The sequence below is a fragment of the Camelina sativa genome, chromosome 12 (genome assembly GCF_030686135.1).
Source record: "Camelina sativa cultivar CO46 ecotype springtype chromosome 12, ASM3068613v1".
NCBI classification, from domain to species: Eukaryota; Viridiplantae; Streptophyta; class Magnoliopsida; order Brassicales; family Brassicaceae; genus Camelina; species Camelina sativa.
In genome coordinates this window covers 39,288,988-39,412,279 of record NC_141891.1, presented here as the reverse complement: position 1 = coordinate 39,412,279, position 123,292 = coordinate 39,288,988, and the positions used below count along the sequence as shown (strand labels likewise).

The following is a 123,292-nucleotide window of genomic DNA, read 5'->3' as shown; positions in this document are numbered from 1 at the left end:
CTAAATCAATTGTATATATATTAAAGTAAAATTATTCAAGTTTTTCACTTTTTAACACTATTTATTCTATTTTCCTAAATAGTTACATCCAAATTATTTTTATATTTGTAAGTGATTGTTGTTGTTTGGAGAAAATTGGTTAGAAAGTTGATTTTGAAAGTTTAGTTAACGAATTAGTGGAAAAAAGAAAGAAAAATGTTTTAGAACTAATCTTTTGTTGGTTTGTATTGTTTTTGTTTTCGTTCAGCGACAACGGTATTTGTTTTTGTAGAATTTTATTTATTTATTTAATTGGGGTATTTTTTTAAGTCGCTTCGGATATATTTTCGTCTTCTCACAACTCTGTATATGTTACAAGAAATCAAATATTACTTATGAAAACAATCCCGCACATACGTGCGGGTCCGTATCTAGTAAACATTTTATTTAAGTGTACAAATACATATCTCATATAACACATATATATATATATATTATATCTATGCTATTAATTGAGGAGTACAAAACAAGATTTTGGAAAAAAAAAACATATCATATATCCATGTTGCCAAACAGATATATGGAAACAATAATTACAAAATTAATTATAAAATTAAATTAGCCGGTATTTTTGGAAATGATTTAAATTTGTTACCATAAAAGCAAATTATTAAATTTGAAATTGTATATATAACGTAAATGGTTCTAGATTTTGAGATATTTATAGAAATCTAATTTAATATTTGAATATTATCTTTTATTTTAGATTTTTAAATTTTCTTAACCAAAAAACTATGTTAATTAATTCATCTTAATACATATGGAAAAACAGAAAAAAATATGAAAAACTTAGTATATATTTACTATTAAAAATATGAAAACCTTAGTATAGATGCGTATACAAACAGATTTTTTCAAAATATGAATTTAATCAATTTGTTTGATATATAAGAAAATCACAATTTAATTCTACAGCCATATAAATAGAACCGATAATTACTCAATATCTTTGAAAGCTATTTAAAGTTTGGTTCCATATATATATATGTAAACATCTTTGATTTGGTTTTATATTGCGAGATATTTACGAAAATAACAAATCAATTTAATACAATTAGATAAAAACAAATAATTATTTAGTTTAGATTTTGCAATATTTCCTAAACGAAATTTAAGCAATTAATCACGATTAGTATAGATAAAAAGGAATTAAAAATCAAAATTTTATATATGTAAAAAAAATTAATTTGATTATATATTAAAAGATATAGAAAAGTGTATGTAGAGTCTCACATTAGCTAAATAAATTTATACTATTAAAAGAGAAATATTTTTCATTATATAGTCATAAAGTTCTCTATTATTAAATGTAATGTCATTCAAGTTAGAACAAACAAAAAGCAGAGAAAATGGTAGTTTGGTCAAAATAAAAACTAAAAAACCTGCGGATCCTAAAGTGACCCGGTTTGTTTGTAGTCAGGTTAAATAAAAAATACGCGGATTCTATGCTATCCGGTTTGAAAGGATTTGGATCCTATCCAGCAGGGGTAAAATAATAATACTCACTATAAGCATATTTAATCCCTAAAATCACTCAAACTATTTAATGCATTTAAATGAAACTATCCAATTACAAACAACTAATTTAAAATTCAAATTTATAAAAAGTAAATTTGTTACTATTAAAATCGGGCAATTAAATTTAAACTTATATATGTAAACATATTTAATTTAGTTATATATTTTGAGATAAAAGCCATTTGGAATTATTTTAGTCTAAAATTAAAATTGGTAAGAGCCATTTGGAATTATTTTAGTTTCGAATTGACATTTCATTTTTTTCTTTACTTTACTTAAAATTTGTAATGAATTTTGAGACATCAAAAATGAAATTTGACTTATATATTCTGCCTTCTCATTATTATTCATTTTTTTCTGTTTTTATGTTATAAAGTTCTCAACTGTTTCTTAAAAACAATATTGAAATTATTTAATATTTTTTGTCTACAAATCATATTTACAAAAACACATAATTCTCATAAGAAAAACAATCTACCATTTTTTTGTGTGCATAATGTTGATGGTGGTTACTGTGTTTGTAAATTAGTTTATTAATTATATTTTAATAAAATGATCAAATAATTACATCCACTCCAAAATATTTGTGATCAAGAATTCCCAAAACTGAAAATAACCACAAAGCAACTAAAAAGAAACTTTGTGATCTTTACTATTTATAATTAAAGCAAAATAAACTCTCACCTATATATATAATGATATACCTTTAGAACGTATTATAAATAATTATTATATCTAACCATATTATTTTATTTTGAGCTAATTTATCTATTTATTTTCCTAGAAAATATTATTTTATTTTTGGATTATATCGACGCTTACAATCTTATATGTAACATATTTTTTAAAATGCATTAAAGTGTGTTTTACAATATTAAAATTTTTTAAAAAAAGAAACGTAATGCAATATAGATGAACCAGACATAAAATAATAAGAATAAAAAAGTCAACTAATTTTGTAATATTGTTTTATTATATGATATAGAAATATACTATGAACTATATTTGTGTTTGTCCCAAATTGTATTTTGGTAATTTTTGTATTCGTTCCATCCCGTTTCCAGTCGGGAATAATTTTTTTTGTCAAATATCGGAAATGTCATATATCGAGAATCTTCACTATTGGGAATGCATTCTCTATATACAACTAGAATTCAGGTACAAGACGAAACATGAATTACATCCACTCCAAAATATTTGTATCAAACATGTTTTAATTATTTTATATTTTTACATATACTCTTATGTCTTTTTTTTTAAAAACAAAAGTTATAATATAAATGCTATATCAAGTCATTATTTTTGGGTACTTGGTGTACTAATCGGTTCTCAAATTTGTAACCCGCACTGACCTGAAGCCGATAGTACCCGAACTAAACCGAACACATATATTAAAAAATACTTACTAGGTTCTATTTTTCTAAACCCGTTTAACCAAAATTGATCGGGTAATATCCTAATCTGAACGGGTTACCGAAGGTCCAGCCCTACTAAAAGTAGGTTTGCAAAAATAATCCGTATATATATTATATATTGCAAATTTGATTACAAATTTAGTTTTTGAAATTAACTCCGCACGTACGTGCGGGTCCGAACCTAGTTAATGTTAAAACCCAACACATTATTGATCCAGTTTGTTTAGGTGTGTGACCCTGTTGGATCGTATAATATTAGCAATGAACTTCTGAAGTCATTGATTATAAGAGGCTTCTAACAAAACGTTATAATCATCTAATATTATTCGACTATCGAACCTTGACGATACAACTTAAACTAGAGTAAGTACAAATGATTTCAGGACATTCCCAACAGTCAGTAATGGCGAGGCGGTGATCATTGTTTTATCCACTCCACTCCACTCCACTCCCCTATAAAATCCCACTCGAGTCTGCTTTCTCAATTCACCAAAACACATATTTTTCTTAAATCGTCTAAAGTTTTGATTCATCATCAATGGCAGAGGAAGCTTGCAGAGTGAGGAGGATAAAGCTTGGGAGCCAAGGCCTTGAGGTTTTGGCTCAGGGACTCGGCTGCATGGGTCTCTCCGCCTTCTACGCTGCTCCAACACCTGAGACTAACGCCGTTGCTCTCCTCCGTCACGCTATTAACGCCGGTGTCACATTCCTTGATACCTCTGACATCTACGGGACCGAGACAAACGAGCTGCTCCTGGGAAAGGTAACTAAATAATTTAGCGACTGGAATTATACTACAAGAAAACATAGTGATAACCGACGGAATTTCTGACCGTAAAAAATCCATCGGGAATTTTCAACAGATTGCCGATTAATTTCCGATGAAAATGTATTCTTCATTTTCCATCATAAATCTGTCAGTAATATATAAACTTCCGACAGTTTTCTGATAGATATTATTCGTTGGTGATTTCGTCGGAAGCCTGTCAGAAATTTCTAACTATTTCCAACGGATAATGATATTTTCGTCGGTTCTCAAATTTTAAAAGATATGATATAAAAATTAGCATGTTTTTATCTAATCCGTCGGAAAACTGTCGGTAATTTTCAACGGATATCCGACGGGTTTCTTACGATTTTAGGTTTTGGGGTTCAAATTTTGAAACAATCAAACATAAAAAATATTTTTAATGATCCTACTAATGTTAGCAAACACATACAAACACACACAGACATTAAAACTATGAAATTTAGTGTTTTTCAAATTTGTGATCAAAGTAGTATAAGTGATTGTTTAAGTGTAATGTGTTATATGGAGAGAGATATATAGGTTACAAGTGATTTTGGTTTTAAATTTTTGTTTTGTTAAAAAATGATACATGAGAATGTTGTTTACATTATAACTTGACTAAATAGAATGTTAAATCATCAAATATGGCATTTATAAGAAACCAAATTGTTTTAAACCCTATACCCCAAAACCGTCAAAAATCCGTCAGAAATAATTTAAAACCAACGGATTCTTGACGGACTTCAAAAATTTCAAATAATCCCGCAAAAATTTTTCGAATTTTTTTTAAACACCGCGCAGATTAATTTCTAGCAGTTTAATTATGATTACCAACAGATTATCCGTCGGAAATCCGTTAGAACCTTCGAATTAAAAATAAAACACAACTCTTCTTCTTCTTCTTCTTCTTCTTCTTCTTCTTCTCCATTTTCAGATCCACTCTCTCTCTCTCTAAAACATCTTTATATTTCTCCCGCTTCTCTCTACCAAAAACAACTTTTACAACCCAATATTTGCTAATATGTAAGTTTTCCTACCATTTTATGTTTATATAAAGTTGTTATATAGATTAGATTTATAGATATTAGGTTTTGGAATATAATTTTTTTAGATTATGGGGTTAGATAGGATATGAATCCCAAGAGACAAATGTATAATTTCTAGATATTTTAGGTGTGGAATGTAATTTTGTTAGATTAGGTGGTTAGATAGGATATGAATCCCAAAAGAGAATTGTATAATTGCTAGATTTTAGGTTTTGCAATGTATATGCATATTTTATATGTGTTAGATAAGATTTGTTTAAAAGTTTGTTAAAAATTGTTTCTATTTAATTTTAGCTTGTAAATTCATTTTTATATGTTAACTCATATTTCTAAAATCGATATTTATGTTTTTATGAATTTTGACATAAGCTTTTGAAATTATTGAATAGGTTTATACATTTATGATATATTTGGAATTTTTTAGGATTGTTATAGAATTTTAATTAATATTATGAATTTTCAAATATTGTGATTTTTATATGAAATTATGTAATTTTATTTATATTTTTTTATATTTATTTATAATCCGTTGGGACTTTTATTTAAATATATATATTTTTAACACTTAATTATAAACCATCGGGAATCTGTTACATACATATGTCAGAATTCTGTCGGCAGTGTTCTGAACGGGATTTTAGCTGTCGGAAATCTGTCAGAATTTTCTGTCGGAAGTCCGTCGGTAATTACCGACGGAATTTTAGCTGTCGGAAATTTCCGACGGAATACTGACGGATTCTAATTTCCCAACGCTCTAGAACCGACGGACCGTTTCCGTTGAAAATCTGCTGGTTAAGGACTTTTCCGACGGATTACCGATGGATATGACCATCAGTTCAAGGCTGTTTTCTTGTATATGGTTTAGGCTCGTTTAGGAATGAAACGACCGACCTTTTTTTTTTTTAATAATAAATAATAAATATAATATATTAAAATAAACTACAGCTAGTGGTCCCATACCCACTAGCCACCTAACCACAACACATTCAACAGCGGAATAACATAATCAATATCCAATAATAAACCAATAATAAACCAATATTATAGCAAGGCAATATCTCAATACCAAACAACAAGAAACATGAAACCAGCAACCTAGCAATGTTTCTAATGACTCAACTCTAGCACCCTAGCAAATGCCAGACAACATCCAATCGAGTCCCTAGAACATCCTCCTCTTCATTGCCTTTGATTCCACGATCACACTTTGCCTTTACCTGCACCACAAACACAAATTGAGATGCATGAGTATTTGATAAACACTCAGTGAGGCAATCCTCCCATCTACTGGGCTATACACACAAGCAATAAGATCTCTACATGCCACAAACAACAATCAATAAAACAAACCAGGCAATATACAAAGCATACAACGATCCATTTAGCTGAAAGAAGGGTGTCGACCGACACCAGATGGTGTCGATCGACACTGACAATCTGGTGTCGACCGACACCATATTGGTGCCGACCGACACCCTGCCCGACACTCCCGAAAAACCCTAGTTTGTGTCGACCGACACCTCCACATGGCATCGATCGACACTCGCCAAAGTCCCGAGCCGTCCTCGCGTTGGTGTCGACAGACACCCCAACTGGTGTCGACCGACACCGTTGCCGAGCAGCGATTTCCTTCGATCAAAAACTCCGAATCTCGCCTCCAATCTTCTCCAATCCGCTCCTTGCACTCCCAGAAGCCAAACCCAGCCAAAAACAGCGACGAAATACCATAGAGAACTCAAAGAAACAACCACATAAGCACCAAATCACATAAAATCTAGAGATCTTAGCTTAGATAAGCCATGGTCATGCACTCACCTCTTTCAAGAAGATTCTGACCAACAAGAACGAATCCCTCACTCCTAGCAAGCTTCTAACACCTTCCCAGCCTTAGATCTCCCAAGAACAGCAAGGAATCTCTCAATCTCTTCCCAAAAGCTCAAGAACACTCTCTCTTTGTGTTTTCTCTCAAAAACGGCGAATAAGACAAAACAACACGAACCTAGGTCGTTTTCTTCCTCTAAAACTCGATTTTAGAGATTCCCTAAACCAACCACGCAAACCGAACAATTAAAATTGAACCGACCAAACCGGCCACAATTGGTGTCGATCGATGCCTCACTAGAAGGTGTCGATCGACACCCTTACCAAAATACCAAAATTCGGTTTGCGGGTGTTACAAGGAATTAGGGTTAATGATGGCCGGCCCTATGTTAAAAGTGGCCTAAAGCATTTTCAAAACTTAAGGGGAAAAAAAAGCAAAAAACTGATGAAGTAACAAAGTAAGACTCCAACCTAAGATATTAGACATAACAAAGAACTACTGAACCATCTGACCAAACAAATTATTTTGTGTTTGTGGCCTTTCAGTTATCTATATCTTATGTGGCCTAAAGCAAGTGCTTTGCTTGCCTTATGGACGGGCCGGCACTAATTAATCACAAGCTTTGTTTATTTTTTTTTTTCCTTTTCTTATGGTGGCAGGCTTTGAAAGATGGGTTGAGGGAGAAAGTGGAGTTAGCAACAAAATTTGGGATCACTACTTCTGAAGATAGGAAATTTGGTTTCAGGGGTGATCCAGAGTATGTGAGGTTTGCTTGTGAAGCAAGTTTGAAGCGTCTTGGGGTTGCCTCTATTGATCTTTATTACCATCATCGAATTGATACAACTCTTCCCATCGAAGTCACGGTATGGCTTCTTGTTTTTGATATCTAATCCAACTCGCGTACAAGGATACTTATGTATCTCATAGAACACCAAAAATTCCATAATGCTCTATTTTTTGTTCTGTTTTTGGTTTCTTTATAATTTGGTTTTCTCTATGTTGCTGTTGAACTTATGGTTTGGGTGAAGATTGGAGCACTGAAGAAGCTAGTCGAAGAAGGTAAGATAAAGTATATTGGTTTGTATGAAGCTTCAGCTTCAACTATCAGAAGAGCGCATGCTGTTCATCCGCTAACCGCTGTGCAGATAGAATGGTCTTTATGGTCGAGAGACGTGGAGAAAGATATCATTCCTACATGCAGGTGTGAGGCAACAGAATCAGTCAGAATTACTTTCCCTCTTCGTTTACATGCTTAGTCCTATAACCCCTCTCCTTTGATTTCTATAGGGAACTAGGGATTGGAATTGTAGCTTATAGACCTCTGGGAAGAGGCTTCTTTGCATCCGGACCCAAGCTTGTTGAGAATTTGGACAAGGATGACTATCGAAAGGCAAGTACTTGATTGATTCAGTTCTCTGTTCCAGGATGACTATCAAAAGGCAAGCCCTCTAGGATGGTCTTTTTGTACTCTCCAGTCCACTGGCCTACATGAACAAATATGGACCAAGTAGAGTCGTAAACGTGGAGACTATTTCCACTGTGACGACAGAAGGCGTGCACTTACAGCTTCAGACCACACACACACATGAGACCGTTAAGAAGATCAAGCGGCTATAAGCAATCGTATTCGTAGTTAACGAGAATGATGTCGGTCCAAAGTCCCGTGACTCCTTTTTATGACACGTGTGCTTAGATATAGTCATTGCCACTCTGTTACGGAAAAGGATATGTTCCATATCTTCTTGTGTATATCTTTAGTCAATATTCTCTACTTGTATATCAAGTTTCTTGTATCTATATATACTCTTTACCTATCAATAAGAAATCCAACGTTTTCTCTGAGATTTACATGGTAGCAGAGCAAGGTTCCAAAACCTAAATCCCTAATTTTTTTTTTCTTTCCGCCGTTTCTTTCAAGGAACTCGGCTTTCTAATCTTAATTTTTTTTTCTACTACTAACATGATGTCTTCGACATCGGCTCTTTCTACTACTACTACTACTACTAAAGAATTGATCTCATCTTCTCCTTACTATCTCTCCTCTAATGATCAGCCGCATCATGTTCTTACTCCGTTTCTCATTAATGGTGAAAACTATGAGAAGTGGGCTAAGATTGCACGTAACAATCTTGCAGCCAAGCATAAACTTGGTCTTGTTGATGGTTCTCTTCTCAAACCTTCTGCTGATTCAACCGATTACCAACGGTGGGTTCAAGTAAACTCGATGTTATGTGGCTGGCTCTATGCAAGTTTAGATCCTCAAGTACAGAAGGTGATCTCGTTTGTTGACAACGCAAAAGTTCTCTGGGATAATTTGCGTGTTTGTTACTCTATCGGGAACGCTTCTCGGGTTCACCAAATCAAGTCTTCTATTGCTCGCTGTGCTTAAGATGGTCAAACTGTTGCTGATTACTTCGGCCAACTAAAGGTGATGTGGGATGATCTTGACGATTTTGAGCCTTTTATTGATTGTTGTTGCAATTCGTCATCTTGTCCTCAACGTCTTAAGCAGCAAGCCCGTCGCGATCTTGAGCGTATTCATCAATTTCTTATGGGGCTCGATGCCTCTCGGTTTGGTACTACTCGGACCAATATTCTTAGCCGTCTTAACCGCGACACTGACATGACTCTTGATCATGTCTATTCTGAAGTTATTGCTGAAGAACGTCATCTCATTGTTGCTCGATCTAAAGAAGACCATATTGATGCTGTCGGCTTTGCTGTGAAAGCTGGTGTCAATGCTATTGCATCTGCTACACGTCTTACTCAAGGACCTTGTACTCACTGCGGACGTACCAATCACTTGGTGGATACATGCTTTGAACTCCACGGCTTGCCTGATTGGTGGATCGAGAAACATGGTGATACTAGAGGAGGATCACGATCATATTCTACAAGAGGTAGAGGTCGTGGCTCTTTCAGAGGACGCGGTCGTGGGCGATCCTCTCCTACTACCTATTGTGCTAATAATGCTCAAGCTGTTACTGAAGCTGAACTCCCTGACTTACCTGGTGTTAGTAAAGAAACTTGGTCTGCTATTGTGAACTTGTTAAAAACAGACCAAACCTCCAGTTCCGATAAGCTCTCCGGTAAGCATTCTTGTGTTGAGTTCTTACTTGATTCTGGAGCCTCTCATTATATGACAGGTGATGTTGATCTTCTTGTGGATGCGCATGACATTCCTTGAAGTATTGTTGTTCTTCCCAATGGAAAACACACTTTTGCTACTAAAGAAGGGACAATGATTCTTGGAGATCACGTCAAACTCAATCGTGTTCTTTATGTTCCTGATCTCTCTTGCACTCTCATCTCTCTCGCTAGACATTGTTGTGAGATGTCTTGCTACGCTATATTCACTGATTCATTATGTGTTATACAGGACCGCACTTCGAAGATGCTGATTGGTGCAGGTGAAGAGAGAGATGGGGTTTATCACTTTCGTGGAGCGGTTTCGGCTCGAGCTAACAATGTCAAGAAATCCACAAGAACTCTTTGGCATGAACGTTTGGGGCATCCATCTGCGAAGATCTTATCTAGTTTTTTATCTACTTTACCGGATTCTGCACACCTTAGTAGTGCTAATAATGATTTTTGCGAAGTTTGTATTCAAGCTAAACCAACGCGGTCGGTTTTTCCCGAAAGTATTAATAAAGCGGATGCATCTTTTTCTTTGATACACTGTGATATCTGGGGACCATACAAAATTGCTTCTACGAGTAAAACACATTATTTTCTTACTATTGTGGATGACTACTCTCGGGCCGTGTGGACCTATCTTCTTCTGGCCAAAGGCGAAGTTGCTATTCACCTCAAACAGTTTGTCGCCATGGCTCACCAACAATTTGGCAAAAAGATCAAAGTTATTCGTAGTGACAATGGGAGTAAGTTTCTCGGTCTTCGACTTTTCTTTAAAGACCATGGCATTCTTCATCAAACTTCCTGTGTTTACACCCCACAACAAAATGGGAGAGTTGAGCACAAACATTGCCATATTCTCAACATGGCACATTCTTTGCTCTTTCAAACTAACCTACCCATTGAGTTTTGGGGCGAGAGTGTCCTCACGGCTGCGCATTTAATCAATCGCACTCCTACTCCGCTTCTGCAAGGCAAGACTCCACATGAGCTTCTTCATTCTACGCCTCCGTCTTATGCACAGCTTCGTGTGTTTGGTTGTTTGTGCTTTGCCAAACGACATTCCTCTCGTCGTGATAAATTTCAAGAACGTGGAAGGAAATGCATTTTCCTCGGTTATCCTCATAATCAAAAGGGTTGGCGTGTTTATGACATGGAGACTCAAGATATTTTTGTTTCCCGTGATGTTATCTTTAACGAAGATATTTTTCCATCTAGCTCGTCTACTGTCTCCGATCAGCCTGTTGCATCTCCAGTTATACCACTACCGCTTGTTTCACCGAATGAATCGGTTGACGACACTGCACCTGAGACTCTTGAAAACAGGGGGAGTCTCCCTGCATCTCTCACTCCTACACTCGCTGATACTACTACAGTTGTTGAATCTACTCCGGCTCTTGGTAATGATGTTATTCCACCTCCTGAATCCGCTGCTGTTTCTGATGAGTTTTCTGATGACTTTGATGTTGGTACTGAACCGCTTGGTCGTGGTCATCGAACAAAGTTGCTGTCTACTCGACTTAAACCGTATGTCACGTACTCCGCACGTCACGCTGAAACCCTCATCTCTCTCAAGCCTACGTCTTCTCCGGCATCTTCAGGTACTTGTTTCTATCCTATAGCACATTATGTCTCTTGTGACAACTTTAGCTCTGCTCATCAAAATTTTCTTGCTGCTGTGACTATGGTTGATGAACATGTTACTTATAAGCAAGCTGTTCAAATATTAGAATGGTGTGATGCTATGCGCAAAGAGATCGATGCTTTAGAACTTAACAATACTTGGACGCTTGAACGTCTTCCTCCTAGCGTCAAAGCTCTTGGCTCTAAATGGGTGTATCGGCTTAAGTTCAATTCCGATGGTACACTTGAACGGTATAAAGCGCGGTTAGTGGCTCTTGGGAATCATCAAAAAGAGGGTGTTGATTTTTCAAAAACATTTGCTCCAGTTGCTAAACTACAAACAGTTCGTACCTTACTTGGTGTTGCTTCAGTTAAAAATTGGGAACTCCATCAGATGGATGTTCACAATGCCTTTTTACATGGTGACCTTGACGAGGATATCTACATGAAACCACCTCCGGGTTTTCTTCCAGCTGATCCGTCTCTTGTCTGTAAACTTAAAAAGTCTATCTATGGTATTCGGCAGGCTCCTCGTTGCTGGTTTTCTAAGTTATCTACAGCCCTCCTAGACTATGGCTTCGTTCGTTCTCACAAAGACAACTCTCTGTTTACTTATCGACGTGGTGGTGTTGTTCTGCATGTTCTTGTTTATGTTGATGACTTAATTGTTTGTGGTGCTGATTCTACAGTTCTACAATCATTTAAAGCTTATTTGTGTCGCTGTTTCAAGATGAAGGATCTCGGCGTCTTAAAGTACTTTCTTGGCATTGAGGTTGCTCGTGGACCTGATGGCATATTCTTATCTCAGCGGAAATATTGTCTTGATATCATTGATGAGTGTGGTCTTTCCGGCTCGTCTCCGTTCGATACTCCTATGGAGCAAAATCATACGCTGTTGGATTCCACGAGTGAACCGTACTCAGACCCGGCACAATATCGACGTCTTGTTGGACGGCTTGTCTATCTGACTCATACGCGTCCTGAACTGTGTTACGCTGTGAACATTCTTGCTCAGTTCATGCAGGTTCCTCTTGTCGATCATTGGGATGCGGCACAACGTGTGGTCCGTTACTTAAAGCCTTCTCCTGGTCAAGGTGTCGTTCTTTCTTCCACTGCTTTGCTCCAAGTGAATGCCTATTGTGATTCCGATTACAACAAATGTCCTTCTACTAGGCGGTCTCTTACTGGTTACATTTTTATGCTTGGTGATTCACCACTTCAATGGAAGACAAAGAAGCAAAGTCGTGTGTTTCTTTCATCAGCTGAGGCAGAGTATCGTGCCATGGCTATGACTTGTACGGAGCTCTTGTGGCTAAAGGAGGTTTTGCAGTTTCTTGGCGTCGATCATACTCAGCCCATGCGTGTATTCAGTGATAGTCAAGCAGCTCTTCAAATCGCAGCAAATTCTGTCTTTCATGAACGAACCAAGCATATTGAAAGTGATTGCCATTTTATTCGTGATGAGATTACTGCCGGTGTTATTTCTACTACTCACATTCCTACTAAAGAACAGCCGGCTGATATCTTCACTAAGGCTCTCGGTTGTGATCAGTTCAAGTATCTACGGTCCAAGTTGGGCGTTCTAAACTTACACGCTTCACCTTGAGGGGGAGTGTTACGGAAAAGGATATGTTCCATATCTTCTTGTGTATATCTTTAGTCAATATTCTCTACTTGTATATCAAGTCTCTTGTATCTATATATACTCTTTACCTATCAATAAGAAATCTAACGTTTTCTCTGAGATTTACACACTCTGCACGTATTTTTTTTTGGTACATTACCACGATCCACATTAACTTTCTAATTACACTTAAAAAAACTATTAAGGGAATTAATAATATATATTACAATAACAGTCTTTTTGAATAAATTATTTGATTGGTGAAAAAATATGAGACGATCTATTTTTTATGTTTACTTCAACAATATTTTTCTTTATGTAAAGGTGAGTATTTACATTTTTTTAGAAACAATAATTAATTATATAATTTTCATCATCATTTCTTTATCTTATATAAAATTAATTTTTTTCTTATAAAGTTAGCAACTTAAAACTAAAATAATTAAGCAATATTATAATTTCGAATTTTATGATATATATATATATAATTTCTGATCTTTTCTAAATTTTAAAGCTGTTAATATTTTTAAAACTGTTAAAAACAAAACTTTTGTTTTACATTTGGAAGTTTACAAAGGTTTTTTTTCTTTAAAAGATTTTCAATAAAATTAGGTATTCTTTTCTCTATTTTACTTTTATATAAAAAAATTTTTATTGAAGGTTTTGAATTTTTACATTTATTAAAATTTAGAATTGACACGTGTCACGATCTTAAAAAATATTCTCCTATCATATCTTTTTGATTTTGAAATTTAAATGTAGTGAATCATCATATAATACATTTAAATTTCAAAATTTCAAAATGTATCACAATATATGATTTTGAAGTTTATCACAATATATGTATCGCAGAAAAAGATACAATTTTAAATCACAACATATGATTTCGAAATTTAAATCACAATATATGCAGAAAAAATACATTTTTAAAATTTAAATAAGATAATTCTAATACAGATATAACAAGATAATACTAATTCTAGTTTTAAGTTATTACTTCTACGAGAAAAAAATTGAGGAAATTATACAACTAATTTAAAATTTAAAGTTTAGGTAATTTTTAAAAAGCATTAATTAAGAGGATTCAAAGTCTCTACATAATCACATAAAGTAAAAAAAAAAAAAAAAAAAAAAAAAAAAAAGAAGTCCTGAAATTGGTCTTGACCTTAATAATACCAGTCTCCAAGTTATAAGTAAAAAATCTACTTAGCTTCTTCGTGTCCCAAATACTTCAGTTTCCGTTCATCTTTCTCCTTGTGCATCCCAAGTAAAGCGACGTAGTTTCTCTGAGACATCATCGTACTGCAAGTAAACCTCGGATCAATCCTTTAATACTCTTAGGAAAAGACTTGTACTCGAATGTCGCGGACGATAGATCAAAACTAAGGATAGTTTCGGATTCCACTCCGTTCTCCGGGTCGTTATTCACATGCCAGAAGATTTTATCGCCTGGAAGAGTCCGATCCCTCTTATGTCGAAGTAACGACGGATAAGGAAAATGATCGATACTCCAGCACGAAGATGACTTCACTGTGAAAATTTGGCCTCGAGACCAATATTTTGGAGCCATTATGGTTTCAGACAATGCTGAGAAGATCACGATCTTGTAATCATCAATTGTATGATCAGAACCGAAACCTATCATATCATGAGAACTGATTGGCTTAGATGATTTTGTTGATACCTTTCTTACTTGTCTCAGCAACGGATTCCAAACCGCTAAAGTTCTTTCTTGGAGCCGAACAGTCCACCGCAATGTCCGAGCACATCGAAGTCGACCAACCGTTTGTCACCGCACGTTAGATCAGCCTCTTCGACTGTCATTTTGGGATGACCGTTGTTTTCTTGTTCGTAAAGGATGCAACGAGGAAGAGAATCCCCATTGTCTTGGATCGCAAGAAGCTTTCTTGGAGCGTAAGTCATTAAGTTCTTGCTTCTTAGTAGCGATCTCCATCTTTTGCAGACACATATGAACCCTTGGAGTATATATGTCAATGATCAACTAAGAGGGTAGTTCGATAGCCCTAGAGAGGAATCTGATGTATATATTTTGTAATGTATCATTATCAATTTCGAGTCATTAATTCTTTGGATTTATGGTAAAAAGTTGTAAAATAGATGACGCATATCATCAATCTTTCAAAAAATATCACTTATAAAAAAATTAAACTGAATATTAAATATCAATACAATAAAGGGAGATTCTCAAAAATAGCACAAAAATAAGTTTTTGTTCCAAATTTAGCACATCATCTTTAAAATTCCAAAAATAGCACTAATCAATCTTATAAAATTAAATCCTAAATTCAAAATACTAAACCCTACACCTCAAAACTATACCCTAAATGTGAAATTGAGAACCCAAACATAAAAAAACAAATTCTAAAAATTAATTTTAAATATTTTAATGTGTTAAATAGTGCTATTTTTGGAAATTTATGAAATGTGTGCTATAATTGCCCATAAAACTTGATTTAGTGCTATTTTAGGGTATTTCTCTACAATAAAACTAGAATGTGTTGCTCTCCTCTTCTGACACATCAGCTTTAATTTTGAAGCTGGTGTTGACACATCAATTAAAACAGTTAACCGATCAAAATATAAGAATTAATACAACTCATCATATACTGCCAATAGAAATTGAATTATGTTCCACACATGTTGAACAATCAAGGCATATCACACATATAGCCCTTCCTACTGGGCTTCAATATTCATAATGGCCCAAATACATTAAATAAAGTGATACAACATCAATGATGAGTTAATGTATAACCAAATTAGATGAACATCTTCATCGCTCGCTTGTACAACCAAATTATATGAACATCTTCATCGCTTTCCCTGATTTACCGTTTTATGAGAAAAATATTTCTAAAGCAATGGCTCAGAATCATATACGTTTAATAAAATGAGGTAGACTTACTCTAAAATTTTCATTTTCTTTTGCTTGTTAGTTAAGAAATTTTTTCTTCTAAATAATATTTTTAACCCAAATTAAAAAATATTCACAACCCAATTAAAAAAATCAATATTAACATATATTTTTCAAGTCGTATATCTTCTCAAATAACTAAAAAAAAAAAGACTTAAGAGCATGACCAATGGTAGTTTCTCTTTGGAGTACTATTAATTAAAAAATAAAAAAATTATAATAAAGGAAGATAAAAATTGAGAAGCTTTCTTCTTCTAGATCCGTAAGAATCGATTTTCTGGACAAAGAGGACATGTATCAGTTTCTAATAGGTTTGTTTTCTTTTTCCAAATTTATTATTTTAATATATAATAATATATAATAATATTAAAAGAAAACAATTAAAATGTACTATTTTGAGAGAACGATGAGCGTTGCTGGGATGCAGATGGTCTAATAAATAAAAATCAATATTAACATATATTTTTTCAAGTCGTATATCTTCTCAAATAACTAAAAAAAAAAAGACATAAGAGCATGACCAATGGTAGTTTCTCTTAGGAGTATTATTAATTAATAAATAAAAAATTATAATAAAGGAAGATAAAAATTGAGAAGCTTTTTTCTTCTAGAACCGTAAGAATCGATTCTCTGGACAAAGAGGACATGTGTCAGTTTCTAATAGGTTTGTTTTCTTTTTCCAAACAAATTATTTTAATATTATAATAATATTAAAAGAAAACAATTAAAATGTATTATTTTGAGAGAACGATGAGCGCTTGAAACAACCCTTCCCGTTTTTTTTTTTTTTTTAATGCCTTAATTTACTAGTGGTCTCATACCCACTAACATCCTAACCACAATCAATAACCGCGGATAACCAAATAAAACAATTTCCATTAAACCAAAAGAATACCAACAACAATAATCCAATAACCAATAACGAAATAGAAAAGTTCCAACATCCTACAATGCTCTATCAACTCAATACTAGCAACCTAGCAATAGCTAGACCACAATCAATCAAGCCTCTAGAACATCCTCCTCCTCATCGCCTTGGATTCCACAATCACACTTTTCCTTTACCTGCACACCACAAACAACAATTGAGATGCGTAAGTATTATCATAAATACTTAGTGAGGCCGTCCTCCCATCTACTAGGTTATACACACAAGCATATGAGACCCTCAAGTTAAGCAAAACAAACAACACACAACAATACATCAAACCAGGAAAAACAAGTCTCGGATGAGACCAGTGTCGACCGACGCTTAACCGGTGCCGATCGATGCTGTGAACCTTGGTGTCGACCGATGCTTGAAAAGTGTCGATCGATGCAGACACAAACAGTGTCGACCGATGCTCAAATGGTGTCGATCGATGCCATACCTGCAGACGCGAACTGCACGAACACGAACGACGAATCCCGATTCCAAACATCCCGATTTCGTCCCCAAACTCACCCAAATGACACACAAACCTATGGGAAACTCGAAAACAACATACCCAAGCAACAAACACCACAGAAAGACAAGGAAACAGCCAAACAAAAGAGATCTCATGCTTAGATCAACCATGGTCAAGCACTCACCTCAAGAACAGGAAGATTGGATTGAGAAACGTGGAAAACAACACCTCTAGAAGCTCCCACTTCGTTTCCAGCAACAGCTAACACTTCTACAGCCTCAGATCTCTCCAAAATCTCCAAGAACAAGCCCAGAAAATCTCAGAAACGTTTTCTCTCTTTTCTCTCTTTTCTCTCTTTCTTTTTCACTCAACGGCGACAACAATGAGACTCCCAAAACCCTTAATTCGTCTCTTACACTTTAAATGCGATTTAGGGTTTTTTACTTGAACCAAACCGAACTAATCAGCAATTAAAACGAATCCGACCAAACCGGAACACTTGGTGTCGATCGATGCCCCCAAGGGTGTCGATCGACACCCACACCAAAATTACAAATATTGGTTCGCGGATGTTACAATTCTCCCCCACCAATATCGGTATCACATGAGTTGGGCCCGCACGGCCTTGAGCAAAACAAATACTGATGCGAACGAGTATCTCCCGGCTAGATCTACCTCAACATTTCCACAAAACTTTCCTTTTTTAGAAACTTTCTGATTCTGGAAACCTTCCTTTTGTGGAAACTTTCTATTTATGGAACTTTCCAAAAATAGAAACCCGAGCTATTTCCCTTTTCCCATGACAACAACAGTCAAACATAAAGAAAAATACTCATCTTATTAATCTCAAAAATGTCATAATCGTTACAATCTCAACGAAAATACATCAGAAAAAGCAAAATACAACAATCGGAGCCATCCACCCGCATCCCGAGCACCACCTCATCTTGATACTTAGTCGCACAACCAACCACCCCTAAGCGACCAAATATCAATAGAGATGGGCTGGAATACTCCGTACCCGCTCCAGCCACGGACTACAACTCGGACCCGGCTAGACAAGCTCAAGTCGCGGTCTGCTTCTCAAACCACTTCTTAAACCTTGCCTTCATCCTCGCCTCGGGCTCCCAAGTCTGCTCCTCTACTCCGTCACAGTCCCACAAGACTCTCATCAAAGGAATCTTCTTCTTCCGAAGTTCCTTGACTCTCCTCTCGAGCACCCTCAATGGTCTCGCCTCTAAAGTCATGTTAGGCTGAAGATCCTCAGGAATCTTAGCCAACAGCTGAACACCCTCATGAAGACACTTCCTCAGCATCGACACATGAAATACCTTATGGAACGCACGCATAACCTCAGGCAACTCCAACCGGTATGCCACTGGTCCCACCCGCTCAACCACTCTGAACGGACCCATGTACCTTGGACTCAACTTAGTCTCCGTCAATGACCTGTTCGGACCCCGCAACATGGCCATCTTGAGGTACACTCTATCACCAACCTGAAACTCAAGATCCTTTCTCCTCTTATCAGCATAGCTCTTCTGCCGATCCTGAGCCTCCTTCATGTTCAGCCTCAACACCCGAATCTTCTCCGAGGTCTCCTGAACAAAATCTGCACCAAATATGCTCCTCTCCCCCACCTGAGTCCAACATAATGGTGTAAGACACGGCCTCCCATACAAGACCTCATAAGGAGCCATCCCAATACTAGCCTGGTAGCTGTTGTTATAAGCAAACTCCACCAAGCTCAGGTGATCTGCCCAATGACCACCCCAATCCAGCACACACACATCCTCAATAAATCCTCCAAAATCTGGATCGTCCTCTCTGACTGACCGTCCGTCTGAGGATGATAGGCTGTACTCATATGCACCTTCGTGCCCATCTCTGCCTGAAATGTCCTCCAGAACACCGAAGTGAACTTGGAATCTCTATCAGACACAATACTAGCAGGCACATCGTGCAATCTGACTATCTCCCTCACGTACTTCTTGGCCAAAACCGCTGCTCCATCAGTTTTCTTGATGGCCAGAAAATGCGCAGACTTAGTCAAACGGTCCACAATGACCCAAATAGCATCAAACGTCCTCGACACAGGCAAACCCACCACAAAGTCCATCGTGATCAAATCCCACTTCCACTCTGGAATAGGCAAACTCTGTAATAAACCACCAGGAACCTGATGCTCTGCCTTCACCAGCTGGCAAGTATCACACTTCGCCACCCAGTCAGCTACGTCCTTCTTCATCCCGACCCAGTGATAATACCGCTTAAGGTCACGGTACATCTTGGCCGCCCCTGGATGAATAGAGAACTTGCTCGAATGAGCCTCTCTCAGTATCTCCTGCCTCAAATCCTCACCCTTGGGCACACAGATCCGACCATGCACAAGGATAGTACCATTAGCAGAAACCTGATACTCTGCACCCGCAGCCTTAGAGGCATTCACCAGCCTCTCATCGCTCTCCTGAGCTAACCTCACTCTGCTCAACAAATCCGCTCTATCAGCTGCCTCCAAACCCAAAGGTTCCTGTGAGATAGCACACAAACTCAATGCACTAATCTCACCTATCAACGCCTCCATATCCTGCTCCTGAGCCGAAGCCACCCGCTTCCGACTCAAGGCATCTGCAACCAGGTTAGCTTTACCAGGATGGTAAGCTATATCCAAATCATAATCCGCTAATAACTCCATCCAACGCCTCTGCCTCAAATTCAGCTCAGGCTGAGTAAAAATGTACTTCAGACTCTTGTGATCTGTAAATATCTGTACCTTCCCACCATACAGATAGGATCTCCAAATCTTAAGAGCAAAGATCACTGCTGCCATCTCCAAATCATGAGTAGGATAATTAGCTTCATGCTTCCGCAACTGCCGCGAAGCATAGGCTATAACCTTCCCCTGCTGCATAAGTACACAACCCAACCCCACTCTAGAAGCGTCTGTATACACAACATAAGGCTCGTCCTGCTCAGGCAGTGCTAACACCGGCGTGGTAGTCAACATCTGCTTGAGACTTGCGAAACTTGCCTCACACTCTGGTGACCACACAAATGGGACATCCTTCCCTGTAAGCTTAGTCATCGGCTGAGCCATACTCGCAAAACCCCGAACAAACCTCCTGTAGTAACCTGCTAACCCCAGGAAACTCCGAATCTCAGTAGCACTCTGCGGCCTCGGCCACTCCCAAATGGACTGAATCTTCTCTGGATCCACTGAAACTCCCTCAACTGAAACAATATGACCCAATAACCCCATCTCACGCTGCCAGAAACTGCACTTACTCAGCTTAGCAAACAACTTCTGCTCCCGCAGCTTCTCCAACACTGCTCTCAAATGTACTGCATGCTCCTCAGGACTCTTAGAATATACCAGGATGTCGTCGATGAAAATGATGACTGACACGTCCAGAAACTCCTGGAACACGCTGTTCATCAATCTCATAAACGCACCTGGCGCATTTGTCAACCCAAACGGCATCACCACAAACTCGTAGTGCCCATATCTCGTCCTGAAGGCTGTCTTCCTCACATCTGCCTCATGTATAGGAATCTGATGATATCTTGATGCCAAGTCAATCTTGGAGAACCAAGTAGCACCCCTCAACAGATCCAACAACTCATCAATCCTCGGGAGAGGGTACTTGTTCTTCACAGTAACTCGGTTCAAACCCCGATAGTCAATACACAACCGAAAACTCCCATCCTTCTTCTTAACAAACAGCACCGGAGCTCCCCACGGTGAACAACTAGGACGGATAAAACCCTTACTCAACAAATCCTCCAGCTGCTTCTTCAGCTCTGCCATCTCTGCTGGAGCCAACCTGTAAGGAGCCTTGGATAACGGCATCGTCCCCGGTTCCAGCTCAATAGTAAAAGGATCCGACCGAGATGGTGGTAATCCCTGCAATGACTGGAACACATCCTCAAAGTCCTCCACAACTGGAATACCGCTAACCGTAGACTTCCCCACTGACTCTGGCATAGATATAGTAACCAGATAAGCCTCACGGCCCTTCTCGATCATCTTCCCAGCATGAACGGCTGAGATCATGAGACTCCCCGAAGTCGGTCTAATGCCCTGAAAAACCAACTTCCCTCTTGGACGCTCAAACTCCACTCTACCCCGATAGCAATCCAAATGCACCTTATACCGATGCAACCAATCCATACCAAGAATAACATCATACAACTCCACAGGACTGATAAGTAAATCCGCTGGCCACGACTCTCTTGCGATCTGAATATCAACTCCTCCAGCTCGTCCAATAACCCTCAGGAACTTGCCTCCCGCAACTCTGACAACTCCTGAATGCTCTCCAGAATCCCCTCTGATCCCCGCACTCTCGGCACACTCCGGAGTAATGAAGCTATGAGAAGCTCCAAAATCAAACATAACATGGGACTTAAACCCGCCCACCAACAAGGTCCCTACACAAACCTCATGTGTTGAGAACCTAACACTTGACCACAAGCAAAAACAAATATAATCTGAACTATTGAATTGACTAAGTTCGAATCTCAGAAGTTATACCTGTGATCGCTCCTGCACTAGTGCCACCGGGCTCCTGGGTCGAGTACACCTGAGACGTCGGCTCGATCCAACCCACCGGCTGCACACCGTGCTGCACACCCTGCTGCATCCCTGGCTGAGCTCCAGCCTGCAACACTGCTACTGCCCTCTGCTGCAACTTGGGACAACGAGGCTTGATGTGCCCCGTCTCTCTGCAATAGTAACACACTCGGGTATCTATCCGCGGCTCCGTCACCGCCCGCTGCTCTGTCACTGCCCGCTGCTCACCTCTCTGTGGACAGCTAGTCACCTTGTGGTCCCTGCTACCACACCCAAAGCATCTCGCACCCCCGTGCCTCGATCTCTGCATAACATCAAACTTCCGTTTCTGTCCCTGCGCAGGCTTGCCGCCCTTGCTAGGAACAGAAAGCGGCTGAGACTGCTGTGGCTGCACCGAAGAACTGACCACAACCACCTGTGACCTCAAGTCATCCTCTATCCCAGCTGCCACCTCAACCAACTCCGCTCTCGTAGCATAGCTCCTCACTCTGCACCGAGTCCTCAAATCATCCCGCAGAGCCAACAAAAACCCCCGCACCTGAGCCGACTCTGGCTCCCATGCCCTGCCTGCATACCCCACAAGCCGACTGAACTCTGCATCCAGCTCCCGCACTGTACGGTCCCCCTGAGTCAACCCCAAGAACCGTGCCTCCATACGATCAAGAGCCTCCTGAGGAAAATACTTGGAGTTAAACTCCCTCACAAAATCTCCCCAAGACATACCCCGCTGCACCCTCCGTGCTGTCACCGACCTCCACCACACACGTGCATCTCCTGACAAGTAAAACACTGCCAGATCCACCCTGTACCGGTCGGGACACCTAAGCGAAAGGAAAATATCCTCCATTCGCTCTCTCCACTCATCCGCTACACTCAGATCGGTACTTCCTGAGAAATACCCTGCTCCCACATGCCGCAGCTGCTCCATCATCCGCACATACTGAGCATCCACTACCTCGGCCCCCGGCTGCACACCTGCCTGCAAACCCGCCACAGGCTGCACCGCTGGAATCTGCCCACCACCCACGGGCGGCACTACTAGATCCTGCCCACCAACCACTGGTGGCACAATTGGATCCTGCCCACCAACCACTGGCGGCACAACTGCTGGAAGTCGCTGCAAAACCTGAGCTAGCAAGTCCATCAAGACATCCTCCCTGCCCGGAGCACCCTCAGCTGCAACCCCCACACCCAGGGCAACACCGTGACCGACACCGGGTCCATCCGCCCTGCCGTCACCCAAACCAGCCTGGTCTCCAGACACACTAGGATGAACCTGTGACTCCGCCACCTCCTCACTGGCCATGCTCTGGGTCACATTCACACTGGCCTCAGGAACCTGACCTCGTCCCCGACCACGACCACGACCACGCCCACGACCACGACCACGACCACGACCGCGACCAACAGCATCCTCACCTCTAACCATCTGTATCATCCAAGAACAGAAGACTAAGCAAACAATAATTCTAATACACAAAAACACAACTTACCGTGGAATCACAAAACAGGCTCGAAGAGGATGTTCTAGGACTTCATGCCACACACAATTGACTGACTCACACAGTCAATCATAGCATGGAATCCTAAACATCAACAGCAAAAGCACAATGAACCCTAGACCTAGAACCGTAAGGGCTCTGATACCAAAATGAAACAACCCTTCCCGTTTTTTTTTTTTTTTTTTTAATGCCTTAATTTACTAGTGGTCCCATACCCACTAACATCCTAACCACAATCAATAACCGCGGATAACCAAATAAAACAATTTCCATTAAACCAAAAGAATACCAACAACAATAATCCAATAACCAATAACGAAATAGCAAAGTTCCAACATCCTACAATGCTCTATCAACTCAATACTAGCAACCTAACAATAGCTTGACCACAATCAATCAAGCCTCTAGAACATCCTCCTCCTCATCGCATTGGATTCCACGATCACACTTTTCCTTTACCTGCACACCACAAACAACAATTGAGATGCGTAAGTATTATCATAAATACTTAGTGAGGTCGTCCTCCCATGTACTAGGTTATACACACAAGCATATGAGACCCTCAAGTTAAGCAAAACAAACAACACACAACAATACATCAAACCAGGAAAAACAAGTCTCGGATGAGACCAGTGTCGACCGACGCTTAACCGGTGCCGATCGATGCTGTGAACCTTGGTGTCGACCGATGCTTGAAAAGTGTCGATCGATGCTGACACAAACAGTGTCGACCGATGCTCAAATGGTGTCGATCGATGCCATACCTGCAGACGCGAACTGCACGAACACGAACGACGAATCCCGATTCCAAACATCCCGATTTCGTCCCCAAACTCACCCAAATGACACACAAACCTATGGGAAACTCGAAAACAACATACCCAAGCAACAAACAAGACAAGGAAACAGCCAAACAAAAGAGATCTCATGCTTAGATCAACCATGGTCAAGCACTCACCTCAAGAACAGGAAGATTGGATTGAGAAACGTGGAAAACAACACCTCCAGAAGCTCCCCCTTCGTTTTCAGCAACAGCTAACACTTCTACAGCCTCAGATCTCTCCAAAATCTCCAAGAACAAGCCCAGAAAATCTCAGAAACGTTTTCTCTCTTTTCTCTCTTTCTTTTTCACTCAACGGCGACAACAATGAGACTCCCAAAACCCTTAATTCGTCTCTTACACTTTAAATGCGATTTAGGGATTTTTACTTGAACCAAACCGAACCAATCAGCAATTAAAACGAATCCGACCAAACCGGAACACTTGGTGTCGATCGATGCCCCCAAGAGTGTCGATCGACACCCACACCAAAATTACAAAAATTGGTTCGCGGATGTTACAGCGCTGCTGGGATGTAGATGGTCTAATATATCTAAATAAAAAATTCCTCCTTCTAGCAGCTGCCTCTTTCTATTTTTCTTTATTCGAATTCCATCGAGTTAAGCAAAAGCCGAGACTGTGGATCATGTGGAAAATAAAATGTGCTGCTATCTTCGAATATAAGACTTTTTATGAGTTTTTTTTTCTGATTTATCTTTGTGTTCATGGTTTTGGATAGAAGAGAAATTTTGAGTTTTCCCGATTGAATCTCGTTACGAATTTAGTATTCGCCTTGATTGAGGGTAGAAGGAAAATTTGACACTTTCAGAGTATTTTTTTTTGTTAGGTGATTGAAGATTATGAATAAAGTTTGAAGCTTTATAATGTAAACAAGTTCTGGCTTGTGAACATTGTCCAAATTGGTATGGAACTATAGGATTTAGCTCAATGGTGTTTGCTTTAGATCTATTACTAAGTTATTTTATGAACTAAACTGCGAATTGAATATGTGAGCTCATATTCATGACATAGTTGTTTTTTTTTTGTTTTATCTGGAATTAAGTTTTTGGAAGGTTTGTTTTTGAGATCGCAGTTTAAGAATTTTAGACCATTGTAATAAATTATGCTTGATAATAAAAAATTTAACCATAAAAAAACACTGTATAACAATTATGTGATTAAGTTTGTATAAACTACAAAAAATACATCATAAATTCAAACTATATTAATAATATATCTCTCCCACAAAAGTTAAAGAAAATAAAATAGAACATACATTAGGGTTAGTTAGTCTATTATACAATTAAGTATTTAAGTCTATCCGATTTAAATATAAATATTTATAAGTCATCTTAAATTTGAGATTTTTCTTTATTTTATTAATGCATCTTCTATCTTATCATTGTATAAACCATAGTTTTTACAGTTAATCTACTTTTTTTTAATTATATTTTCAATAATTCAATATATCTAAAAATAGTTATAAAAAGTATCCCGCGGCGTAGCGCTGGTCTAATCTAGTTTGCTTTTAATAAACCAAGAGAGGAGCTTTATGTGAAGGAGACGACGACTCTATGATTCCTAAAATGTCCACTTTGTCTTCCTTGGTTTTACCCCACAACACCATATAAAATCCTATTGAGATAAATATTCCTCCTATCACACTGTAATCAAACAAACCAAAAAAGAGAAGTGAGAAATATGATTTTTTTTTTTTTTTTTTTTTTTTGAATTACTAGATTATGGACATAGTGAAACTAATATCATGAAGAAAAAGAGATAACTTTGTGTTATACCTTCCAAGGTAGAGCGACTCGCCGAGGAAAATGAAAGTTGATGCGGCTGCGATCAGTATAGATACCGGTTTGAACATTGACAAATACACAGGTCCCTTATGACTCACAGCCCACGAATGTATAACATAGTATCCCGAATTCAAGGTCCCCTATGAAAAATTGTTTATTCCATTTATCATCAAGACCAAGAAAAACGAACAAATGAACAAACATCTAAAACCAAAAAGTATTGCAAATTTTGGTAAATACCGTTGCTACAACGCTAATCAAAGTTATGTCAAATCTTATGATCCATGCCTTTGGGTCGTCCTTCTCAGCCAAAAGACTAACGAATGCACACACAACAGCGACGAAAACATTGTGCACGAGCGTCACAACGACCGCAGATGGGTACCGGCTCATTGTGTGAGCCTATAATTATTCACCCGAATGCCAGAGTTATAAACTAATTCAATGATATTCTTGATATAACATTATCTTGTAGCGAGATTGTATTTTTTATTTTTAAGTGGATATAAAAATGTTTATGTGTATATACCATAACAAGGTAAGAGACGGAGACAAGGATGTATTGAAGAGCAAGAAGGCCACCGCCGATGACCCAATCGGAATGTGAAGACATTAACTTTGGACCGTGGTAAAGAGTAACAACAAGTGCACCTATTATAGACACTATTGTCCCCAACACTTTGGCTATACTACTCTTTTTCTTAAGAGATATTTTCTCCATTCTTCACCAAAAAAAAGTGCAAGTTAAATTAGTTTACGTTTGATACCTTATTAAAATCAATATTGAAATAATTTTTGTTGATATGCATGATTTGATTGGTAAAGTTTCCTATCTTATTGTAATTTGCGTTCCATGTTTCCACACGTTTATGAGTGATGCTTTGTCAACACGTTTTCAGTAATATTAAAAAGAAACTTCTACGCATTGTACAAATTTAATCTAATCCCGTGGACACAACGCAGATCTCGCGGCGAGAAACGTGCCCCTAATGTTACCATGATTGAAGAGAGACTATTTGGACTAACTTTGAGAATCAACAACTACATTGACAACTTATGTTGGATTCCTTAAAACATAAGCAACCAACCTTATAAAACATTTTAAAAAGCTAAATAATTTCAACTAACTATTTGGGATATTTAGGGGAAAAAGATTACCGGAAAATAACGGCGAGGATGAAGGTAAAAGCAGGATTGACATTGCTCATGGCCGAAGATAAAGTCGGTGAGCTGTATTTGATCCCATTGTAGCCTGCGATTTGAAATGCACTTCTGTTCTTTTTATGAAAACAAATACAAAAAAAAAAAAAGTAAGAATTGTTTTTCTATATAATTATTCTTACAAACAAATTTTTTTTTTCTTACAAACATTTTTTTTTTTATAAAAGTAAGAATTTATCTGAATACGTGTTATTTTTGCATAGCTTTTTAAAGTATACTCTCGCACAAACACGGGTTAAGGTATCAAATTCAAGAACCATTGAAAAAGTTAAATGAAATTGAAATATTTTATATACAATTCAAGAACCAACCAACAAGTGGTTTGAAACCTAGCTAGGAAGATGTATGAATTCAAATTGCTTCTAAATTTAGGATTACAAAATAGAAATTGTACTTACGCAATCAGACCAAGAATCCCCATGTTGCATAGGATCGAAAACGTCAATGGAGGGAGAGATCTTGTTCTGTAGAGATAAGGCTATATATAAGAGCAATTACTTATCAAAAATTTGAAACAGAGTGGTGAGAATGAGAAGATGAACCTGAAGGAGAGGAAGGTAAGAGGAAGTAGAAGAAGAGATCCAAAAGTGTAAGAATAGACAAGAACCACAAATGGGCTAAGTCCTTTGGAAGTTGCTGCTTTGACAAGAGTGTTTACTCCGACGTTAGAGAACTCCGTCGCAACCATTGCCGTCAAGATCCAGCCATCTCTGTTTCCTAACCTTCCCGGAGCCATGTTTAGTAGTACTTCTTGGCTTTCTTCTTTTCCTCTCTCAAATTTGAGATTTTATTAGTGTCTTCTTAAATTTATTGGGGTCCTTACGAGAAAAGACAGGTGAAACAGTCTCCATCAAATTAATGATTAATGTCATCTTGTAATTATAGTTGGTAAGACATTTGTAATTTCAAATGCTCTAATCATGTAATCATGAAAATTGCAAAGAAATATTGTAATGTCTTTTTTTTTTTTTCCGTCTCTTTTCTTCCAGTTTGAAATTTCCTTCCAATTACTGTGTGGTTGACAAAAAAGAAAAAAAGACAAAAAATAATGTCTATCATTAAGTTTTCAAAATATTCAACACATAATGTTAAAAAAAAAATTCATGTCATCTTTCAACTTTTGTTTTTTTTTTTTTTTTTTTTTTTTTGTGAATTTACGGAAATGTTCAGTTACGGAGGAAGATTTGCGTTGTCATCTTTCAACACATATCAATATATCATCAATCTTTCTAAAATATCACTTATAAAAATTAAAACTGAATATTAAATATTTGCTTTTAATTAACCAAGAGAGGAGCTTTATGTGAAGAAGACGACGACTCCATGGTTCCTAAAATGTCCACTTTGTCTTCCTTGGCTTTACCCCACAACACCATGTAAAATCCTATTGATATAAATATTCCACCTATCACACTGTGTAATGTAATCAAACAAACAAAAAAAAAGAGGAGAATTGATAAATAAGATTAGACATAATAGTGAAACCAAAGAGATAAGTTTGTGGTATACCTTCCAAGGTAGAGTGACTCGCCGAGGAAAATGAAACTTGACGTGGCTGCAATCAATATAGATAACGGTTTGAACATCGACAAATACACAGGTCCCTTATGACTCACAGCCCACGTATGTATAACATAGTTTCCCGAATTCAAAGTCCCCTATGAAAAAATGTTTACTCCAGTTATCATCAAGACTAAGACAAACGAACGAATTAACAAACATCTAAAACCAAAAAGTATTGCAAAATTTTGTAAATATATACCATTGCTACAACGCTAATCAAATTTATGTCAAATCTTATGATCCATGCCTTTGGATCGTCCTTCTCCGCGAAAAGACTAACAAATGCACACACAACAGCAATGCAAATATTGTGCACGAGCGTCACAACGACCGCAGATGGATACCGGCTCATTGTGTGAGCCTATAATTACCGGAATTTTGAGTTAATTATCATATATTAGGCCAAAGTATACTATTTCAATCATATTTTGGATATAACATTATCGTGCAGATTGTATATTTTTCTTAATCATATATATATATATACATATATATATATATATGTATATGTAAAGATGTGTGTGTATATCTATACCATAACAAGGTAAGAGACGGATATAAGGATGTATTGAAGAGCAAGAAGGCCACCGCCGATGGCCCAGTCGGAATGTGAAGACATTAACTTTGGACCATGGTAAAGAGTAACAACAAGTGCACCTATTATAGACATTAGTGTTCCCAACACTTTGGCTACACTACTCTTTTCCCTTAGAGATATATTCTCCATTCTTCATATAAAAAAAGTGTAAGTTAGTAAATATAAAAAGTCAAAAGCTACTCCAGTGTCTTTAACAACAACAAAAAGGAAAAAAAAACAAACAAAATCCACTCTATCGATCATACCGTAAGACCCCTCGACACACACTGAATAATCAGGTCTAAAACTAATATATACATACATTGCTTTCCACGCGTTATTGATAATGCTTTTCACACACATGCATGTCCACACGTCTCAATAATATTAAAATGGGACTTGTGTGGAGTGTGGTACACATTTTTCAATTGTTATATTACACAATTAATTGTTAAGGATCTAAACTAGTAACAAATTTCCCGTGGCCTCCTTAAAGTTTACCGTTGGCCTCCTTAAAGTATAAGCAATCTTATAACGTAAAGCAAACAAAATCAGAAAAGCTGTGAACGGTTTCAACTAATTACTAACTATTTGGGATATTTAGGGGAAAAAGATATTACCGAAAAATAACGGCCAGGATGAAGGTAAAAGCAGGATTGACATTGCTCATGGCCGAAGATAGAGTCGGCGAGCTGTATTTGATCCCATTGTAGCCTGCGATTTGAAACGCACTTCTGTTCTTTTTATGAAAACAAAATATCAAAATGTAAGTAAAATGTCTTCCATAAACAATTCTTTTTATAGGTTCATTGCATACTTAGTTTGACTACGTTTTTTTTGTTCTTCTAATAGTAATAAAACTAAGAAGATACCTCTACTTGGTTAATGCGGAAAAAGAAAAGAAAAAAAAACTTCTAAGTCATTGCAATAAAAGGTAAAAAAAATATATATTTTTTTATCAATTATCCCCTCTTTATTAATTGGGAAGTACACGATAAAAATCTATATATACATTTGTTGAGACATTTATGAAATAAATTCTAAAGTTCAGACTTATTTATAAGTATGTCATTGAAATTAAATATTTTTTATTTAAATTTATAAATATGGTTTGATGAAATTACTCTCTTACAAAGATTGGGCTATAAGATTTTCACATTAAATAGAGAGATATTGGTTTACTTTGGACAATGATCACAGCCGAGATTTGTGATGTAACTTTTTGATTCTCAAATTACTAATAGGGAGCTTATTTTTATTTAATACGTCAAAAATTATAAGGATTCTATGCACACCACAACTATATATTCCAAAGTGTCTAATTATAAATAGATGAGACAAACAAAATTATAATATCACAATATAGTATACTCTTATAATTAAAAAAATTCAAGATAATTTCAAATAATATTATTTATACATTGCAAACTAAATAAACACATACAAAAAACTGTACAATTAATACTAAATAAAATTTAATTGACACTATGATATCCTAACTTTACTAGAACACACTACACCTAAAATATACTATTTATACACTACATAATATATTGATGCAACATATTGTTCACTTAAAATTTTCAAAACATTACATACATATATAAGTAGTATAATAAAAATTATATTTTACATTTTTAAATTAAAAATTAGTATCACGGTGTACCGCGGTGAACATCTAGTAACTTTCATAAGGGTATAGATTTACCCTAATAACAAAATTTGAACTCATTTTAAATACCAAGATCTTTTGATTTTCTTTATCCGTTTATGAATTATATTACCCGAGAAACATGGGCCAAGTAACTTACTACCTTTTATATGTCATTCAGAAACCATGGAAACTCAAATGTGATAGATATCTTTTTATATACAGTTCAAGAACCAACCAATAACTGATTTTGAAACCTAGCTAGGAAGAAGTATGAATTCAACTTGCTTCTAAATTTAGGATTACAAAATAAAAATTACTTACGCAATTAGACCAAGAATCCCCATGTTGCATAGGATCGAAAACGTCAACGGAGGGAGAGATCTTGTTCTGTAGAGGGGTCTTGTTATATATGTAAGAGAAATTACTTATCAAAAACTTGAAACAGAGTCGTGAGAATGAGAAGAGGAACCTCAAGGAGAAGAAGGTAAGAGGAAGAAGAAGAAGAGATCCAAAAGTGTAAGAATAGACAAGAACCACAAATGGGCTAAGTCCTTTGGAAGTTGCTGCTTTGACAAGAAGGTTTACTCCGACGTTAGAAATCTCCGACGCAACCATTGCCGTCAAGATCCAGCCATCTCCGTTACATAACCTTCCCGGAGCCATTTTTAGTAGTACTTCTTGGCTTTCTTCTTCTTCTCTCTCATATATAATTATTTTATTTTTTTCTTAATATATTGGGGTCCTGATGAGAAAAGACTGGTGAAACAGTGTCATCATGTAATTTTGTTTTTTTCCTTTTACATCTAATGACATATTCTAATTGTAGTTGGTTAAAACATTGGTAATGTCATCTTCAAATGCTTCCATTCTTATATAATTAAGTATTCAAATCATGTGATGTAACTCAATTAAATATGAAAATTGCAAAGATACAAGGTTCGAATGGTTATGGCAGGTTGAGCGAACAAATCCGCTTGTAGACCGGATTGCATTTTATTTATCATTCATAAACTATAGTTCGTATTATTGTGAACTGAGAAAATTTGGAAAAAAAAACTGTTCTAGACCAACTGTAAACCATTTTTACTTAAATAAATTAAGTCAGCAACAGTTTGTTGTCCACCTAAAATATAGAGTGAAGAATGAGTTCACGCTAACCGCAATATCCATTCAAAGTCATAATGTCCATTTATCATTAAAATTTTAAAAGAAAATTATCAAGGTATCCATAACATAATATATTCATTTTTTTATCAAAAAGTGAAGAAACATGATGTTATCTTTCAATTTTTTTTAGAGAAATTTTATTTTACAAGAGTCAAGGACTTGCACTATGTATAATTTTTTTGGTCAAGATTATATATAATATCTAAGACCATTTCCAATGGTGATTCTAAGATGTTTTAAATCTTCCGAGTTCGAGATAAGGAGGAAGAATGGGGCGACAGATAAAATGAAACTTTTCTAAACTCAAAAATATTAAAGTTAAATCAAAATGCCCAACAAAAAAATAGAGTTGGTTCTAAATGTAGAGGTTTTGGTACCAAAAATTTAGTTTTATATATTTTTCAATTATAAAAATAAATAGAACTTCCAAATTTGGAACTATGTTTGGAGATGGTCTTAGATTCAATGGCATAAATATATACATTTCTTGACCAATAATATTGAAACTTATTTTTTTTTCTTTACATTCAATTATTTTACTGATTAAAATAGTGAATGATCAAAAAAGTTTACTAGGAAGACTTTTTGTAGTTTTTCTAAAGAATAATGACTAGAAATAATTGAAATCAAACAAAAGAAAAAATCTACATTAGACATTATTACTCTGGATAAAAAATGAATAACAAATTAACAATAATAATAATAAAGAATCCGCACTGTGGACCGGATATTACCCTTCTTCTTGTGGGGGTTTGGAAGGTGGCTTGTCCACCAAAGATTAAGCACTTCATGTGGCAAGTTTTATCCAGATGTATTTCGGTTTCGGTGAATCTAAAGAAGCAGGGTATTGCATGTGATTCAGTTTGTGCAAGGTGTGGGGATGATGAGGAAACTGTTAATCATGCTATTTTCCGGTGTCCGCCTGCTAGACAGGTTTGGGCTCTATCTCAGGTGCTGGTGGGACCAGTTTCCTTTCCCACGGATTCGTTGTATGCTAATATGGATCATTTTTTGGGGTCATCCAATCCGGGGTCTCAAGTATAGGCTTTTCCGTGGATCATGTGGTATATCTGGAAGGCGCGGAATGCTCGGATTTTTGAGAATACCATGGAAAGGCCAGCGGACGTCGCTGCGGTTGCCGTAGGTGAGGCATCTACATGGTTGCAGGCTCAGACAGATGATGGGGAGGAGGATGTATCCCCCCATCTAAGCGTCCCTGGCATTCCGGTTCCGGGGCGTGTCGGCCATCTACCTAATGTTTTCTCAGGTTATCGGTGTTTTGTAGATGGTTCATGGAAGGCAGGGGATGTTTTTGCAGGTGCAGGATGGGTATGTTCATCCTTTCAGGAAGCTTCGACAACGAGGGGCGCAGTCAATTTCCGACGTAGTCTTTCTCCATTGCACGCTGAAGTAGAAGCCTTAGTCTGGGCTTTGCGTTGCATGATTGGATATGACTATCGCGACGTGGCGTTCTATACAGATTGCTCAGACTTGGTGAAGATGGTGTCTTCTCCTCAGGACTGGCCCGCCTTCAAACCCTACCTCGACGATATCAAGATGGACAGGGAGGAGTTTTCTTTTTTCTTTTTATCTTTAATTTCAAAAAATGTTAATGTAAGTGCGGACTTTTTGGCACACCAAACGCGTACCTCGCCGCATCATGTTTTGTTCATAGATGATTTTTCTTCGTATTGACTCTTATGAGCTGATTTTTTATTGTGGTAAAAAAAATAAAAAAAAAAATGAATATAATAATATATAGGCCATACGTTTGCACATCAGTAAACAGTAATTAACAAACCTATAACATGTGACGTAAATATAGCTAGACAAGGATACTTAGGGACCATTTTAAATGGGTACAAAAATCAGTTAATGACTCCAAGAAAATACAAGAGAGATACTAATTTTTGCTTATAAACCATGTAAACATAGACAAGGACATCTTTAATGGGACCATAAATAAGTTCCCACTTGCATCTAACATAACGTGTTTTCATCTTCTTTGTTGCGATTAGGCAACAAAAGTGACTGCTCAGAAAGACTTGCTGTTTTGGTTATATCCTCTCTTGCTTTGGCCCCAAATCGCAGCATATAATCCAAAGCTCAATATTATTGATCCAATCACACTGCCTACAACACACAGATGCAAAACAGTAAACATGAAAATCATGAGGCTAAATATTTTAACAAAGTAGAAGTAACTTTTTTTTTATCACTGATGTTTCTCAAGAAAGAGACACACTATAGTTGAAATATATGGTAGCTCCCAAGGTTGAGTGCATCGCCAAGGAATAAAGCACCCATGACGACTGCAATTTCAAAAGACAACGGTTTGAACAAAGGATACGTAGACGTACTGGACCCTTCAGATGCATACCCCTATGTGTGTATAACTGACTAGCCCAATGATGAAACAAATACTCCCTGAAACAGAATGTTAGTTTCTGAGCTTAAGATAAGAGTCAGTATTTGAAGCAAGTTATATAAGGTTTGACTTCCAACTGAGTACATTGACTGCAGCGAGGGCCATATCCGGTTTAAGCTATAGATTACGGTTACTTCTTCAGGGTATATCTCCATGACCCTGACTCTGAACTCATGTACAGCCCCCAAATTTAGCTCAAGTTTATGTGTCATCAACAAAAAATCTCACTCATCAATCTGTTCAAGTATATGTATCTGAAGGCCTCCAATTATCCAACTTGAATCGTATGAAGTATTAGTAAGATATGCAGCAGCAAGACTTTTTAGGACTTCATAGATAACAACAACAAGAGCATCAGATATCGATACTATTGTGCCAATGATCTGTGCGAGAGTTGCAGAGCTTCTTAGCATTACTTCTTCCATCCTTTACAAGTCACCCCAATGATAAGATTGGATAGTACCCGAAAAATACTCATATTTACTACCTGACAAGCTCAAGTAAGAAAATCTTGATGATGAGAATGGCTGCAAGAAATGTTCTTGATATGCGAATGAAAGTATAACAAGCTCAGATGCTTTACCATTATATACCCGGAAAGAGTAGCTAAGGAGATTACCTTCCAAAGATGAAGCAAATTGGACGACGGGGAAGTGTGCGACAAAGACATAATAGCTTAATCCTCTTAAGGTCGCAGCTTTGAACAGTGTGTTAGATCTGACCATGGTACACTCCACTGTGATCATTGCAGCAAATGGCACAACATCTCTGCAAAAGTATATATATCCATGCCTTACCACTGTCTCTTCTCGTAATTGTCTTGAATCTTGAGATATTCTCTGAAGTAAAAGATGAGCTCAGAAGCAAGCATAGCGAAGGTAATAATATGGCAATATCAGTCGTCTTCAATTAAAGAAAATATCCATATACATCCGTGAAATAGTACACGAATTTTTATAATTATTATATGTACAATGTAAGATATATATACGTTAACATCAATGGGGACCATTCCCATCTCTGAATAGCTCCATATTTATAAAGGAATATTATAAACAGATTCCACTTGCATCAGTCACATCTTATGATGAGGCTTCATTCTATGGTGTGTGTAAGCAACAAAGGCAACTGCTCAGAACCATTCACCGTTATGATTGCATCCTCTCTTGCTTTTCCCCAAATCACAGTGTAGAATCCTAAGCTCAAAATCATTGATCCAATGACACTGTAAACAACACAAATATGGCGAAATCTATATGAGTTATTATTGTCCAAAAAGACATGAAGAAAAACTATATATATGGCGGCTAAGTGTGACTTGAGATGAATTACAACCAGAAACCATATAACTATCAGTGTGAATATTCCATGAGTGTTACGTTTGTTTCTCAATATAAATATAGAGACAATATTTAAAAAGTCTTCTGAGCGTGCTATTTAGGTAGATGGTGAAAGATATCGTACCTCCCAAGGTATAGTGCATCGCCAAGAAATACAACACCCATAGCTACGGCTATCACAATAGACAATGGCTTGAACAAGGATATGTAGACTGGACCTTTCAGATGCAGACCCCATGTGTGTATAACTGTACCCAATGATGAAACTACGCCTCCCTGTAAACAGAGTGTTAATTTCTGAGCTTACAACATAATCACTACTTAAAGCAACATTTAAGGTTTGATTCTGACCGAGTACATGACTGCAGCAAGGGAGAGACCCGGTTTAAGCATAAAAGAAGTCAAGTCTTTTTCCACATATAGACATACTGGTGCCGAGATTAGTGTTGCGCATAAGGTGTACAAGAATACTACAGTTATTTCTTCAGGGTATAACTCCATGACCCGAGTCTGAAATCATATAGAGCTGCCGCATTTAGCAAGAGTTATAAGTGTTAATATTAAATTCAAAGTATTTAACATACCTGAAGAATATACCAGACTGAAACAAGTAGATACTGTGTAGCGAGCAAGAGACCTCCAATTATCCATTTCGAATCGAACGAAGTCAAATGCTGGTAAAGCGAAATGGTAGGTGATGGAGGTGTAAGAGATGCAGCAGTTAGAACTTTAGGGCCTTTATAAAGAACAACAACCAAAGCACCAGATATTGATACTATCGTGCCAATGATTTTAGCCTGAGTCGCAGAGCTCCTTAAGACTACTTGTTCCATCCTTTACCAGTTACACAAGGACAGTAATATAAGAGTAAAATTTCCAGATGATAGTTACAAACACACCCAAAATGTACCCATATCTCTCTCAGGGCAACATGTGGGTACACGTCTGGTTATGACCTTTACCATGTGTTTTGGTTTTGGTTGGTACCAAAATTTTACATTGTTTAAACTACTCAGTACTCACTTACAAAAGGAAGCAAAGACTGTGATGTCAGGACATATCTTGGCCATTCAGAAAAGAAAGAGGCTTATAAATTTGTACAGTTAATAAGTGTGGAACTACCCCATTGTATATAAATTATCTATATACAATCCCAAAACGGAAAACGAAAGAGAACGAGGTGAAACCTGAAGATAACAGCAAGCGTGAATGTGAAAGCGGGTGTGAGGTTGCTGATAGCAGAGGCAAGAGTTGGAGAACTATATTCTATACCTTTACAACCAGCTATCATCGACATAAACCTGTTTCCCCGAAGTTAGCAAACTAGAAAAAGAAAAACAGGTAAATGCCCATAAATTTAGGAGTATTTCATTACCCGACAAGCGCAAGTAAGAAAATTTTGAAGAAGACAGGGGTCTTGGGTGATGGTAATCTTTTTGACCTGCACATGTAAATTATGTTCACATTCTTGAAAATTTTATACTAGTCAAGAGTGGTTGAGGAGATCAGTACCTTCCAAAGATGAGGGAAAGTGGAAGAAGAACAAGTGCAGCACCAACATAAGTGTAGAAGACAAATACATAGAAGCTTAATCCTCTCAATGTTGCAGCCTTGAACAGTGTGTTAGATCCAACCGTGACACACTCCACCGCGACCATTGCAGTGAATGGCACGACATCTCTGCAAAAGTATCTCCATGCCTCTATCTGTTCTCTTGCTTCTCCTGTCATAGATTTGATGTCCAGACTTTCAAAAATTCTGAGAAGTCAAAGTGAGTTTATAACCAATCATAGTGGTTAATCCCATCACGTTTAAAGGGCACATTATTTAATTTAGATAAATTTGCCCAACAACGTAACCAATACTTTAAATCATTGTCACCACTAATATATACATTGACCAATACTTCACACCAACTTAACCAATACTTTACACCAACTAATATATACATTGTACTGGGATGATATCCAGATTATCAAGGATCCCAGTACAAGAAACTCTTTGGGCATTACAAAACTACTAAGACAGCTCTATACCTCAAGAAAGAAACTCTTTGTGCCAACTTCCACTTGAATATTTTCCTCCAAGGATGAATCTACCAGAAACTTATTCAAAGATGTGACAATATAATTAAAAAAAGACCAAATGTTTCTTATAGACTAATAATACGACCATGTACAACAACATTAACACAAGAAAAAGAGCAGATATATCTTATACTGTAACTATAGACATCTATTGAAGTTATAAACATAGAGGACCAATATTTTTACGGATCCATATTTATTAATGTATAGTATAAGCATTCCACTTGCACCAATCTTATCTTAATGGAAAGGCTTCATCTTCTATGATGTGTGTAATCAGCAAAGGTGACCGCTGAGAACCAGCTACAGTTTTGATTGTATCCTCTCTTGCTTTGCCCCAAATCACAGTGTAGAATCCAAAGCACAATATTATTGATCCAATGACACTGCCCAACACAATATATGCAAAAGCTATATTCGTTATTCGTTATTCGTTATTACTGTCACAAAAAGCTTATTGCAATTAACACAGTGATATACCATGGAAATGGGGAAAAGTGTTTCTCAAACGCGATTATAATAAGGAATAAACCATATATGAGAGCTCATGTAGATTAGAATCCAGACGCCATATAATTCCCGAATGTGATTCCATTAAATAGAAACATGACAATAAGCATTTCAATTACCCAGTAATGAATTCTATGTTTCTCAGTATGGATAATATCTTCTGAATACACTGGAAAGTCAGAAGATGAAAGAGATGGTACCTCCCAAGGTGAAGTGAATCGCCGAGGAATATAGCACCCATGGCGACTGCAATCGCAATAGACAATGGCCGGAACAAGGATATGTATACTGGACCCTTCAAATGCAGACCCCATGTGTGGGTAAGCGCGCTGAATAATGAAACGAAGACTCCCTGCAACAAAGTGTTAATTTCTGAGTTTAAAACATCATCAGTACTCAAACCAGATTAAAAAAATTTGATTCTCACCGAGTATATGATTGCAGTGAGGGTTATATCCGGTTTAAGTACCCAAGAAGTCAAGTTACTTTCCGCGAATAGACATACTGGTGCTGAGATTAGTGTTGCAAATAAGTTGTAGAAGAAGACTACCGTTATTTCTTCAGGGTATACCTCCATGACCCGAGTCTGAAACCATTAGAGCAAAACTTTTAATGTTTGGACAAAAACCCTAAGTCTATTTGGTGAACTTTTCAAGTATTTGTACCTGTATAATATACCAGACTGATATAAGAAAATACTGTGAAGAAAGCAGAAGTCCTCCGAGCATCCAGCTAGACTCTACTGAGGCCAAATGCTGGTGAGACGAAATGGTAAGTGATGAAGGTGTAGAAGATGCAGCAGCGAGAACTTTTGGGCCTTTATAAAGCACAATGACCAGAGCACCAGATATAGATAGTATTGCACCAATGATTTTAGCCTGAGTAGCTGAGCTACTTAACATTACTCGTTCCATCCTTTAAGAGTCACCCAAGAAAGCAAAAAAGAATTAGATAATAAGATTGATAGTAACAAACAGACCTCATATCCACCCAACTTATCTCAGGAAAGAACAAGGGCAGAACATTTAACCGACCAAGAGTGACCACTAAGTACTTAATAATATTTTACTTTTTGGTTTCGATAGACGTGGGAAGTTTTCTGTATCTTCTGCTATAAATTGGGATCATCAACTGGTAGCAAAACCCATGATGTCCAAAAATAGTCATTCCACAAAGGTAAAAGGGTGGGTTTATGGTTAGTTAGAGTGAAATCATCACATTTTTCATAGTCCAAACTATTTCCCAAAACAGAAACGAAAGAGAAAGAGGTAAAACCTGAAGACAACGGCGAGTGTAAATGTGAAAGCTGGTGTCAGATTGCTGATAGCAGAGGCAAGAGTTGGGGAGCTATATTCAATACCTTTACAACCAAAGATCTGCGACATGAACCTGTTCCCCTCAAGTTAAATAAAACTAGAAAACAAAAGACCAAGGAAATGCCTTCAAATCTAGAAGCAGGAGTAAAATAATACCCGACAAGCCCAAGTAAGAAAATCTTGAAAAAGAGAGGAGACTTGGCAGAAGGTAATCTTCTTGACCTGCATGTGTAACATAAGTTCATAATCTTGAAAATATTATACTGGAAAAAGAGTAGATGAGGAGATTAGTACCTGCCAAAGACCAATGAAAGTGGAAGAAGGAGAGTAGTTGAAACAACATAAGAGTACAAGACAAAGACATAGAAGCTCAATCCTCTTAAAGTTGCAGCCTTGTACAGAGTGTTCGACCCAACCGAGGTACACTCCACAGCAAACATAGCAGCAAAAGGCACAACATCTCTGGTAAAGTATATCCACGCCACTTTCTCTTCTCCTGTTTCTCTCATGATAGATAGATGATAGCTAGGTTCTCAGAAACTCTCTTGAAAAATTGAAGTGAACTCAGAAACAATCAATCATGCCTGCCACCACGCTTGTGAAACGGTCATTGTTTAATAAAGAAAAACCAAGACTTCATCAGTGACGACAAATGTCGAAAAATATCAGCCTTTGTCCATAATTAAATATCCCAACTTGACCTCATATTCTAATAGTCCAAGGGACCCCATGACAAGGCACTTTAGCCATTGAGCTCTAATACCTTCACCAGCTCTAATACCTTCCATTGGAATATTCTCCTCCACTGATGTAGACTTATAGCTTTTGCTTTCGTGTTGCTGAATCATCTCTGCATCAACACAGAATCCACCAAATATCAATAATTCACTACAGAGCTCATAGATGATTCAGTAAATCTAAGAGTCACCTGCAGAGAACTTAACCTAAATCAATCCTAGTTTCACCAATTTTCTTAAGCCAATTCCAAGATCAATGTCATCGCTGACCTACGAATCCTCCAGCAACAGAAGATAAGCAACTAACTTGGTTCGAACGGATCCCCAGAATCGCACCAATTCCCCACAGACGTACGCGGCGGAGAAGCTCACGGGAGCGGTTAATTTCTCCGTCTCCTTTTCCAAAGCTGCCGGCGAGACGATGACCGTCAATAAGATTTTGATCCAACGGTTAGATTTTGAGACGCCCGTTGAGAAAGTGACACGCTTCTCATCAAAAGTGTAGATCCAATACGATCATTTTTAACACGTTTTGCAAAGTTTAATCCGAACAAAACCGGAAAAGACCATAACCAAAAAAAATTAAATCGAACTGAACCAAAACCATTTAACCTGATATATTTTATCAATAAAAGCAGTGGTCTAGTTTTAAACACAACATATAACATAATCATATTAAATTCATTTTAGTAAAATAGATAAAATCGAAAACGAAAAGACACTAAAATACAAATGATGTTATATGATTACAAAAAAAGTTACAAGACCTATAAAACCAAGACAACCAAACCGAAGCTAAACCGGATTATTGTCCATTATAATATAGTAGCTTGTCACGCTCTTAACAGTGGATTGGGCTGGATGGTCAGGCCCAGTACGGATTCTAATATAAATCCAAAAACATAGGAAACCGTCATTTAAATTTATTTTGTCTTTGGAGTTGACCATCTGACATATGGGAAAAGGGCCATTTCATACCCGTACACACTCCAAAAGTGCGAATTGCTATCTGTACAACCAAGAAGTGCCAATTTAAACATGTACCATAAGACATTTTACATTTCATACCTGTACACACAAAATCGAGCCAATTACACAGTCCACGTTAACGGAATTAAGTCAACCGTTATAGAAGCTGACTCAGAATCCACGTGGCAACGAAAATGCAAAACGACGCCGTTTTGAATTCGACACTCTGGAGATTTGAACTCATGACCTCACATGTGTTTAGCATAGGGCGTAACCAGTTGATCCAACAACAATTCACATTAATATGATACAAATTAATCCTCATAAACCTAACGTAACATCCATCAAAATCGAAATTTTTTTGGGAAATTCACACTCTCGTGAGTCGAACCTGCGATTTCAGACTTTAATAGTGTAGGACATAACCAATTGATCCCACAACATAATTAGGTTATATGATACAAATTTATCTTTATAAACCTTAAATAGATCTAAGTCCCAATTAAATGAAATAATTTTATTTATATTTATAAATTAAATATAACTGAGAATATAAAGATAAATTTGTATAATTGATAAATTTATAAATTTATATTTAAATTATAAATTTATAATTTATAACTGAGAATTAAATATAAATTTATAAATTAAATATAACTGAGAATATATTTATAATTAAATTAAATTAATTTTATATTTATAAATTAAATGAAATATTTATAAACTTAAACCTTATGAAGCAAATTTGGCTGAATATAAATTAATTTCATTAATTTAAATATAAATATATTCTCAGTTATATTTAATTTATAAATTTATACTTAATTATCAGTTATAAATTATAAATTTATAATTTAAATATAAATTTATCAGTTATACAAATTTATTTTTATATTCACAGTTATATTTAATTTATAAATATAAATAAAACTATTTCATTTAATTGGGACTAAGATCTATTTAAGGGTTATAAGGATAAATTTGTATCATATAACCGAATAATGTTGTGGGATCAATTGGTTAAGTCATACGTTATTAAAATCTGAGAACGTGGGTTCGACCCACGAGAGTGTGAATTTCTCGAATTTTTTAAGATTTCAATGGATGTTACGTTAGGTTTATGATGATTAATTTGTATAATATTGTTGAGAATTGTTGTTGGATCAACTGGTTACGTCCTATGCTAAACACATGTGAGGTCATGAGTTCGAATCTCTGGAGTAAGGAATTTCCACAATTTTTTGCGAGAAAAACGTATCAAAACGGCGTCGTTTTGCATTTTCATTGCCACGTTAAAAAACACGTGGATTGTGAGTCAGCTTCTATAACGGTTGACTTAATTCCGTTAACGTGGACTGTGTAATTGGCTCGATTTTGTGTGTACAGGTATGAAATGTAAAATGTCTTATGGTACATGTTTAAATTGGCACTTCTTGTTTGTACAGGTAGCAATTCGCACTTTTGGAGTGTGTACGGATATGAAATGGCCCTTTTCCCTCTGACATATCAACTCGTTCATCTATGCACGTGGACCCAAATCTAAAATAACGCTTTTTATTTATTTATCTTCTTAAGGGTTCTAATTTTTTTTTTTTTCATATTTCAAAGCTTTTAACTTTTTTTTTTTTTTTTTTTAATTTTAATTGCTTCAATGTTGTTGGTTTGCCTCGCACTTCGAAAAATTACAAAATCACTTTCCACTTTCTTCGGGTCTTCTATTTCCACCATTAAAGCTCAAGAAAAGGAAAGGTTGTAGAGATTGAGATATTTAGAGATAGTGATAGAGATAGAAGAGAGATTAAAAGCAAGAGGAAAGAGAGTTCCTTTACTCTCTTCTTCTTCTTCCTCTGCAAATCTGACATAATATTATTATTACCCCCTCTTTCATTTAGGGTTTTGTGTCTCTCTTTTCAAGAATCATCTCTGGGGGCACTGAGCTTTTAGGTGAGTTATCTCTCTCTCTGATGTTGATGTTATTGAAATTGGAACTCTTCCAGTTAACTTGGAGTTATTTGTTTTTTCTTTCCATTGAGTGAGATCTTGAAATTGAGATTTTTTTTTTCCTCGTTTCTGAATCTTACAAGAAGATGTCTTGGGTTCGATTCACGATTGAGCAAAAAGATGGCAACTTTGCGTATCCACCACCGTTTTACAAAGACCCAATTCTTTCTCCGCCGTCTCCGCCACCGTCGTCCGGTAACAGAATCAGTCCGGCGGTTCTCTTTGTAATTGTGATTCTAGCTGTCTTGTTCTTCATCTCTGGGCTTCTTCATTTGCTCGTTAGGTTTCTCATAAAGCATCCTTCTGCTACTGCTTCTTCTTCGAGGTCTAATAGATTCCCTGAGATCTCGACTAGTGATGCTCTTCAAAGACAGCTTCAACAGCTTTTTCACTTGAATGATTCTGGTCTTGATCAAGCTTTTATCGACGCTTTACCTGTTTTTCACTACAAAGAGATTGTTGGTAGTGGTGGTGGTGGTGCTCAAGAGCCATTCGATTGTGCGGTTTGTCTCTGTGAGTTCTCTGAGAAAGATAAGCTGAGATTGTTACCAACGTGTAGCCATGCGTTTCATTTGAACTGTATTGATACTTGGCTTCAGTCGAATTCTACTTGTCCTCTTTGCCGTGGCACTCTCTTTTCCCCTGGTTTCTCTATGGAGAACCCGATGTTTGATTTCGATGATATAAGGGAAGATGAAGAGTGTGTGACCGAGAATGGAAGCCAGAAAACTATGGAGATCCAAGAAATCGTTGTGGAGAAAGGAGTTTTACCGGTGAGATTGGGGAAGTTCAAGAGGCTTGACAATGTTGGTAATGGTCAGGATCAGGATGTTGTTGTTGCTGGAGGAGAGACTAGTAGCAGTAACTTGGATGCAAGAAGATGTTTCTCAATGGGTTCGTATCAGTATATACTCGGTAACTCCGAGCTTAAAGTCCCGTTTGCCAACGATAGACTGCCGAGAGTGAAACCTCAGGACAAGGACTCTGAGCAGACAGGGAACTCATCATCAGCATCGGAAGAGAACAAAAAGATCAATAGTGTGGCTAAAGGAGAGAGCTTTTCGGTTTCTAAGATTTGGTTATGGCCTAAGAAAGACAAGTTCTCTTCGGATGCTCAAAGAAGGTTGCCTTCTTCATCACTTAACGTTGATGATCTTCCGAAACTTCCGTGGATGGAAGATCATAAGAAGCTCGAGAACGACGTAAGGTAGTATCTATTGCTCATTTTTATTCAATCAAGATCATCGATACTTAGGGGTTTACTGATTATATTTTGGGGGGAATTCGTAATCATATGTTGTACCATATTGTTCAAAAGGGTTTTTGATTCTTGATAAGAACTTCAGTTGCATTATGCTTGTTAATCATATGAGGTCAAATTATAAATTACGCATGCTCAACAATAATGGATTCTAAAAGACTGATGCTTTAGCTTTATTTTTATTATCTTTGTCTCTTTATTTTCTTCACTTTGGGAGTCACTGGTTCTCTTTATTTTCTTCTTTTCCATATACTTTCCTTTACTCTCTCAACCAATTCACTGTTAGCTTTATGCATATATTATTGTATTTTGTATACAAATCTTGATAGTCATCGATTATAATATGGAATATGGTTTACTTTTATATTTTTATAAGTTTTCTTGATTGGTTTTGGAATTTTTTAAGTGATGGGTATAGAGAACAAATGGGAACTTTTGACTTGTGTTCAAACTTCAAACACAGTATATGGTGTGGTCTTTGGTTTGGGTTAACAGTCATTATCATAATCAAAACAAATATGAAATCTTCCAATAAACCAATTACATACATGTAAGACTTTAATTTCAAAAGTCTTTGGCTCTAAATGGTTTATGTTGGTTGTTGTAGGGTCAATATGTTTTATTTGACTCTGACATAAAAACCATTACCCACTAGATTTTGATTGATTGCTTATATAAATTAATATAGATCTAAAAGAAAAGTGAACTCTCTGTTTGATCCAGATACTTGTATGTTCTATAGACTATTCAAGCTTTTTTTACCCATGTTTAGAACAGAAGCTTAAAACTAAAGTCTCTTGATTTATAAACTGATCTCGGATTCTCAGTTTTTGTACATAAGATTCGATGACCGAACCCACCAGCTGAGTGATGATTCATTGTTCATAAACATGTTAGTGAGATAATCTTCATTTGCTAGTGAAATCAAAGCTGTGGAAGAGCTAATAATAATATCATCACCTTTGGAGTTAATAAGCTTAACTTGGAAATTTCTTTGGGATTGGTTTAGCTTCTCAGCCAAAGTATGTAGAAACATGTCTGAATCTTGAGCTTAATTTCTGTCTTGGAAGCCATAAAAACTGAAGCTTTTACTTACTTTAGAATTGGGAATCTCATTCTCTGAGGTAACTGATTCATGTATTGCCAAGGAAGGGGTCATAAGAAGCCTTGATCTCTTTCGATTTGCTTAATCCTAGATCGAGCTATTCGATTCTGAAACCAAACAGCTACTTGACGTTGAGGCCTTTTTTGATAACTCAATCTTTCTCCCTAGTCAAAAAAACCAGAAGTGATTAATATTTCACCGGAGAAAATACGTTCTTGTCAAAGTTTCTTTCATTTCGATGGCTGGTTTTGTTCATGATTTAGTGACAATGTTTCTTCTAAGTTAGATAATTTCACCTACAAGAAGAAACAAAGATTATCACCTACAAGAACAAGTTTCTCAAGGGAAAGTGAAGCTTCTCAACTGTAATTGGAGACTTTTCACTTAAAACTAAAAATAAAATCAATTAGGACTTGAAATGAAACGATCTTGTTAGAAAATCATGAGTTTGTGGCGAAGAAACTCGTTGTCCAGTGTCCACAACAACCTCTCCGGAGTTACCAACGGACAGAAGCAAAATCCCATCGTTAGAACACAAACTACAAAAGAGGTGAAAAAAACGATCAAAAATGTAACCGGAGAATGATTTTTAGTAAGAGTGAGCTACTTACTACTTATTCTGTTATACGCAAGTTTCAAGGGTGATCTTAAATGACACTTTTACCGGTTTGAAACACTAATGGAGCCTATCACAAACCTTACAAACATGCAACACTAATGGTTTAGGCCTATCATAGAAATGAAAAATGATTTTCCTTAAAAACAATTTAACGGAGCAGTTAGATGATTTTTTACAAAACTCATTAAAAAATGCTGAAAATCCGACTGACAGAAAGAGCCTCCCTTCTACCGTCCAAAGTACCGCAGTCCCCAGCCATGAGGCCATGACTAGTGTGACTAAAAATAATTCAGAATCTTTTTAATGAATTATCACAGAAATCATTAGTTTATGTTTTTTTTAAAATAAAAACTTAGATTTCAAGTTTATCCATATAATTCATGCAATGCAGATATTAAAAATATTGTATTAAAAACAGTTATATAGTAAAGTTTTATTTTTCAGCCAATTAAATATAACTAATTATCCATAGTCAAAGAACCATCCCATTTGTTTTCCAAAGCATTGCATTCTTCGATTTGTTAACATTTTTAAGAAAACTAGGTTAAACCCATGCTACGTCGTGAGATACTTTTTGTAACTACTTTCAGATATATCGAATTATTAAAAAATATAATTGTTATACAAATTTAACAACATAATTGTTATACAGTATTTTTATTGTTATAAAAGTTATTATTTGTAAAAGTACATAGACATATTTTTACTTTAGTCTCGTTTTGTGTATTATTTAATATTATTAGGGACATTTACAAAAATACCATTTTTTCATTACCCTTTTGCAAAAATAACTCTTGTTGTCCATTTTTAATAATACATTCTTTCAATATACAAAATGATTAAATTCTAAATTCTAAACTCCAAATATTAAATCTTACCCTTTAAAATTATATCCTAAGGTAAAACAGAGAATCCAAACCTAAAAAAAAAATACAAATCAATTTAACACATTGTAATTATGCAAAAAAGGACAAAAATGAAATTGACCAAAAAATGGTATTTTTGAAAAATGGTATCTGTATTACTAACAATCTCTCATATTATTAGCAGAGCGATTAGGTTAATTGTCAAAGTAATTTTTAAGTCACTGATTTTAAACTATAATATAAAATTTTCAATTTTGGAACTTATATATTGTTTAATTTATCATTAGTTGGTGTTCTTATATATAAAATCACTATCAACAATAATCTCAAACTTTATTTTATTTACTTGTTGTAGGAGATATATTAGTGTAGCTTGGTTTTATGGTGTATTATTTTTGTAGATTATACAAATTTAATCACATAATTTTTATATAGTTTTTTTTGGTTCTTAGAGAAGTTATTTATTTCCTTCTTTTTGTTCTTTTTTAAGAATCTAATTGTTTTGTTATGTTTTGTTTGATAATAATTCCATGTAAGTCAATATACACATACTTAGTTTTACTTTAGTTTGGTTTTGTGTTATTCGTGGTCATTCTTAATTTATATTCTATTTGTATTGTATTATTATTTTCTTTGTATTATATTTATATTTTACTAATATGAATTGAATGTTTTTATTATTATACTTGGTTAACATTAGTATATTTTTCAAAGTTGTAAATTATTTATTAATTTATTTTAAATTTAAGCAATAATTTTAAACCTTTATTTTTTGAAAAATATTGATAGACATACAATAATTAATATACTTGTTTGATATTATTATATTTTTGAAAGTTGTAAATAATTTATTAATTTAGTTTAAATTTATGCTATAAAATTTAATATTTGTTATTGAAAATTATTGCTGATGTTTATTATTTTATATAATTTAATTGGTTACATAATTTAAATGATGTGTTAGTTTTTAAAAATCTGGAAAAGTTGATTTGCAACAAAAAATAATTATTATTGGCTGAGAGATATGAACTGTATTAATGAAATGTTTTCATTGGTAAACAAATAAACTGATGTGTCAGTTTCATATTCCACCAAAATGTTGATGTGTAAGCATTGGAGAGAAACGTATTGTGTTTTTATTGTATTGATTGATCTTTGATCAAAAAATTCGCTCAAAGAACCTACAACAAAATGCAATGGTACATGTACGGATGTACCCGAAACCACACAGATTGGTAGGTGGGAAAAGGGCCATTTTCTACATGTACAATTTTGAAAGTGTCAATTACTTGTACAAACACACGGTGCTAATTTATACCTATACTCATTTTTTTATTTTTGTGCAAAACCTATACTCATATAAAATTCAAATTTCATACCCAATTAGTTTTTTTTTTTTTTTTACTCTGATTTGTATTGAAGAAAAAGTGTCAAACATAAGGAAACAAAGGAAACAAAATGATGCAATAACATGTAGAGAAGGAATAAAACAGGGTAAAAGAAATTCATCTACTCTCTCTGTTCTTCCAAGATTCGATCATGTAGCCAGGCCGGACCGCCTAACGCTAAATAGGACCTTAGCCGCCCGTCTCGTGTAACACTAGAAGCAATCTCCCTAGCCAACGAGTTGGCTTTCGGTGACGAGAGTTTAAGACTCCCCCCCATCACCCGGACTACTCTAATTATTTTCTCCACCTCTGAGCGATATTTAGGCCATTCTAGAGGCGTCTCTATCGCTGCTAATGCTGCCTGACAATCTGTCCATAGCTCACATGAGGAGATATGCAACGCATGTAGACTTTGCAAGCACCACAAGATGCAGGATAGTTCAGCCGATATACGGTTTGTTCTTGGGGGAAAGGCATCCCTAGCATGATATCTAACATTCCCCAAATGATCCCGTAATAGCCACGCCCCACCGCAGTGATATGTATCCGTTAACCACGTCGAATGAATATTACATTTCAGTATACCTGTAGCCGGTTTAATCCAACGGTGAGCTGAAACCCTGGCTGCAGTACCTGGAAACACCAACGACTGAGACAACAAGTGTTGTTGTTTTATCCATTCCTCCGAGTCTGCAAATGCTGAAGCGATGAGAATATTGTGATCATGGTCTCTACCCGCAAAAATGGCTGCATTTCTAGCTTTCCATATACCCCAAAGAATCCAAGGAATCGAGTTTCGAACATGCTCTGGGATTGAGGACCTATCCATCTGATCCAAAATGTGAGTGATATTCTCGGCAATAGAGCCTGAGAAACCACCTAGGGGTAATGTAACCGGAACTGCAGACCACACATCCTTTGCTAAAACACTCAAAAAGTACATGAGAGATTGTCTCCTCCTCCATATGACATTCCTGGCAAAGCGGGTTAACCTGTAAGCCATGAATCCGCAAACACTCTGCCACTGCTAACGCTCCAGACAAGGCTCTCCATAAGAACATACATATCTTTGGCTCTGTAAAAACGCTCCAAATCCTCAGTTTTAAAGTGTTTAGGCTAACTTCTTCCTCTGGGATTGGATTGATGCGCTCCTCTTCTTTCACTAGCAGCCAATGACCACTCTTAACAGAGTATCTTCCATCTCTCGTAAAGGCCCATATACTACGGTCTTGAAGACTCTCTTCTGGGGGGAAGGATTTGATGCGAGTAACATCACAAGGTGGAAACATTTCTTGTAGTAATCTATCATTCCACACCCCAGATGAAGTTATAAGAGAAGACACTCTCAAGTTTAGATCAATTGTCATCTCTCTGTTAAAAGGTCGTCGAGGCATATCATCCATAACCCACTTATCCAGCCAAACACAGGTGTTCTTACCATCCCCAACTAACCTCATAAGACCCCTCTCTAGGAGTTCTCTGCCAAACAAGATGCTTCGCCAAGCTTATGATGGACGGTATCCAATCTTCGCCTCAAGAAAACCTTTGTCCGCAAAATATTTAGACTTATAGACTCTAGCTAGCAGTGATTATGGGGAATCAAGAAGACGCCAAGCCTGCTTTGCCAGAAGTGCCTGATTGAAACGTCCTATATCCCGAAATCCTAAGCCTCCACGGTGTTTAGCTTGACACATTTTCTCCCATGAGACCTAGTGCATCTTGTGTTTATCCTCACTCGTATTCCACCAAAACTTAGCCATAGCACTGGTAAGTTGTTTGCATTGATTCTTAGTCAATCTAAAGCAAGACATAGCGTAAACTGGTAACGCCAATGCCACTGCTTTTAACAACACTTCCTTACCTCCCAAAGATAATGTTTTCTCATACCATCCGCTAAGTCTCGATCTCAATCTGTCAGTGATGTAGTTAAGGAGATCCCGTTTAGAGCCACTGAAACACTCGGGTAACCCCAAGTATTTCCCATCCCCTCCTTCTTGCTCTATACCCGTGAAGAGCCCAATCAAACGCAGCATATATGGATCAATCTTCTTGCCATAAGTGATTGAGGATTTCTGAATGTTGATTTCCTGTCCTGAAGCTTCACCATATACCTTCAAGCAGGCCAAAAAGTTTGCACATTCAGGAAGTGTGGCTTTGCATAAGAAAAAGCTATCGTCAGCGAAAAGCAAATGTTGTACTGAAGGACAATCGGGGGTAAGCTTCATCCCTGTTATCCGACCTTCTAATTCTGCTTTATTCATTATATGAACCAACGCCTCCGCACACAAAATGAATAAGAATGGTGAGAGAGGATCACCCTGGCGAATCCCCCGTTCTGGTTTGATATAACCATAAGGTGCTCCATTGACAAGTACTGAATAGGAAACAGAGGTCACGCAGCTCATTATCCACTGTACCCACTTGATGTGAAAACCCAAGCGTATGAGTAGTTCTTCAAGAAAACGCCATTCAACCCGATCGTAGGCTTTGGACATGTCCGTTTTGATGGCCATAAAGTCCTCATCACAATGAGGATTTGTCCGCAAGGCATGTACCATCTCATGTGCCAACAAAATATTGTCAGAGATAAGCCTACCCGAAACAAAAGCTCCTTGTGTTTCCGACACAATGTCAGGGAGAAACTTCTTAAGTCTGTTGCAAAGCACCTTGGAGACTATCTTGTATAAAACAAAGCATAAGCTGATTGGCTGCAGTTCAGTCATTTTTGATGGATTAGGTTTCTTAGGTATCAAACATATTTGAGTAAAGTTCCATTCCGAAGGAAGAGAACCCGACTCAAAGAACTGTTAAACCTCTGCACTGACCTGTGGCCCCACAATATCCCAGTATGCTTGATAGAAGTGACCTGACATTCCATCCGCTCCTGGTGCACTGTCTCCTCGAATACTAAAAGCAGCTGCTTTAATCTCTTCACCCGTTACCAACTTAGTAAGCTCATTGTTCATATGATCTGTGACACGGGGAAGCATACTTTATATGGCTTCAGCTATGTTCTCTGGGTTGGAGCTAGTGAACATTCTACTAAAGTATTCAACTGCGACCTCTCCCTTTGATCCTTCAGAGAACTGTTCAATTTCATTTGTGTCAAGAAGCGAAAGAATTTTATTCTGTACCCGTCGCCGTTGGACACTGCCATGAAAGAATTTGGTATTGTTGTCACCTTCTCTTAGCCACTTTTCCTTACTCAACTGCTTCCAAAACAATTCTTCTTCTCTATAAGCTTCCGCTAGATCCCACCGGAGAGTCTTTAAGAGCATAAAGTTCGGCTGTTGTTTGCTTCCTTCCTCATCAAGTCTTGCACGCAACTGAACTAGACGATCTCGAGAATTTTGATTAGTGCTCCGCTTCCACTGCGAGATTCATTTCCTGCAGTCTGCAATCCTATGCATCAAGGATAGTTGACCAGTAAGCTCACCATGCCGCCAACCTTCTTTAATGACATCACCAAACTCCGGTTTGGACACCCAACGTTTATTAAACATGAATCTACCTTGTGTAGACATATTTTCATTGACAAAGCGCACCATGATAGGACGGTGATCAGAACCAACACGCTCCATGTATTCTGCTTGTACTCTGGGAAACATGTGAAACCAAGCTGCATTTCCCAGAGCCCTATCTAGACAGCATTGTATCCACATCCTATTGCGCTCACCAGCCCATGAAAAACGATTTCTAATACTGGAGACTAGGGATGTTAAAAGTGGGTAAAAACCCAGTGGGTACCCGAAACCCATGCTTAAAACTGGGTTTTGGGACCTGTTTTTTCTCTAAGAAATTAAATGGGTTAAAAATGGGCAGGTACCCAAAACTATAAAGTCTTACACGGGTTTACCCTATCAGTTATGGGTACCCATTGGGTTTTTTTTTCTTTCTAATCACCTATACTTTTTTTTTGTCAACTCTAATCACCTACACTAAACCTGCAAAATCACATTTTCCTACCAAAAACACAAAACACGAAAACTCGTTTTTCTGCCAAAACCGCAAAATTACGTTTTCCCGCCAAAACTGCAAAATTACGTTTTCCCGTCAAACCGCAAAATCACGTTTTCCCGCCAAACTCGCAAAATCTCGTTTTACCTCCAAAATTGCAAAATCTTATTTTTCCGCCAAAATCGTAAAATCTTGTTTTCCCGCCAAAACCGCAAAATCTCTTTTTCCCGCCAAAACTGCAAAATCTCGTTTTCTCGCCAAAACCGCAAAATCTCGTTTTCCCGCCAAAACCATAAAATCTCGTTTTTCCGCCAAAACCGCAAAATCTTGTTTTCTCGCCAAAATCGTAAAATCTCGTTTTCCCGCCAAAACTGCAAAATCTCGTTTTCCCACCAAAACCGTAAAATTATGTTTTTCCGCCAAAACTGAAAAGTCATATTTTTTTGCCAAAACTGCAAAATGTCGTTTTTCTACTAAAAACACAAATTCTCATTTTTAAATATTTATTTAAATTTAATATGAAATAAGCAAATTATGAACAAAACTTTAGTTTTATCTAATATATAATAATAAATTTATTTTTATCTATTTAAAACAAAACTCTTTAATATATTTGCTATTCTTTATTTAAATTATATAAAATTATAAATTTTTGAAAATTGTTACAGATATAGTAAAATACACAAAATACATAATATAAATCACATTTGGTATCAAAAAGTTAAAGATAAAATTATATATAATATAAAATGCAAAATACATCACATAAGATAAATAATTCGGGTACCCACGGGTTTACCCACAAAACTAAAAACCCATTCGGGTTTACCCACTAGAACCTAAAACCCATTTGGGTTTTCAAACTTGGGTTTTTTCTGGGTAGGTTTTTTCGGGTGTGGGCTGGGCTGGGTTTTTAAACCCACGACAACATCCCTACTGGGGACCTCCCGTAGACGACAATCACTGATCATATTCCGGAAAGGAAAGAACGATGATTCTACCCGTGCTGGTCCACCAAGCTTTTCTTCATTGCTGAGTATTTCATTTAGATCCCCCAAAACCAACCAGGGATCGTCCCTTGAGACGCCAATACTTATAAGGTCATGCCAAACCACTTGTCGTTGTTGGCTCACTGGATCCCCATAGACATAGGTGACGAAAAATGTCAAGGATCCCATCTTAACCATAGTCTCAATCATACGATGATCAGACCTGAGAACCTCCACCTCAAATGTTGACTTCCAAAATAAGGCCAAACCTCCGCTTAGTCCAACCGGGTCAACTATGTGAGAATGATTGTAACCCAAGGACTGTTGAATGTTACTGACGTGATGACTGGAGTTTTTTGTCTCCAGGAGGAACAAGAAATCCGGGAAATGTACACGTCGCATCTCCCTCAGCATAGGAACTGTCAGGGTGCCCCCCAATCCTTGACAGTTCCAACTCATAAAACTCATACTTGCGTCGGCGGTTCCTCACCCGGAACCACCTCTGCATTACGCTTAGCGATTTTTGATGATACTTTAGCTTCATCCGCAGCTTTTCTTTTTGATGATGCACCATCATCATTTACCAGCTCATGTTGTTGTGGACTAGTAGCAGAACCTTCTCGCATTGCTTGTGATTTCCTCCTCCATTGATTTGGACGTTTCCTCTTGTTTGGTTTCTTTGCAGTAATCCCGGCAGCACCAGTTGTAAAACTAGGTTTGATAACCGTAGGATTACTAGCAAGAACATGAGTCATAGCAGCAGAGTCTGAGACTGCTTGTCCTTTAAGCGAGGTGCGAGACAGAGCAGGTCGTGGTGTTGCCAAAGGCTCCGACTGTTCCTCGAGAGGCGAATAAGTAGAACCTGCTCGTTCAAAGTCAAAGACTAAACCTCTATCTTTGTTAACATCAGTGGTTAGGATAGGGGGAGCCTCTAGTTGAAGCAAAGTCCGTTGTCCTGAAGAATCTCCTGCTAAGCCCCAGACTGATTGTCGAACTCTCTCGATATGAATCTTCCGTAACTGAGGGTCTGCAACTGAAAGATATTGCCTCATTTCATCCAGAACAGCTTTAGCAATTTTTGGTTTGCCCGATACAATATCAATCCCTACATCATCATCAGTCAGCACCCCAAACAGAGGATCATCTTTGCTTATTTTTGGTAGAAGCCTGTTTGGAACCACTGTTGTAGGCTTAACTCCTCCTATGCCACTGTCCTGTCGGTTAGATGGATTGAAAGGACATCTTTCTTTGTCATGAGTTAGACGGTGGCATTGATAGCATCTCTTCCTGATTCGTTCATACTCAATACCAATCTTGATTATCTCTCCTGATGGAAGTTGCAGGTCACGAAAGTTCTTCAATGGTTTGCTCACATCAAACAGTATACGGACCCAAACGTAACCTTTACTTTGTGGCTTCAGCGGATCAAAAGCCACATGAGTGACTTGTCCAACATATCTTGCAATTTCTTTGATCGTTTCAGTAGTATTGAAATTCACCGGTATGTTGCGGAGTCGGATCCAGATGGGTAGAATCTTTAAATAATCAGTCGGTGGTTTGTCCACCCAACGCTCAAGGGTGACACTCCAATCATTGAAGGTCCATGCCCCCGAGTCCAGTACCATGGCTAAGTCGACCTCAGAGTCAAATATGAATTGAAACTCATCTTTTGGAAGCGCTATGCCCCTTACCCTGTTATAGACTCTCCATAGTCTAGGCATCTCGTGAATCAACTTGGACAGCTTTCGGTTTTCAGGGCAAAGGAGCCTCCAAATGATGCTGCGTTCATTCTTAACACACGAACTGAATTGTGGTAGGTTCGTCAGCACGATCGGTGTATCTTCTTCTAACGACATCTCCTGTAACGCCTTGTCTAACGCATACTCCATTTGTCTCAGAATTCAAAAAGCCTCAGTTAAGGATCCGTAAGAATAGATTCTAACTGGTGGCTGTGAAGAACTCAAGAACTAGGTTAAAACTTCTTCAAAACCTACCAATTCCGCCGAGATCTTCAAAAGATTTTGCAAAGATTTGATAGTAACAACCAAAATTATCTCCAAATCCGGCGAAATACAAAGATTTTCCCTGTAAACTCAATCTTTTCAATAGAGTTGAAACCCTCTATCTGAAAAGGAAGGACCTAAGCCTGGTACATCCATTTCCATTTGTTTCGATACTTTACCCAATTAGTTTAAATTGTGCCGATTACAGAGTCAAAATTAACAAATATTAGTCAATGCTGACTCAGATAACACGTCGTTTTAATTTTTGAATTTAAATTTTTTTTTAAAAAAAACGTAATACTCAAGACTCAAACCCGGATTTACCGTCTCAAACAAATATGCCTTAACCAACTGATCTAGTGACCATATTTGAAATTATATAAAACGTTTATATTTGAAATTATATAAACCGATTTCAGAGTCAAAATTAACAAATATTAGTCAATGCTGACTCAGATAACACGTCGTTTTAATTTTTGAATTTAAATTTTTTTTTAAAAAAAACATAATACTCAAGACTCAAACCCGGATTTACTGTCTCAAACAAACATGCCTTAACCAACTGATCTAGTGACCATATTTGAAATTATATAAAACTTTTATGTTTATAATATGTATTTACGTCTCCTCCCCCTCTCAACCTCTTCGTCTTCTCCTTCTTCTCCGCTCTAATCATCTCCAAGTCTCAGATCTCTGACTCCGTCATTGCATGGTGACCAACAAAACTCCGCCCATCATCATACATGTTTAACGATCTCAGAATCTTTATGATCTTTATACTTTACATCTTCCATTAAGAATTTCAGAGGTAAAGCTCCATTGTTCTATTCGATTTTGATAAATTGCATCTTTTAAATTGTTGCGTAAACTACCTGGTTTTTTTTTTGGAAAATTGTTAATTGCTGTAGAAAATGCTTTGTGCGTGGATACATATTTATAACTATAATAGATTTACATATTGCCGAATATTGTGACTGGATCAGTTGGTTGTGGCACGTTTGACCACGGAGACCTGGGTTTGATACTCGAGTGTACATATTTTTTGAGAAAATTTGGAACTCAGCATTAAAACGACGTCGTTTTAACCACCTCAGTAAATTACATGTCATCTGAGTCTGCATTGACTAATCTTTGTTAATTTTGACTCTGAAATCGACATAATTTATACTAATTGGGTATGAAATTTTAATTTTATATGAATATAGTTATAAATTAGCACGTGTGTTTGTACAGATATAAATTGGCACTTCCAAAATTGTACAGGTAGAAAATGGTATTTTCATGTTGGTAGGTATAAAAATACCTAGGAGTGTGAGACATTAAATAAAATTTCCAATTTTGGTTAATCATCTGAATAATAATAATGAAAATACAAATTTTTGAAAAAACACATTAAATTTATAGTTGACTGTTGAACAAACCCTTAATAATCAATGAAATTGAAAAATAAAATAAAAAGTTACGGTGATTACGTTCCGGACACAAGTATACGGAGGATTGCAATCAATTATTATTTGACCTGTTAGCCGAGACTCGACCATCAAAGGAGCAACCTTCATCAGCATCAACCAAGACTAACACAACCAAACATAAATAAATTATGCAGCAGTTTTTTCTTTTATTTCTCTCAATTATTTTCTCGACATTCTTTTTCATTATTTTCTTTAACCTTATTTTTCTCTTAGCATCTTTTTAGCTTTTTAATATTAGATATTTAATCCGTATGAACAAAAACATATCTCGATAATAGAAACTCTTATTAACCCATAAACATGAGTAAAAATTCTTAGTTATATAAAATATTTGAATGATATGTATCACATAATGGTAGAATACATGCATATTACTAGGGGGTATTGGACACGTGAATGTGAAAGAATTATGAATTCCAGTGTTATTCGATAAAACGTTTTATAAAGTTTTTTAAAATCTTGTGTTATTAGACTGTGTAGGTTTAATCATTCTTTTAAAATATTTTAGATTCTAATGTTATTCAAGTTGTTACTTTTTTAACTCTATTAAATTCAAGTGTTATGGGATGTTATCTAATTTTGTACAACATCATTATTTAGTGAGAATGCAAGAGACTTGTTAGTGCAAAATGTGAAGGACAGATTCCGAACTTTCATGGTCAGATTTGGATAGATAAAAAAAAACATATACACATCAATAATTACTTGTGACGAACTCATCTTTACTCATTAGTCCCGGATGGCAACTACCGCTCAAGTCCCCCCCGGCTATCAAAACGTCTTGCATTTTCCTTCTTCTATCAAATTCTCATCTCCTTCAAAAAAAAATTTCCATGGGTCATAGATTCATCGAGCCAGAAGCTCTCCATTAAGATTCTCCTAGAATCGAACCAGAAGCTCTCCCTCATGCAAGAGTGACTTCAAACGAAAAATCAATCAATCTCAAATTCTCTTCTAATAAAGGAATTGGGTACATAATTTTCGAATTCTGATTTGTATATTTGATTATTTGTTTCCAGTATCGTGTTGGTAACTAGGCATGTCAATTAGGACCAAATCCCACGGGCTGGCCCAGCCCGGCCCTAAAAACACCAGACTTGCGCTTAAATATATATGTCCAGAAAAAATCGGGTCTTTCAGGCTCAACCCGTTTGGGCTATAGGGTTTTTCGGGTTTAGCCCGACCGAGCTTGGACCAGTCCGAAAAGTCCTTTAACAAATATACTTATACCTTTTTGTTTGATTGCAATATTTGATTAATAATTTATTGTAAATAAAGTTTTAAACTCTAATCCTATTTTTCATATTGATATTTTTAAATTTTTTATCTATGATATTTTATATGAATTATATATTAGTTTATTTGGTTAAAGTATCAAAATTTTATTTAGTTTTAAATTTTTCTATTAAATTAAGTTAGTTGTAGTGAATATAGATGATTTATTAAATTTTTGATTGATTTGTTTTATAGTGCACCTTCAAACACTGTTTTTCTAAGACTTATAAGTTTGAACTTTTGATCGGTAAGATAAACCCAAAAAAGCCCGAAAAGCCATGTACCCCTGTTAGGGCCGGACTCAGGCTTTGAAATATAGACTCGAAAATATTTCAAAGCCGGGCTCATATACGAGCTTTACGGGTTTTGGGCCGGGCTGGGCCGGGCCAGCCCGATTGACACCCCTACGTGTTGGCACATTATATTATTATAGTCTCATCAGTTTTGATTTATGAAAATTAGTGTCATGTTTGATTAAGGGCATAACTACTGAGTTTGAATTTGGAAATTTGATTTGATTCCCCGTCTTCAATGTTTGTAGTTTTAGTGGAAAAAAAAATTGAATCAGTCAAGAGTTCACTGCGGCGGAGAGAACGAAGAAGAACGACGATGGCCATAAGGAGAGAGATAAAGGTCACGAGGACCATATCTTTTTAATTCAGTTAAAATTCTAATAACATCTAATTATATAAAGTTGGGTTTTGAAAGTTAGTCATTAACAAGATTTTGACATGTGTCAAGTTATCAATCTCATATTTTGACATGTGTAAAGTTAATATTTAATAGGAGGAATTTGATTTTTTTTTAAAATATATATTTTGTTTTAAGAAATATTAATGTCAAAAGATAATTATCAACAATTACAGAATTTATAAAAAAATACAAAGTTATTTTAATAATTATAAGAAGATTATATACGTGTATATATATATATATTTCATAAAATTCGAAATTATAATATTATTTAATTATTTTTAATTTGAAATTATTTAAAAACACTGCTTTCAACTTTGTTTAATTGGGATTTTTTTTAGTGGGAAGATAAATTTTTCTTTTTTTAAAACCAAAATTTTCTCATTCTTCCTTTTTTTTAGTTGGGAATAGGTAAGATTAATAGGTTGACCCATAAAAAATTAATACATGCGTCTACTTTTCTTAAAACTGTATTTTAAAATTTATTGTAGTATTTTTAGATTATTTTATTTAATTTATATTTTCATCTTTGAATTATTTGGAATTTATATATTACCGTGCTTTTAAATTTCTATTGTTTCATTAATTATGTCATATTTTTTCTTCTAATTTCTTAATCTTGATTGCTTGGTCATAAACCCTTCTTTGTTTTGCAAACATAATTGTTACCATTATTCATTCAATCCAAAAATGAGATAATAAGTAGAAGCTCATCAACTTAATGGATGGATAAAATAGGCTAATCAAACACAAGCTTACAACAAACATAGATTGATAGATTGGAAAAAACATAAATCATTGTTGATACCATAGGAGCTCAAAGACTGTGACACACTGGTTTGGAGAATGTTTAAAATAATTGATTTTGGCTACATATGTCACCAAAATGCACTTATTTTTTTGGTCAAGGGTCCTGAGAAAATTTCATGATGGGTGACCTTCCTGGGAGTGATTGTCGGAACTGTGCGAGTGAGGACAAAACATGGGAAAAGATCATTTGCTGATTTGTAGGATCGGTAAACAAGTTTTTAAAGCCTTCCAGACGTAACAAACCGGCCATCGAATATGGGTGGATCCACGAGCCGGGAATAGATGTAGGGACCACTTAGGAAGGTGAGTCCATGGACTGAGAATGGACATGGGCTCACTAAGCGTGCAAGGTGGCAGTTGAGGCATTACAGAGACAGCTTCTACATCATGGTGTATCAAAGACACTTCCACGAATACATTGGGAGATTTAACATTAGCTACTGTCAAATTTTTTTTGTGAAGTTAGAAAAAAGGTTTTTACTTTAATTTGTTGTTGGAGCAAGCCATTTTGAGATAGCAAAAAGATGTGAACATGTTCTCTCCACACAAGAGGAGGGCATAGCCGAGGTTCTCTCTATGGTGTAGAAGGTTGGACACAAGGTTATCTCCCCAAGGGAGGAAGGTGGAGGAGGTTTGACACAAGGTTATCTCCCCAAGTAAGGAAGGCGGAGCCAAAGTTCTCTCCATGGTGGAGGAGGTTGGACGCAAGGTTCTCTCCATAAGAGATGAGGCCAGAGCCGAGGTTTTCTCCATGGTGGTCATACACTACTGTGATGATATATCATTGATTGGTATATTATGTAATATATTTTTTATTCGAAACGTTTTTTGAGCCAACAATTTTAGTAATTAAAAAACTATGCAGAAGTGAAAGTAAAATAGTTGGCTTAATGTTTTCATACACATTTTCTAGGTGGGTGAATATATTTGTAACATAGAGTATATTTAGGTGCAAAAAAATATATTTTTAATGGTAACATACATAAAAGATTTGTAAATGGATATAAATCAGTGTATTATAACAAAAATAAAATTTATAAATAACGTAAAACAAATCTTAATATAATTTATAAAATTTTAAACCCGCACATCGGGCGGATCCTCAACTAGCTCTATTATAAAATATACTTGGTGGACTAATAAAGAAAGATTTGAGAATCTTTTACCATCGCTAAAAGTCTGTAAATTATGACTTAAATTCTATTCAATTAAATTCTCTCATAATCCAGTGTCCAATACCCCCCCCCCCCCCCAAAAAACTAATTTCCCTTTCATTTTATTGTATGTGTGTTCAGTATTTTAAATAATTTAAAAAAAATCTAGAAAATTAAAAAAAACATATATTGAATGAAAATAAAGATGTCATGATCTAATATTTATAAAAATTAAAAATACCTCTTATTATATGTTCAAATTAAGCACATGATCATCACTTTTGTCTTGAGAATGGTTTGGTTCTTTGCCCACCACATTTTCTCCTCGTTAAATATTCAATTTTTTGTATTTCTCTTGAAAAAAAGTAATAGTATATATTACATAATTGATTCAATACATCATAAAACTCACCACATCTAAAATGATGTATGTTGTAGTATTTCTATGTTTTTCCTGTTGTTATAATATGGATAATGTACTTGTTAAGTTTTGTTTCAAAAAGTAAAACATTTCCTATGGAGAGTTCTCTCTCAAGCGATAGGAACAAAAACCATGTTAGACACAAGAGGAATGACTTTAGATCCAGTCTGTTCACAGTGTGGATTACATGATGAAACTATCAATCATATCCTTTTTGACTGTTCTTATGCACAAGATTCGTGGCACTTGTCAAATCTACCTACTGAAGTATTACCACAACCTTTTCAGCAGAATATTGACACGATTTTCTCTACCTTCCTAGACTTACAATCAGATGACACTATCACAACTACACTCTGATACCTTTTTGGCTCATGTGGAAGATTTGGAAATCAAGAAACAAACACATCTTTGAAAGCATCACTATACCCGTAAGAGCACTATGGACTCAGACCAAAGCAGAAGTTCAGGATTGGCTGGCGGCAATAAATCAACAGAGAGTACAAACAAGTTATCCTGGTGAGAATCAAGATATCAATCGTTGGACACCTTCTATACATCCAATCATTAAGCGTAATTTCAATGCTAGCTATAGTACGGAAGATCAATTGGTAATAGGAGGGTGGATTTTTCGAGATCACACGGGTAAATGATATGCTCAAATTTACCCTAGAGCTACTCAAGAGATCAATTGTAGTACTTAGGGATCGAATCCATAAGGACTCTAGATTCACACAATAGATTTAATAATCTTTTAATTATGCTAAATCAAAATATTAATTTAAAAACAATGCAGAAACAGAATTAAAAAGTGTTGTAAATTCGTAAATTAAAAATGCTAGGTCTAGGAAAATTCTCAGGAAATCATGGAAAATCAGATCAATTAATTAATCAAGCATGATTCAACAGTTTAGCACCGTTCTTAAACTCTAAACACAATTGTAAAATAAATCATTTCTCACTGCAAATATTATCTAAGTTTTAAAACCCGAAAATCCAAATCTCTTTTCAAAATTCAAGTTAAAAACAGCAATAAAATCAAGTTTAGATAAGTTCACAAAATCACTAATTCAAATCTCTTTGCAAAAAGTAATTTTGCTCACCAAAGGTTTTTGTAAGGAAAATAAGTTATATTCTCATATCAATCAATAATCTAAAGATCTAAATCCAGATGACTAATCAAATATCTAGCATTAATAACAACCTATTGTAAAGAACAAGAAAGATAATGAATCCAAACAATTAATCAATCTAACAATCCATGAAATCCCTAATGAGAAACTCTAAATCTAACAAGCAGATCTACTCAGACATAATTGTAAGAACACAAATCATGAATAAAATAGATAGCATTAAGAGATTAAAAGAAGAAGAAAAGAAGTTCTGAATCTTCTATGAAGGAGTCTTGATTCTTCTCTCCAAAAGCTCTCTAAAATCTCTCAAAGTGTTTTCTCTCAAAAGTTGCAGGGAAAAATAAAGCTTAGGTCTAAACAATGACCCAAAAATCCTATTTATATTCCTAAACACGTCCAGGGACTAATGATGCAAATATGGAAAACTGCGGGGAAACTTTGTAAATCTTCAAAACTTGTGAGAAAACTTCTGATTCTTCTGCTGGATGATGGATCGATCGACACCATCACTTGCATCGACCGATGCAAGTCTCTAAACTTGTCTCCCAACTTCACAGCTTAGCCTCAATGCTTGAATGTGCTCCAAATCCTCCTATTTAGCTCCATTATGCTCCCATCCATGCAAAATCCTATAAAGACTAAAAAAGACTCTAAAATACCAAAAAGACTCTATAAATAAGACTTATATTATGGCTAAAAACACCTAAAAACCATGATATATCAGTAAATGCTTAACATGGGGAGCAAGTAAGCTAGGAGCAGCGAAATCATCACTTGAAGCAGAATCAAAAGCTCTACTTGGTGCAATCCAACAAGCTTGGATACGGGGTTTCACGAACATCATCTTTGAAGGAGATTGCTTAATTCTGATAAACAATATCAATGGACTCGCAACAAATGCTGCTATCCAAAACATATGTATGGATATATCTCTTTGGGCATCAAGGTTGACACATACTGAGTTTTGTTTTGTTCGTCGAGATTGTAATGACTCAGCTCATGTTTTAGCAAAATTTGGTTGTAGAAATATTGTGTTTTATTCGGATTCTGTGTCGATGCCTTCATGGCTCAGTTCTCTGTATCATCCAAACATTGGCTAATTTAATAAAATGACCTTTTGACGAAAAAAACGTTTTGTTTTATATTTATTACCAAAAATAAAATAAATAATGTTGCAACAAAAAAGTTATGTGTATCTTCTTTAATCTCTTAAATTTAATCTTTATTTATAAACTATATTTTATGTATAAAATTTTTTAAAAGTTGTGTATAAAGTATAAACTAACAAAATTAGATGTTATTACACAATAGTAATTAGATTAGTAATGGTAAAATTGTATTTACAACTTTAAAAGCCTTATGCTTATGAAAAGCTCCATTGATAACTCTCTAATTTACATGTTTTAAGCATCTTTTTGTCCATATTTTTGCATTATATATATCCTAACCTTAGCATTTTTAGGTCATTAACTGTAAGAATTTGCATTTAGGCCATTTAGGGTGCTGCATTCTTGCATTTGTGCATTTTGGATGGAAACATATATTTTGGAGCTTAAAAAGAGCAAAAAAGAAGGGTTAACAAGTTGCAGCTATCACAAGGACGGAACTGGTTACATTTATAGATTTATACAGAAGCATCAAGAAGGAAAAAGGAGGCACCCGACTATACCACCTGATAATTGCCACATAGCACCTGGTCGAGTTCATGACAAGACCTTCAAATATCGACTCGAATGAAGATTTTACGGTGGGATTCAGCTTCTGAGTTCTTCATCAAAGTTATAAGAAATCGAGTTCTCTTTCCAAAGATGGTAATTTGAAGCCAATCGGATGTGCGGTGCAAGAGTTATTCCTGTTTTAGTGAGCGTATATACATCCAGATCGAAGAATGGAACCACCCGATCACCTATCCGATCATGCACCCGAAGTGGAGCTCGAGTTACACCTCGTGAAGCATGGTCGTATACCTGCTGAAGTGGCTAGGTCAACCTGTTTCCTTATAAATACCCCCTCTTAACCTTATTTTCGAGAGACAGGAGGCGAGAGCCGTTTCTACACTTTTCTTAGTATTTCTTTTCCAGTTTTTGTTATTCTTTCAACTTGAATTCTGTTTACATTTTGCTATTGCTTCTTTTTAATAAAACATTGATCTCCTTTTCATCTTTATGATTATGCAATTTTTATTTATTTCTGGGTTTATGTTTTTTGCCATGAGATATGAGTAGTGAATCGAAGTTTCTAGGGATGAGATAGACAATTATGTGTTCTTGATCGGCTAGGATGTCTTAGTTTGGTTGTTTATGTTTTATAAATTCCTTTCTAGATTGGTGTTCTTAATGTTATCAATAGACCGAGAGGTTGAGATTAGATCTAGGGTGTTTTACCATTGAGAGATGTAGATGAAATGCTTGAATCAATCAATGCTAGAGATTTACTCACTTAGCCAAAGAGATTAGATGTGTAAAGAGTTTATTGATAATAATGAATCAGTTTGTATTGCATGCTTGGTCATGTTTCTCCAACGAGAGTTGGGTAGGGGAGTGATCAAGGTTAATTGTTTCTATCACGAGAGTGTTTTAACAAGATTTTAGAGATTCATTGTTTAGGGAATATTTGCTTGAGGCATGTAGGACATCCATACTGGTCAGGAACATTTAGGAGTCGATTACCCCATCCTTAGGAGCTTTCGCATCTTGATTGTTTACTGTTTTTATATCAACCTTTTCAGGTACTCGATCACCTGCATCGTGTGGTACTTCGAGTTGTTCTTGATTTTTGTTCTTTTTATTTTCTTATTTTTGTTCACCTTAGGTTGATAGATAAAACCCCCATTATTATTTGGCTTGACTTGCTTGTTTCTGATTGCATCCTATCTGCTAGTATAACAACCATTTGGATTGATAACTTTTTGTACTACAACTGCATAGGGAATTGATACTCTAGGTGAAAATCCTGTTATCATCCATCTAAAAGCATTGAGCTGTAGAGCATTTAGAAGTTCTATATGTTTTCTTAGACCATCTCTAATGTACTTTTTACTAAAATATAGTAAGTCTAAAATAGAGTTTAGTTTTTCTCCGATGTATCATTTTATTTTTTACAGTAAAATAGAGTTAGCGTAAAAATAGAGTTAAATATATATTTACTCTAAATATATTCTCTGACTGGGTAACATGAGTTATCAAAATTGAGTTATAATTTGATGTAAGTTGCAGTAAAAATTATGTGGTAAAAATGACAGTTTGATGTAGTAAATTTGCTGTAAAAATATGAGTTAGCATTTTAAAAAAACAACTGACTGATAACATTTGTGATGTATCAATTGCAGTATATATTATAAAACTAAATTAAATATAAATTTTTCTTAATAATGACATTTATAAATTTATTAATAAATAAAATGTTACTTTTAAAATAAAAATAGTTAACATGTATATTTCGTAATATTTTTAGGCACCCATATATGTTTTAACAAATATATATATATATATATATATATATATATATATATATATATATTTTATATTTCAGTTTTGTTTGAAATAGTCAAACATAACATTTTAAAAAAATGAAAATCGTTGACCAGATTGGTTAATGCTACGAGTGTAGCATTATTAAAAATGAAAACAAAAAAAAAATTTTAAAAATAAACAAATCATGGGAAGTAACTAAAAATATAAAGAAAAATAAAAAAAAAACTTCTCACTCAACTCTAATGCATGAAATTTTTCATGATGTTGAATAATCTGTTGAATTAATAATTTTACAAAGGGCATAACTCAAAGTTGTACATCAACTATAACACATTGTAATTCAACTTCAACTTTTAAAAAAAAAAATTATTCATGATTGGTAACATTTTTGAGTTATCTATGAATAAAGTCTTAACTCAATGGTAACTCATGTTACCAATCAGAGCCATAGAGTATCCAATCCTTTACTCTATTTTAGAGTAATCTATACTAGTATTTTTTTTTTTGTCATCATTGAATCGACAAGGCCCAATTAGCCAAGCCCTACTACGTGGGTAACGCGACTTAGTGGAGTCGAACTCCGGGGTAACCACTTGACTAAAGACACTTCCCCATTTATACTAGTATTTTTGCAGCAGTTTTTGCTCAAAAATACTTTTTGGAAAGTTCTTACATTTAATGCATTGACTTTAATATTAGTTACCAAAAATTTCAAAATTAATTATAGGTAAGATTTTAAAAAATAAGGAAATCTTTCTACCTCATTCAAACATAAATATATGATTCCCTTTCATTTTTATTTGAATTTATATTTAAATTATCTTGAATTGTTCTATAATGCATTTAGTTAATAAAAAATGTGATTTTTTACTGCATATGATGTAATAAAAAAAATTAAAAACAGACATATATTACTCAATAGATAAATAAAAAAATACAGTTACAATATCTCACATCGGCTAAAAAATTGGGCAATAGTTCAGAGTCATACTATCAAAGGGACCAAAATGATTCATAATACAATTGAGTAGAAAGCTTGATTTATCAGGCATTCAAACTTAAAAAAACTTTTATTTAGTTTATTTCGGTTCTTTACTTTAAAGATTTTTAAAAAGTTAAATATTATAAATATTTAAAACTTTTAAAAACTTAAATATTATATATATTTATATTTTATAAAAATTATAAAAATTATAAAAATTATAAATATTTATATTTTTTGGAAAGTTAAATTTTATAAATGTTAAAAGTATTAATAATATTTAAACGTTTATGAAGTATCAAATATTATAAATATTTAAATTTTAAATATTATAAGTATTTCAAATTTTTTTAAAAAGTTCGAAGACCTTTAAAATATTAATAATATATTTAAACTTTTGTGAAACTTCAAATATGAGAAATACTCAACTAATTTAAGAATTCCAAGTATTATAAATATTTAAACTTTATAAGAAGCGACAATCTTATAAAATGTAAATGGTTACAACCTTAATAAATAACATATCAACTCAATCTAATATTTATAATACAAAACAATAAATATTAAAAATTAAGATTACATAGTGAGAGTTAAAATATCTCAGGACAGAGTTATATAGTGAGACGAGTTTTGTCGATATTTATATAAGTTTAAAATATCATTAATTTGGTGTTAAACGGGTAAAACATCATTTCATTACTTTGTTAACACTATCGGTATCCGAGAATAGACATATCTAATTAAATTGATTAATAAATATTATGTAAAAAATAAATTATATTGTAGTATTATATGGTTATATTGTAGTATTGTAGTATTATATCTTGGAGTTACCTTCTAAATTAATGTTTGGTTGACAAAAAAAAATTATATTGTAGTATTATATGGTTTAAATTTTAAACCATAAAATTAACAATTATTATATAATTATAACATATTTAACCAACAAATACAATTTATAATTTAAATGTTTTAGTTATAAATAATTTTTTCACGGTGTACCGCGGGTCCTAATCTAGTATATAGAGTAGAATTAGAGCAAAATATTACTAAATAATAGAATTATGAAATAAAGTGGAGTCGAAAATGCTCTAATAAAATATGATTGTATGTTAAAAGTTAAAGACATTATGTTTATATATGCATATGCTCTACCAATCAACTCTAAAATCTGCTATATATGTATGTGTGAATTAATTACTCTCTTTGTTTTTTTTTCTTTTGCATGTTAGAATAGACGGGAATCGGATAGTAAAATAAAATCGATAAGTGAAATTGAAATAAGCCGTGGCCAGCAAGTCCAAGAGACAGAGAGATAGTTCGTCCTTAAATTTTAGTAGCAAATCTCGTAATTACCTTAAAACTAAAAGACCTATCAGTAATTTCAGAAACATTGTCTAACGTGTAACGGAACATCTTTGAACGGATGACCACTCAACAAAGATTTATTAAGAGAAACAATTAAAACAAATTAAAAACGATTATTAATTATTTTTTTAACCAGTAACGATTAGTATTAAATTAAGTTTATCCATACAATTTTACCTTAAATCTGTATTAAAAACAAACATACAAATTCTTGAGTTGTCAACCAAATAAATAAAAAGTTTTTTACAGAGTCAAAGATTTCGTTTTTTTGACAGCGAGTCAAAGATTTCTTAAAAATGAATATTCAGTCATGAATATTTATTTTTCCAAATAATTGCATTCCTCTTTTTCTCAGATATTGCGATTTTATAGCTTTTTAAGGTAATCTATGGTCATAAAAAAAAACAAAAATAAATACTAGTTTTCGATAATCATATGGATAATACTTAAAATTGTCTGACCTACTAGCCGAGACTCGGCCATCAAAGGAGCAACTTTCATGAGCATCAGCCAAATCCAAGACTAACACAAACAAATTTCTCTTTAATTTGTTCTTAATTTCTTTTTAAGCAATTTTTTCTTTAATTTCATTATTTTCCTTAACTTTATTTTTTTCTTAGCATTTTTTAGCTTTTTAATATTAGATATTTAATTCGCATGAACAAACATCTCTCGATAATAGAAACTCTTATTAACCCATAAACATGAGTAAAAACTCTTAGTTATATAAAATATTTGAATGATATGTATCACGTAGTGGTAGAATACATGTATATTACTAAAACTAATTTCCCTTTCATTTTATTGTATGTGTGTTCAGTATTTTAAATATTTTTAAAAAATCTAGAAAATTATGACAAAAAATAAGATTCAAACATATATTAGATGAAATAAAGATGTCATGATCTCATATTTATAAAAAATAAAAATACCTTTTATTATATGTTCAAAATAAGTACATGATCATCACTTTTGTCTTGAGAATGGTTTAGTTCTTTGCCCACCACATTTTCTCCTAGTAAAATATTCAATTTTTTGTCTTTCTCTGGAAAAAAAAGTAATAGTATATATTACATAATTGATTCAATACATCATAAAACTCACCACATCTAAAATGATATATGTTGTGGCATTTCTATGTTTTTCCTGTTGTTATAATATGGATAATGTACTTGTTAAGTTTTGTTTTATACTATTTATTACCAAAAATAAAATAAATAAGGTTGCAACAAAACAAAGTTAGGTGTATCTTCTTTAATCTCTTAAATTTAATTTTTTACGTTAAGAAGATATAAATTTATAATGTCGATGCGGTTGACATTGAGGTGATTTTCAATTTTTAAAAAATCTATTAATATATATATATATATATACTAAGTAAAATTAAGATTAGTTATTTAATGTATTGTCATCCGCATGCACACTAATGATTTGCGGTTTAAAAATACTAGATGTGTACGTACGAAAGTGCTCCTGATCCGTTCACTATTAATAGATTTTTTAAAAATAAAGCAGTGTCCAATCTTTTTATTTGAATTTTAATCATATAGAGAAATGTTTGTTATGTGGATATTGTGAAAAAAACATTGGAGAAGAATGTATATAATTTCCTATATAATTATATTACTCTAAATCTCTAATGTGTCTGATGAGTTTAGTTGACCACAACAAATCTTTTGGTTCTAAATCTATTATATATATCTGTGTACTGTAAATTAGTAACTCTTTTCTTTCTTTATTTTTTTTGTTAGTTGTAATTTTGGCATATACTACTGGACCGGAATCGGATAGCAAAACCGAGATATGAAATTGAAATAATAAACCAATCCGGTTTATATGCCGTGGCCAGCAAGTCCGTGAGATATATCATCGATCGCTCGTAGATTTTGCATGTGTTTGTCGTGAATTGTGCTGTTAGTGGCGAATGTCGTAATTACCTTCACAGCTTTAAAACCTATACGTAATTTCAGAGGTAGAATCATGACGTGGCCTATAACGGAAATACTTTGACCGCACGACCACTCAAAATTATTTTCAGATTGGAATCTTTTCAATTTTAATTATCAGAGAAAGAATTAAACAATTTTTTTTTTTTAACTCAGATTTCAAATTTATCCATGTAACTAAGGCAATATTTAACTTAAGACTATATTACAAAAAAAAACGCTAGTTAAATGCAGTCTATGTTTATTAAGTTTATTTACATAGTCAAAGATTTTTAAATTATTGGTACATGTATTTTGTTTTACCAAATTATTGGATTTTTTCTTGCAGAATCCGATAATTACACCGTAAATGCGTTTTTATAGCTTTTAAAGATATTATCTGGTCAAAAAAATAATTACTAAAATTTACTAGTTTTGGATAATCATATGGATAATAACCTAAAAATACGAAGATCATTTTCCAATAAACACACATGTTAAATTAAAACGTTGAACAAGCCTTAATAAATGAAAATTGAAGACAGAAAAAAAAAACTTATAATTATCCGTAAATAAATAAAAACCGATCGTAACAAACCAAAATATAGATGTAATTAATTTTTTTTTATTTTTAATTTTTGATAATTCCCCAAGTTTAAGGAAATATTGACTCCTTGACTGAAACGTCTCTCTTATCTTAATCTTAATCTCTCTCTCTCTCCTATATATAAGATAGAGATTAGAGAGAGAGAACACACACACAATTCCCAAACGCCCTCGATTAGGTTTACTTCTACACTTCGTCTTCTTCGCTTAATAAAGCTCTCTTCATCTCTTTCAATCTCTCTTCCTCTCTCTCATTTAGTCATTTTACGGCGATTTCAAAATGGTTGATGCTCAACAAGTTCGTTTCATCATCGGAGTCATCGGTATCCACTAATCTCTCTCTTCTCCTTCTATTTCTTTTGCTTATCTTCTTCTTCATGGCGTTTAGTTGCATCTGTTGATCTGAATCCGAACCGTTATTATTGTGATTTTTTTTTCCCCCAATCGATCGCTCTTGTTTTTGTGTTTGTGTGATGTTGAGCTTGATTGTAATGGCGACTCTATCTTTGTATGTATGATTCGTAAATACTATATATAGCTTAATCGATCGTACGTGTGTGATGTTGAGCTTGATTCTAATGGCGGTTCTAATCTAGCTTCATCGATGCGTTGATCACATAAACGTTGTTGTTGTTGTTCAAATGGTGCGATGTTATTAGATTTGAGGTTTGAGGTTTTTGCTATAGCTTCGTCGTGATGGTTGATCAATGTTTCATCTTGATCCGTTCGATATACTTACGAAGAGATCAAACGATGTGATTAACACAATTTTTTTTCTCTTGGTTTAACTCTGTGTGCAGGAAATGTTATCTCCTTTGGTCTCTTTGCCGCACCAGCGTAAGACTCCTTAATCCTCTTTATTAAACTCTTAATTACATGTATAATCCTAATTGTTATTATTTCGAAACTGAGATCATAATCTTTTATGTAGTTGGAGATCAAACGTAATCTGTATGTTTAGTATATAGATGGTTGAGTCCATATGTATATATTAGTGTTAATCTAGGTGATTATTTGATAATGTGTCGCTATAGTATGCTATGTTGAATTGTTGTGGTGGTTGGTTTCTAGGATTAGTGTAGCTATGATTAGATTATTATATGATGATGTGTTGTTGTGTTGGAACTAATGATTTTTTTGGTTATCTATTAATAGGAAGACGTTTTGGAGGATCTTCAAAAAGAAGTCAGTGGAGGAGTTTTCGTATGTGCCTTACGTAGCGACGGTCATGAACTGTATGCTGTGGGTGTTCTACGGTCTCCCTGTGGTTCACAAGGACAGTATCCTGGTTTCCACCATTAACGGTGTTGGGTTAGTCATCGAGCTTTTCTACGTTGGTGTCTACTTGCTCTACTGTGGTCAAAAGAAGAACGCTAGAGTGAGTTTTTATTTTTGGTTAATTAACCTTGTAATTCTTAATTGATCATGGTTTGCGTGTGGTTTCTGAATTGTATTGTGTTTTGATTTGTGCAGAGGAACATTGTGTCATTCTTAGCTCTTGAAGTTGTTGCTGTTGTGGGTATTGTTCTGATCACGCTCTTTGCAATCAAGAATGAGTTTGCTAAGCAAACATTCGTTGGTGTGATTTGTGATGTCTTCAACATTGCTATGTATGGAGCTCCTTCATTGGCCATTGTGAGTCTAGCTCCTCTCTTTCCATCTCGATCTCTCTTGTTCCTTATTGATCCGATTTGTGTTTCTTTCTTTTTTTGTTGTGTTTCTAATGGATGATATACTTTGTTTTGTTAATCAACAGGCTAAAGTGGTGAAAACCAAGAGTGTTGAATACATGCCATTCTTGTTGTCTTTGGTCTGTTTCGTTAATGCTGCTATTTGGACTTCTTATGCTCTCATCTACAAAATCGATTACTACGTCCTCGTAAGTTCTCTACTGTGAATAAAACAAAAAAAAAACTTATATTTATTTTGTAAAAATTTGATTATATGGCTATGATTTTAATTGTGTGATCAATTTTAAACAAAATTACAGGCAAGTAATGGGGCTGGGACCTTGTTGGCTCTTTCTCAGTTGATAGTGTATTTCATGTACTACAAATCAACTCCAAAGGAGAAGAAGCCATCTGAAGTTGAGATTTCAGCCTCAGGGACGGACAGAGTTTGAAGAATTGTTGTTCTTCTTTTGGATATTTCTCTTACGTACATTCATACACACAAGAGTGTTGTATGTGTAGGCCTTTTTTTTTATATCTTTTGGATTGTTTTTTGGTTTGGTAGAATTTTTAATAATAGTCTTTCAATTGTTTTTAGTTTCTGGATTTTGAGGATTTGACAGGATTTTTGTTTTTTTTTTAAATACATTTTTAGTGTGAAACATTTTGAAGGAAATATCAAATTTTGGATTTTTTTTTTTTAAATATCTTCTGTTATACATTTTTTATTTCTGTTATAATGCAATTCCGTTTATCTGTTTATGTGTGTGTCAATGCTTTTTTTTATCTTGTTGTAAATAATTTATCATACAGAAAATTGATGAACAAGCATTGACTAGGATTATTATTGTTAAACTCTTCGAATCTATATTTTACTAGTCATGCATCTTCGGTTTTTTAATTGATCAAAACTAGTCATCTTGACCTTTATAAAATACCTAAATGAGTAAATATTTGACTGGGGAAAATCAGCAAGCTTTTGAACGATATGAATTCAAAAATACATCCAATGAAATAAGTACTATATTATGTAAGCTCAACAGTCTAACTTATCAACAGTTTTCTCTATTCCAATAATTTCCACCTAAGCAAAACAAAAAGTTTTACATTGAAGATTTTAAGGCTATCCACATAATTATATTTATAATTAAGAATCTTAAGCTGATAAACAAAAGCAAAAAAAATTAAGTAAAATGATAATAATCATTTCAATTTTTGTTATTTTTGTCTATTATTCCTGTGTTTCCTTGTGGTTTGCTCATTTTTCTCAATTACTTTTCAAAAACCCCATCTCTAAATAGCATATTTCCATCATTTACAACTATAAACCACCATACCACCCACTAACAACATAATACCATAACCACTATATATAGCTGATCAAATCTATATATATTTCTAAATGGGATAGGACTTTAATATGAACCCAATCTATTTTAATTTAATTATTTTGTTTTTCTCAAACTCTAATTTAAGTTGTGTCCAACAATTTTTACATGTTTTAACTTTATCAATTTGCGGTATCCTCTATATAATAAAAACGAAAGTACACAACCTTTTTGTAGACTATATAATTTTTATATGTTGGCAACAAAATATGTTACATATTAAATGTAGGTTGGTTACAAAAAAATGTTATAGATTAATTGGTCAATTTGTAGGCTATATAAATACACTTAAGAATATCCCAAATAATCCTCTTAAAGATAATATTCCAATGATTTATACAATTTCCAAAATAAAATCTTTAGTATTCCATGTATTGTTACAAAATATATACTGTTAGATATAAAAAAGAATAAAATCTTGGTAATTTATTACACTTAATAGTGGTTTATGAGATTTTATTTTACAGTTAAAAATAAAATTTTACCTAAGCATGGGTCATATTAAAAGTTAAAACACTTTCACAAAACATGTTCAAAAATTAAAATAAAAACAACAAACATAACCATTTCTCATACATAAAATTACAAAATTAGTAATATAAAACTTACAAAATAAGTGTTTTTTTCAAGACATTATATTTAGCATATGATTTTGTTACATAATGTTTTATCCAAAAGAACTTTAAAAAACAATCATATAAATTATATTTTATTCTAAAATTATAATATATATAAAAAATTATCAACCCTTACTCTAGCACGGGTCCAAATCTAGTTACACTATTACTACGAGATATGAACAACGTTTTTTCCAAAAATTATTGTTAAATTTAGTTTTAAAAAGTTATTTTGTCTGAGATTGTATTTATTTTTAATATTGTAATTGTTTGGTAAATTTACATACATCTTTTTGAATAATAATTATTCTAGAATATTATAGTATTTTAATTTGTTTGATGTATATTACAGTTTTATACTTTTGGTTTATTGTATTTGCATCATTATTTTGTGAAATATTTTAAAGTAGTAATTATAATACTGTAATTGTGAGCAAATAAAATTTATTAATTTATCAACAACATAAATTTAGTTTTACCAACAAACATTTCTTTTTCATATTGAGTAATATATATTTGTTTTTAAAAATTCAAATCACAACATATGCAAAAAAAATCTACATATTTATTAATTATAAGTATTATTATTTTTTTGTCAACCAAACATTAAATTAGAAAATAACTTCAAGATTGGTTGCCCAAACCGGAGGAAAAGAGTTTACTTAATTATAAGTATTATATGATAATTCAAAACAATTTGTAAATAAAAAGATGATAGGAGAATCATAATTTAAAATCTTAACAAAATCTTCCAAATATAGTATTATAATAATCATATTGTATACTTATATATAAAATCTTAGTTTTTAAAATTCTGTTTGTTTTATAATTTTAGAATTAATTAGTAAATTTCTTCCATAATTAATTAGAGAGAATATAATTTTTTTTAAACTAATAATTATTTAAAAGATTTTATTAGTCTAATATATTTTTAACTTTATTGAAAAATAAACATTTGCCTTAAGACCAATGGCATGATAATGTAATTTTTTTACATTTTATAAGGTTAGTTTGATTTTTATACTTCTCAATTAATATAACTGGATATATAGTTGACTATGCCATGTACATACTTTAGTTGATATAAAAAAAAGTTGCTACATCATATATATATATATAAACACTATTCTTAAATAGAAATGTGTGGAAAGATCATATCAAACTGAAAAAGTAAGTGTTAAATATTTCAATATATAAAGCAACCAAACAGTATTAAAGGGAATACTTAAAAAATTTACTGGTTACAAGAAGTTTCATACTCGACTAGGAGCAGTATAATTATGTGCAACGCAATTACAACTAAAAGATAATAATGACTATAGATAAGGATAATACATTGGCATAGTTGCTAGATATGCGAAAATAACAACTAGTACAAAGGAATTAAGTAACGATCAGCAAGAAAAGTAATGTTGGGGTGTCGTCGGGTATTATCATGCTGTGCGAGGATCCTGAAGACCACCACACAGACAGCAGTATATGTTACACCAGCCGTTAAAGGCCTATTAAAACTTGACCAATAAGTCAATAATAAATGAATAAATAAAATAATGAGATTGACTATAATAATAAATCTGCAAAGCTGTGAATAAAAAAAAAATGTTTAAAACGGTTCCGAAATCTTAAGAAAAGGTGCCTTGCTTTTTCCTTTACGTGTAAAAAAGAGTCGCTGTCTCTCTAACTCCAAGGCTTCGGGATCGTGAGTCTAACGCATACTAGTATATGTACGCACATCCGTATATAAAAAGTTCCTAGACGTGAAATAACCAAAATAAAACCATGAAATGAATTGCGGCCACGTAACTACATCATACGCCTTTTCTTTTTCTCAGGTGTTGCGTGCACTTGAGCTTTGATTCCATACGTTCTCATTTGGAAATTTTCAAATGCTTCCGAAACTGCTTCCACCTGTTCATAAATATTGTCAAACCAATAACACAAACGTTAACAGTTATTTCGTGTGCTTCACTCGAAACAGTAATGTATAAAGATGATGAGGGTTGGTTCATAATGATAACAATCACATACCAATTCTGGTTTTTTGGCATATACTCTCACTATCTTGTCTTGATATGTTGTTGGTAACAAGTGACTGACTCGGTCCTCGGGTATCACAAACTTCTCTGTACTATCATAATCCTGTAGACACCATAAAAATCAATTGGTTTATTGAGAGATTCTGCGTTATTTTTAAGTTTTCCTCTATACACATTTAGAGAAACAAAATCTGCATATCAAGAACATAGACTTTTCATGTATGTATGTACCTTGAAGAAGTTGATGCTGAAGAAGTCAGTCAGATCCACCACAAAGATAAGTTGGTTAGAATTTTAATGAGCGAAATTGAGAAAACAAAAAGCTAACTTGTGCTTCGTTTACCATTCAAGAGGATTTTCTCTCCCACGAGCCAAATCAATCTTGACGTTTGAAACAGCGATATCTTCTTCTTTTAGTGTCAAGCTTGTGTGTTTCTGTTAAATCAAAAGCGATCTAAGTATGGCAACGGACTGTAGATATAGTCTTCCTCTATGTAAGTGCTAAAGATTACAAACCTGAGAACATATGATATCTTGAGCAGTGACAGCTTTGAAATGATCGATTTTGTCTTTTGGAACCGCATACTCGTTACAGAACTGCAAATAAAAATCCATACATCAGTCTTTCTTCAGAAGGGAAATTCTTAGCCTAATTAAGCATAAGAAAAGAAGAAACTGGGTGAAATTGTATATACTTGGTACAACTGCCTTCTGCGAACACGGAGTATCAGCTCTTTAGCTTCTGCAAGCTCTGGATCTGGAGCTATTTCGATCGTTTTGAGGATTGTGTCGTCTAGCTGCATTTGTGGAGAATAAAAACTATGAAAACTGACAAAAATAATTTCGACTGAGAAAGAAAAAAAATTGCGTCTGAGAAAGAACTGTACCTTCCAGTATTCAGATGGGTCATTAATCAAAGAAGTAATTTCCAAGAAACTGTTGGCTTTGACCATGGCATCTACTATCATAAGCTCTATCGCCTGCAAATGAATGGAAATAGACAAGTGGGAAAGAGAGAAAAAATAGAGAACAAATAGAGAGAATGATAATGGTACAATACCTTTACTTTCGGATGCATGTAGACAGTTCGATAAAGATCAGCTCGAGTTGCAAATAACTTGTGGACATTACGATCTGCAAAATTCACTCCGTTATACAAGAGGACAGAAGCAAAGACATATACAAGAATATCAGGTGGACAAAACTCACATTCCTTGGCGGGATAGCAGATTTCATTATCAATGACTTTCATCGTCTCCGTTAGTCTAGAAACATTTGATAATTAGCACCTTCCTTATTAGCAAAAACTGGAATGACTTTAGAGTAGTATGAATACCTCTGGAACTGAAAATTGAACCCCAGTCCACAAGCTCGAGAATCACGAACAATGTAGTCAAACCTATAAAATTTTGTATACATTTAAAGTTGACTTCTAAAGAAAAAGGTACAAAGAAATCTAAGCATCATGATGAGTGAAACTGAAAAGGGGAAGAAAGAAACTGCAGGCAAGTATACAACTAAGATTTGATAGAATTACTTGTCCACATCAATCCCGTTTCGGCCATTAGCAACAATGTCATACAAGAAACGTTTCTCTGCATTGCTCTGCATATTATGAAAAACGGTAAATATTGACAAAAGCATAAGTAGTTGTTCATGTTTGACTACAATAGAGTACATGACTGTTATAAAACTTACTTTCAGCTGTGAAAACTCAGTACTAGCTAGTATCATATCCTGTTAAGTAAACATTTGAGAAAATTATCAGCAAAGTGGGAAAGGAAGCAAGAAATATTTGATTAGATTTGTAAAGACTGAAGACTGAAAATAATGTCACAGTTTCCAGTTTCAAATTCTAGAGGTCATTTGACAGGAGCTAAACAGTCTTGAGAATGAAAACTACCTTCACTCTTTTCAGCATTTGTGCATCCACATCAATGTGATGTGTATCAACCATATGGTCAATCATGTTTACAGACATTAACTCATGAGACCTGCAACGAAAAACTGGCATATAAGGAGCTGGAGATAATCCATAGATACCAAACCATAAAATTTAAGGCATAGTTCTTATATCATATCAAGTACGCCATGCCATTGATCTTTTCAAGGAATGTGAAAACATACCACTGACTGTCACTTATGACCTTTGGAAGGAATTCACGCTCAAACATATGACTGAAAGGCCCATGACCAATATCGTGGAGAAGTCCTACATATACAAACAAATATCAGAAATTCTATCAAGTAACAATGTAGTCATTGAGCAAAGAATAGTTACCAGCCAGTCTCACAGTCTGAAGATCATAATTGTCAATACCAAGCTCCATTCCCTATAACAATTTAAGCACCTACATTACAATCTTACCACACTTAACCAAAATGTGACTGTACCACTGACATTTGTCCAAAATGTCCAAATACCTGGAAATTTTTTAGCTTCTGAACATTTTCGCCTGCAAGCCAATACACGCCTAGAGAGTGCTCAAATCTAGAATGCACAGCTCCTGGATATACCATGTTTGTCACCCCTAAACCATGCAAGAAAATTTTCTCTCAAAGAAAGAAGATAAGCAACCACCATACAAAAATAAATCCTTGCTGCTATAAGGAGTAACCAAAGCAAATAATCTTACATACTGGATAAAAAGATTTCAATGAAATTTTTCTATATTTGAACCTAGCATTTCATACAGTGATTATGACAATAAATACTTGTTTATCGAGGAGAAAAAAGATTAGACATAACAAGACCATCTAGCTTGTTAAACAAAAGGAGAAGGCAACATGAGTTGAAAGAACTCACCGAGTTGCTTTAGTTCACGAAGCCTGCCACAAGGAATTGGAATAAAAGAATCAGAACACAGTAGTAGTCATTGAAAATAATATAACCATGGAAGTGAGCACAATCCAACAACTTACCTCTGAAACTGCTCAGTGTCAATGAATTTTAAACAAAGCTGCAAACCAAAAGTGAACTATTAGTATAGATTACATATTTAAAGCCAATAGAAAACGTATGAACAGTCGTTAGAGAATTTTGAAACTCATACTAAATTGGAAAAAAACTCACACAAGTGCAGAAATACAAAAATCGGAAAATCACAGAAGATTCAATTCGATTTCTAGCAAAAATCCAGCAGTTAAATATTCCGATAAACAACAATCTCTAATCCAATCCATAACTCGACAGTTCCATAAATTCCGGCGATAAAATTAGAGATGACGATAACATTATCCAGATTAACAACCAGAACAAACGCTACCGGAAATTTCACAGAAATCTCTCCGTCAAAAAAAATAAAAACAGTTACAGAGGGAACTCCTTATCTCGCAAACGAACCATTACGAGTCACAGAAACAAGAAACGAAGGAAGATTATAAAGAAATCAATCACTTACAGGATCGAGATAGATGTTTCCATGAACGTTGTCGTATACATGCTTGCTGAACCGGAGCTCGTTCGCCGGAGCGCCGGAAGAGTAGCCCGGTAAGCTAGTTAGGTCTTCGTTGCAATACGCTCCCATCAGTTGAAATTTCACGTCGAACTCTCTCACACAATCGCTCGCTCGCTCGCTCTATATCACCGCGTGATGTTGGGAGGGAGAGAAACAGTTATGGTGGTACCCGACGACGAGAGAATTGAGAAAAGGGATTTAAAGCGCTGCTGCACAAGTCGCCAAAGAGGAGAGAGAGAGAGAAAGAGAGAGTCTCTTTTATTAAATTCCTTTTTGACGTTTGTACGCGATTAATATTCCCTTCATTAAAAATGGGAAAGTTGTCAAACGAGCCCTATACTTTTATTTTATTCTAAACAAATCCATATCCTTTTTAAAAAGTATAAACTAAACCTGTCAATTTTTTTTTTTTTTTATTTGAAGCGTTTCTGACAAACAGATTAGCAATCACACATTTCACATGGCATATGCTCATATTTGAAGCGTTTTTTTTTACTATGGTTTTAATTCTGATTACGTCGTTTCTTTAGACTATGTTAAATGTAAAAAAAGAAAGAACTTTAAAAATTAAGTTTCATAATACAGTCGGTCAAAGTCAAATTGAATAAACAAGCTGTCGCTCTTATGAGCCTGACAAATCAGCAGATTCTCAACACCGTTTGTAGAAATTGTGTTGACGTTTTGGTCTACACATTACTGACTTTGTGGTTTGTTCACTTTGTTACGCATACTGTTTTAGTACAGGTTTTTTTTTACATAAATTAAAAAATATAGGGCTATATTGCAAATTTCTCTTTTTAGGTAGAGGTTGCTTTGGTGGTGGAGAGTGGAGACGTGGTGACGGTTCGGAAAATCCGGAACGTGATAATTGTTTCTGAACCGAACAGCTATGCGGTCAATTAATTTCGGTACCCTTAACAAAACCGAACCGGCGTTAAACCGGATCCAAATTGGCATTTTAGAAGAGCGTTTAAAGTGTGATAGGACTCAGACTTGACCGGAGTGGACTCAATCGGTGAATCTGACTCGGACGCGGCGGAGTGATGGAAGAGTTCCCGATCATAACGGTGAGTCAGCGCGAGCAGTTTCTGGTGGAGAACGATGTGTTCGGGATCTATGGTTACTTCGACGCCAGCGACATTTCTACTCAGAAATACATGTAAGTAAGCTCGCCGATTTTGATTTGATTTGATTTTCGAGTTTTTTTTTTTTTTTCACAATGATGAGTTTTTTAGCAGCTGTTTTGAAGTGTGGAATGTACATATTGATGGAAGTTGTTGTTGTTCCTAGGTTGAATCATACTGATCACTTGGATTTAGTCGGATAAGATGAATCAGATACACTAGTGGATTAGAAAATTCTCACTAGTTGATGATGATCAGTAAAATCGAATTCTCGGTTTAACAAGGCCAGATCTCTCGAATCACGTCGGAGATTCTCACGCCGATTACAACAAACCTCGCAAGGAACAGAGAGAAAGAAGGATGATTTGGGCTGGGCTTTTTATCAGGTCCAATAAAAAGCCCAGCCCAAATCAGTTACTTTTAGTTAGGGTTAATTGTATACATGGCTTGCTCTCAACGGGACTCTTCCGGGATTATACATCAACCGTTTTAAAGCTCTTTTCATCTTCTCCATGGCGACAGCTAATTTATCGGGTTTGTTTTTGGTTGGCTCTTATCTAATGTTTGCTGAAGAGATTGTTTCTTTTTGATGCTCTTCTTTCATTCAGGTAAGCGAAACCCTGAAGATGTTTTGGCGACCAAACCCGTTCTCAAGAAACATAAGGAAACATCCGAGGAGAAGGTAACGTTAAGATGGTCTCGGTTCCTCTTGTTCTTTGACAACTTTTTTCTTTACACTCTGTATTCCAATGCTAATGTAACTTGTTCTTTGACAACCAAAGGATTTGCTGATAGTCTCCAGCACAAGTCTGACCAGGCTAATCTAATCTCAGCGAAGGTATAATTTTTAAAAATTCATATATTTTCTTAATCCGGCTATTTTTGTCGTTGTTCCTTTTGCTCCTGGTGCTAACACACATGGCTGTTATATTCAGGAGGCTGCCATAAGAAAAAAGAGGACGCTCTGTGTTAGCAATCTCCCTCTCACAGTTACTATGTCAGATATGTAAGTAGCAAACCTTCAATTTCCACTTTCCTTCTCTCTCTGGGAGCAAGTTTTTTATTACTGATATTTTACCCTCCACTTTTACAGCCTCCATTTCTTCAAAGATGCTGGAGAAGTTGTTCGTGTTCGACTATCCCGCAAGTTGGTTAAGAAGTTGTGCTTTGGCCGTGTTGACTTTGCATCTGCCAACGAAGCAAAGAAGGTGAGAGTAGTTTATACTTTATGGTTATGATGAAAAAAGTATTCAAGTAGTAATTTGAAAAGTAATGTATTGCTTATGATAAATACCACTGTAGGCGCTGGAAAAGAAGAATGGTGAATATTTGCACGACTATCAGATATTTCTTAGAGAGGATTATAACGCTCCATACCCTTTCCGACCCAAGTAAAATTATTTTCCATGTCATTGAGATTTGTTGCTCTAACTTATTGCTTGAGTTTTGATGCCATTACAGAAGACTAACGCTATTTAATTTTGCTAATTAGATATTGCATGGAACACAAGGTCTGGTAAGGGATTTAACTATTTACCCCTCGAGTTTGTTATCAAGGATTTGGTATGATTTGGTATACATGGAGAGATCACTAGAGTTTTTGAATTTTCCAGGAACCTTCGACAAGAAAGCCTTCCGATAGAAGAAGATGGCACACCTCCCGATTTTGTTGAGGTACCTCTTCTTTTTATCTTCGAACTATCGAAGAAATACTCGGCGTTTAATAACACAACTGTTCCCACAAAGATTACTTATTTTTGGGATGAATCGGCTACTTTTTTTGTTGTTATGCAGTTTAATTCTTTTTCTTCTTATAGTCGTTCTAACACACTTGGCTGTTCAATTCAGGAAGTACTCTTTGTTGCCAATCTCTCTCCCCAGACTAAAATATTGCATATGTAAGTAGCACCTTAGATTTCCGCCTTTCCTTCTCAGAGGAAGTTTTCCAGGACTGATATTTTGTCCTCCACCTTTACAGCAAAGATTTCTTCAAAAATGTTGGAGAAGTTGTTCGTGTTAGACTTATTGTAAACCACGAGGGCAAGCATGTGGGTTATGGCTTTGTTGACTTCGCTTCTGCTAACGAAGCAAAGAAGGTGAGAGTAGTCTTATGATAAAAAAATATTTAAGTAGTTATTTGAAAGTACGATTGCTGTTTACACCTTTTATACTGTAGGCGCTGGAAACGAAGAATGGTGAATATTTGCACGATCATAAGATCTTTCTTGAAGTGGCTAAGACAGCTCCAGACCCTCCACGACCCAAGTAACTTTTTTCCATGTTATGGAGATTTGTTTGTATAGCTTATTGGTAAAGTTGTCATACCATTCAGAAGACTAACCCTCCCTCTTATTCTTGGTAATTAGGTACAACCTTGCAGAGAAGCTTTGGTAAGGGATTTTACTATTTGCCTCTTGAGTTTTGTTATCAAGAGCACAGTTGGTGAAGTATTGGGTATACCTGGAGGGATCACTAGGATTTTTGATATTTCAGTTACGAAGACTATCTTCGACGACAAAACCTTGTGATAGAAGAGGACGTGGCAGTGGAAGGACTTGACGAATCTCCCAATTTTGTTAAGGTACCACAAAGTTCTTATTATCTTCAAAATATGTCAGGCTTAGACATATAATAACAGAACTGTTTCCGCAAAGTCGAAAGTTGTCTAATTCTTGGGATGAATCTACTTTTTATTGTTATCCAATCTAAGTCCTTTCTCGTTAGGGTCGTGCTAACTCACTTGGCTGTTAATTTCAGGCAGTTGCTGTAAGAGAAAAGACGCTCTTTGTTTCTGGTCTCTCTCGCGAATCTGATATATCACATATGTGAGTAGCACCTTTAATTTCCTCTTTTGTCCTTCAACCTCTTTTCATGACTGATATTTTCTCCTCCGTTTTAAAGCATCAATTTCTTCATAGATGTTGGAGAAGTTGTTCATGTTCGACTTATTGTAGACGACACGGGCGAGCATGTGGGTGATGGCTTTGTTGAGTTTGCTTCTTCTGACGAAGCAGAGAAGGTGAGAATAGTTTATAGTAATGATTAAAAGTATTTAAGTAGTCATATGACAAATATTCAATTAAGTTATTTGAAAGTGCGGTTGCTGATTAAATCTCTTATGCTGTAGGCACTGGAAACGAGGAACGGTGAATATTTGCACGATCATAAGATTTTTATTGTTGTGGCTAAGAAAGCTCCATATCCTCCACGACCCAAGTAAATTGATTTTCCATGTTATGAAGATTTGTTTATGTAAACATTGGTTGTGATTAACGTTATTATTTTTGTTAATTGTAGGTATTGCATAGATCACAAGGTTTGGTAAGGGATTCAACTATTTGTATCTTGAGTTTTTTTTTGTGAATTTGTTTGGTATACATGGAGAGATCACAAGGGTTTCTGATATTCTAGGTATGAAGACTACCTCCGGCGAGAAAGCCTTCTGATAGAAGATGAGGCAGTGGAAGGATTTGATGAAGTTCTCGATTTTATTGAGGTACATGTTCTTATTATATTCAAAATATGTCAAGCTTGCGTTTAATAACAGAACTATTGCCACAAAGTCGAAAGATGACTTAGTTTGATATGTAATTTATATTCAGGAAGTTGCGGCAAGAAGGAAGACGCTCTTTGTTTCCAATATCCCTTGCAAAGATAAAATACCAAAGAACACTAAATTACCAAAGATGTGAGTAGCACCTTTAATGTCCTCTTTCGTTGTCGGAGCAAGTTTTTCATGACTGATATTTAATCCTCCATTATCACAGCATCGATTTCTTTAAAGATGTTGGAGAAGTTGTTTGTTCTCGACTTATTGTAGACCACAATGGTGAGCATGTGGGCTGTGGCTTTGTTGAGTTTGCTTCTGCTAACGAAGCAGAGATGGTGAGAGTAGTTTATAGCAATGATGAAAAGTATCAAAAATATACAAGTTATTTGAAAGTACTATTGCTGACTAAATCTTGTATACTCTAGGCGCTGGAAAAGAATGGTTTCAGTTTGGAGGGTAATAAGATTTTTCTTGACGTGGCTGAGATTGCTCCATACCCTCTCCGACCCAAGTAAATTAAATTTTCCTTATGGAGATTTGTTTTTCTAACTTATTGCTACAGTTTTGATGTCACTACAGAAGATTAACGCTATTATTTTTGGTAATTAGGTACAACCTTGCAGAGAAGCTTTTGTAATGGATTTAACTATTTGCCTTCTGAGTTTTGTGTGACGTTTTTGGTATACATGGAGAGATAGATAACAAGGGTTTTTTGATATTCCAGGTCGAAGGTAGAAAGCCTTCTGATAAAAGAAGAAGGTGGAGAAGAAGATGAAGGTGGAGAAGAAGATGATTTGGAGACCAAATCGAATCTGGGCGGATTCTGCGGTAAGAAGATTATCTTCGGTTTCAACGACTGATAGAAGAATATGAGCTCTTTCTCTTTGGGGTTTCTAGCTTGTGTGATACAGTGCAACTTTTTTTTTACCGCTTCGGTTTTAATTTTGAATGGTTTTGTGTTAAATAATAATGTGCCTTCATTATATTACCTAATTAAGAGCTGTATACGTTTGGAACTGATTTGGTTGGCGAAACTATTAATCTCCCGTGGGACAGAAATTTACGTTTTCTTATATTTTAGTCGCAACATGTTTTGGGTTGGATCAGTCTTTCACTTCTTTCACCAAAGGAAAAAGGAGTATTGGTAAATCAAGACCGAGTCATTAGGTAACTAAAGACCGAGACATTAATTTGACGACAACTGATAGAAGAAGCTCTTTGATGTTTCTAACTTGTGATACAGTGCAATTCATTTTTTTTTTTGGTAAACGACCCGATTTTATTAAAAGAACAAAAAACAATTACACACGAATATGTCTCTGGCACGAATGACCAGCAGCATCCGCACGTAACATACCATCAACAAACTGTGGAACCAAGATGGTTAGCTTCCCTATACATGTGACAAAAGCTGACTATCCAGTTCCTCGTGAGGAAGCCATGACACAGCCGTACCAGGAAGGAAGGACAGAGGATGGGAGTCTCCTATCCCTGTCGTAAGATAACCAACCACCAGTTTTGAATCCACCTCCACCTCCACGCGCGTAACCTTTGCCTCCCAAGCAAAGCTCAACCCGCAGTACAACGCCCAATGCGTACTGCAAAACCACCACACCATTCACCCACACTATTCCATGGTAATTAGGTACAACCTTGCAGAGAAGCTTTGGTAATGGATTTAACTATTTGTGTTATAACAGATGTGAGCAAGATAATAGAAACGTAAAGAACAAGACACAAATTTAACGTGGTTCACCAACACTTTCTGTTGGCTATATCCATGGGCAAAGAGACATATTTTATTACTGGAGAAAGTACAGAGATTTCAGAATGTATGGAGGCTAGGTTAACAAGAGTATATATAGGAAGATAAAACCCTAGTAAACCCTAATCTGATTGGGCCTAAATTTATGGGCCCAATCCAATTCAAGTCATATCCAACAAATCTCCACCTTGACTTGAATCCTCCAAAACAGACAGATGTACCGGATGCACTGATCACAGTGCCAGATGTACCAGACTTCTCCACCAGACAGATGTAACAGACAAATATATCAGAGTTCTCCTTTGCTTCATCAGATGTCTGATGCTTCATCAAAGCTAGAATGCTGTATCAGATGTCCAATGCTTCGTCAAGCCAGAATGCTATACCAGATGTCAGATGCTTCCAGAATACTATATCAGATGTCAGATGCTTCACCGAGCCAGAATGCTATGTCAGATGTCAAATGCTTCGCCGAGCCGGATTGCCCCACTGGGACCAGATGCTCCATCAGGAGCCTGATGCATGTTCAGAGGTCTGATGTCCCTCCAGGGACCTGATGCCCCATCAGGGGCCTGATGCCTCATCAGAGGCCTGATCGTCCACCTGGGCGATTAACAGCTTGAGATATTCAACAAGTCTAAACAATGTTTAAACTTGCTCTAAGGAACCGGTTTAGTGAACATATCAGCAGGGTTGTCAGATGTCCCTATTTTTCTTCACTTGAATCCACTTTTCATGTCTCAGGAAATGATATCTCACATCAATATGCTTGGTCCTTTCATGATGGACCTGATCCTTGGCTAAACAGATCGCACTCAAACTGTCACAGTACACTGTAGCCTGATAATGATGCAAACCCAGATCGCTGATCAATCCTTTCAGCCATATACCTTCCTTAGCAGCTTCTGTCAAAGCCATGTACTCTGCCTCAGTAGTTGATAACGTCACAGTTGGCTGCAGAGTTGCTTTCCAGCTGATCACAGAATTACCCAAGGTAAACACATAACCAGTCATCGATCTTCTGCTATCTACATCTCCTGCATAATCAAAATCAGAATAGCCTGCGACCAGGCTCGGAGCCTCACCTCCATAAAAAGAAGTATTAGCCTGCATAATCAGAATCAGAATAGCCTGCAACCAGGCTCGGAGCCTCACCTCCATATATGAGGCCAACATCAGATGTATCCTTCAAGTACCTGAAAATCCTCTTCACAGCCAGCCAATGCTCTTTTCCTGGTTTTCCCATGAACATGCTCACAACACTGACTGCATGTGCAAGATCTGCCTTGTAAAGACCATTTTGCATACATCAACCTTCTCATAGCACTATCATAAGGAACCCGAGACATATACTCCTTTTCCTCTTCAGACTGATGAGCAAACATGGTAAAAGGAAGATTAACAACACTCAGAGTGTCAACAAGCTTTGATGATGACATACCAAACCTATTCAACACTTTCTGGATGTAACTTTTCTGTGACAAGAAAAGGTTATTCTGATTTCTGTCTCTAAGGATTTCCATTCCTAGAATCTTATTTGTTGCGCCTAGATCCTTCATCTCAAACTCAACACTTAGCAGATTTTTCAATTTCTGTATATCACTCATCTGTTTGGCAGCTATCAGCATGTCGTCTGCATACAGTACCAGATAAATGCAAGATTCATCTCCCACCTTGCTGATGTAGACACAACAGTCATATACCTTCAACAAGGAACATGTTGTTGTTTCAGAGAACCAGATGCTCCTACTAGAGCCAGATGTTCCTTCAACAAAGAACATACTACTGTGAATTTCAGAAGCCAAATGCTCAAACGAGCAAAACACTCAAACAAGTCAGAAGCTTAAGCGAGCCAGAAAGCTCCAACGAGCCAGATGCTCAAAACGAGTCAGATGCTCAAAACGAGCTTGATGTTCCAAACGAGCCAGATGTTCCACTAGAAGCTCCAACGAGCCAGATGCTCAAAACGAGCATGATGTTCCAAACAAGCCAGATGTTTCACTAGAAGCTAGAATTCCTCGCTGGAATCAAATACTTCTTTAGAATCCATAATGCCTTACATAGGGCAACTACTCCACCATGAGCCTATATTGCCTTGGGTCGGTCTCTACAAAAGCCTAGTAAAAACCTTGTACATTCTTTTACACATTGTAGAGGTCTTCAGAGATTTCAAGTCACAGAAGACGAACATACTCCACCTTGACGACGAAATCTCATTGACTTCAACTTCAACTCCTTGTTGGCTTTTGGGGGAAACCTTTTGTCACCATATTAGCTGCATTCTTAGACGTGTGCACCTTCTGTAGTAAAATCAGGAAATGATAACTATCTGATCTTGTGATATCTTACCTACCTGTGCTTCGTCCTACCATGATACACTTGATTCTTAGCCAGAAATAAAACACTCTAACTATCACAGTGTTGGGTTGGATCAGTCTTTCACTTCTTTCACCAAAGGAAAAAGGAGTATTGGTAAATCAAGACCGAGTCATTAGGTAACTAAAGACCGAGACATTAATTTGACGACAACTGATAGAAGAAGCTCTTTGGTGTTTCTAACTTGTGATACAGTGCAATTCATTTTTATTTTTTGGTAAACGACCCGGGTATTACCCCAGATTTTATTAAAAGAACAAAAAACAATTACACACGAATATGTCTCTAGCACGAATGACCAGCAGCATCCGCACGTAACATACCATCAACAAACTGTGGAACCAAGATGGTTAGCTTCCCTATACATGTGACAAAAGCTGACTATCCAGTCCCTCGTGAGGAAGCCATGACACAGCCGTACCAGGAAGGAAGGACAGAGGATGGGAGTCTCCTATCCCTGTCGTAAGATAACCAACCACCAGTTTCGAATCCACCTCCACCTCCATGCGCGTAACCTTTGCCTCCCAAGCAAAGCTCAACCCGCAGTAGACTCCCCAAAGCTCTGCCAACTGCGCCGAACAACGCCCAATGCATACTGCAAAACCACCACACCATTCACCCACACTATTCCATGGTAATTAGGTACAACCTTGCAGAGAAGCTTTGGTAATGGATTTAACTATTTGTGTTATAATAGATGTGAGCAAGATAATAGAAACGTAAAGAACAAGACACAGATTTAACGTGGTTCACCAACACTTTCTGTTGGCTATATCCACGGGCAAAGAGACAGATTTTATTACTGGAGAAAGTACAGAGATTTCAGAATGCATGGAGGCTAGGTTAACAAGAGTATATATAGGAAGATAAAACCCTAGTAAACCCTAATCTGATTGGGCCTAAATTTATGGGCCCAATCCAATTCAAGTCATATCCAACAATTTGCCTTCTGAGTTTTGTGTGACGTTTTTGGTATACATGGAGAGATAGATAACAAGGGTTTTTTGATATTCCAGGTCGAAGGTAGAAAGCCTTCTGATAAAAGAAGAAGAAGAAGGAAAAGAAGAAGATGAAGGTGGAGAAGAAGATGATTTGGAGACCAAATCGAATCTGAAGAAACATGAGGTACCTATGATGGGCGGATTCTGCGGTAAGAAGATTATCTTCGGTTTCAACGACTGATAGAAGAATATGAAGCTCTTTGGTGTTTCTAACTTGTGTGATACAATGCAACTTTTTTTTTTACTACTTCGTTTTTTTCTGAATATATGCTTAATTTTGAATGGTTTAGTGTTAAATCATAATCTGCCTTCATTATTACCTAATAATAAAGAGCTGTTTGAACAAATTTGGTTGACGAAACCATTATCTCCCGAGGGACAGAAATTTGATTTGCGAAACCATTAGTCGCAATTTTATTTGGGTTGACTCAGTCTTTCACTTCTTTCACCAAAGTAAAAAAGAAGTATTGGCAACTCAAGACCGAGACATTAGTTTTTGACGACGACGACCGATAGAAGAAGCTCTTTGGTGTTTCTAATTAATATAACCTGTTTGATACAGTGCAACTTATTTTTGTTACTTTGGTCTTTCGTTTGTGTGAATATAAGTTATAGTACGCTTAACTATGAATGGTTTGGTGTTAAAATCATCATCTGCCTTTATTTATTACCGAAGTAAAGAGAGCCAGCCGTATATGAATGATTTGAACTGATTTGGCTGACGAAACCATAGTCTCCCGAAGGACACAAAAATTACCTTTCTCGTCTCAAATTTAATTTAGTCATATTAATTTCGATACCCTTAAACCAAACCGAACCGGCATAAAACCGGGACCTAATTGGCATTTAAGAAGGCCCAGCCCAGTTATATGGAGACGCTCGAGCGTTTTAAAGCGTGATAGGGATCAGACTTGACCCGGAGTGGACTCAATCGACGAATCTGGCTCGGACGCGGCGGAGGGCGATGGAAGAGCTTCCGATCTTAACCGTGAGTCAACGCGAGCAGTTTCTGGTGGAGAACGATGTGTTCGGATACTATGGTTACTTCGAGGCCAGCGACGTTTCTACTCAGAAATCCATGTAAGTAAGCTCGCCGATTTGATTTTGATTTTCGAGTTCTTTATTCATGATCTGATGAGTTTATAGTAGCGTTTTGAAGTGTGGAATGAATCATACTGATGGAAGAAGTTGTTGTTGTTGTTGTTCATAGGATGGAGATTCAGCGAGATAAGCAGTTGGATTATCTGATGAAAGGCTTAAGGCAGCTAGGTCGGGAGTTTTCGTCCTTAGATGCTAAGTAAGTGAATAATGACGGCTTGTTGTTGTGTTCAATGGCTAGAATTTGTAGGTTCAAAAGTTTATGTTCTTTGAATTCTTTTCATTTAAGCCAGTCACTGTGTCCTCTTCGAGATGATTTGGGTGTTTCTTATGGCGTTTTTGCACATATTTTTGGGGTTTGAGAGATGTATGAGTTTGTATGGGTTTTATAATGCCAAGAGATTAAGTTTGAGTTTGGATTCTTTGTTTTTGGAACAGTCGACCTTGGCTTTGTTACTGGATTCTTCATTCAATAGCTTTGCTTGGAGAGTCTGTGGATGATGAATTAGAAAACAATGCCATCGAGTTTCTTGGACGCTGCCAGGTTAGGCTATATTTCTATTCTTCTTGTTTTTCTTCTCCTTCAGTTCAAGCTTTTGTCCCCATTCCTATTATTGTTATCTGTAAACGTTCAATTCGTACTTAGTTTTCTTTCACACGTCTCTTTTCAGGGCTCTGATGGTGGATACGGTGGTGGTCCTGGCCAAGTAAGTATATGCCTGTTTCTTTAAACTGTGTGGATCACTTTCATTTCATTAAGATAAAGACTAGAATTTGAGACCAGGTCGTTTTATTCTGCCCCATCTCTTTGGGTGTACTTTGTTGATGCATCATCTCATTGTTTGATTGTGATGCCTTAAGTTGAATCAGCACAAGTAGTTTAAGTTTAAGTTTGGTTCTGCAAAGACATGGGCTACATGGCACATAAAGTTAGGATATATAATTTAGCCTGCGTTTTTTCAATTTCCGTTTTTTTGCTCTCTCTCTGTCTTCCACTAGTAACGGAGATCTTTTCTTCCCAGCTTCCACATCTTGCAACCACTTACGCTGCAGTGAATGCACTGGTTACTATAGGAGGTGACAAAGCCCTTTCTTCGATTAATAGGTGGTGCATTCCTTCTTCTTCTTTTTTTTATGGTCAGTTTCTTTTCAATAGGAGACAACTGATGCTTCCTATAGAAGAGACTTACATGTGACTCGTACTTTTCAGAGAAAAAATGTCCTGTTTCTTAAGACGAATGAAGGATAGAAGTGGAGGTTTCAGGTTTGATTCTTTTTCTGCTTGAACTTTTTAAAAGCTTCATTTTTACTGACAGCACACTTTATGCATTCTTATCGTTGGTATTGTCTCTGTCATATTGATTCTTCAATTTGTGCTTGTCTACTTTTCTATTTATGCAATTTTTCTCACTGATTGTAGTCTTGGTGCTAAATTCTGACTCTCTCACTGATTGTAGGATGCATGATATGGGAGAAATGGATGTTCGAGCGTGCTACACTGCTATTTCGGTGAGTTTACCAATTCTTAACTTCTTGCGGACACCAAACTTTATAGGCTGAATAAGATTAACATACTCAGGACCCATAATGCTATGTTTATTCCAGTTTTATGGCTTAAACGTAACATTAGGATACTTTTAACTATCTATTATTTGCACACTTGCGCCCAGCAGATACTTTGCTGAGAGATGACTCGTATTGATACTTACGAGTCTTGCATCCTATGGCTGGTTTTCTCCCTGATATGTTTGACTTTTCTTGTGATGCAGGTTGCGAGCATCTTAAATATTATGGATGATGAACTCACCCGGGGCCTTGGAGATTACATCTTGAGGTAGCTTTTTTGTATCACTTTTTATCTTGCAAGTTCATGATTTATTTATTTCCCTTGTAAAGCTATTTTAAATCACTTTCTTTGAGCAGTTGCCAAACTTATGAAGGCGGGATTGGAGGTGAACCTGGCTCTGAAGCTCATGGTGGGTACGGTCTTCTACTTGCTTCAATGAAGTAAAGTTTATATCCTGAAATATTGATTTGTTACTAAGGGAATTTATTATTTAGGAACACTTACTGTGGGTTGGCTACTATGATTCTGATCAATGAGGTTGACCGTTTGAATTTGGATTCACTAATGGTAACTACAATGCTGTTCAGCGATTATTAATGGAGTACCTTGGTAGAGATACTTTTCTTGCAAACTAATTTCTCTATGATTCTAGAACTGGGCTGTACATCGACAAGGAGTAGAAATGGGATTCCAAGGTAGGACCAACAAATTGGTCGATGGTTGCTACACTTTTTGGCAGGTCAACTTTCTAATTCTCTTTTGTGACATTGTATATTCATTCTTTTTCGATGATTATATATCCTATTTCAGAATTGTCCTCCACTCATTCTCGTTGTTCTTTTTTGAATGGTATGTGTTAAACAGGCAGCACCTTGTGTTCTACTACAGAGATTCTATTCAGCGCATGATCTGGTACATCATGGATCATCACATATATCACAAGGGACAGATGAAGATCACGAGGACCATCATGATCCTGAAGACAGTGATGATGATGATGATTCTGATGAGGAGGACAGTGATGAAGGTATGCACTCGACTTTCTCATTCCCTCAGTCCATCTGTTAATCCAAAGCACAACTGAATTTTGGTTAGCTTATATCTTCAGGTTCAGTGAATGGACACGGAGTCCATCATACATCCATATACATTAACAGGAGAGTGCAACCAGTTTTTGATAGCCTCGGCTTGCAGAGATATGTACTCTTATGTTCTAAGGTCAGTTCTTAGTTTCTTGAACACCAGACCTACACTTCCCGACAAGTTTTTATATTTATAACACACGCACACACAACATACTTGTATGCCCAGATGCCTGACGGTGGATTTAGAGACAAGCCAAGAAAACCCCCTGACTTCTACCACACATGTTACTGCCTGAGCGGACTGTCTGTGGCTCAGCACGCTTGGTCAAAAGACGAGGACACTCCTCCTTTGACTCGTGACGTTTTGGGTAGCTACTCGAATCTCCTGGAACCTGTTCACCTCCTCCACAACGTTGTCATGGATCGGTACAATGAAGCTATCGAGTACTTCTTTAAAGCAGCATGAACCGTCCTCGCCAGTGTATGGGAAACTCTTGGCATCAGAGAGTTTTCATAGTGTTGTACTTGTATGTAAGTTATCAACAGAAGTTTCACTAATCTGCTATCATATAGCTAAAGTTAAAAAAATTACTAAACGAACATTTTTAATGGAACACAAAACGCCTTGGCTCTTATTTCTTTGATCACTGTTTCGTCTCCCTTGAGGGTTTCGGTTTAAGCCATAAAAATTACGTTGCATCAAAAACCCTTTTCTAGTTGAGAAAGCCTCGCCGCTCAATCTCTCCTCAACATCACCGGTGAACTAGAGACAAAACGATTCCGACCATATCTAATTCATTTCTTTGGGTTAGATATGGTCAGCCACCTCAAGACCAAACTCTTTATCATGTATTATTCGCAGCGCCTACAGTGTATAAAACATTTAATCAGCAATCCTACTTCCAAATAACTTCTTGTATATTTTTCATATGCTACTTTTTATCTTCAAATGACTACTTAAATACTTTTCATCGTTACTATAAACAAACTACTCTAACCTTCTCTGCTTCGTTAGCAGAAACGAACTCAACAAAGCCACAACCCACATCCTCACCCCTGTGGTCTACAATAAGTCGAAGAAGAACAACTCGTCCAACATTTTTGAAGAAACGAAGGCTGAAAAAGTGCAGAATAAGAGATAAATCATGAAAAACTTGCTTCAAGAACGAACGAGGAATAAAGGTGCTACTTACAGCATTGGTATACTAGTTTCGCAAGAGATATTGGCAATAAAGATCGTCTTTCTTGTTGCAGCAACTTCCTGAATTCAATTGCATAAAAATAAATCACCTTTCAACTTTGTGGCAACAGTTCTGTTATTAAACTCCTAAGCATTTCTTCTGACCTCGACATAGTCACATATTTTGAAGATAATAAGAACATGTACCTCAATATAATCGAGAAGTTCATCCTGTCCTTCCACTGCCTCATCTTCCTCTATCAGAAGGCTTTCTCTTCGAAGGTAGTCTTCATACCTTCAATATCAAAAAACCCTTGTGATCTTTCCATGTCCATGGATACCAAAAACTTCACCCAATGTGCTCTTGATAACAACACTCAAGATGCAAATAGTTAAATTCCTTACCAAACCTTGTGATCTATGCAATACCTACAATTAACCAAAATAATAGCTTTAGTCTTCTGTAAGAGCATCAAAACTCCAGCCATAAGTTACAACTAAATCAACTTACTTGGGCCGTAGAGGGTATGGGGCTTTTTTAGCCACATCAAGAAAAATCTTACGATCTTGCAAATATTCACCATTCTTCTTTTCCAGTGCCTACAGTATAAAAATATTAAATCAGCAATCGTATAATTTTCATCATAAGTATACACTCCTTTTCATCACTACAATAACTACTCTCACCGTCTCTGCTTCATTAGCAGAAGCGAACTCAACAAAGCCATCGCCCACATGCTTGCCCGTGTAGTCTACAGTAAGACGAACATGAACAACTTCTCCAACATCTTTGAAGAAATTGATGCTGTAAAAACGGAGAATAAATTATTAGTCATGATAAACTTTCTCCAAGAACGAAAGAAAAAAATTAAAGATGCTACTTACATATGTGATATATTAGCTTTGCGAGAGATATGGGAAACAAAGAGTGTCTTGTTTCTCACAGCAACTGCCTGAAATTAAAAGTCAAGTGTGTTAGCAAGACTCTAAGGAGAAAGGTTACTTAAACTGCATAACAACAAAAAGTAGAGTCATCTTAAGACTATGTGGCAACAGTTCTGTTATCAAATGTCTGAGCCTGACATAATTTGAAGATAGTAAGAACAGGTACCTCAACAAAATTGGGAGTTTCATCAAGTCCTTCCACTGCTGTCCCATCTTCTTTTATCAGAAGGTTCTGTCGTCGAAGGTAGTCTTCGTAACTGAAAAATCATAAAAAACCCTAGTGATCGCTCCATGTATACCAAAAACTACAACCAATGTGCTCTTGATAACAACACTCAAAATGCAAATAGTTAATCCCTTACCATAGCTTCTCTGCAAGGTTGTACCTAATTACCAAAAAATAATAGCGTTAGTCTTCTGTAATGGTATAAAAAACTCTAGCAATAATAACTCCATAACATGTAAAATCAGTTTACTTGGGTCGTGGTGGAGCTGTCTTAGCCACTTCAAGAAAAATCTTATGATCATGCAAATATTCACCATTCTTCTTTTCCAGCGCCTACAGTACAAAAGATTCAATCAGCAAATGTACTTTCAAACAACTACTTGTATATATTTTACATACTTCTCAAATGACCACTTAAAACACTTTTCATCATTACTAGAAAACTAACTACTCTCACCTTCTTTGCTTCGTTAGCATAAGCAAAGTCAACAAAGCCATAACCTACATGCTTACCCTCGTGGTTTACAATAAGTCGAACACGAACAACTTCTCCAACATCTTTGAAGAAATCTTTGCTGTAAAAGTGGAGGATAAAATATCAGTCCTGGAAAACTTGCTCCGACAAGGAAAGTGGAAATTTAATTAAGGTGCCACTTACATATGAAATAGTTTAGTTTGGGGAGAGATATTAGCAACAAAGAGTACTTCCTGAATTGAACAGCCAATTGTGTTAGAACGACTCTAAGAAGGAAAAAATTTGCATTAACAAAAAAATAAGTCATCTTTCGACTTTGTGGCAACATTTGTGTTATTAAACGCTGAGCGTTTTCTTCTGAGTGTGACATATTTTAAAGATCATAGTAAGAACATGTACCTCAACAAAATCGGGAGTTTCATCAAGTCCTTTCACTGCCTCACTATCTTCTACCGGAAGGCTCTCTGGTCGAAGGTAGTCTTTGTAGCTGAAAAAATAAATAAATAAAAACTAGTGATCTCTTCTTCATGCATACCAAAAACTTCACCCAAGGTGATCTTAGAGAGATAACAAACTCAAGAGGCAAATAGTTAAAATGACTTACCAAACCGTGTGATCTATGCAAAACCTACAATTAACAAAAAAAAATAAAAGTGTTAAGTCTTGTGTAATGGCATCAAAACAACTCTAGCAAATAAGATAGAGAAAACAAATCTCCAAAACATGGAAAGTCAATTTACTTAGGTCGTCCAATGTTTGGATTTTTTTTATGCACTTTAAGATGAATCCGATAATCATGCAAATATTCACCATTCTTCTTTTCCACCGCCTACACAGTAAGAAGAGATTTAATCAGCATTCGTATGTTTTTCAAATGACTCACTTAAATAATTTTTCTTTTTGTTTTTGTTATTCATCATAAGTCATAACTATAATAAACTAGTCTTTACCTTCTTTGCTTCGTTAGTAGAAGAAAACTCAACAAGGCCACAACACATATGAGAATGCTTGGCGGTTACAAAAAGTCTAACACGGACAACTTTTACAACATCTTTGAAGAAATCGATGCTGTCAAAGGTGGAGAAAAATTAAAACTATCAGTCTTGCTCGAAAGTGGAAGGAGATTATCGAAGGAGCTACAGAAACAGAGCTGCTACTTACATATCTGATATATTAGTTTGGGGACAGATATGGCCCATAAAGAGCGTCTTTTTTGTCACGGCAGCTTCCTGAATCGAACAGAACAGCCAAGTGTGTTAGCACAGGATGCTTAATTAGACATACGAGAGAAGGAACAACAAAAAAAAAATTATAACTTAGGTTACCTTCTCTTCGGATGTTTCCTTATGTTTCTTCAGAAACGGTTTTGTCTCCAAATTATCATCATCAGGGTTTCGCTTACCTGAATGAGAGAAAGAAGAGCAGCGAAAACCAAAATCAACAACCTCTTCTTCTTCAGCCAAGTATAATAAAACATTAGATAAAAGAGCTCAGAGCCACAGAAAACAAACCCAATAAGTTAACTTTCACGGCCGATTTCTTGCTAGAACTGGCCATGGAGACCGCCGATTTCTTTTCCGGCAAGAGTTTTGGGAGCTGGAGCAGTGAGATATAAACTAATTCCTACTCAATTAAACAAACCCTATAAAAAAAAAAGACAATATATATCCAGCTACAAAGAAAGAAAGTATACTTTTTATGAAAACAGTAATCTGGTTTGGGCTGGGCTTTTACTGGTTGATGGGTTTATTCTGTTTTTCTTTTTTTTTACGTATCTGCAACATCGTTTTCCGTTTGAAGCTGTCCGGGTTTCCGGGTATCTGTGTGGGTCGGGTTTTCTCGGACTTGACAAAAAAAGCCGCGAAATACAGTTTACCATAATCTCACGTTCTTGCTAAATCATAACATTTTCTTTGGATTACTTTTTAAACTGCTAAAATTTCCTGTAAATGTTTTCTCTAGAGTTGATTTATTCTTGTGTTTTTCTTTGCATTTTTGGTTGCAGGTTCTGTGATTGGTTTTGTCTACTCAGGGTTTATGATATGTGATCTTGTATATGTAAAAACAAAGATGCAGCCAATATTGAAAAGAACTTCTTTTCTTATTAAGAATCACTTAAACAATCTTACAAGATATGTTTAATCAGATTTACACATAGTCAACACGACTTGCCACTGACCAATTCTTAATCTAACCAAAATCCCTAAAAACCCTAAAAGCTTTCTCGCTTAGTTCTCTAAAATTCTTCTTGAACGGCCAAACAACATGTTTGGCCTAATAACACAATATATAGGAACCCTCCTATGACCTACTTTCCTAAACAAGGATAAGTCCAAATCTTCTAGTGAATATGATAATATCTTGTCCTCTAATTAACAAGCCTTCAAAAATATTGCCACGTCATCCAATATCCGTGACTCCTCCAAGACGCGTAAACATCTTCCAGAGTCCTACAACACAGCCTTGTAGCACCAGAACGTCTTCATGCTTTCATTCTCCCCCTTTTTATCTGAATGTGACAACTCAAGCTCTAGATGTGCATATTACTAGAATCTTTCAAAACCATAAGCCTCAACCACATTCAGCCACAACATCACTATCATCACCAATATCACCATCTCATCATACTCCCCCAGCGTGAGTGCACATTCATATAAAAACAAGGATGAAGACATATATGCAGGGAGACACAACAAGCTTCCTATCATGCCTTGTACCAAAAATAATCCTCAAGAGCTTTTATAATGTTCTTAGGTTCAACCTGTGAAACAAAAAAAATGTTGTGGCACTCCTTGAGAATTCAGCTGAACATAACGAACGGTTTGCTCAACAAATGCAACTGCAGCAGACTGATTCTTATGACCTTGCAACTGTTTAGATATAGCTAAGACTCCTGATGATTCATCATTCCAATCATTACTATTGGATCTTGTTGATTCAGTTGTGACTTTTTCTTGTACAGGTGGTTCTGCAACATGCTTCTGTAGAACCTCAGGTTCAACTCCAACATCTTCTTCAGTGATTATCTTCGAGAGATTGCAGCATAGGTTGATTTCCTCAGACTCTTTGCAACCTTGATCATACTTTGTCTCATCATTCTCGAAATTTTTATTGTACAAATCCTTTTTAGCCACCCAGACTCTAGAAAAATGAAAGGGATCAATAAAACACTTTCTTGCCATCCAAAGCTCCTTGATCTTGTTCTTAAACTTGTAACAGAAAGATCTCACATGACCACTTTTACCACAATGAAAGCATTCATGAACCCTTCGTCCTCGCTTGGATTTAGTCCAACCTTTTTGCTCACGAGAAGATATATGTTGATGTCGTGTGTTCTGGGTTGGTGCTACAGAGACCTTCTGTTGTACCACTTTTTCCAGAATACTTGACTCAGCTTCATGATTTACATTGCTCTTAATGAAACTTACTGATTTATCACGAGACAACAGCTCAACAGTCTCCTCTTTATGATAACCCAGACCTTGATGTTGAGATCCTACAATTCCCATAGATAGTATCTCATCAAGCTTCTTGCCACCATTATTCAACATCCTAATCTTCTTGTGATTCTCATTCAGCTCCCTTTCAAGGCTTGTTGATCTTTCCTTCTCCAAACCATAGAGTTCTTGAAGATTTCTCAACTTTCTCTCAAGCGACTCCTTTTCAGCAGGAAGTAGCTCCTTACAAGTTGTAACTTCAGACTTACATTCTTCTTCTAGCATATTGACCTTGGCTTCCAATTTTAGTTTTTCCTTGACAAGTAACAGCTTTTCATTACACAACTGAACCCAATTGTCATACAAAATACAATAGCTCTCTTTTGAAATTGATTCTTCATCATCATCATCTGAGCTTTCATCAGCTATATCATCACTTTTAGCACTGTATGCAAAAAGATTCAACATTCGTCCATCTTCTTCATCCCCATCACTCTCTGATTCTGAATCACTAAAGCTAACATATGCCTTATTCTTTCCTTTCACCATGTTTGGGCATTCAAATTTTAAATGTCCAATCCCTTTACATTCAAAGCACTTCATCTCCTTGCGCTTAACCATTGGACACTCAAGTTTGTAATGACCAACACCACCACATTCAAGACATTGAATCTCTTTTCTCCGATTAGCTTTTTCTTTCTCAGATACATTTGGCGTAGAACAAGACCTCCCTGTAGCACTTCGATTCCAACATGCTAATTCTCGTCCCTGTCCTTTTTCAACACGCTTGAGAGCTTTTCCAAAGTTTCTTGCCATCAAGGACATGTTATCTTTTATCTCTTTCAGCTGGTCGTTTGTGTCATCTACCTTGAATGCAATCCCTTTGTCATGAATTCTCTGTTCTTCAGCAACCTCCATCTCTTCTGACTTCAACATACCAACCAGATCTTCAAATCTCAAAGTATCAGTGTTTCCAGAGACTCTCATGACAGCTTTGTGTGCTGCATACTTAGATGGCAGACACCTAATTAATTTTTTAATCAACTTGGTATTCTTGTATGTTTTACCAAGATTCTTAGCTTCATTGGCAATAGAACTCATTTTAGCACTGAACTGAGAGATTGTCTCTTCTGGATCCATCCTTAGGACTTCAAATTGAGAAGAAAGCTGATCCAATCTTGTTCTTTTGACACTTGAGTTTCCTTCATGAGTCTTCTGCAGAATATCCCAAGCTTCTTTAGCTGACTCACAACCTTGAACAAGCTTAAAGTCATCATCATCAATAGCACCAAAGATAACATTAAGAGCCCTAGCATTGTATTTAGACAAGTTTTTTTCTTCCACTGTCCAGCGTGCCTTAGGATTAGTTATATTGTCACCAGCTTCGGTTTTCTCATATGGAGGCTCCCAGCCTTCTTCAACAGCCGTCCAAGCATCCTCACCAAGATTACGGATCAACTGAACCATGCAGACCTTCCAACGACCATAGCTTTGTTCATCCAAGATCACAGCCCTTTGAAGCATCATCAACTCATTACCCGACTGCATCATTATCCCAAGATCTCAACCTGTAGCGAGTATAGAGCTCTCGTCGGTTGACTGCTCTGATACCAATTGTAAAAACAAAGATGCAGCCAATATTGAAAAGAACTTCTTTTCTTATTAAGAATCACTTAAACAATCTTACAAGATATGTTTAATCAGATTTACACACAGTCAACACGACTTGCCACTGACCAATTCTTAATCTAACCAAAATCCCTAAAAACCCTAAAAGCTTTCTCGCTTAGTTCTCTAAAATTCTTCTTGAACGGCCAAACAACATGTTTGGCCTAATAACACAATATATAGGAACCCTCCTATGACCTACTTTCCTAAACAAGGATAAGTCCAAATCTTCTAGTGAATATGATAATATCTTGTCCTCTAATTAACAAGCCTTCAAAAATATTGCCACGTCATCCAATATCCGTGACTCCTCCAAGACGTGTAAACATCTTCCAGAGTCCTACAACACAGCCTTGTAGCACCAGAACGTCTTCATGCTTTCAGTATACCTACTATCTACTAGCATCCGGAGATCACCGATATAACCTGCGGCATTCCTTGGAATTTGGTCTTGATCGAGTATGTTCCTTCTGCCTCTCTTTGATTGAAAAACTCTCTGCTTTTTAAATCAATCAAATGGTTAACCAGAGTCTGATACTTGATGCTATAGAACTAGCGAGAAGGTGAGGCTGGATTTGTCTAGTAAATCTCATTGGTCTTTTCTGAATACTGATAGACTTCATCCTTGTAAATTTGATCCTCTTATGTGTTACCTAACCTTACCTTTTCGCTTTCATAAGAAGTTTACCAAAGATATTATGATATTTCATAGAATAAAACATCTCAATGATACTTGAAGTCTCAAAGTATATAACCAAATATGTGACTGGTTTCATCATTTGAGCTGATTGTATCTGATTCATGTACATACTTCAGTATTTGTCTCTGTTTAGTGACATATCATTGATGTTACCAATCTAGCGATCCACTAAAGTTTAGTGCGCTAGGCTTATAATCCCTTGGATTGGAACTCAACTCTATTCCCGTTACATTGTTGCCAGATGCTAGCATATCTTCTTGCATCGGCTTCAGCTTCAGCTTCGATCCGTGTAGATGATTGACAATCAAACTGTGGAGCAGACAAGTTCATCTAAAGCTTGAAGCTTGATGCATGCTATAGAACTAACGAGAAGGTGAGGCTGGATTTTTAGTGAATCTCATTGATCTTTTCTGAATATCGATAAGACTTCATATATATGCAAAATACCTTTTCTTTTCTTTTCATTTCTCTCTCTTCATCTCTCCTTCAATTTTTATTGCTGCGACTAGAATTTAAGAGTTTGGAATCGCCGAGAAAACCAGCGATAAAACCCAAGACATGATCTGAACTAGGACTGTTGCTACTTTTTTTATAATTAAGTCACCATTGTTGAAATCAGATAAAGAAAGTTCGAGACATAAAAATTACAGAACCCTTCATCTTCTTTTCTGACCTAACTAATTGGGAATTTACATCATTTATAATTATACCGTTTACAGTAGTTCAGAATTACAAAAGAAAAGATATTTTAAAATCAGTCGCAATCGCTACAGTAGCAACCCAAAAACGAACAGGGCCCAAAATTGAATTGCACCTACCCAAAATTGAATTCCTCTTTATTCTCCTATCCACCTTTTTATTTTTCTTCTATCGTTCAATTACACACATATAAATATATATCATCATCGGATAAGTATCTCACAACACACAATGGTGAGGTGAGCAAAGAGCAAAGAAATGGTTTCATCACTTAACATCATCGAGGTGGCACGAGTCACCCCTTCCAACTCCGACTCGTCCGAGTCACTCACTCTCCCTCTCACCTTCTTCGACCTTTTCTGGTTCAAGATCCATCCAGTCGAACGAGTCATCTTCTATCGACTCACCGAAGCAACTCGACATTTCTTCGACGCAATCATCGTCCCCAACCTCAAAACCTCTCTCTCCTCATCCGTCTCTCACTATCTCCCCCTCACCGGCAAACTCGTATGGGAACAACTTGACCCCAAACCAAGCATCGTCTACTCTCCAAAGGACGCCGTTTCATTCACCATCGCCGAGTCAAACGCCGATTTCTCACGTTTAACCGGCAACGAAACATACCCCACCACCGAGCTACACCCGTTCGTCCCCGGGTTACGTTTCTCCGACGACTTAGCCTCCGTCGTGTCGTTTCAAGTCACGTTATTTCCAAACCAAGGGTTTTGCATCGGCGTAAAGGCACACCATGCCGTTTTAGATGGAAAAACAACAACCATGTTTCTCAAATCTTGGGCGCACGCATGTAAAAATCAAGATTCTTCTCTACCGGAGGATCTAATCCCAAATTATGATCGTACGGTTATAAAAAGCCCGACGGATATGGATACAGAGGTCTTGAACATTTGGCACTCAAGAACCAAAATGCTCACTGGCGGTAAAGAACCAGAAAATACCAAGAGTTTAAAGCTCACGTGGTCACCAGAGATTGGTCCCGACGTCGTCCGATACACGCTCAATCTCACTAAAGAAGATATTCAAAAGCTTAGAGAACAACTTAAGAGAGAATCCTCTGTTTCACCATCACCAAAGGAGCTTCGCTTATCGACGTTTGTAACTGTTTACTCATATGTTTTGACGTGTATGATCAAAGCTCGGGGCGGTGATCCGAATAGACCGGTGGGGTACCTATTCGCGGTGAATTTTCGAGGTATCATGGATCCACCGGTGCCGTCGAATTATTTCGGGAATTGTGTCGCTTTTTCTTTTAAAATGCCGTTAAAGGCAGAGACTTTTATGAGTGAAGAAGGGTTTTTAGCAGCTGCGAGAATGGTTAGTGATTCGGTTGAGGCATTGGATGAGAGTATAGCATGGAAGTTCCCAGAGCTTGGAAGGTCATTTATGACTCTTCCACAAGGAGCACAGGTTCTGACTGTTGCGGGATCCACCCGGTTTGGAGTATACGGGTTGGATTTCGGGTGGGGCAAACCAGAGAAAGTGGTGGTTGTGTCGATTGATCAAGGCGAAGCGATTTCCTTGGCGGAGAGTAGAGATGGAAATGGCGGTGTGGAGGTTGGCTTCTCGCTCAAGAAACATGAAATGGCTGTTCTCATTGATTTGCTTCATAACGGCCTCAGATATTAAATCCTTTTTCTTCATTTACAAGAATAAAGTAATCTAATCACATGTTTTAATTTAATCGTTGTTTCTGTTCCCGTACGTGTTTTTATAGTCCAGAAGGCGGGCTTCGGAACCACCTTTATATTGGTCATAAAGCTAGCTAGTAGTTCCAAAATGTTCGTTGGCTATTAGTTTATTACTACTACTGGAAACAAAATAATGAAGGTCACTATTTTGATTTTTGTATATGTATTATCTTCAAGAAAATCCATTCACGAAGCCATTCTAATTTAATTTGTTTGGTCATTTTAATTTAATTTGTTTTAATGGAGCTGACTTATACTTTTATTGTTACCTATTATAGCTGATGGGTATAAATTGTGGCTTTTTAGGCTTCTCATGACTCTTTAACCACACATGAATCAATTACGATGCCTATAACTATAACGTCCCCGAACCACTCTATGACCGAATCGGCCACAAAACTACTCAGTGCGCTACTTGGTAACGTTCACCAACAGGCCGGCCGAGGTTCAAGAACACATCAGGACCCTTAGTCAGTCCGTCGGTGGCGTTTCCTTTTCCGTATGGAACATCTTTTAGGCTTTGCAACCCTTGAGACATTCTAGACGTTGAGCCGATCCGGACTAGGCCTATATCAGTCATGTCTCATGCGAATATAAATCCGAATTTATTAAATATCAAAAGAAAAGTTATTACAAACGGAACCATAAGATCCAAAGTTCAAGTTTGAGGCATGCAGCCCAAAGTTCAAATACAAAAACATACTTTATTCTACAATAGACACGCAAGCTACTCCGGCTTCCTACTCGTTCATCACGCCCATTAGTTCCCTCTAGGGTTTCCTGCACAGCAAACACAAACCGTAAGTAATCGCGAAGATTACTTAGTAAGCTCAAGATTCCAGCATATAAATTAAACCCCCCAATTCCCAACAACAACAAAGCAAGCAATCACACATGCAAGCAACAACAAAGCAAGCAATCACACATGCAAGCAACAACAATAAAGCTATCAACTATCAGAGATAGCAAGCGGAAGCTAAACAATCAATCAACACAACAACATGCATGATAAACTGGTTTTCACCTAGGGTATCAATTCCCTATGCAGTTGTAGTACAAAGAGTTATCAATCCAAATGGTTGTTATGCTAACAGATAGGATGCAATCAGAATCAAGCAAGTCAAGCCAAGCAATTAGGGGGTTTGGTTCTAACAGTTCTAATATGAACAAGGTAAAAGAATATAGACAAGCAAACCAAATGACCTAAGCACTCGATGAAAGCAATCGAGTACATGATCGAGTGGGGTGATCGAGTATGGAAGTGAACTATGAACAGCTCGAGGTATTACTCGATGCAGGTTATCGTGTACCTGATCGGGTAAGTGGTCGAGTAAGTAAGGAAAATGCAAGGAATGAAATACGAAAGTTCCTAAGGATGGGGGTAATCGAATCCTAAGTGTTCTAGACCAATACGGATGCCTTACATGCCTCAAGCAATTATTTCCTAGACAATGGACCTCTAAAACCTTGTCACCACACTGTCGCACTAGTAACAATCAACCTTGAACATACTACCACACTGTCGCACTAGCAATATGAACAAGCAGGCATTAAGAACAATTCATTTTTTTGTCAATATACTTAGACTTATCTGATTTTGTCACTCAAAGTTAAGTATACCTCTAGCATTGACCTAATCAAGCATTTTATCTACTCCTTTCGGCCTGTAGCATTATAAACGCCCTAGATCTAGTCTCAACCTGTCGGTCTGTTGACCGCATTAAGAACATCAACCTAGAAGGAAATTTATCTATCATAACAATCAACTAAAGCATCCTAACCGATCAAGAATACCTAATCATCTATCCCATCCCTAGAAACTTTGCTACACTACTCGGACATAGAAACGAATGATAAAACCATAGAAATAAACGAAATGACATTATTAAAAAGATAGAGTAGAGTAAAAAAGAGTAGGGATAAAAGATCTAAGAAAAACTACAAATTAAAAGTACAAAAACAAGAAGAAAATGTTGAGTCGCTCAGTTCTCTCACAGAAGCTCTCGCTCTCTGGTTTGAGGGTCTGCGGCATGCTCGTTTGCGAGCTAGAGAAAGAGGGGGTTTATATATGGAAACCCATTTGACCTAGCTTCCCAGACCTGCCCGATGGTCTACTCGATGGGGTACACGAGGCTTGAGTCGGGTAACTCCTCGGGTGGATCTTCGGGTTGCTCTTCGCGCTCTTGGATCCTCTTCGATCATGTTGGGGTTCGGACTTGTTCTTGTAGCTCGATGGCTCCTTCGGGTACATGCTCGAGTTGTCCTTGTTTTCCCCCATTTTTGGCTCTTTAGCACCTGTTTTCATCCAATATATGCAAATGCAGAAATGCAACACCCTAAATGCTCTAAAACTTGATTCCTATAGTAAATGGTCTAAAAATGCTAAGTTAGAGGTATGAACAATGCAAAATATGGACAAAAAGGATGCTAAAAACATGTAAATTAGAGTGTTATCAGACCCCCAAACTTAAATCTTGCTAGTCCTCTAGCAAGTAAGTAAGAATGTATGGTTTGAAAGTGGGGACTCATAACCTTAAGATGCTAACCAAAGGATGCAAGCTATAGTCCTTAAAGATAGTTTAATGGTGCTAAGATCAATCAACATACTTACAAATATTTTTCTATGCTTATTGCCATGTATCGATCTAGCTCAACCTCCAACTAAAGATAAGGAACATCTCTTTCACATTCAATTAAGTGTTTGGCGAATTCTTGCAAATGGAAGGTGAATCAAGCACAATCGGTTTCAAGGGTAAGGCTTTTTGATAAGGTGGTTTCAAGCAAATTCTTTAGGTGGTTTTTCTCAAAAACTGGAATGCTAGACAGTCATGAAAACTATCTAAGACTGAGAACAATTTGGGCATACAAAGCTTAACTCTTGATGATCTACCCTTTTCTCATACATTCATAATGATTTTTTTTTTTTTTATTTAAACCTCCTAGAATTTAACTACCCATACCCTTGATTTTAACTCTCTTTTTTTTTTTACTCCCTAAGGTTTAGACTTTTAGACTTTAAAATTCTATCTCTTAATCTCTCTTTTTTTTTTAATTTTTTTTTTTGTTTCTTTGCTAAACTCCTAATATACATATATTCTCTTTCTTTTTTTTTTCTAGGAGACTATAGCAAGAACTTTTTTTTTTTTTTTTTTTAGTTAGAGACTTAGAGCTAATTAATTCTAACCTTAGGGACTTTTCTCTTTTTTTTTTATATATTCCACAACCCATCCCCAAATAAACATTCTAACCACCTATCTTTCAAAACCGAATCTATTAGCTAGTTCAAATCTAACTTAGCTAAATCAAGAGGCAGTTCTTTGTCGTTCTCAATACTCTCAAAGTTTCACAATTTATAGCACAATGAAAAAGGCCTCACTCAACAATTCACAACGAGGTTTGAAAGAAAGGTTTGGGTTCATGGGTAGGACAAATGAATCGGGTTAAACGAAAAGATTGGTAGAAAGTGGAGTGCTAACCCGAGTTTAGAGTTACCATGAGCAAGTATTCAAGTTCCATAAGCAAGACAATTAAAGTTCAAATTAAATCCAATAATATAGAGATGTTCTAATGTTCAAGCAAGTGGAGGAAGCATTCAATCGACACAAAGGGTCTAAGCAAAGATTTTTCATTTTTTTCCAAAGACTGATCTAGCAACAATGAACTGTGATTAAGGGCTATAGCTTCAATCCTAAGGTTTGATTTTAAACAAGGTGGTTTTAATCATTGTCCCCTAAGATGCATATGCAACAATCCTATATGAAACAAACTAGACTCAATCCTAATATGTAAATGCAACTACATGAACACTCTTTTATTTTTTTTTATTTTTTTCAAAAATTTTCAAATTTTTTTTTGGGTTTTTAATGCACATAGATGCAAACTCAAATGAATAAAACTCGCATGCAAAAATTTGAAATAATAAAAATAAGAAAATAAAACACAATGTTAAATACATTCTAGGACCCTCCCCCAAACTTAAATTACACAGTCTCTGTGTAAATAAAAGTTGGAAAAGAATCCAAGAACCACACAAAATAAGAAGAAACTAAATGCAATGTTATATACAAGTGTTGGATGAAATTGGTACCTCATGGGTTGGTGAAGAAGGAGGTTGCAGCAGCCTCCATGCTTGCTAACGTATAGCCAGGGTCATCTCCGGCTTCAGCAGGTGCCGGTGTTTGCTTGTCAGAGAGCTCAGATATGCGTACAGACGACTTGCTCGGACCAGCATCCGAGGTGTTGATCGAGGGTGGGATCGCGTAGCTCATCGGGTAGGGCATCGGGTAGTAGGATGGAAATGGTGGAAGAGGCCCAGAATGATCACCGGTGTATCCACTCGCAGGGTGCATCGTGTACGGCATCGTGTATGGCATCTGGTACGGTGGAGGAAAAATTCCAGCATAATCAACCGATTGGGTGCTCGATGGGTGCATCGGATAGTGCATCGTGTACCCCATCGGATTAGGTGTTGGGTAAGCGTCAGAGTGGCTTTTCCTCGATGCTTCTGGTTGGGTGATATCCTCCTCAGCTTGGGGCTCGTATGATGATGCTCTTTGAGGTTCCGGAGGTGGCAGTCCTCGAGTTCCTCCTAGTGGTCTGCTTCTCCCTATCCATGTAGGTGCTTGTGCCGAGGTAGGAGCTGAGGCACAGCTTGCCTTGTCTTGCAACTCCTTGATCTGACCTCCCATTACCTTCACTGAACCGGCAAGATCCTTCACCTTTTTCACCAGGAACTTGTTCATCTTCTTTAGCCAGCCAATTCTCTTGTGAGCTTCCCTCACTCCTACTGGTTGCTTTTGAGAGCATGCATACTCCTCAAAATCAAACTCCACCGAGCTATCTCCTTGTCTCTGCCCGGTCTCTTCTCTCTTCTCAGCCTCGGACTCCTCCTCCGGGTTGTACAGCTCTTCCAACGGTGGTGCGAAGTCAATGTTGTGCCCTAACCGAACCTTGGTGTATTCGACATTGGCTAAAACCATTTGAGCAGCTCCGGCGGTTGGATGGACAAACTTGAAAAATGTCATGTCATTAGGCCTTTCATAGGCCAAGAATCTCGCCAGCACGAGGTAGTCCGTATCCAGCCACCTTGGTTCGTGGACGATTCCTTTTAAGGGCACATCGCATGCCACTAAGATTGGTGTTACTAGTCCTCCAATAGAGATCTCGCCGCCTCCTTCTCTCCTTTTCACAGCCCAAGATTTCAAGTACATGATTGATCGAGTAGCACGAACAACATACTAGTATCAGCTATGTCTCCTACTAGCGGTGTTCCATCCCTAGCACTATCCAAAACTCCACACAATGCAACATCCAATAACTGAAGCTCATGGTCGTTCACGTTCCCAGTCTCTTTTCTAGCAAAAAGAGTGCATGCGAGAGACTTGTGAAAATACCTCAAAACAGGGCTCCTTATTTGAGCAGATTTGGAGCTCGTGGACTTGTAGGGGTGCTTGTCTCCTATTGTCAGCCATAGGGACCTCATCTCTTCCTTGCTGACCTCCATACCTTCCCCACTACCAGCCTTGAAGCCATACAACATCTCCATCTCCTTGAAAGTCAGCCGGTATTCCGTGTTCCGAACAGAGAAGGTAGAACCCGATCTCCCCATCGGGTAGTAGGGTCGGGTGGTCCTCGAAATAGTGCAGCTTCAGGGTTGAAAGGAAGTGGACCGTATCCTCTTCATAAGCTTCTAGATGGGAAGGCATCATATTGCCCAGGTGGCACATATCGAACAAAAACTCAACATCTCTAGCGATGCCCAATTGCTTCATTGTCTCACGGTGAGGGTATCGGGTACCAACGAAGCTCATCTTCCGGAAGACTTTGAACAATCTCGCCGGAGTGTCGACTTCCTTTTGCTTAAGCCTCCGCGAGGCTTGGCGGGTCCTCTCTCTATGCTCCTCTTCTCTTTCTCTTTCCTCCTCCTCAGCATGTTGATCCTCTTCAACCACTGCTCTCTCAACCACCTTCTCAGCCTTCTCCGAAGCCAGTCTCTTCCCCCTTGCAATTGCGGCTCTATTCCTTGATCGAGAGGTTTGGATCTCACCTTGTTCTTCTCCTCCAGCATCAGAATCGACCTCCATAGGGTCGGTAAGCGTCTTTTCGGACGTAGACAGGTCCCTACGTCGAGGAGAACGAAGGACAGCACTCGCCACTGGACTTGGTGAGCGAACTCGGGGGCTTACTCGATCGGTTACTCGAGCATCAGGTCGGGTGGTGGATCGAGTTGTGCATCGGGTTGGGGAGGCTAAACGTCCACCTAACGGTCGGGAATGTGGAACGTTTCCTCTTCCTTGGGGTTGTTGAACTTCGGCGGCGTCTCCTCCGGTTGTAGCAGCGGTGGAGGTGGATCGTCTTCCCTTCCTTTGGTAGGTTCTAGCGGTTGGCTCCATGTCGATTCCTTGAGAAGAAAAAGAAAAGCTAATTCTTGGGATTAGTAGGGTTAGTCTCCAAAGAAAATCGAATGAGCTTGGAATCGAGAGAGAAGAATAGAAACTTATGGAAATTGAAAAGCTTAAGAGAATGAGGGAGACTTATCAGTGATGAGGAGGGAGAAGGGTTCGACCTCCTTAAATAGGCTAGGGTTTCGGTTGGTGGGCTTCACCGAGAGTGGGCTTGGCTTGTGGAATTCAGACTCCACTCGCTACCTGAGCAGGGACACGATCAGGCGCGTCGAGTACGGTGTCGGGTTGACCCTCGGGTTTACCAATTCCCTCTTCCCAATTTTCCATTCTTTTTTTTTTTTTTTATAAAACTGCAAAATAGAAAAATTAAATAAAAGAAAATAAAGCAAATAGACTAAAACTAAAAGATACCTTTGGGACTTCCTCCCAAGTGAGCTTGTTTAGAGTCACTAAGCTTGACTCTTCATGCTCCTTAAGCATGGGATCCATGTGGAAAAGGTTCTGGAATCCTCTCCACTACAGTAGGTTGGTTCAAAAGATCTCCCAAATTTTGTCCAGGTTCCATGGCAAATGTGGTGTTAACCTCTTCAATATGTAGCCTTTTTCTTTGTTTGGTCCTAGTGGAAAAAGCTTGACCATCTATGGTTGGCCTCTTAACCCCTTTCTTCACCTCAAACTCCATCTTGAGGTGTTCACCATGTTCTATCCTGATCTTGCCTCGTGTCACTTCGATCACCGCACCAACTGTTGCCAAGAATGGTCTTCCTAGAATCAGTGGATCATCCGGTTCTTTGCTCATATCTAGGATCATAAAGTCGGTAGGCACTTCCAGTCTCCCAATCCTTAGGGGCAGATTTTCTAAAATGCCAATCGGATGCCTTACCGTTCTATCGGCTAGAACTAGATATTGCTTACTTGGTTTGAAGTCGGTGAATCCTAGCTTGTTAGCAACTGAAAGTGGCATGATGCTAACCGAAGCTCCAAGATCACACAAGCAGCTCTTGAAAATCCGAAATCCTATTGAACACGGCAATGTGAAAGAGCCAGGATCTTCAAGTTTTTCCTCAATTCTTATCTCGGGATCCAAACAAATTTCACTTCTTAGAATTTCAAATCCGATCTCATTGACAGCCTCCTTAACCTCATCCTCCAATCTAGCTGCTTCCTTTGCAGCTTCCTGCTGAAGCTCATGTGGGGGCAAAAGCTTAGGTGGTGGATCTTTGCGCTTAGCCATTCGCTCTGCAAGCGCTTCCAACTGGATGTCAAGTGCAGTATTGAACCTTTCCTCCAACCCCCCTCCTACCAGTGCAGGTGGTTGAGGCTGATCTCCTTTCTCAACATCTACTCGATGCATCATCTGATCAACATCATCGTGTAGGTCATCGGGTTTCACTTCGAGTTGTTTGTCAGTTTGTGAATCTCGAACCAATGCTCGATCATCAACTCGATCAGTCTCATCGGGTGAAGGCTCGGGTTCATACTCGGATATATAGTATTCGGCCTCATTCTTCATTGAGTCTTCCACATCCTCCCCATCTTGATCATCACTATCCCCAGTGAGGTGGTCCTCATAATCATCATCTAGGAAAATGGCTTGAGCAGTCGCATAATCCTTGGGGTTTTGAACAGCTTTACCCGGCAGTTGATTGATCTTTGGTGCGGGTTGGTTGTTGTGGTAGCCTTCCAGGTATCGAACCTTTGTGTTGAGTGATTCGTACTTGGCACTGAGGTCATTGTACCCTGAGTCAATTTTGTTGCTCATTTCCGCGAATCGTTTCGCGATGTCCATAGAATCTGTAGCCTGTTGATGAATCATTTGCTGAATAAGACCTCGTAACTCGACTTCTTGTGACTGGTTCTGTGGACCTTGGTGTTGTTGGAATCCTGGTGGTTGGTTGTAGGTGCCTTGGTATGGTTGCTTAGGCGCATAGCCTTGGTTGTACTGGACAAAAGGCTTCTGTTGGGTCTGGTTCCCTTGAACTGCAGATGGGTAGGTTTGGTCTTGAGGATTTGCAACATTCGGGTTCCGATAAGATAGATTTGGGTTCGGCTTGAAGTTGTTGTACCCTCTGTTGTACCCTCCTTGGTTGTTGATGTAGTTAACATCCTCTAGCTGCATAGTCTCCCCATCTTGCTGTTGAAACTGCTCTTCCTCTGATATAGCATGGACATGCTTCTGCTGGTTGAGGAGCTGATCGAACTTGTCATTGAGGGCTTTCATGTCCCTCTTGTACTTGGCATCTTCCTCTCCTGTAGATCGCACAGAGCGATCATATTCCTCCTTATAGTTGCCATCAGATTGAGCCAAGTTCTCAACTAGGTCCCAACCTTCATCAACATCCTTGTTGAGAAAGTTACCATTGCTTGCGGTGTCCAGCAACATCCGTATCTTGGGGACCACTCCTCGGTATAGTGTGCTCAGCAATGAAGCATTACTGAATCCGTGATGTGGACATCGAGTTGTGTACCCCTTGAAACGTTCCCAAGCTTTATTGAACGTTTCGTTATTCTTCTGTACAAAGCTGGAAATTTCATTTCGCAGCCTTGCGGTTCTGGAGTTTGAGAAGAATTTGGCCAAGAATGCCTTCTTGCACGTTTCCCAAGTGGTGATGGACTCCTTAGGGAGCGATTTCTCCCAAATGTGTGCTTTATCTCCCAAAGAGAATGGGAAAAGCCTTAGCTTGAATCCATCTTCACTGACTCCATTTATCTTAGTTAGGCTACAGAGCCTATCAAATTCATCCAGATGATCCAGTGGGTCCTCCATTGGCAGTCCATGAAATTTGTTGCTCTGTATCATCTGGATGAGACTACTCTTGATCTCAAAGTTGTTGTTCTGCACAGCTGGTGGCACAATGCCATTCCTCTGAGTGTGAGTAGTCGGAGCATCTCTTGCTCCTATGTTGGTCCTTGCTTGAGGAGCTGGTGGACCGTTCTCATTATTCATCGTCTCCTCAATGGGTGCTAGGTCCGGTTGAACTTGTTGTTGTCTGAGTAGACAAGGTCTGTCGATGTTGTCGATGAAAGGACTCAGGTTCTGACTACCTCTGGATCGTGTTTGCATGCACAGGCAAGTATCCGAGTTTGTACACGAGTGTGAGAACTGAAATCTAGTTTCTCCTTCCAAAGTAATTCGAATGTGGAGGAGCTTATCGCCGTTTATAATTTTGAACTGAATTGAGAGAGTTTGGAGAATTTGAATTTGTATTACTGCTTTTGGAAAATCTTTCTGACCCCTTACAAAAGACCCCTTCCTTACATATTTATACCGACTATTTTATTATCTAATTAATACATAATTAATAGGGCATGATTTGTGCGACCCAATTAATCCTCTTGAATGCGGGAATCTTTGACCGGGCCCGAGCTGCGAGCTGACCAACACGGATCACCTCCGCGCTCACTTCCTTCCTCCAGGCCTGATGGGCCGATCAGTAATACGTTCTTGGCCCATTAGACAAGCCCAGCATGGGCCCTTTTGCTTATTGCCCGAGATGGCAGATCGTGGGTACAACAGTTGCCGCCCAAGTCTCTCGAGCTGAACAGTTCGGGGGACTTTTAACGTTCAAGCGATCGATTTTGGGAAACTGAATATCTCCCATATCTCCATGATTTGATCGTGGTAATGATGAGATTTGCCTTCCCGAATGAGCCTCGGGGCCCACTAGGTGGCGTGTTAGCTATACGAGAGAGAGAGAACGGTGCGAGACCTTTCACTTCCCCAGGTAATCATTACTCCCTGGTTCCGTGTATAAAGGTAAACTCGACTTTTCTCTTTCACTCTTAATCCCCAATTGTGCTTGTGTTTTCTCCGTTTTTCAATTTTCTCTCTTTCCTTCTGTGAACTTCTTTTACTTTCGCCGGAAAACCCTTCACTCTCCCTTTATTTCTTACTACTTTTACCGGGAAAGCATGTCTCCGCCAAAATCCTCATCGGGAAAAACCGCAAAACCCTTAATTCTGGGCGTTTTCGGCCCCCACCAGCCGTCGATTCTCTCTGCGGAAAGCATAGCCGAGATTAGAGGATCCACCGGGATTCCGTCGGAGGTGGAGATCAGATTCTCGGAGGCTCATGAGTCTCCGGAGAACCCCCCTCCGGGGTACTGTTGCGCGTTTGAGATATTCTTCTCTGTGTGCGGTCTGTCGTTCCCCCTTCCCGAACTCATCGTGACGATGATGTTTGAACTGGGCTTCGCTCTTCCCCAGATGTGCCCCAACTTTGTTCGGACTGTCTTGTGCCTTCAAACTCTGGGGGAGGAGTTCAACTACCAGTTATCATTGGCCGACTTCCTCCAGGTGTACACGAGCTCACTTTCGGCCACCGTGTGAGTTCGCACGTATCGAAGTGGACTTTGAAAATTGGTAGAATGGAGTTCCTTGCTAGGTCCAAGTTAAGTATTGCTTGACTTCCTGTCTCACCTTTTAACTGTTTCTTTTTCAGATCACTTCGAACGCGGATTGCTTTGTCCCACATTCGCGGAGTTTTTCTCGAGGTTCTGCAGCCAGGGACAGATTGCTTGGGATTCTTTCTCCTGCGAAAGGATCAGAGAGTCCACGGTGAGGCTCGAAAGACGTTTTCTAGTCTGTTCTACCCCCGTGAGTGTTTCGGAGATGAATTACAGGGAAGAAAGGGCATGCCGAGCTGCCGAAAAAGAGGCAAAGAAACATATGGCAATGGCCCTTGCTGAAGGCAAAGCTCGCCTTTCTAACAAGAATTCCTCCGGATCCTCCGTTCCCGAGGTGAGCGGGACTTCCGCACCTCCAACTGGCTCTCCCGAGCTGGGTACAGAATCAACCAGGGCTCCTGCTGGCCCGTTGGTTCCCTCCGTGATTGTCATTGCTGATTCTAGCGATGAGCCACGGGAGGTCGCTGCTTCCCCCCGGCATCGAAGAAAGCCTCTGCTGAGATTTCCTCTCAGCAAACTGATTCATCGAAGAAGAGGAAGGAGCCCGAGACCGTCTCCTCTTCTCGTGAAAAAGTCCGAGCCCGGACTGGCTCATTAGGGGATGAGCGAAATAAACCGAGCTCGAAAGACAGGGGTCCCTCCTTGGAGAGGAGATCTAAAGAGGCCCCCCCCGCCTAGAGATTCCGGGGACTCCTCTGGGAGGAACCCGCTGAAGGAACAACGTCCTCTCGCCCGAGGTAATAGATTTTATGAGGTGCTCTTAAGTTTATACCTTTGACTGTTCGAAAGTTGATGACTGAAATGACTTGTCCAAAAATCTTTCAGTCCCCCCTGCGTCCCCAGCTGACCTAATGAGGAGCTATGTACGGCCCGGAGTTCGGATTCCGGCGTTTGCTGACATGACCGAGGTCAATCGTGCGAACTTCTTCCGTTTTGCGGATAAAATCGGCGAGGTAATACCCTTTGGCCCCCCTTTTTTTCTTACTTTTTTATCCGCTTCTTGACGAGCTGACTTTCCAGCTAATGATCGAGTTCAACTCCTCGGTGGCATCCTACGAGGATCAATTGTTTGCCTCCCCTTCATCTTCCGAGGTGAACCTTCTTCAAGAGAGGATCGCTGACCTGGAAGCCCAGGTGAAAGAGTACGCAAGGCTGGAGGCTGAGAATGCTAGCACCGTAGCGAAAGCCGAACAAATCCGAGCGCGGATGAAGAAGGCTGAAATAGAGGTGCTCGACCTTGGGGTTGCCAACGAAGACCTCCGAGACAAACTGAAGAAGGCGGGGGACCTTTACTTCGAAGCAGCAGAGGATGCGAAGGCGGCCAAGAACAGGTTGCACGAGATCGAGCTCCGCAATCAGCTACTCGAAGCTGGCAACAGCTGCGAGATTGAGAGGGTACGAAAGGAGGAGAGGCAGGCAATGAGGCGGACTCTCCTTCCTTTGGTTGAGGAGGTGAGGGTCACCTTCGAAGAGAGGGAGAAGCTAGCTCTGCTCCAGGTCCGAGCTGCTGAGATTAGGGCGAACCGGATGCTGATCGAGGAGATCGCCAGAGGAGAGATCCAAGACATGGAGGCCGAGCTCGGAATCCTGAAAGCTGACGAAGAGGAGGCAGACGAGAAGGTTTCGAAGGTAACTCCTTGTGACCTCGACCTCTCAGTATTCTCAGATCTTTTGGCGGATACACCCGATCTCTTGTGCAGCGAGAACCCGCTAAGTGTCACAATCGACGAGTCCGGCACTAATCTCGGGCAAATGTCAAAGCAGGGAATGGACGATTTTCTGGCAAACACCAGGCCGGAAGAGGAGCTCGCAGAGATGGGCTTGGCCCTATCCGAAGCGGCGTCTGATCCTGTTCTTCCTAATCCTTAGTTTTCGTTTTGGGGTTGTTATGGCACGGGTTGCCCCCCTGTTTGTAGTACTTATTTTCAGACTTGTTTTGGAGTGTTTTGGTCGTGGTGACCACTCCAAATTTTTTTTTTTTTGTCATCTTAAATGCGAACTTAATTTCCGCAATCTTTTGTTTTAAAAGATGATATGAGCAGGAATAAACACGAAGTAAGAACTTCGGTTAAGTAGTTCGAAAAGATGACACCCCAACTTTAATAAGTAAAGTTGAGTACGAAGTGGATACTTCGGTTTAGATAAGAAACTAAGTTTTGACTTTACTAGGTAAAGTGGAATACAAAGTAAGAACTTCGGTTTAGAGTTTTCGCAACGTTAAGCTTTAAAGTAAAGCTGAGTACGAAGTGAAAACTTCGGTTTAGACCTGCGAAGATGAACCTTAGCTTAAATGATTTACGCGAAGTCAGACTTCGGCTTCTTTTTTTTTTTTTTTTTTTTTTTTTTTGAGAAACCATTATTAATAAAAAAGTTTAAGAAAACTTTAAATTTTATTAATATGGATAGTTGGACCCGAAGTGGGCTGCCTACGTACCCTTATCGGGATCAAGCTAAATCGTAGTCGATACAAATAAATTAACTGTAAAAGAGTTTAAGGTGCAAAGAATTCCAAGACCTCGGGACTGGTTTTCCCTCTGAGTCCTCGAGCTGATAGACTCCATTTCGGACTTCGCGAGTAATTCTGTACGGTCCTTCCCAGTTAATTCCCAGCTTTCCTGCATTGAGCTCCTCGGTGTTCTCGTAAACTTTCCGGAGGATTAGGTCGCCAACTGCCAAGGGTCTGCTTCGGATTTTGGAGTTATAGTACCGAGCTACTGCGTTCTGGTAATTCTGGATCCGAACCAAGGCCTGGTCCTGACGCTCGTTGATTGTATCGAGAGTATCCTGTAGGAATTCTTCATTCTCCTCAGCTCGGAGTGGGTTTAGCGAGGTACGGATTCCGAGCATTTCTATATCGGCTGGAACTACGGCATCAATTCCGTAAACCAGGGAGAAAGGTGTCTCATTGGTGGCCCGACGAGGTGTTGTTCGGATCGCCCAGAGGACGCCCTGAAGTTCGTCCGGCCATCGCCCCTTGCGAGCATCGAGCCGTTTCTTCAAGTTGGCAAGTATGACCTTATTCATCGCCTCGACTTGCCCATTACCTTGTGGGTAACGAGGAGTTGATTTACTGAGTCGAATTTTCCACTTCGCGCAGAACTCTTCGAACTTCGAGGAGATGAACTGTGGACCATTGTCCGTGATGATTTCACACGGGACGCCATAGCGATAGATTATGCTCTCAAGCACGAACTGCTCCACTTCGTCACTTGTTACTTTCGCATAGGCTGCCGCTTCTACCCACTTGGAGAAATAGTCGGTAACAGCGAGCACGTACTGAACTCCTCCTGGTCCTCGATGTAATGGACCGATGATATCCATAGACCACCTCATGAATGGGTAAGGTGCGGATACCGAAGACAGGAGCTCGGCAGGTTAATGAATTGACGGGGCATGCTTCTGACACTTCTCACAAGCTCGAGAATATCTTTCGCAGTCTGTGACCATGGTAGGCCAGAAGTAACCTTGCCTTTTGATTTTGAAAGCCAGAGTCCGACCTCCGGAGTGATTTCCATTGGGACCATCGTGAACAGCTCGCATTAGCATCGCAGGCTCACTACCAGCCACGCATGTTAGATACGGACCAGCTACACTTCGGCTTAGAAGTATTCCGTTGTGAACGCAGTACCGCGCACTGACAACCTTGAGTTTCCTAGCTGCCCATTTGTCGGCTGGGAGTTCCCCTTTTTCCAAGTAAGTCCAGATCGGGCTCCACCAGTCATCTGCCCCTCAGCTGTTAGAATTCGTGCCGCTCGAAGTAGCATGTGGGATAACAGCTTGATTGGCAACCGGTGAGCTTGCCGGTTTCGAAATTTGACTCGCGTCTAGCTCTGCCAGAAGTGGGTGAACGTCCATTGGAGTAGGCATAACGGGGGCTGGGTCCTTCGGTGGCAAAGAGTCCGCAGACGTCTTGCGAGCTGCCTCCTCTGCAGCCAGCTGCTTTTTCATTGCCCAGGTGACGACGTTTGAGTTTTCTAGTCGAATGCTCGGATATTGGATAACTTCGACGGGGATAATCCTGGTCGTCGCGGGATCCGAAGTGGACGCCAAAGATGCTAAAGCGTCCGCAGCGGAGTTTTCACTTCGTGGGGTCTTAGTGATTTCAAAATCCTCGAACTTAGTGACTAGTTCCCGAGCTGTGGACAAATAAGCCTCCATACAACCATCCTTTGTCTCGTACTCCCCCAAAAACTGGTTGGTGACCAGGTGTGAATCGCAGAAAGCTCGGAGTTTTCGGACACCAATCCCCACTGCGAGGCGTAAACCAGCAAGGAAGGATTCGTACTCGGCTTCATTGTTGGACGCACTGAAAGCCAAGCGAAATGACTGCTCGATCACTTCGCCTGTAGGGGAAGTGAGGCGGACCCCAATTCCTGCTCCCGACTTGGAAGAAGCGCCATCGACATACAACGTCCATGGGGCTTCGACATTGTCGCTAACCGAAGAGGCTAGTGGGAGTTTGATCAAGAAATCAGCCAGCACTTGCGCCTTTGCACAAGTTCGAGTCCGGAACTCGATGTCGTATTCACTCAACTCAACAGACTATTTAGCTAGCCTCCCGGACTGGCTTGGACTATGCAATACCATCCGTAGTGGTTGCGTCGTCAGGATTATGATTGTATGGGACTGGAAGTAAGGCCGCAGTTTTCTTCCTGAAGTGACTACTGCTAGGGCCAATTTTTCCATCATAGGGTACCTGGACTCCGCCCCAGTAAATGACTTGCTGATGTAGAAAATTGGTCGCTGCTCCCCCCTTTCCTCACAAACCAAGACTCCGCTGACTGCACTGTCCGAGACGGCTACGTAAAGAAAAAGCGGCTCACCAAACTCGGGTTTAGCCAAGACCGGTGGTTCAGATAGATAGGCTTTGAGCTGAGCAAACGCCTCTTCGCACTTCGTATCCCACGAGAAAGTTTTTCCCCCTTTTCGCAGCAACTGGTAGAACGGGAGGCACTTGTCCGTAGATCGAGAGATGAAGCGGTTGAGGGCTGCGATCCGTCCATTTAGGCATTGCACTTTGCGTAAAGTCCTAGGAGAACTCATAGACAAGAAAGCATTGATCTGCCTCGGATTCGCCTCAATTCCTCTCTCTGTGACGATATACCCTAGAAACTCCCCTGACGGGACTGCAAAGGTGCATTTCGTAGGGTTAAGCTTCATCCCGAACTGATTCAGGATGTCGAAGCAAACTTTCAGATCCGCGAGATGCGAGCTGGCTCCATTGATTTTACCAGCATGTCATCGATGTAAACTTCCATGGTCTTTCCGAGATGGTGCTCGAACATTCGATTTACCAGTCTCTGGTAAGTTGCTCCCGCATTCTTTAACCTGAAAGGCATCACCTTGTAACAGTAAGTCCCGCGGTCTGTAATGAACGCAGTCTTCTCCTGATCGTCTGGGTTAATAAGGATTTGGTTGTAGCCAGAGAAAGCATCCATGAAAGACATCAACTCGTGCCCCAAGGTAGATTCAACTAGCCGATCAATGTGCGGAAGTGGAAAGCTATCCTTGGGGCAGGCCTTATTCAGGTCGGTGAAATCAACGCAGACTCGTGACTTTCCATTCTTTTTCTTGACTACCACTGTGTTTGCGAGCCACTCGGGGTACTTTACTTCGCGTATCTGTCCTGCCTTCAACAAACGTTCAACCTCTTTGTTAACGATTTCAGCTCGCTCAGGGCCCAGCTTCCTTCGCTTCTGCTTTACAGGTCGGAATGTCGGGTCCACATTCAGCTCATGGGAGATAACCTCTAAACTGATACCGGGCATCTCGTCTACGGACCACGCGAAGGTAGCCATCCTTTCCTTTAGGAAGGTTATCAGACAGGCGTGGAGCTCGTCACCCAACCCCACTCCAATCTTGATTTCTTGATCCGAAAACTTGTTATTGATGAAAATTGACTCGGTGAGGTCACCTTTTAACTGCTTCCGAACTAGATTCTTCGGGACCTCGAGCTGTGGTTGCTATTGGACCAGGAGCTTGTGACTTGCGAGGTAACAGCTCCTCGCCATCCTTTGGCTTCCTAGAACCTCCCGTACTCCTTGTGGGGTCGGAAATTTGACGCACTGATGGTACGTCGAGGCCACTGCTTTCATCTGGTAGAGCCAAGGAGTTCCCAAAATAATATTATAGGCCGCAGGTCGATCGAACACCGTGAACTCCACCATTTTAACCACTCCTTGAGTAGACACCGGTAATGTGATCGTACCCAAGGACATTGACGTCTCGCTGGTAAACGAGACCAAAGGTGAGGGCGGTCCTACGATGTGTTCTTTCCCGATACCACTTCTAGCAAGCGTCTCGAGGAAAATCAGGTCTAACGAACTCCCAGTGTCAATTAGGATTCGGCAGTAGTAGTAGAAAGGGTTCTTTCCCGATACCACTTCTATGCAGTTGTAGTAGAAAGGGTTATCAATCCAAATGGTTGTTATGCTAACAGATAGGATGCAATCAGAATCAAGCAAGTCAAGCCAAGCAATTAGGGGGTTTGGTTCTAACAGTTCTAATATGAACAAGGTAAAAGAATATAGACAAGCAAACCAAATGACCTAAGCACTCGATGAAAGCAATCGAGTACATGATCGAGTGGGGTGATCGAGTATGGAAGTGAACTATGAACAGCTCGAGGTATTACTCGATGCAGGTTATCGTGTACCTGATCGGGTAAGTGGTCGAGTAAGTAAGGAAAATGCAAGGAATGAAATACGAAAGTTCCTAAGGATGGGGGTAATCGAATCCTAAGTGTTCTAGACCAATACGGATACCTTACATGCCTCAAGCAATTATTTCCTAGACAATGAACCTCTAAAACCTTGTCACCACACTGTCGCACTAGTAACAATCAACCTTGAACATACTACCACACTGTCGCACTAGCAATATGAACAAGCAGGCATTAAGAACAATTCTTTTTTTTGTCAATATACTTAGACTTATATGATTTTGTCACTCAAAGTTAAGTATACCCCTAGCATTGACCTAATCAAACATTTTATCTACTCCTTTCGGCCTGTAGCATTATAAACGCCCTAGATCTAGTCTCAACCTGTCGGTCTGTTGACCGCATTAATAACATCAACCTAGAAGGAAATTTATCTATCATAACAATCAACTAAAGCATCCTAACCGATCAAGAACACCTAATCATCGAACATAGAAACGAATGATAAAACCATAGAAATAAACGAAAATGACATTATTAAAAAGATAGAGTAGAGTAGAAAAGAGTAGGGATAAAAGATCTAAGAAAAACTACAAATTAAAAGTACAAAAACAAGAAGAAAATGTTGAGTCGCTCAGTTCTCTCACAGAAGCTCTTGCTCTCTGGTTTGAGGGTCTGCGGCGTGCTCGTTTGCAAGCTAGGGAAAGAGGGGGTTTATATATGGAAACCCATTTGACCTAGCTTCCCAGACCTGCCCGATGGTCTACTCGATGGGGTACACGAGGCTTGAGTCGGGTAACTCCTCGGGTGGATCTTCGGGTTGCTCTTTGCGCTCTTGGATCCTCTTCGATCGTGTTGGGGTTCAGACTTGTTCTTGTAGCTCGATGGCTCCTTCAGGTACATGCTCGAGTTGTCCTTGTTTTTCCCCATTTTTGGCTCTTTAGC

The 123,292-nt window shown here is 37.3% G+C and overlaps 17 protein-coding genes, 1 long non-coding RNA gene, 1 other non-coding gene and 1 pseudogene across 52 annotated transcripts; 9 read left to right on the top strand and 11 right to left on the bottom strand.

Moving 5' to 3' along the window:
• The first annotated feature begins 3,510 nt into the window (after positions 1–3,510).
• Positions 3,511–8,032, top strand: LOC104733957 (putative aldo-keto reductase 6). The gene is made up of 4 exons (XM_010453478.2): positions 3,511–3,735; positions 7,290–7,493; positions 7,659–7,831; positions 7,918–8,032. The coding sequence occupies exons 1-4, from the start codon at positions 3,511–3,513 to the stop codon at positions 8,030–8,032; spliced, it is 717 nt and encodes a 238-aa protein (XP_010451780.2).
• Positions 8,033–23,660: 15,628 nt separating this feature from the next.
• LOC104732817 (WAT1-related protein At5g40210) lies at positions 23,661–28,383 on the bottom strand. Of its 6 annotated transcripts, none has more exons than XM_010452415.3 (7): positions 27,799–28,276; positions 27,655–27,720; positions 27,194–27,307; positions 26,565–26,757; positions 26,276–26,437; positions 26,027–26,175; positions 23,661–23,869 (listed from the first exon to the last, which is right to left on the bottom strand). In XM_010452415.3, exons 1-7 carry the CDS (start codon positions 27,990–27,992, stop codon positions 23,866–23,868), a joined length of 882 nt encoding a protein of 293 aa, XP_010450717.1. In that variant the 5' UTR covers positions 27,993–28,276; the 3' UTR covers positions 23,661–23,865. The 6 variants fall into 6 exon arrangements, with proteins under 6 accessions (XP_010450717.1, XP_010450716.2, XP_087334004.1 ...); XM_010452414.3 differs by lacking the exon at positions 23,661–23,869 and adding an exon at positions 25,595–25,894 and having other exon boundaries at positions 27,799–28,383; XM_087477878.1 differs by lacking the exon at positions 23,661–23,869 and adding an exon at positions 25,595–25,894 and having other exon boundaries at positions 27,194–27,312.
• Positions 28,384–28,445: 62 nt separating this feature from the next.
• LOC104732816 (WAT1-related protein At5g40210) lies at positions 28,446–31,887 on the bottom strand. 10 transcript variants are annotated; one of them, XM_010452413.3, is made up of 7 exons: positions 31,520–31,887; positions 31,372–31,437; positions 30,017–30,130; positions 29,355–29,547; positions 29,019–29,180; positions 28,766–28,914; positions 28,446–28,669 (listed from the first exon to the last, which is right to left on the bottom strand). In XM_010452413.3, the coding sequence occupies exons 1-7, from the start codon at positions 31,711–31,713 to the stop codon at positions 28,534–28,536; spliced, it is 1,014 nt and encodes a 337-aa protein (XP_010450715.1). In that variant the 5' UTR covers positions 31,714–31,887; the 3' UTR covers positions 28,446–28,533. The 10 variants fall into 10 exon arrangements, with proteins under 10 accessions (XP_010450715.1, XP_087334000.1, XP_087333998.1 ...); XM_087477874.1 differs by having other exon boundaries at positions 30,017–30,110; positions 31,520–31,808; XM_087477872.1 differs by having other exon boundaries at positions 30,017–30,135; positions 31,520–31,754.
• Positions 31,888–33,006: 1,119 nt separating this feature from the next.
• On the top strand, positions 33,007–33,896 carry LOC147933349 (uncharacterized). Its single transcript, XM_087477416.1, has 3 exons — positions 33,007–33,174; positions 33,295–33,720; positions 33,837–33,896. The coding sequence occupies exons 1-3, from the start codon at positions 33,007–33,009 to the stop codon at positions 33,894–33,896; spliced, it is 654 nt and encodes a 217-aa protein (XP_087333542.1).
• A 54-nt stretch (positions 33,897–33,950) lies between these two features.
• LOC109128191 (uncharacterized) lies at positions 33,951–35,402 on the bottom strand. 2 transcript variants are annotated; one of them, XR_015574087.1, is made up of 2 exons: positions 35,265–35,402; positions 33,951–34,350 (listed from the first exon to the last, which is right to left on the bottom strand). It is a non-coding gene; the product is annotated as an uncharacterized LOC109128191 (long non-coding RNA). The 2 variants fall into 2 exon arrangements; XR_002034678.2 differs by lacking the exon at positions 35,265–35,402 and adding an exon at positions 34,463–34,644.
• A 125-nt stretch (positions 35,403–35,527) lies between these two features.
• LOC104732814 (WAT1-related protein At5g40230) lies at positions 35,528–38,161 on the bottom strand. Of its 2 annotated transcripts, XM_019234130.2 has the most exons (8): positions 38,022–38,161; positions 37,498–37,708; positions 37,361–37,426; positions 37,173–37,286; positions 36,570–36,819; positions 36,337–36,495; positions 36,110–36,261; positions 35,528–35,870 (listed from the first exon to the last, which is right to left on the bottom strand). In XM_019234130.2, exons 2-8 carry the CDS (start codon positions 37,641–37,643, stop codon positions 35,741–35,743), a joined length of 1,017 nt encoding a protein of 338 aa, XP_019089675.1. In that variant the 5' UTR covers positions 37,644–37,708; positions 38,022–38,161; the 3' UTR covers positions 35,528–35,740. The 2 variants fall into 2 exon arrangements, with proteins under 2 accessions (XP_019089675.1, XP_019089674.1); XM_019234129.2 differs by lacking the exon at positions 38,022–38,161 and having other exon boundaries at positions 37,498–37,841.
• LOC104732813 (WAT1-related protein At5g40240) lies at positions 38,116–41,205 on the bottom strand. 14 transcript variants are annotated; one of them, XM_087477861.1, is made up of 9 exons: positions 40,843–41,149; positions 40,662–40,748; positions 40,193–40,482; positions 40,055–40,120; positions 39,858–39,971; positions 39,248–39,497; positions 39,010–39,168; positions 38,783–38,934; positions 38,116–38,458 (listed from the first exon to the last, which is right to left on the bottom strand). In XM_087477861.1, exons 3-9 carry the CDS (start codon positions 40,405–40,407, stop codon positions 38,308–38,310), a joined length of 1,107 nt encoding a protein of 368 aa, XP_087333987.1. In that variant the 5' UTR covers positions 40,408–40,482; positions 40,662–40,748; positions 40,843–41,149; the 3' UTR covers positions 38,116–38,307. The 14 variants fall into 14 exon arrangements, 13 of the variants coding, with proteins under 13 accessions (XP_087333987.1, XP_087333988.1, XP_087333986.1 ...); XM_087477862.1 differs by having other exon boundaries at positions 40,600–40,748; positions 40,906–41,130; XM_087477860.1 differs by having other exon boundaries at positions 40,600–40,748; positions 40,827–41,127.
• Positions 41,206–43,150: 1,945 nt separating this feature from the next.
• Positions 43,151–44,991, top strand: LOC104732812 (RING-H2 finger protein ATL46). Of its 2 annotated transcripts, none has more exons than XM_010452396.3 (2): positions 43,151–43,548; positions 43,689–44,991. In XM_010452396.3, exon 2 carries the CDS (start codon positions 43,692–43,694, stop codon positions 44,814–44,816), a length of 1,125 nt encoding a protein of 374 aa, XP_010450698.1. In that variant the 5' UTR covers positions 43,151–43,548; positions 43,689–43,691; the 3' UTR covers positions 44,817–44,991. The 2 variants fall into 2 exon arrangements, with proteins under 2 accessions (XP_010450698.1, XP_010450697.1); XM_010452395.3 differs by having other exon boundaries at positions 43,202–43,548; positions 43,692–44,991.
• Positions 44,992–48,965: 3,974 nt separating this feature from the next.
• On the bottom strand, positions 48,966–49,909 carry LOC147933348 (uncharacterized). Its single transcript, XM_087477415.1, has 2 exons — positions 49,837–49,909; positions 48,966–49,744 (listed from the first exon to the last, which is right to left on the bottom strand). Exons 1-2 carry the CDS (start codon positions 49,907–49,909, stop codon positions 48,966–48,968), a joined length of 852 nt encoding a protein of 283 aa, XP_087333541.1.
• A 1,928-nt stretch (positions 49,910–51,837) lies between these two features.
• Positions 51,838–52,506, bottom strand: LOC147933347 (uncharacterized). Its single transcript, XM_087477414.1, has 2 exons — positions 52,281–52,506; positions 51,838–52,175 (listed from the first exon to the last, which is right to left on the bottom strand). Exons 1-2 carry the CDS (start codon positions 52,504–52,506, stop codon positions 51,838–51,840), a joined length of 564 nt encoding a protein of 187 aa, XP_087333540.1.
• Positions 52,507–53,640: 1,134 nt separating this feature from the next.
• LOC147933346 (uncharacterized) lies at positions 53,641–54,258 on the bottom strand. The gene has a single exon (XM_087477413.1). It carries the CDS (start codon positions 54,256–54,258, stop codon positions 53,641–53,643), a length of 618 nt encoding a protein of 205 aa, XP_087333539.1.
• Positions 54,255–55,679, bottom strand: LOC147933345 (uncharacterized). The gene has a single exon (XM_087477412.1). The coding sequence runs from the start codon at positions 55,677–55,679 to the stop codon at positions 54,255–54,257; it is 1,425 nt and encodes a 474-aa protein (XP_087333538.1).
• A 15,565-nt stretch (positions 55,680–71,244) lies between these two features.
• Positions 71,245–73,480, top strand: LOC104732811 (bidirectional sugar transporter SWEET8). The gene is made up of 6 exons (XM_010452394.2): positions 71,245–71,428; positions 71,906–71,942; positions 72,261–72,483; positions 72,579–72,740; positions 72,862–72,984; positions 73,096–73,480. Exons 1-6 carry the CDS (start codon positions 71,386–71,388, stop codon positions 73,225–73,227), a joined length of 720 nt encoding a protein of 239 aa, XP_010450696.2. The 5' UTR covers positions 71,245–71,385; the 3' UTR covers positions 73,228–73,480.
• A 2,702-nt stretch (positions 73,481–76,182) lies between these two features.
• On the bottom strand, positions 76,183–80,575 carry LOC104732809 (uncharacterized). Its single transcript, XM_087478041.1, has 19 exons — positions 80,218–80,575; positions 79,739–79,776; positions 79,623–79,645; positions 79,241–79,347; positions 79,098–79,149; positions 78,944–79,028; positions 78,720–78,810; positions 78,515–78,553; positions 78,354–78,421; positions 78,153–78,215; positions 78,026–78,081; positions 77,877–77,950; positions 77,704–77,796; positions 77,512–77,613; positions 77,333–77,413; positions 77,160–77,251; positions 77,048–77,063; positions 76,809–76,919; positions 76,183–76,688 (listed from the first exon to the last, which is right to left on the bottom strand). The coding sequence occupies exons 1-19, from the start codon at positions 80,341–80,343 to the stop codon at positions 76,584–76,586; spliced, it is 1,422 nt and encodes a 473-aa protein (XP_087334167.1). The 5' UTR covers positions 80,344–80,575; the 3' UTR covers positions 76,183–76,583.
• A 742-nt stretch (positions 80,576–81,317) lies between these two features.
• LOC104732808 (polyadenylate-binding protein 2-like) lies at positions 81,318–86,007 on the top strand. The gene is made up of 22 exons (XM_087477411.1): positions 81,318–81,393; positions 82,007–82,236; positions 82,334–82,404; positions 82,492–82,606; positions 82,701–82,789; positions 82,891–82,914; positions 83,012–83,072; positions 83,247–83,296; positions 83,377–83,494; positions 83,575–83,663; positions 83,765–83,788; positions 83,892–83,979; positions 84,156–84,223; positions 84,300–84,417; positions 84,526–84,614; positions 84,696–84,719; positions 84,810–84,894; positions 85,001–85,086; positions 85,166–85,283; positions 85,374–85,459; positions 85,558–85,581; positions 85,673–86,007. Exons 1-22 carry the CDS (start codon positions 81,318–81,320, stop codon positions 85,806–85,808), a joined length of 1,869 nt encoding a protein of 622 aa, XP_087333537.1. The 3' UTR covers positions 85,809–86,007.
• A 4,936-nt stretch (positions 86,008–90,943) lies between these two features.
• Positions 90,944–94,475, top strand: LOC104732806 (protein farnesyltransferase subunit beta). Of its 2 annotated transcripts, none has more exons than XM_010452389.2 (14): positions 90,944–91,170; positions 91,301–91,387; positions 91,627–91,732; positions 91,860–91,895; positions 92,211–92,293; positions 92,399–92,452; positions 92,646–92,697; positions 92,958–93,022; positions 93,112–93,168; positions 93,250–93,322; positions 93,408–93,494; positions 93,620–93,782; positions 93,864–93,973; positions 94,067–94,475. In XM_010452389.2, exons 1-14 carry the CDS (start codon positions 91,055–91,057, stop codon positions 94,304–94,306), a joined length of 1,329 nt encoding a protein of 442 aa, XP_010450691.2. In that variant the 5' UTR covers positions 90,944–91,054; the 3' UTR covers positions 94,307–94,475. The 2 variants fall into 2 exon arrangements, 1 of the variants encoding a protein (XP_010450691.2); XR_015574242.1 differs by having other exon boundaries at positions 90,949–91,170; positions 93,112–93,164.
• LOC104732807 (polyadenylate-binding protein 2) lies at positions 94,390–98,336 on the bottom strand. Of its 2 annotated transcripts, XM_019234054.2 has the most exons (20): positions 98,178–98,336; positions 97,992–98,068; positions 97,828–97,895; positions 97,617–97,734; positions 97,407–97,495; positions 97,271–97,294; positions 97,066–97,153; positions 96,850–96,899; positions 96,649–96,766; positions 96,442–96,524; positions 96,328–96,351; positions 96,132–96,222; positions 95,906–95,973; positions 95,708–95,825; positions 95,532–95,620; positions 95,426–95,449; positions 95,228–95,315; positions 95,034–95,101; positions 94,839–94,956; positions 94,390–94,705 (listed from the first exon to the last, which is right to left on the bottom strand). In XM_019234054.2, the coding sequence occupies exons 1-20, from the start codon at positions 98,221–98,223 to the stop codon at positions 94,649–94,651; spliced, it is 1,506 nt and encodes a 501-aa protein (XP_019089599.2). In that variant the 5' UTR covers positions 98,224–98,336; the 3' UTR covers positions 94,390–94,648. The 2 variants fall into 2 exon arrangements, 1 of the variants encoding a protein (XP_019089599.2); XR_015574241.1 differs by lacking the exon at positions 95,426–95,449 and having other exon boundaries at positions 95,228–95,341; positions 95,516–95,620.
• A 5,007-nt stretch (positions 98,337–103,343) lies between these two features.
• LOC104732805 (phenolic glucoside malonyltransferase 1 pseudogene) lies at positions 103,344–104,883 on the top strand (annotated as a pseudogene). The gene has a single exon (XR_015574240.1). The product of XR_015574240.1 is annotated as a phenolic glucoside malonyltransferase 1 pseudogene (transcript).
• An 8,835-nt stretch (positions 104,884–113,718) lies between these two features.
• On the top strand, positions 113,719–113,825 carry LOC147933344 (small nucleolar RNA R71). The gene has a single exon (XR_015576816.1). It is a non-coding gene; the product is annotated as a small nucleolar RNA R71 (small nucleolar RNA).
• A 2,462-nt stretch (positions 113,826–116,287) lies between these two features.
• On the top strand, positions 116,288–117,555 carry LOC147933343 (uncharacterized). The gene is made up of 3 exons (XM_087477410.1): positions 116,288–116,423; positions 116,512–116,639; positions 116,707–117,555. Exons 1-3 carry the CDS (start codon positions 116,288–116,290, stop codon positions 117,553–117,555), a joined length of 1,113 nt encoding a protein of 370 aa, XP_087333536.1.
• Positions 117,556–123,292: the final 5,737 nt, after the last annotated feature.

Coding starts and splice junctions, on each gene's coding strand:
- LOC104733957 (XM_010453478.2), top strand. CDS start 3,511: ATGGCAGAGGAAGCTTGCAGAGTGAGGAGGATAAAGCTTGGGAGCCAA. Junction 3,736..7,289: donor ACGAGCTGCTCCTGGGAAAG/GTAACTAAATAA, acceptor TTATGGTGGCAG/GCTTTGAAAGATGGGTTGAG. Junction 7,494..7,658: donor CTCTTCCCATCGAAGTCACG/GTATGGCTTCTT, acceptor GTTTGGGTGAAG/ATTGGAGCACTGAAGAAGCT.
- LOC147933346 (XM_087477413.1), bottom strand. CDS start 54,258: ATGAGTTTTATGAGTTGGAACTGTCAAGGATTGGGGGGCACCCTGACA.
- LOC147933345 (XM_087477412.1), bottom strand. CDS start 55,679: ATGGAGTATGCGTTAGACAAGGCGTTACAGGAGATGTCGTTAGAAGAA.
- LOC104732811 (XM_010452394.2), top strand. CDS start 71,386: ATGGTTGATGCTCAACAAGTTCGTTTCATCATCGGAGTCATCG. Junction 71,943..72,260: donor GGTCTCTTTGCCGCACCAGC/GTAAGACTCCTT, acceptor ATCTATTAATAG/GAAGACGTTTTGGAGGATCT. Junction 72,985..73,095: donor AAATCGATTACTACGTCCTC/GTAAGTTCTCTA, acceptor ACAAAATTACAG/GCAAGTAATGGGGCTGGGAC.
- LOC104732807 (XM_019234054.2), bottom strand. CDS start 98,223: ATGGCCAGTTCTAGCAAGAAATCGGCCGTGAAAGTTAACTTATTGG. Junction 96,525..96,648: donor ATGCTAACGAAGCAAAGAAG/GTGAGAGTAGTT, acceptor TTTGTACTGTAG/GCGCTGGAAAAGAAGAATGG. Junction 95,974..96,131: donor AAACTCCCAATTTTGTTGAG/GTACCTGTTCTT, acceptor TTTTAATTTCAG/GCAGTTGCTGTGAGAAACAA.
- LOC104732812 (XM_010452396.3), top strand. CDS start 43,692: ATGTCTTGGGTTCGATTCACGATTGAGCAAAAAGATGGCAACTTTGCG.
- LOC104732809 (XM_087478041.1), bottom strand. CDS start 80,343: ATGGGAGCGTATTGCAACGAAGACCTAACTAGCTTACCGGGCTACTCT. Junction 77,797..77,876: donor ACATGCATCCGAAAGTAAAG/GTATTGTACCAT, acceptor ATTCATTTGCAG/GCGATAGAGCTTATGATAGT. Junction 77,252..77,332: donor AAGATATCATATGTTCTCAG/GTTTGTAATCTT, acceptor TTGATTTAACAG/AAACACACAAGCTTGACACT.
- LOC147933349 (XM_087477416.1), top strand. CDS start 33,007: ATGTGGCAAGTTTTATCCAGATGTATTTCGGTTTCGGTGAATCTAAAG. Junction 33,175..33,294: donor GGGCTCTATCTCAGGTGCTG/GTGGGACCAGTT, acceptor TATATCTGGAAG/GCGCGGAATGCTCGGATTTT. Junction 33,721..33,836: donor GCTCAGACTTGGTGAAGATG/GTGTCTTCTCCT, acceptor TGTTAATGTAAG/TGCGGACTTTTTGGCACACC.
- LOC147933347 (XM_087477414.1), bottom strand. CDS start 52,506: ATGTGGATACAATGCTGTCTAGATAGGGCTCTGGGAAATGCAGCTTGG. Junction 52,176..52,280: donor TAAAGAAGGTTGGCGGCATG/GTGAGCTTACTG, acceptor GAGATCGTCTAG/TTCAGTTGCGTGCAAGACTT.
- LOC104732814 (XM_019234129.2), bottom strand. CDS start 37,715: ATGACAGGAGAAGCAAGAGAACAGATAGAGGCATGGAGATACTTTTGC. Junction 37,427..37,497: donor CTTTCCCTCATCTTTGGAAG/GTACTGATCTCC, acceptor TTACATGTGCAG/GTCAAAAAGATTACCATCAC. Junction 35,871..36,109: donor GATGCACTATACCTTGGGAG/GTACGATATCTT, acceptor TGTTGTTTACAG/TGTCATTGGATCAATGATTT.
- LOC104732806 (XM_010452389.2), top strand. CDS start 91,055: ATGGAAGAGCTTCCGATCTTAACCGTGAGTCAACGCGAGCAGTTTCTG. Junction 93,023..93,111: donor CTTGGAGATTACATCTTGAG/GTAGCTTTTTTG, acceptor TTCTTTGAGCAG/TTGCCAAACTTATGAAGGCG. Junction 93,783..93,863: donor TGAGGAGGACAGTGATGAAG/GTATGCACTCGA, acceptor TTATATCTTCAG/GTTCAGTGAATGGACACGGA.
- LOC104732808 (XM_087477411.1), top strand. CDS start 81,318: ATGGAAGAGTTCCCGATCATAACGGTGAGTCAGCGCGAGCAGTTTCTG. Junction 83,789..83,891: donor AACCTTGCAGAGAAGCTTTG/GTAAGGGATTTT, acceptor TTGATATTTCAG/TTACGAAGACTATCTTCGAC. Junction 84,615..84,695: donor CCATATCCTCCACGACCCAA/GTAAATTGATTT, acceptor TGTTAATTGTAG/GTATTGCATAGATCACAAGG.
- LOC147933348 (XM_087477415.1), bottom strand. CDS start 49,909: ATGTATGTTCTTATGGAGAGCCTTGTCTGGAGCGTTAGCAGTGGCAGA. Junction 49,745..49,836: donor TGCGGATTCATGGCTTACAG/GTTAACCCGCTT, acceptor TGTGGTCTGCAG/TTCCGGTTACATTACCCCTA.
- LOC147933343 (XM_087477410.1), top strand. CDS start 116,288: ATGAGCGAAATAAACCGAGCTCGAAAGACAGGGGTCCCTCCTTGGAGA. Junction 116,424..116,511: donor ACAACGTCCTCTCGCCCGAG/GTAATAGATTTT, acceptor AAAATCTTTCAG/TCCCCCCTGCGTCCCCAGCT. Junction 116,640..116,706: donor TTGCGGATAAAATCGGCGAG/GTAATACCCTTT, acceptor CTGACTTTCCAG/CTAATGATCGAGTTCAACTC.
- LOC104732816 (XM_010452411.3), bottom strand. CDS start 31,713: ATGGCTCCGGGAAGGTTATGTAACGGAGATGGCTGGATCTTGACGGCA. Junction 30,136..31,371: donor GGGATTCTTGGTCTAATTGC/GTAAGTAATTTT, acceptor TTTCATAAAAAG/AACAGAAGTGCGTTTCAAAT. Junction 28,670..28,765: donor GAGTCACTCTACCTTGGAAG/GTATACCACAAA, acceptor TACATTACACAG/TGTGATAGGTGGAATATTTA.
- LOC104732813 (XM_087477859.1), bottom strand. CDS start 40,407: ATGAGAGAAACAGGAGAAGAGAAAGTGGCGTGGATATACTTTACCAGA. Junction 40,121..40,192: donor CTTTCATTGGTCTTTGGCAG/GTACTAATCTCC, acceptor TTACACATGCAG/GTCAAGAAGATTACCTTCTG. Junction 38,935..39,009: donor TCACTGCAATCATATACTCG/GTGAGAATCAAA, acceptor ACTTTGTTGCAG/GGAGTCTTCGTTTCATTATT.
- LOC104732817 (XM_010452414.3), bottom strand. CDS start 27,992: ATGGCTCCGGGAAGGTTAGGAAACAGAGATGGCTGGATCTTGACGGCA. Junction 26,176..26,275: donor TGATTAGCGTTGTAGCAACG/GTATTTACCAAA, acceptor AATTTTTCATAG/GGGACCTTGAATTCGGGATA. Junction 25,895..26,026: donor GAGTCGCTCTACCTTGGAAG/GTATAACACAAA, acceptor GTTTGATTACAG/TGTGATAGGAGGAATATTTA.